The 144,179-nt window shown below is 34.2% G+C and overlaps 2 protein-coding genes across 3 annotated transcripts; both read left to right on the top strand.

Annotated features, from left to right (window-relative positions):
• The first annotated feature begins 47,002 nt into the window (after nucleotides 1-47,002).
• On the top strand, nucleotides 47,003-59,460 carry LOC123550426 (G-protein coupled receptor GRL101-like). The gene is made up of 4 exons (XM_045338855.2): nucleotides 47,003-47,203; nucleotides 48,542-49,065; nucleotides 55,039-55,166; nucleotides 59,335-59,460. Exons 1-4 carry the CDS (start codon nucleotides 47,016-47,018, stop codon nucleotides 59,458-59,460), a joined length of 966 nt encoding a protein of 321 aa, XP_045194790.2. The 5' UTR covers nucleotides 47,003-47,015.
• Nucleotides 59,461-77,188: 17,728 nt separating this feature from the next.
• LOC123548654 (guanylate cyclase 32E-like) lies at nucleotides 77,189-143,303 on the top strand. 2 transcript variants are annotated; one of them, XM_045336121.2, is made up of 6 exons: nucleotides 77,189-77,312; nucleotides 87,771-87,919; nucleotides 134,051-134,233; nucleotides 135,009-136,924; nucleotides 137,209-137,846; nucleotides 142,044-143,303. In XM_045336121.2, the coding sequence occupies exons 2-6, from the start codon at nucleotides 87,780-87,782 to the stop codon at nucleotides 142,131-142,133; spliced, it is 2,967 nt and encodes a 988-aa protein (XP_045192056.2). In that variant the 5' UTR covers nucleotides 77,189-77,312; nucleotides 87,771-87,779; the 3' UTR covers nucleotides 142,134-143,303. The 2 variants fall into 2 exon arrangements, with proteins under 2 accessions (XP_045192056.2, XP_053402249.1); XM_053546274.1 differs by lacking the exon at nucleotides 77,189-77,312 and adding an exon at nucleotides 84,304-84,420.
• Nucleotides 143,304-144,179: the final 876 nt, after the last annotated feature.

Genomic DNA, 144,179 nt, shown 5'->3' with positions numbered 1-144,179 from the left:
AACTACTCATGTAGCTTCAATTTTTTATGCTGATTCTGTAGGTCTACAACACAGTTGATTTATGAAGTTGAACAATTCGTGCATGTCATGTAAAATAAATAATTATGATACTATTTATTAATCACATCTTGCTGTAATATAGGCCTACTGTATGTTATTTCATTCCATTGTATAAATGTATAAATTTGTTGATATTTTGGTGCATGATCATGCTTCGTTCAGACCCTTGACCTTGTCAGCTATGCAGAGGTGTCCTTTCTTTGGTTTACTTATAGACATTGTTCTTTTTTTACGAAATTATTGTAGAATATATATAGAACATTGACATTTACCTAGCTGTACTGTTGGTGGACATCATGTATTCCTGTTCAACAAGAAATGCCAATGTGAACGCCCAGCACAGGTTCAAAAAATTTGCAAATGACATTGTTTCCATGGTGCAGGTATTCATTCATCTGAAACAAACACATGACGGATTAAATGCACAGTAGACCGTGATTCTAATTAATGTTACTTTAAAAATATTGATGGTTTTTGCCAGCACGTCCGATCAGACATATTTTATGGCATACAGTAAATTCAGAGTCTATGTTCAAATTATGTCAATTCGAATGCAAAAAGTACATCAACGTTTTTTTCTATGACAATGATCTATTCTGTCTATTCTGATCGATTCACTGTGTATGAAACAATGCGTTAATTCTGCATCGACTCTATTTCAAGATCTGAGAATGATTTGTTGTAGATCTACCAGTGGATCTAATGATAATCTATGGTGGCAGTGATACAAGCATGCATATGCTATGTTCTCCGCCCAAAAATAGGCAAATCATTCTCAGATCTTGAAATAGAGTCGACTGATCAACCTTACTTCGAACTCGTTGCAAAAATAATTAATTTATATAAATCTATACAACTTTGCACTTACCATTGTTCCTAGTCCCAGAGAACAACTCGACCTGTCAAAATATGTAAACACGAGGGAGGCCTTTTGTACGAAAGACCCGTGGTGACATTTCAACTTCATTATTTCACGATTTCTGCTTCCTGATTTCACGATTTCCACTTCATGAATTCACGATTTCCACTTCATGAATTCACGATTTCACGAATTCACGATTTCACGAAAAAACTTAACGATTTCTTGATTTCACGATTTCCACTTCATGAATTCACGATTTCTGCTTCCTGAATTCACGATTTCCACTTCATGAATTCTAGATTTCCACTTCACGAATTCACAATTTCCACTTCATGAATTCACAATCGTGAATTCGTGAAGTGGAAATCGTGAATTCATGAAGTGGAAATCGTGAAATCGAGAATTCGTGAAGTGGAAATCGTGAATTCATGAAGTGGAAATCGTAAAATTGTGAATTCGTGAAGTGGAAATCGTGAATTCAGGAAGTGGAAATCGTGAAATCGTGAATTCGTGAAGTGGAAATCGTGAAGTTTTTTCGTGAAATCGTGAATTCGTGAAATCGTGAATTTATGAAGTGGAAATCGTGAAATCGTGAATTCATGAAGTAGAAATCGTGAATTCAGGAAGCAGAAATCGCGAAATCGTGAAATAATGAAGTGGAAATCGTGAAATCAAGAAATCGTGAAGTTTTTTTGTGAAATCGTGAATTCGTGAAATCGTGAATTCATGAAGTGGAAATCGTGAAATCGTGGATTCATGAAGTAGAAATCGTGAATTCAGGAAGCAGAAATCGTGAATTCGTGAATTCATGAAGTGGAAATCGTGAAATCAAGAAATCGTGAAATCATGAAATCGTGAAATCAAGAAATCGTGAAGTTTTTTTGTGAAATCGTGAATTCGTGAAATCGTGAATTCATGAAGTGGAAATCGTGAATTCAGGAAGCAGAAATCGTGAATTCATGAAGTGGAAATCGTGAAACCAAGAAATCGTGAAATCATGAAATCGTGAAATCAAGAAATCGTGAAGTTTTTTTGTGAAATCGTGAATTCATGAAGTGGAAATCGTGAAATCGTGAATTCATGAAGTGGAAATCGTGAATTCAGGAAGCAGAAATCGTGAATTCGTGAATTCATGAAGTGGAAATAGTGAAATCAAGAAATCGTGAATTCATGAAATCAAGAAATCGTGAAGTTTTTTCGTGAAATCGTGAATTCGTGAATTCATGAAGTGGAAATCGTGAAATCGTGAATTCATGAAGTGGAAATCGTGAAATCAGGAAGCAGAAATCGTGAATTCGTGAATTCATAAAGTGGAAATCGTGAAATCCGGAAGCAGAAATCGTGAAATAATGAAATTGAAATGTCACCACGGGTCTTGACAGGACAGTCATGTAAACTTCCGAAGGAAATAGTCCAAATTTATTCCAGTTACTTCCATATGCGATATTATCGTGAATTATAATTATATGCATAATGTATCGCATATAGATTTAAGCATAAATTTAATGTTTGTGAATCCTGTGCTTTAACTGTTTTCACGTTAAGCGCCGGAAATCATGAAATCCATAAGGCCATGTGCTCAGCCTGATCACATTTCTACGCACTAACACATTTTACTGTGAAAAAATATGCTGAAATTTACATTTTATTCTGTCAATTACTTTGTGACTGCAACCGTTTCTAAAAATAAAATTGACACATCTGACTTTTATGTGTATTGCCCTTGTAATGATATTATGGATTTTTGTCATAGATACGCATGTTTATCTCAAATTAGTTGTGAAATAATGATGCCTGTATGAAAAAAAGAGAAAATAAAAATTATCTGAAATTATCGACTATAAAAGGCACTTTCATCAAATTTATTTAAAAATTGATTGCTCGCAGGAAGTAGATATATTATCTAGGTACGTTTTGGTCACAATTTTAGGCAGAATAATGCTTGAATGTAGCAGCTGTCGATTTTGAAAAAATATGACCACCTAAAAATATTTTTTTCTGTCTTCTGTCCGGATTTTCGGGTACAAGTTGGCATTTGTTTTTCAAGATATATACTTCAAAGGAGAGCTAAATCATTTTCAATAGGCATTTCATTCATCAAATTATGTAATTCTTCAGTAAAAATTCGCAAAATGGTTGTAAAGACAAGCACTAAAATGTCGATAGTTTGGCAATAGAATATACCTTAACGTTAAAAAGAATTGATAATTTAGATAGAATTAGCTGTTTCAGGACTTTGTGTGTTAAAAGATGAGAAAGCTGAAAGAATATTTTTATCGTATTAAGCTATCTCTGTGTGAAGAATAATGATGAATCAGACTGTAAGATGCACACAAATGATACCTTTGAAATTAAAGTTCTCTCCGACAACTCCTATATATATCATTTTAAGTAGATATATAAATCATAACTTATCATTACAGGCAAGCGAATAAAGCTTTTAACAAAATTATGCTTCCTCGGGAAAAAATACAGGATAACCAACCGAACGGGCTCTATTTTCGTATAACCACTATTTTCTACTTTCAAAACATACCACATGTTGCTCTTTTTGCAGAATAGGCGATAGCAAGTCAGAAGCGTGCTATTTTTAGATAACTGCTTCCAATGACCGAAACAGATGCCTGGTATCTGTTATCAGTTAACCAGATCTTATGGATTTTTTTTGATCGATATGTCAAGTTAGCATTTATATATCGAACTATACAGGCGTAATATACGCCATTATTGTATTGTTTTGATTTATGCTACCCTTGAAAAGGCTTTTAAAAGCCGAAAGCGGGTTTATAATTAAACTTTTGACAGTGTTTGAACATATATTTCCTCATATTATATATATATATATATATATATATATATATAGGTGTAATCACCACCACAGTACAATAGACTAATTACGGCATAATGCCTAGCAGTGCAAACGAGCGTTCACATTCCACAGCAAATCCACTAACCCTATAAGATTAGTTTCAGTGCTGCTTTAAATACACACCCGAATTGCACTACACATACGTACGCGTTTAACATTTGAATATATACTCAAATCTTTGTTATCATGTCTCATAAATCAACAGTGACATTTAAGTCTTTTTAACTGACTGGGACCAGAGAAGCTATATTTACGCTCTCTGAAAGTAAACTGGATCTCAAGGATACAGTAACTTTATAGAGATTGTTTACATCCGCGAGGATACAAATTCGCATTAAAAATTATTATATAAGTAGAGAGAATTTATACGAACTAATCACTACCACACTACACCAGACCAATTACGGCAAACCTTTATTTATTTTGCAATTGAAGGTTTGTGTTTATGATTTTTGTTTAAATATTCTTCATATCTACATTAGTGACCCTTTATTAAATATTCGTGTATCAAAAGTGCTCGTTTTGTACCAGTCCTTATAACAGAAGTGGAGTATGAATAATTATACAAACGAGCTAACATTGAGGAATACAACCATTTGATAAGGTCAACGTATGGACTTTTTAATATATTTTTGAAATGTTGTTGTTGCAAATGCTTTGTCTTAGTCTGTCTTAATATTGCTAAAAGTTCCGTTCAAACAAACTATGTAACAATTTTTCAAAACGATAAATTCTTGTATACCTTAGTAATTAGAAAAGCATCTTGCCAAGAACATCCGAATCTAAAGATATAAAATACGGCAAGAAATTGCATAGAAGTATTTGCAATACAGCTTTCCTGAAATGAGCTTATGAAATAAAAGAAACTATCGGAAGGAAGTAAAAAAAAACAAAAACAAAAAAAACAACAGTTAATTAAAACATGTAGCTAAATATGCAAGTCGTTCGGTGAAAGGAACTTAATATTTATGGTGTTTTGCTATATATCAAAGGCTTGTTATGATTTGGCGTCATGGTCTTAATGTTTTAATTGCGACAACATAAAATGACTCGAATTTGAAATAATTTGATGTCTTAGTTTCATGCTAATTGTGAACAAAGGGAATGTGTAGGATCGTCATTTTCGTTCGATTAGTCAATTTTATCAGTTGTACATCAAGGCACAGTGTTTTGAAACTTTTTTCTGATGATATAGTTCTCTCATTCATCAGCTGCATGCGCCACATTCACAATGGTGTATACGTTGATAAAAACAATGGCAAGTTACGTTCATCTCTCTGAAAATATGTCTTATGTTTATGTTGACTTAGAATTTTTTTTCTTCTATTGTCCAAGCGTATACAACTAAGTTTGAGACATGTCTCATACTACACAATTACCATTTCAAGTTTGTGCTTGGGAACTAGCAATCATAGTTTTCTGGGTTCTGGGAGAATCTTGCAACGATAACATGCCATTTACGTAAAAGTAACACTTAAATCACCATATTTACTCATAAAGACATTATGTATTAAATGTATCATATCTTAGGTGGGTTGCACAATATAAAATTTACTTGATAAAACATGTCATATATGCTTGGTTTCTTTCACTGCTTTCGGGGGATTATTTCCTCCAACTGAGTAACAGTTCAATTAATTATGGTATATACAAAATTACTCGCTCCGTATATTAAATTTATAACCCTGAGGGGTACAACACAAAAACAGTAGTATATGCTGTAAATGCATTTGATGCCCGTTACTAAGTCAAAATTAATATTCTGGAATCCATATTGTCTATCTTAGTTTATGTATTTTGAGCATCATACATTTTAGAGTTTCTTGAAGAAGTTTCACCTCAGACGTATAATGGACGACTTAGCTACGCTGCAAGTGGCACGAAGTGTAGTTCATGGTCAACTGGATTTAAGTTTTACAATCAAACTGTTGATGAGGCATCAAACTATTGTCGAAAACCATATGGTAAAGGAAAATCGCAGAGTAGAGTATCATTTAGTTTGTGGTGTGTTGTTAAAGACGAAGAGACCATTATTCCTGTTCTTTCCCAGGTATGCTTTAATTGAATGTGATTACTCTGGAAAGCGTTTGCAAATCAGATAATTGTTATCTGATTTAGGCAAAGGCATTGATTATTTATCAAGTTTTAAGTACTTTGAAAAATTCAACTACAATTTTGCAGTTTAAAACAATCCTGCACATTTCCGTCAGGCATGTTCCTGTTTCTTAAATGACAGCGTAATACAATAATCGCTGAAATTCGTAAATATTTGATGAGTGTCACTGAAGCAGCAAAAGGCAATTCATAAAGTGTATTGAACGTTACTAAATATATCCATCAATTGTGTATACATAAATCTGGATTGATGATTAAACGTCATGCAATAACAGTCTTTTTTTAAACTTCTTAAATAGGTTTCTTTATAGTGTAACACATTTAGATTGTGTTTAGCTACACAGCTGCATTAATTTTAATAATATACCCCGTAGCAATAAGAAATGAGTTTCACATCTGGGCCATTTTCGAAGAGCAATAACATCGTAAAGAGACAAAGTAAATAATATGAAACATTTCTAGAACGATATTAGTATAATAAAAAAAGTGTTCAGAATCACCATGTAAAATCTATTGCATTGAGCGAAGATTTTTTTCATTGTGATGGCCTTACGAAAAAACATCGAAGTTACAACTTCACGCCCTTGTTTGGCTAAACCAAGTTGTAAATTTATTACAAGAATTTCATGTCCGTATTCACTGATACCTAAATTATTGACATTTCAGCAGGGTTGATTCTAGTGTCAATTTACATGTCATAATGATTAATCTGACTTTTTTGTACCAAAAACGTTATTTTGTATTGTTGGTCTTCCATTGTATAAATTGTGTGCCTAATGTAAGAAAAGACAATTTTACGGCATATAACTCTATATAAGTCAAATATGCCAGATGATAAATCCATCTACTTACGGATGGACAAGCGACCATTGCATTTAAGAACTTTGAAAAATCGGTCTTAATAGAGGGATGGCCGTAAGTAGGAATTCTACAGTACAGCCATTTTGAGAGAGGCGAATCATTTCTTGTTTAGAAGCAAAATAGTTTCTCTGAGCCAGTAGACGGATTTCAAGTCCAAACCTATATATATTAGGTCGTACCAATATCTAATAAAGTGGAGCGGGAAATATTTTTCCAAACGCACGAAACACTAAAATTTCAAATAAGGTCATGAATTTTGACAGACCTTTGTGTAATCATTGACAATACATTAAGCAAATTTGGTGTTTCAATAATGCAGACCATTCATAGTCATAATTTAACAACTTGCCACACTCCACCAAAGAAGTAATGTTGAGTATTTGATTTATGTAAAGTAATAAATACCAAATATTATTACTGTTCTCATTTCATGCCAGAATCAGTATATCACTACAAAACGGTAAATAGTACTTTTATATTCAGTAAACACATAAACTTCGGTTTTTTCTCGTTTAGATTGGATTGCTCTTAGAAAGTAGCAATAGAAAGTTTTCTATTTTTTTTTTTAAAAAAGTTGTAATTAGAAATTTAAAGTGGCTGCAAATGTATTGTTTCAAACATGATATTTAATACTGTTAGAATAAAAAAATATAATTGTAGGTTAACATTTACTATATTTGGTAAGAGGTCATACTTCCAAATAAGAAGCTAGGTCCAGTGAAACTTTACCTACATGCATACATGAACGAGTTGTTATATAATGTACTTTCCGTTCTACTGATATAAACCTGTGTAAATTATTTTTTAACCACATATGTCAGTATCTGTGCACATTATGTTATTTACAACCTGAATATATTAATATGTTCATTTAGATACGGCCTCGGACAGGTGTACAAATACACATTATATATATGATGGAGAATGGAATGTAACGTCGTATGGAAAAGCGTGTAGTAGATGGGATTCACTCCCTTTGGCAGACAAGGAGGAGTTTGTATTTCCCGACAAGTCTCTTGCTGACGCTGAAAATTTCTGCCGAGATCCAACAAACCAAGGATTTCTATGGTGCTACACGTCTAATATTGATCTAACTTGGGAACCGTGTATTATACAGTGTGAGTGTTATGTTTATATTTTAGCCTTTCAATGCAGTCTTTATCACATCCGCGTATGGTTATCAATATTCCACCTGCAATTATTGGGTTGTACTTGTACAAGCACAACAAGATTCGTCGGTTATCAAATCAAATTGCAAAATCGTTTTAATGGCATGTGCAAAAATAACCCAACCGTCGGCTTTCTTCATACCATGTCATTTTGTATTTCTGTTTCACAAGCTCGCCCGGTTAGCTCAGTAGGTAGAGCGTTGGTCTACGGATCTCGGGGTCGTGAGTTCGATCCTCGGGCGGGGCGTATGTTCTCCGTGACTATTTGATAAACGACATTGTGTCTGAAATCATTAGTCCTCCACCTCTGATTCATGTGGGGAAGTTGGCAGTCACTTGCGGAGAACAGGTCTGTACTACAAAGAATCCAGGAACACTGGTTAGGTTACCTGCCCGCCGTTACATGACTGAAATAGTGTTGAAAAACGGCGTTAAACACAAAACAAACAAACAAACAAACAAATTTCTGTTTCACATGATTTCGACGATATAGCTTAAGCAAATATAGAGCATTCAGAAACAATTGATAGGCTAAAATGCCGAAATCTGATAAAGCAGACAGATTAAAACAGAAGAATCAAAGAATTTGCCATCTAAACATGAAGAACTTTGTTTATTTGCCTGTCCATAGTAAGATAAATGACTGACGTGATGAATTAAAAACTCTGAAAAACTTGATTTTACGGTTAACAAATTAGAAACCAACGGGTCGCCCAACACAGCACAAATGAAAATGTTGCAGACTAGGTTTAATAGACAGGCTACTTTAGCCTCAGGTTGAGTATACTTCAACATTAATAAATGTTACAAGTACGAAGATATAATTTAGAGACATCCGCAGTGGTTAAACGGCGGTGTGAATGGAACCTTAAATGATACACAGCAGAGGAAATTCCATGAATGGTCCACAGATAATTAGACAACTCTTAATTAGAGAAAAAAATCACTTGAAACTAGAAACTGAAATTGCGAGAGATTCTCTGAGATAATGAAGCCTGCATATTACAGAAATTGACAAAAGATAAATTTTCTCCCAGGAAGTATATCAAAAGGCTGATTAAACGGTACCCAAAGTTATAAAGACTCGGGTGCTAGGTACATACGTTCTCAGGCAAGTTTTCATTGAACTGGTTAGAGACTGACCTAAAGTTTATGATTTTGTAAAGGACATAAGTCTAAACATGTTTGCTTTGGAAGCAATATGGCAACATGTATTCCAATAGTTTTATTTTTATTTTATTTTGTTGGTTCAACGTCACACCGACACAATTATAGGTCATATGGCGACTTTCCACATTTAATACTGGAGGAGAGCCCATGTGCTCCTCGATGCATTATTTCATCACAAGACCTTCCGTAAGCTTGATGACTTCCTCATATGAACAATGCAACACCCCGATCGAGGCACGACCAAACATTGATGAGTGGCAAGTCATTTGAAGTCTGCGACCTTAACCGCTCCGAAGCGGAGGCCCTCTAGATTTTGTGTACATGTAACATATAGAGTAAGCCGGCTGGATGGCTTCCTCACATGAAGAATACAACATCCCGAGTGAGGCTCGACCCCACATCGATCAGGGGCAAGTGTGTAAAAGTCAGTGACCTTAACCACTCGGCAACGATAGCCCCCAACATTTTAGCTGAAACTGAATTTGAAGCTTATCTAAATTGCCAGCTTGTTATATTAGCAGACACTGGTGTATTATAACGTAAATGAAAATTCACAATTTTTATCATGTAACTGTAGCTCCAAAAGATAAATATAATCATCGATTTGAGGCATAAATAGATTAGCCATATTAAGACTATCACCCAGGAAACATAAAGCATCATAACATGTAATATTTACGTCTGCCTCCGTATCTGAAGAAAGGTTGAATATAAGATATCATCCAAAGTAGGTCAGGAAATAAATCTGCGAGAGATGGTGCATATTTGATCTCCACGAGAATGCCAATTTCCTCAAATTGTAAAATTGCAAAACACTTGTAGTAAATAGATCTCGATTGAAATTAAAAGTAAGAAATATTGTGTTCTCCTAAAAATGTCTTTTGAATTAAAGAAAGCAATCAGTTTGTCATTAATTAAATCTTGTTTTGTTTTTGTTATGTTTAACGTCGAACCGATACAAAAGTAGGTCATACTGCAAATTTTCAGCTTTGATATTGGAGGAATACCAAAGGTGCCCCTCCGTGATTTATTTAATCACGGGCGGTTCCTAAGTAGAACCACAGACCTCCCGTTAGCCAGCTTGATGGCTTCCTCATATGAAGAATTCAACGCCCAAATCGAGGCATGATCCAACATCGGCGAGGGGAAGCGATTTGAATTCCGGGACCTTAACCACTCGGCAGCGGAGGCCTTCTAGGTTATGTGTTTATGTAAGCTATAGAGTAGAGAAATCATATTTTCCGACTGAACGCCCCATGTTAATACCAAATATAATTTCAAAGTTCTTCACAGATCATTAAGTATTTTTACCGGAGGGTTGATGAATTTTATTACAATGTTATTAACGTTGTATGTTATAGTAGATAGACATAATGTAATTTAGATCCATATGCTGTAGTACAAAAGCTTGAATTAACGGATTCGAATACATAGTTGGAAAGTTATACTGCTGATCGTATACAAGCAACCTTATCAATTACTGAATGGTAATCGACACATTCAGAAAATAATAAGTATGAAATTTTTGTTATTGTTTCTTATCTATCTGAATATAAATCATTTGCATTAAATCTGCAGTCAGTAAATATTCAGAAATGTTCTCCAACGAATACTTAAATCTCGTGATAAATAAAGGTAGGATAATTCTCATATAGATTTCATAATTATTCTAGATGACAGAAGTAATAAAACCATAATAGAGGATTCAGGCACGAGAGAACGTCAAATACATAATGTTTTTACTTGTCGGAGTGGACAGATAGTTGACACATACGCACGTTGTAATGGACTGGTTGACTGTGATGATGCTAGCGATGAAGTTCAATGCATATCTCTGGGTATGCACTTTTGTTATATTGTTTAAACGTCATTGTATGTTATTTTGTATCTTGATTTATTAAAGTACGCACTCTGCCCCTTTGTGTCTCATTACAAGTTTAATTTGCAAAAGGTTTCGTTCGAGAATGATATATATGTAAACAAATGAGTCACTCTTTCATCTTATGAAGTATTTCTTTCACTTATTATATAATAATGTTTATGCGAGGCTGCAGTAGCTACAGCCAAATAATAAGCTTTTAAAACTAAAGCAGCAGACAAATTCAGTCTTACTCACGATGTCATGAACCAGTTGACTAGATACGACATCCAGTGCAAATTTATTTTGTATAAGTATTTCTATTTCAATCGCATTTTCTCAAGTAGAAATGACGTGTTTGTCTACAAAGTTAAATTAAACCATTTACATTCGTGAAGGGTCAGCAATGCATTTGTTTCAAATATGGCTGCCTAATTTTCCGTTATGAACATAAAATACATTTATATACATTAATTCCTTGTTAAACCCTATTTCTGATAATTACTTTCATTAACAATTGTCAAAGATTTGAATATTGCTGAATATACTCGAATATTTTATTGAATCTTTTGTTCTTCTTACCTGTCTTTATAGTTCTAACTAGAACAGTTCATTTGCATGTGCACTATTATAAACAGTGCTTTTCTAGCCACGTAAATACACATAACATCTATTTGAAAAGCTGTTTCATCTGTTTTTAAGATTAAAATTTAAGGCATTATGGATCTTTAACGCATTACATTCGGCAATTAGTTTACATAAATGCACGTTCTAAAACTAGCTGAGTGTTAATTCATTGCAACTTTGCTTGTATTTTCATTCCTCTCAAGTGAAAGCTAAATGTATCAGTACAAACTTGTAATAATATCTCGTTTGTAACCAGTTTACGTCAAATGATGTGGTTTACTGTTTACACACTTTCGCAGCATTTACAAAATTTGAAAAACATTTTGTACTTTTATTCTGTAGGCATCTTAATATAGCATTGTTTACTTATTACATCTCGTGTTAAGCTCAGGACTCTTTTTAGGGATAATGTTTTCAAAAGCATACAGGGGTATATACATATAGAATCTAGCTACACTAGAAGGAAAGGAAGTATCTTGTCGCAGAAATCTTTAAATTACTTTTCAATTTGTAAACAATGTTCATTACGTAACATTTTTTCATTGCAGGAAATAATATCTTCCTAATTGATACAAATGCTCTTGCAGCCAAAGATAATTTAGATATTGACGCCGACTTTCTGTTTCTGTGCCATACGAACGAACGGATTTCATTCCTTGCTCAATGTGACGGTGTAGTAGATTGTACAGATGCATCTGACGAAACGAATTGTTCTAAAATGTCGCCAGGTACTAATTCACATGATTAAGTCACTCCGGTACTTTACATTTATATTAAGCTGGATGACCAGTTGTTGCTTTGCATTAACCTTTAATTTGCCGGTTTAAAAATTGCATACATTATTAGATATGGAAATATCACAAAACGCATATAATCTAAGTGAAAAGCTTGAAAAGACAAAGCCTTAAAATTTATAAATACGTTTTCTTTCAGGGAAAGCGGCTCACAGTTGTGATGTAGAAGAGTTTCAGTGTGGCGATGGTAGCTGTATCCAGCTGAGTTTAGTGTGCAATTTTTTAAGCGACTGCATCGATTCATCAGATGAAATTTGCGGTGGGTGGAATGCAGCGTGAATTGTTATGTATAGATAAATCTATTTGTAAATAAATTTGTTTACTACTCTTGTTACCGTTATTGTCTCAATGGTTTTTTTGAACTCTTCTTTACAACAGCAAACATTTAAATACAATGTAATACCTTCTAAATACATCATGTGTAATTATAATTTTCTTGCATGTTTGTTTGTTTGTTTGTTTTAGATTTAACGCCGTTTTTTCAACAGTATTTCAGTCATGTAACGGCGGGCAGTTAACCTAACCAGTGTTCCTGGATTCTGTACCAGTACAAACCTGTTCTCCGCAAGTAAGTGCCAACTTCCCATGAATCAGAGGTGGTGGACGAATGATTTCAGACACAATGTCGTTTATCAAATAGTCGTGGAGAACATACGCCCCGCCCGAGGATCGAACTCGCGACCCCGAGATCCGTAGACCAACGCTCTTACCTACTGAGCTAAGCGGGCGGGCTGATTAGTACTTTACTTGTGTATTGTGCCTTTTCGTAAATGGAAACATGTTTAACTCTAGATTACGTTGAGTGTTCTGATGATGAATATACATGTGGTACTGATCAGTGTATTGCAAAATCAAAGAGATGTGATTCTTTCGTTGATTGTCTCGACGGATCAGATGAAGCAAATTGCGGTATATTATATTTACTTGGTGCCAATGAGTTTCTTTTAGTGATGTTTTCTGCATGTTTGCTAACTATAATCTATACATGTGAATAATCTGACGATGCGGTCTTTGTGGTCGGAAAGCCAAGATTGTCGACTTCAAATCATTTTACCGCATCAGTTTAGGGAGAAAACTGCACTTTCACCGTAGAATTCTTGATACAATGCCCGGAGTGTTTGCTTTAGTCTTCTTCAACTTTCAAAGCTGAAGAAGTCGCAATATTACTAAGTTGTGCCCGTTAGCCCTATCTTAATAACAAATAAACTATTATATATTAAATTGTTTTAATATTTAACACAAAACGTATACCTGTGCTAATTGTGGTGAACTTTTATTTGTACGAGTCATTATACTGTATTTCATTCCAGTATACGGCGTAAAATGTAATTGCTTGCGTGAATAGTTTGTTGAGTTTCTGTCGAAAAGATATTTATGTTAAGACCGTTTAATGTAAAACTATGATAATTTATTGTTTAAGATAAACATATGTTTGACTGGAAAATGCAACAGCGAAACATTATATACCAATTATATATTTCAAAAATAAGAGTCATGTTCTTCCGAGGACATTTTCCATTGCGACTACGTACGATGCCTTCCGCGGCGATTTTTGTGCGACAAATATCCTGACTGTGAAGACGGAAGTGACGAAACGTCATGTGATTCTAGTGATGTGACTACCTGTCAGGGTTGGTGGGAATTGGGATACAGAGAAACACGTATGTACACAGGTAATTTACTCTAAAGATAAATTATTCTACTTAAAGGGTAAATAAAAACAAAACATCTGTTTAGAACATAAACATAATTATCAAATGTATGCCAGTTGAAAGTCGGGCATAACCGAGCAGTATAAGCTTGTTCTTTAAAACTAGCATCACTATGGTTTTGATACCAATGTAAAATACGAATTAACTTTTCGAAGTTAATTCTAAAGAAAAAAATGTTATACTCAAAGCAATACTTTTCTAGTGTCACGGGTATTAATGAAAATGATTAAATTAACTAAAAGATGCTTTTGTAGAAAAAACTCGTGTCTCCCCTAAGCATAGAAGCAATAGACAATCCTGTCACCTTGGCCTTTAATAAAGTGACCCCAAAGGAAGTATGGGTCATCTACTCTGTAAGCCCTATCGCCCTAAGAAGTTCTAGGTAAAATGTGTCTCAAGATTTTGATCGAAAATGAAGTGAGAAGAAAGGAAGGCCCCTGTGACCTTGACCTTTCATGGAGTGACCCTAAAGTTAATAGTGGTTATCACCTGCATCTTCTATCAACATATTCTGGGACAATTGGTTCTTGGTGTTTGATCGGAAATGTTTTATATTTTCTTGCCCCTGTGACATTGACCTTTGAAAGAGTAACCCACAAAACAATAGAGGTCGAGAACTCTTCATGGTCATTTTTCCTATGAAGCTTCAGCATTCTGATTCAAGTAGTGATCACGTTAATTATCGGAAATAGTTTTCCATGCCCCTGTGACCTTGAACTTTATTAGAGTTACCCCAAATCAATAGGGTCGTCCACACTGCATATCCAATCCATCTTTAAGGTTTCAACAATCTAGGTCAAATGGTTCCCAGGTTATTGATCGGAAATGGTTTTCCATGTTCAGGTCCCTTTGACCTGATATTTGATGGAGTGACCCACAAAAGAACATGGGTGGTTTACTATATAAGCCCTTTTACCATCTGCAGTTTGAAGGTTCTGGGTCGAACGGATCTCTAGTTGTTGATCGGAAATTAATTGTGGCTGATGAATGGACTGATGGACAGTATGTCTCCACTTGTGTGTATAACTGGGGAAGTGGGGGAGGGGTGGGGAGACATATTAATAGTTTTTTGTAAGATACGTACATTTTTCCGCAGCTTGAACTGATATGTGTTTGTATTTTGATGTACTTATAATAACTTTTCTTTCAATCAGTTCAGGATGTTATTGGGGGAACAGTTGATGTAAAATGCGACTTTAGCGATGTAATACAGAATAACAAAATTTACACTATCTTCCCTAGTGTGGACACAATGGAATGGTAGGTTTTTTAAACAAAAAATAAACAACATGCATTCTTTTATATTTCAAAGCTACGACACTGCAGAATGGTAAACTTTTATCAAAATTGATACCATCTTTTTTACTTTGGTCGCGATGGAATGGTAAGCTTGATTTAAATAATGTTTATACACTTCCTTCTTGTTAAGAACACAACAGAACTGAACTGAAATTTTATCAAAGTTAATACAATTATCCTCTGTGTAGACAGAAAGAAATCGTAAACTTTTTTCAACCTCTATACAAACGTCCCCGGTTTGTAAACGATATCACGTCATAAAACTCTAAATATCGAATTGTCATTTAACCCATCAAAACATGCTGTGCCCATAATAGGCACATTAGATTATTAATTTTGACTGATGTAAACGCGACAAAAGCTGTTATTTACGTGTACATGTTCCTAGATGAAATACCTGAGAATATCGGTGAAATAAATTTGCTATTTATTCCCGAACTACTTAAAACTGATAACAAGAAAGGAATGGATACTTAGCATGGTTCTGGTTCAGATCATTATACATTTATTGTTGTGTAAAGCCAATGAGCCATCATTAAAATAAAATTGTAAGAAAAAGAAAAACCTATTTGCGATCGTATGTTAAATTTAGACAAGTTTTCTGCCAAGCAAAGATTTGCATGGAGTTCAGTTGCAAATCGGACACCAATTGTCGCCAAGCAAACGTTAGACCTAGATAAATTCCGCCGCTTGATTCAAGAAAAACAAGACCACTTCCTCGGCGACCTTGATAAAAAAACGGCTTCATGATAAATCGTTCCATGGTCCAAGGCTAAAATATTCATTCTTTACAAACGTTGTCAACTTCTGCTTTTAAGAAGTTCCATTATAATCATTGCATAATTTTGCATCGTTTCGATTTCGAGGACCGAGTTTCTATATTGTGAATCACTGTGACATATTAAATAGCTACGCTCGCGAAAGATTATTTGTTATCTCATAATGACGGCTAAATGTCGTTTTGGCGAACAAATTCGGTACCTTGACCAACCCATGCCACATGACTTAAGACTCGGACTACTTCATAACGCATTATAGATAATATATCAACAATAAAGATTTATGCAATACTCTTCTTGATTGGATAATTATGTATATTATTTTCACTCTGCTGATTGTGGAACGTTGTGTGAAACGTCAGTCAAGCGTGTATCCTTAATGACGCAGATTGCAGTTTAAAGCTACCTTTCGCTCAGTATATTTAGGAAGAATATTGATATATCTAACAAGAGTGCCAGAATGTCACAATGTATGCCCATCATAACTAAGGGAAGTTAATCTTAATTGAAATAAATTCTCAGTCCACACAAAAATCCTTACCAGGTAAAAATTGGTTGAAATACATCCAAAACTTGAATATAACATGCATGTTGCGCCACAGAAAAGTGTTCTTGATTTTTGTCTTCGACCAGTAATAAGAAAGTTACAATATAAGCTATTTACAGTAAAACAAAGGGATGCAATTCTAAAACAAGAGACCTGGCTCTCCGTTTCATAGGTCTAATGGTGGTGAACAATTGTGCCACGTTGTATCAAAATCCATCCATGCATGAAGAAGAAATGCTTCGGAAAAAGGCATTCTTGGATCTGATCTTTGGCCTTAGACCTAGGGAGCTGGTTCTTGCACAAAACATTCCATCTTATAAAGGTGAACAATAGTGACATATTACACCAAAATCCATTCATGCATGAAGAAGAAATGCTCCGGACAAAGTCAGTCTTGACTTTGACCTTTGAATACCAACAACTGTCAATTTACAGAAACAGACGAATACGGTCTGCGTATAATATGAATAAGGATTTGATTAGCCTTGTAGGCAGAGAAGTAATTATGCTGTTATTATTCAGCATAGCATAAACAGAACAAAACCCTAAAAATGAAAGAGAGCCATTAAAGTGTTAAAATGTGGTATTTTATTTTGCCATTTGCAAAATATTAGCAAGATGATATTGTGTGTTTTATTCGACCGGCCTGGCGGGACTGAGTTTATCTCTGACTTATGCAGATAATAGTGATCTAAGAAAACGAGCAAAATAGGTAAAGCAATATAATTGTACAATTCCGTAATCTTTCGGTACCCAACGATTAGACTTTAAAGCTACATTGGCTACAATGTAAGGGCCCGGTCGATTCAAATGCACAATAGTATGATACAAATTATATTGAAATCTCATTAACCTATTGTCTTACTACAATGCACCAACTATCTTTTGTAGGTCATTATTTAAAAAATGAAATTTTTATTAGCCAGCAATATTCTTGTATTGTTAAGGAAATTTAGCCATATTCTCTATTGTTCTTAGCAACCATTGATACACAATCTGTAAAATAATGTCTGAATTACATCTCCTGCGATCCTCCTTGACGAATATTTATTTTTTTTTAAAATTTCAGGGAAGGAGATAATGTTATTTTCACACACATGTATCAACACATTCCGATGGAGAGTTCTTTTGAATATTTCATACATAAGTATATAATGAACGAAAAAATTGACTGTACACATGAGGTAAGTTTCTGTATCGTTATAGTAATAGTCTGTCTAACCTAAAAGGTATAATGCTGGTACCCCCTCATGCAAAACATGTTGTTACAATTCTATAGTCAATATCTTTACATTACCTAGTAATACCACGTGATAGTAATTCTTAAATTGATTTACCATTTAATTTTATACATAGAGGTGACATTTGTTTGACAATATAAAGAATTGTTAGACATCAATTTTGTAAAACAATTTAAGTAAGTAAGTGAGTGAGTGATGGAGGGATGGAGGGTGCGAGCGAGCGAGCAATCAAGCAACCAAGCAAGCAAGTAAGTAACGACTTTATTTCTAGAGGCTATACTTTGGTTTTTCCCATCTGCCATGTGGGCCTCAAATGAGTTCATTTAAGCAATAATATACCATGAACAGTGATGTCATCATTTTTCGGAGTTAAGGTGCAAATTGGTCATATCACGAGAGCACGCTAATATACAAACGTACTTGTTAATGACTAACGATGTTTTATTCAATGATAAAATCACTTTCTTAGGTATTTCAGTTTCAACGAGGCATCCACTACAAATGTGCGTGTTTAGTGCGGTGTCGTTTCTTATCTTTTTTCGAAACGACACTGTCATTTTTGACGCTATAGCGTATTTACTGTATGACCTACAGAGAGTAATTTTATTGCATAATAACGTTATATTTTCAGCTCTCTTTATTTAATGTTAATACCACTACCTTATTAGTAGCATATAATAGGGTTATTCATAATAAAGCCCGAGCTGGGAAGCTGTATTCGGCTCGAGTGGACTTTTGCCAGATCGGATCTCACGAGGCGCCTTTCAAAATCCACGAAAGCAGAATACAAAATCCCAGATCTAGCTACAGTTATAATGACCCTTTTATTATAAACCTCTACCCTTTTGTTTGTTGTTTCGTTATTGAACGAAATCGTCACTGTTTAAAGTTGTTAAAATGGAACTTAGTGAAGTTTTTATGTGCACTATTGATAGAACTGTGTCAGGTCATGCATATTAATAAAAGTAGTCCGACAGCATACAATACGGAAGGTACAATACGGAATATAAAATGATCAATACGGAATATTTTCATTTTATTTGATTGTGAAATACAAGCCGATATTTTTACAGAATTTATATAGGTACAGTAGATTCTCTCTATTCAGGGCCCCCAGCGGTCTGACCAATAGTGGTCTGGCCTTAATAGTTGATTTGAGATTTCGCGTGTTACTGACCGGTCAACAACCATTGCACTGTATATAATAAAAGCATGGACCAGGACATGCCAGTTTAGAAATAATTCATAAATGCCTAGAGAGGGTTTGTCTCATATTTACATTAAACTCCGAAACGTCATTGAATATACGTAGGAGCAGGGGGAGGCAGTAATCGACACAAAACTATTGGCTTAAAATTTAGTTTCATTTTCCCACGAGAATGAGTATAATGTTTAAATTAGTCCATGACAAAAGTAGAAGGATCCAGCAGCAAATGATTTTAATGAAAATACAAGGCAATGAGATGGACTTTTTCAATGTTAATACATCCTCTGGAAAAGTTTTAATTTGATTGCTACTTGGCTACTCTTGTCCCACTCGGCTGCAAATAACAAAGGCTGGTTTGTCGCTGAAGCTTAAAAAGCATATTATTGATTAGAAAAGACAAACATATCGCTTTCTTCGATTAAGATTTTCGCGGGTTTCCAATAAAATATAGAAAGTAGGAGATGTAAGACTGATATCAAGTATGATCTTGTATTTTATTTCGTTGATGAAAATAAAATCTTCCAAAATCTACATATCTTTTAGGAGAGTCCCGGCAGCACATATTTTTCTCGTGAAAAATTACCTTTGTTCTATAATAATCGCGTTGAATTTAATGTGGCAACATTTTTCAGACTCAAGAGTTTGACTTCACCGGCGATCAGCGTGATATGACCTCTGTTAAACGTTGTTTCAACCACAGATTCGGCAGTTTTGCCAATCTCTTGCAGGCGGAATGATATTCAAACACGAGCATTTGACGTGGTTTAATATCATCAAATGATTATTTTTCATTTCAAAATGACTCAGATAGCCTCACTATATGTAAAGCGTAAGTTTTCTATAATGCTATAATTGTCAACAAGAGGGTCATGATGACCCTGAATCGCTCACTTTAGTAATATAAGCCACATGTTTAAAATGGCGAACTGATGCTAAGATATTAGAAAGTAGGTCACATTCATGGTCACTGAAAGTCAGTTTTAAGATCGATGTGCAAAACTGTACATGCCATCCAAATTTCAAGGCTGTATCTTAAAAAAAACGAGAAAGTAAGTCAGTAGGTCAAGGTCAGAGTCAAGTGACTCCTAATCGCTTGTAGTCATCAGGTAGTTATAATTAAACAGTCTAGGAAATATAATCTGATAATTTTTAAGTATTTATTCCTATATAACTCATATAACAAATGACCCCAAGGGCGGGGCCTCTTTTCACCCCGGGGGCATAATTCGAACAATCTTGTCAGAAAACCACTAGGCAATGCTACATATCAAATATCAAAGGCCTAGGCCTTCAACGTTCAGACAAGAAGATTTTTTTCTCCCTATATAAGTCTATGTTATAGTTGGGATCCCCAGGGCTGGGCCTCTTTTTCCACCAGGAGCATAATTTGAACTATTTTGGTAAAGGACCGCAAGGCAATGCAACATATCAAATATCAAAAGCCTAGACCTTGCAGTCTAAGACAAGAAGGTTTTTAAAGTTTTTTCCTTTATAAGTCTATGTTAGGCTTGAAAACCCCCGGGACAGGGCATCTTTTCACCCCAGGGTTATAATTTGAACAATTTTGGTAATGACCACAAGGCAATGCTACATACCAAATATCAAAAGCCTAGGTCTTGTAGTTTTAGACAAGAAGATTTTTAAAGTTTTTCCTATATAAGTCTATGTAAAACTTGTGACCCCTTGGGAGGGGCCTCTTTTCACCCCAGGGGCACAATCTGAACAATCTTCATAGAGGACCATAAGATAATATCACATGCCAAATATCAAGGCTCCACGCCTTGCGGTTTTGGAAAAGAAGATTTTTAAAGTTTTTCATTACGGTTGCCAGAGCAACCAGAGTTCTGCATGGAATGCAATTATTTGTACAGTTTTGAAAGGGGACCACCCAAAGATCATTCCTGTGAAGTTTGGTGTAATTCTGCCCAGTGGTTTTCAAGAAGAAGATTTTTTTAGAAATTGTTGACGGACGCACGACCCACGGTCTACGGACGACGGACATTGAGCGGTCACAAAAGCTCACCATGAGCCTTAAGCTCAGGTGAGCTAAAATCGACTGGGAACATCATCTCGCACCTTAGGCATAATGTATTGGTCGTAAGTAGAAAGCAAAGATTTACTGTATTGTAAAGTTTATTATAAATGATGTATCACATGTTTGACGTCATAGAAGTGACATAAAGCCATTACATAAATATGATAATACACTACTGTATTAAAGCTTTGACGTCGACGTCGTTTTAAGTATAGGAGACGTCGGTCGAATTTATTTTAGTCTATAATAGGTAACGAAATGCGAAATTTTGATGTTTCAGCAGCCAAAACTTACATGTGATAAAAATATTACATTTTTGCCTTTCCTCATTGAATTAATTAAACTTGTTGAATTAGATTGATGAAATGCTCGGCAGAACCTAGCATTTTTATCATTTTATTAAACTCGTTTAATACCTTTAACATGAAAAGATACTCATGTAATATCCTCTATATAATTAAGGATATTAAATGTATAATAGCAAAAGTAGCTTAACTTTTAATACAGTGCATGTCGTAACTTTAACATGTTTACTAATTGACCAATTTACTTGCTTCAAACTTAATGCTGAAATCAATCATCTTGCTAGACATTCAATAGCAGAAGTTTCCTGGAGGAACTATATTTTGATTGCAACATCTATGGTTTTGGCTCAGCCCAAATCGCGTTTTCCTAACAGAATCTGACAGAAATAGTGGACATGAGCAAGGATTCAAACTTCTAGACTTTCCTAAGAAGACCCACTTCAACCATGTTTCCTTAGGATGTCGTTTGTATTTGTATTATTTTATGTGTTTGTCTGAATGCTCTGAAGCGAAATATGAATATTTTCATTTTGTTCAGTTGTTCATTTCCATACCAGGCATGGCACTACGTTCGAGTATAAGGATGTGCTAAGTCGTATAATGCAGATCAAAATGACTAACTCAAGTTAAATATAATGTAATAAAAAAGAAACACGTCGGTGTTTTTGTCACAGTTCAAACTGTTTCTTTCAGAGAAATATGAATTATATTTTTATCTGGAACGTAATTCCATCATATAACGCATCTAGTACACTTGACATATTTTGTAATTCACCTCCAATTTGCTGCTAGACTTACCTTTCATAGCTTTGGGTATTGTATAATCACCACTTGGATATGGTGCCTGCTTTTTTAATTTTGTCTTTTGGCAGTTCCTTTGATATGCAGGCTTTGTAACCTCGGATCTCCTTTTTAAATTCCAGTTTGTTTAGTTCTGCTCATTGTTTTCTCATTTAGGGCAAACCCATTTTTTAACTGGGGACCATACGCCGCTTTTCATGGAATTACATGCAAGTGTGTCATTGAACACATTCACGGATGTCTCTAAATAATTTCTATACTTGTAACACGTGTAAATGTTGAGTTCTGCTCAACCCGGGGCTAGACGGCGTGTACGGTACCATGCATTTTCACTACCATTCCTGAACAGGCTCAATCAAACCGAGCCTGCAACATTTTCGTTTTTGTCGTGTTGAGCGACTTGTGGAGTTTCCACTTTTATTGTTTTATATATAAAAAGTGTTCATAATAGTTAGGTGGTCTTTATGACAAAAGTGCCCTTGAAATCATCCAAAGAGGGCCGGTGTAATTATTATCTATAGAAAATGTGACTCCTTTCCTGTAAAATATTGACTCCCCTTATAAAAAACTGACTCCCTTTGAAAACTCTATAGAATAACGACCCCCGGTCATTATTCTATAGAAAAACTGACCCCTCCAAGTAAAATACTCACTCCCTAAAGATGACTCCCTTCGAATCTCATAGAATAACGACCCCGGTTATTATTCTATAGAAAAAGTGACTCCTTCCATGTAAAATACTCACTGCCGAAATTACTACATTCGAATTCTCATACAATATCGATTCCCGGACATTATTCTATTTAAAAAAGTTACTCTTTCCGTGTAAAACACCGGCTCCTAAAAAGACTTTCGACGATAATATCTATTAAAAAGTGATCCCCCACCAAACCTAACGGACAATTTTACTAGATCTACAACTCTTATACCCTCCCTTGCCAATAGTTAACATTTTGATTGTACTACTACTACTACTGGTGCCGCTACTTCTATTGCTATTACTACATGTACTTCTTCTTCTTCTACTACTACTACTACTACTACTTCTACTACTACTACTACTACAACTGCTACTACTGATACTACTATACCTGCTTCCACTAATACGCCTTGTACATCTACCTCTTCTTCTTCTGCTGCTGTTGTTGCTGTCACTTATTCCTCTGCTGCTGCTGCTGCTGCTGCTGCTGCTGCTACTGCAACTGCCACTACCACTGTCACTACTACTGCTACTACTACTACTACTACTACTACTACTTTCTATTGTTGCCGCTACCGTACTTTACTGCCACTGCTAAGTATTGCAGCTTCTATTAATACTAAGTTCTATGCTAGCAGTTTCTTGTGCAGTTTTCTTCTGAAGAATTACTTCATACCGAAGTTTGCAGGGATTATTGACACTGTAGTGTTGTGTGAACGTACTGTGAATTGTTATTTTCCTGAAAAAAAATGTATACACCAAGATACAGCGTCTAGAAATAGAATCCCTTTTCCCGCTGCGGAATGCTCTGATTTCTGTGTAAAGTGATGGTATCTGGGGCTAATGGTCAAACGGAAGGACGGACGGACGGACAAGGGCAAATCTATATGCCCCTCCTCCCCCGATTGGGGGCATAAAATGCAGCAATTAGGCCTTAGATACATGAGTTATCACTAAATTTGACCAAATGACCGGCGGTCGTTTTTTTATGGGAGTCAATATTCTTCGTGAGGTTCAGTTTACTTCACGTGGGGGAGTCATAGTACTATGATCTGGAGGTCATAATACTATGACCGGGGGGGTCACTTTTTCTATAGAATAATGGCCGGGGGTCATTATTCTATGGGGGTCGAAATACTTCATTACACCGACATGTTAATGCCCAAAGACAAAAATATTTTTTGAAGCTTGAACCTTCCCGGTTACTTTGATAGCTGTCTCCAAAAATATAACAAAGTTTTAAGTAAATTAGTGGGGTGAAAAGGTCATGCTATGAAAGTATGATTTTTGTGTGTAGCTTTTTATTTCAATGAAATATGTACAAAATGTACTCGCATCTCTTCTGGAAAATTGTACTCTAAATGTAATATGAAACTATTCTTAGTCATTTAGAATTAGCAAAGCTAAAATAGAACATGACAAATAGAAATTCTGGAGTTAGGGTCAATGGTCATGCACTTATCTATTCAAGTTGAGACAATGCTAATCTATAGTAACTATTAATAAGTAATCTAAAATTGATGAATGGCATTTATTTAAACTTCATACAAAGATTAAGGACCATGGTAAAAGTGCTTTGTACAAGTATTATTATTATTATTATACGACATTTATATAGCACTCTTTTCATACAAAATATATGCGTTCAAAAGTACTTTACAAAGACATTAAAGAACACATACATACATGTAAATACATTGGTAAAAGATTAAAAGGAATAGTAATTAAAACAAGATAACCCTTAAATTTTGCTCAACGTTAAATCATATAACATACATTATTAAAAGAGAGCAGTCCCTTTCTCAACACGAAACAAACATGTCATGATTTTGTTATTTTTGTTTGTTTGTTTGTTATGTGTTCAACGCCACAGTATTTCAGATTTTGTTATTATATAACTTGTGTGAAAGAGATGTGTTTTCAAAGATTTTATAAATGCGGGCAGTCAGCTTGAATTTCTGATGCTTGCTGGGAGGGCATTCCAAAGCTTTGGAGCTGCATGCTTGAAACTTCTGTCACCATACTTTACTGTTCGACTCCGCGGAACAACTAAAACACTGGACCATTTGCCGATCTTAAGTCTCTACGAGGCTTGTACACGTCCAGCATATCGACAATGTACTTGGGAGATTCATTGTTCATGGCTTTGTATGTAAATGTTAAGAGTTTGAACTCAATTCGGTGCTGAATCGGAAGCCAATGCAATTCCTTCAAGGCTGGTGTGATGTGATTGTATCGCAGAGACTTGGTTATGATGCGGGTTGCTGTTTTTTGTACACATTGAAGTTTTTGCAGTATTACCAAACTTACTTTTAGAATTATTTCCCTTTAGTAAACTTACATATATCATTTCATTTCTAAAGAATAACTCTAAAACTATCCAATCGATTTTATTGAAATTTCACACAACCATAAAGTCAATTAAAAGAAACTGCAGTGTATAGAAATAATGAGTCTATCTTGCTCTATTTTTAAATAATCTCCTTTTACAGAATTTTATCGTCTGGACCATATCATTTAACACTAAATGTCACTAATGAGGCACATTTTGATGTTAAGTTGTTTACCCATTTTTGATATCAGCAAAATATCCATTTCATTTAAGGTCTGTACTGGGAACTGACATACTACTAAAAGTATTTTATCTTAGCATTTCTTTCTATTCAGTCGTATAAATAGTACTTACATTGTCAGGATACGAGTAATATGACCCAGGGAAGTGCCTACGCCTTTAGTATCTTGAACAATGAAACGGGTCCCATCGCTAAAGTGACTATATCTTAGACTAGCTGACAAGCGAAGTAGAATGTCCTTTGTTAAAACGTATAGCTGGTGAGACTAAATATCTCATACATAAATTTTCCTCTGGCTACCTTGCCTAAATGATTCGTGTACCAATGATTTGAAATGATTTTAATTCTGCGCTAAATAATTTCATGGATCAGGCAAATCACAAAAAGTTTCAAACTAACAATCTTCAGTTACCGATAATTAGCTCAAACTCCTATAGGCTGGAGACTCTATACTTGACTGGTCTTTTTGTTGAAGTTCCCGTCAGACAATGTCTTTGAACATACGAGTCCTATCGCATAGATGCTCGGCCTCTGTCCTCTTAATTGAAGTTACAACTCTATATGAATGCCCTGACTCCTGGAATGCTTAGCCCCTATATGCTATCATATGTAGCATTCAAGTACCATATAGGTATATCCCCGATGCCTTGGCTGTACTTCGCCAATAATGCTGAACCGTCTATAAGCTGGAACTCTCCTACTATCTCAGTAGATTACCAAACTCTGGGCCTCTGTCTCAGCTTTCCGATGCTTAGCCTATATTTGCTATCGTCTATAGCATTCAACTACCGTTAATGTAAAACTCGTATGCGCTGGCCCTATAGCTCGAAACCTTCTTGAAATTCTGCAACTCTTCTTTAGTCTATGAACTTCAAACATCTTCTTTTTAAAAATTTATCCGCTCTGCAATAACTTCCTTATCAAGGTACTGGGATAAATTATTAGTTGAATCCTCGATGTGTCTTTTTCAATCGCTTGATACAGAATGAATTCTATGTCATCCATCTACCTATTTATACCCTAGCAGACGTGCTATTTATAGAACTTGTTTCTGATTGGTCCAAATTTATACGTAGTATTTTACAAGGAGTATTTGCTCTAACAAATACCTGGTTCCCTTTAACTATTTTATATGATAAAATATGCGATGCTGGGATCCAGCTATCGCCATAATGACCCAAATCCTTTTATTAACGGCAATTCAACAATAATTATAGCAATGACACCATGAAAAGGGAGTCAAGCACTATCTGTGCTTATGTGTTACGTTATCAATATATCGGATATACAAATTATTATACCCCCACCAAGTATGTTTGAGGGGGGTATATAGGAGTCAGTTTTGTCACGTCGCGTCCCGTCGTGTCCCGTCCCGTCCTGTCGCGTCCCGAAATCTATTATCTATGTTATTACCAAACGGATTTGATTCAAACTTAAAATACATGTTCCACCTTATCACCACCATCATGTGACACAAGGTGCATAACTCTTGACATCAAGTTTTCATGAATTATGTCCCCTTTTACTTAGAACTTAAGGTTAATTTTGTTGTATTTTCACTATATCTCAGTTATTACTAAAGGTCAGAGACCACCAGTTGTTTTCCCATAGACTTACATTGTAACATTATGGCGTGTACGGCCTTCCATACATCGAAACATGTATATCTAATTACAAGTTTTTCAAGAACTATCTTAGTTCTAACAAAATATCGGACGAAAACATATGAATAGTGATACTTTATTTAAGTAATTTTCGTGTGAATGAGACGACCCCCTGTTTACATCATTGACATGGCGGGAGAAATTCGTTTGATAAAACTTTTTTTCAATACACATAATATGTAGCAAATTTTGTCAAAATGTATAATAAAATACTGTAAATGCAGAGAAAAAATATCAATTTTTGAAAATAATCACTTCCTGGGTTTGTTTACATGACTGACCAATTAGAACGCACAGACGTTACCTTATTCCCAGGTATACACTTACCTCATTCCCAGTAAGTTCCCTGTACTTTTTTGAATTGGTGGTCTCTGACCTAAATGCATTTGATTCAAACTTAAAATAGATGTTCCATCTCACCACCCACATCATGTGACACAAGGTGCATAACTCTGACACCATTTTTTATGAATTATGCCCCTTTTTACTTAGAATTTAAGGTTGATTTTGATGTATTTTCACTATATCTCAGTTACTACTGAATGGATTTGATTCAAACTTAAAATAGATGTTCCACCTCATCACCCACATCATGTGCCCACATCATGTGACACAAGGTGCATAACTCTGACACCAAGTTTTCATGAATTATACCCCCTTTTACTTAGAATTTAAGGTTAATTTTGTTGTATTTTCATTATATCTCAGTTATTACTAAATGGATTTGATTCAAACTTAAAATAGTTGTTCCACCTCATCACCCAGATGATGTGACATAAGGTGCTTAACTCTGACATAAATTTTTTATGAATTATGTCCCCTTTTACTTTAAATTTAAGGTTGATTTTGATGTATTTTCACTATATCTCAATTATTACAAAATGGATTTGATGCAAACTTAAAATAGATGTTCCACCTCATCACCCACATCATGTGACACAAGGTGCATAACTCTGACACTAATTTTTCTTGAATTGCGTCACCTTTTACCTAGAATTTAAGGTTAATTTTGATGTATTTTCACTATATCTCATTCTGATTGGCGAAGAGCCAAAGGGAAGTAACCTTTTTTAACTTTTGTACTGAGTTTCTTCCCCTTAAATTCCAGGAATTAGTCTATGTTTAGAAATCCTATTTTTAGATTTTCAATATTTTAGGTACTTTCTAATTTTTTTATTATAAGTCCTATGTAAAAAGTAAATACATTTTTCTGTGGTAACATGGGTCGGTAAGACACCTTTTGTATTCACTTTTAGTGTATCTCTAATATTAGAGATTTAATATATTTGCTAGTATTACTATACTAGTATTATACTAGTATTACTTATATGTGGAAGCCCAGGATGAAGTACTCCAAAGTATTTTTAAGATTTCTTATGGTTGCCATTCTTCTGTGACAAGACCGTATGGTAGGGGTATGAGTCACTCCTGTGACAGTTCTAGTTCTGACATACATTACTGGCATCAGTTTGTCGTTACTGGCATCAGTTGATAATGCATTTGTAAAAATGTAACCTACTTGCTTAAGGGATTGTTCAATTATAAAAATACTATTTCAGCAGATGGTCACAATCGATAATCACAGAGATTATTATTTACTGTATTGTTTACATATCTAAGCACACATCAAATGTTCGGCTTCAGCTCCTTGAAACTTACGTTATCATCAATATGTATCATGTACAGCACAGTAAATGATCTTCGATAATTGTATATTCCCTTTGTCTGCATATTTTGGAGATAGTTTTAACACAAATATCTTAAGCATTGTTATAGAAAATGGGGTTCCTTTTTTATTTTAGCATGTTTCCCCGGCGACTTATGTACCCGATGCTTATATTATTTACTTTTGTAATTGAAAAAATGTACTGCATAACACAGGTATTATTCAATTTCTTTTGATATTTTTTAGTTCTTATTACAAGTCACTCTCACTTCACATAATTTTGATGAACAAAATGGCCCTCCCACAATTTTTCAAACATTGAGCAATGACTTTGTACCACTGAATTTATCATGCTTGTTTTAGTTTAACATTTATTTCACCAAAACCTACGTTACATTATCATACAATAAGCAAAACCTTCCAGTGCTTAGTTAACAAGTATTTCTAAACTGAATGATTTTTGAATAATTCTTTATAGGAATATAGTGCATCTTTTTGTCAGATGCAAGTTATTGGTACATACGTTATTTAATTAGATTATATCAAAACATGTAAATGCTGTGTTATATAACCTAGACGAGTTTTCATATAGAACCGCAATTAAATAGTTCAGTAAGTTTCATATGAATTATTTGACAATACTGAAAAGTGTACTGTAATCATGAGTTAACTAGTACATTAACATGTTTTAGCGACTCACACATACATCAACTGTCATAGAAAACTTACATAATACATATATTTGCTTGCAATTTTTGTCGGTATATTCCCAGATGACACTTAAAAATATATGTTACTAATATATGTAACTATACAGATGTATCTTTATTGTTTAGGTTACCTGGTCGTTACTGCGAAAACACTCATTTCAAATATGGTTTTATTGTATGATAAACATTTGATAGCAGCAAAGAGTTACTTGCTCCTCTGCATATATGTTTTTTACGACTTTCTTGGTATAAAAGTTACAGACAAATAAAATTGTAGCATAATAGTCATTCCATGTTGAAGAAATTGCATATCCATGTTAGTTGCGTCTAATGTTATTCTTTTAATGAATACGCTAACACTTGAATGATACTTAATGCAACAGACCTGGAGAAAACTGGTAGATTTAATTATCAATTTGATTAAGTCAAGTAGTCAGTGAGGTCTCATAGATATATTTCTTAGTATTTGTCTTTAAAAAGTGTCTCACTTCCATAAAACTTTACTGTCTTCAACAAATCTTAGGTTTGTAAAATTTCATTGGCGACTTTTCACATAATCATTCAACTGTACTGAAACAACACGGTTCATTATTTCTGCTTTTTTTGTCCGAAGAAAATTTGTTGTGCAGAAACGGACTGATTCCTTCCGTCCGTCCTTCCGTCCGTCACACTTCGTGTCCGGTTCATAATTCTGCCATCAACGAAGATATTTTGAAAATACGTTACGCAACTGTTCCCCATAACGTCTCGCATGCAAAATCCAGGTCCATGTCTCAAGCTCAAGGTCAAACATAATGATAATTTATATTCACGTCATTAAGTTTACTTTACATGAATGGATATTCAAGTAACTTGGCACAAACAGTCACGCAAATTGATTTGTCCCATGTAAGACCAGACTCTAGCTTAAGGTCAAGGTCACACCTGGATATAAACATTTTGGTATTGTGTCTGGTCTGTAACGTTTAATGCATGGATGTATATTTACGTAACTTGGCATAAATTTTTACCATTACAAACAATGTGACATGTGGAAAGGTCAAGGTCACATGCAGCCAACTAAAGTTTCTTTCTTGTTTGTACATGAAGTTTTTAGTTTATACAGATTCTATTACGGAAAATACTTCTAAAACTATGGCTATAAAGGAAAGAATAGACTACAGACCCCGAAAGCTTTCTCAGTCCGTGGTCAGATATTGCATAATAATGTCATTGACTTATTTTCTAGAGAACGAAAAAAAGTTAAAAAAAAAAGAAAAAAAAATGTTAAAAAATTAAAGTACTGGGAATCGAACTCACGACTGCACGTTTGAAAAGCTAGCTTGTTTTTACTTATCTAACCGACTGAGCTACGGTGTTAGTTATGTTATATATCGTTTTCTTTTATCTATCAACTCTCCGGAATATTATAGACGGCGCAGTAATTCTAAATATTTATAACCATAACTACTTAAAATGATTTAATCGTAACCACAATACATGATTCAACTTAATACAAACTTGACTTGGTTTGTTTCATTTTGATTTCTTACTTGCACAAACATGTGTAATGAAACACTGTGGCAGAACTATTTAGCATTGTTTTACGCATGACAAGTTTTTCTATTTTAAGAACAAAACTGTTGTCCGACTTCAAAGTCTGGCTACATTGAACAGATTGCAAGCAACCCTGTTCAAAAATTAAAATTACGATTGGTATTGATAGATATAAAAAAAGCTATTAACCATTATGGACTTTAAGAATATCAACACAGACACAAGTCACAACTTTATTGTATATATAGGTTATACAGCATTATTGCGATTGCAATAAAACAGGTTGATATGCAGTGCAGATTTGCATTGACCAACACTAGTATTAACTTTCACCGGTGTATTATTTCACAACACGTTTCATAAGTACCATAAAATGTCCTGCATGTACTTTGTTTATTAATTACTTCCCTTTTATATCATAGAATATTTCATCACATTTTTATTTATTTATTACCAATTTAAAAGTGAAATCACAGTTATTCTTTAAAATGCAGATATTAGCATTTGAGTTATGCTCAACCCGGGGCTAGAGGGTGTGGACGGTAGCATGCATTTCCACTACCGTCCATGAACAGGCTCAATCAAACCGAGCCTGCAACATTTTCGTTTTTTGTCGTGTTGAGCGACCTGTGAAGTTTCCACTTTTCTCTATTTGAAAGCATTAAGCAACTATAGATTTCAAGAAATTTTTAAACTACAAACCCCTTAATTAATTATATGATATATATTTATCGTTCATAAACATATGGTGCACCCATTTATTCTGAAAAGAAACTGTTGTATCGGCATGTAGTATGTTTTGTGAACAATGTCCCTAAATGAATGACGTTGGTAACAATTTATTGTTTTTTTTACCAACATCGATTTTGATCATCTTTAGTGACATTTGGCGAAAAAGAGCGAAGGGAACAACATACAAAGATAAAAATAAGGGAAATTGCTGTGTACAAGAACCAGAACACTACTTTGCTCACTTTTCGACTTAACTCCTTTTATTTAATCAGGTTGTCCTGGCTTTAACTCTTAAAAGTCCTGAAGGGAATTTATTCAATCTTCATACAAAATTAGAGGACATTTAGAGACATTCTTGTGTACAAGAACCAGAAGCTTTCTTCGTATTTACCTTCCTTGATTAAACATTTGAGTATTAAAATAACTCAAAAACCATCAAAGGGATTTTGTTGAACTTCCACACATTATAGAGAGGAAGTGTTGTGTACAAGAAATCCACCACACATACTTTCTGAATTATCTCCCTTTCTCCGATTTATTTGTTATAAACATTTCTCTACAAATGGGGAATTAATTTATATAAACTGTATACAAGGAAGGATATATTTATTAGAAAAGCAAACATAAATCTATAACTCTACTGTTCGTCACTTATAAATTATCACCAGTCACCTTATCGTTTATATACATTTTAAAAGATTTTTTTCAAGAAATGGTGTAAGGGGTGGTTCAATAAGAAGCCATATTCTTTAATCATATTATATTATATTATGCTTGTCCTGAACATAAGTGGAAACGTATTCAAGATATTAAGTTGACATTTGACTTCCCCCAATGATAGAGAACATTTAGAGGAGATGCAATGTTCAGGAAGCATAACTCGTTCGGCTGTCTTAACCAGTTTATACCATGTTTGTTACTTTAGTTCAATAAAGCTGTTGTTGATAATGGACTTTTTGCTACGTGCCGCTTTTACACAATGTCTGCCCTTAAATGCGATAGTCGATTAGACAACAAAGTATTCATTGAAACTGTTTCTATTCGGCGGGGTACTGGTATTCAAGTTTACATAGCTTGCATAACTAAACAAGCCTATATCCTCAATCTTTTTAAAGAGTATGTGTTTATTTGTATTATAGCCTTATTTTGGATACTAGTTATTTTCACAGAATGGAATACTTTATCAAATCACCCTACTGAAAAAGGAAAAGAATAATTCATACGCAATTTATTTCTGTTCTTTCGAATATTTTCGTGCTTGAATGGTTTATCAATAACTGTAAGCATTGTTGTAGTTGATACATGATACTATTTTATATGCAAGATTATGTATCTTTTCTGTAGGCATTATGACCATGTTTGTTTATATCTTATACCATTTACTGTGTCATTTGACATATATCTGTGACTTTTAACCCGAGAAACACCTGTATGATAAAACTGATTGCTTCGGTTAAATGAAGGAAATTATCTTAGCGAGAAATCAGAAATATTTGTTATAATATTCCCACTCCAAATGAAAATAAAGCGACGAAAGTAAATATTTAAACATTACGACATGTCCTGTCAGAAGGTAAATTTCAACAGTATTACTAAATAATATGTAAGTGAATATTACATATAGATTTACTGGGACGTTTCTATTCTGTAACGTAAAAAAACTATTCTAAATTATATATAACCTACATATACTGGGCAATGCAGCTAATCCGCAATTTTATTGCCAATATCTTCAAAATAACATAAAATATTTTTTTTGAAATGCAGTGCACACTCAGAACAATATGTTATTGATAAAATGCCACAAAACAAAATCAAAGCACGTCTTCAGATAAATTCATTCATTTTACAATTTCAACCCACTTTTGACAAGTCATCAAATAAAGACGAAATTGTTTACAATTTACATGTACATACTAAACGGAAGAGTATGAAATAACTTGCAGTGCCTTATCTAAAAAGAACATTCATCATTTGTGTCATATTTAACGATTCTCTAGAAAAAAAATATTAGTATGAACACTCCGTATTCTTACAAATAGCATTCACTTGTTTTCTAAAACACAGCTTTTATGTGTATTTTTATGACGTTTAGCAAATGAGATGAGATGAGGTAGTAAGTCGAATGAAATTTTATGTTTGCGTCATTTGATACTTTTAAAATTCAATAATGTCATTAACAACAGTTTGGTCCAAAGGTGTGCTGAATTTCAAAAACTTATTTACAGAAATTACAAATATATTGGAAATTAAGCAAATGGCGGCTGATATTTTTGTTCAGTGTATATACCCTATGACCGTTAATCTTTATTCATGACGGTAAAATGCGTTTTCGAGTGCGAGTCATAATTCATTAATTGGATACAAGATTATGGTCTGTGTAAACCTATAATTGTAAATCAAATCCAGCGTTATGTAAAATTATTCATGAATCGTCGCGTAAGTGCAGAAAATTATGTGAAAATATCAGTTTTAACACGTTACCTTTTGATCTCTTTAATTTGCCAGTCTTTTTCGGGAGTAAAAAACAGTTGACTATAATGTAGATGATCTTCTTTGTAAAATTATTTTTGATCTCTTAATGTTGCAAATACGTGCTACTCTTTGACACTATCAAAGCGGGTATTGATTGACATAATCAATCTTAATATAAAATATTTTAAGTTTAATATATTCAAATTATGATTTTAGTCTCTTATAATTCTTACTATCAGAATGGCTATGTGCATTAGATTGTAAGAATTTTAAATGTAACCTAAGCATGTACATAGATCTATGAGACCCTAACAAAGATTAAATATATACTTTTCTGGAACTTGAAAATTATGAAGCAATATGGAATGACCTTACAAAACAGACGCTCAGTTTTACACTTAAATATTATTTGCAATAGATAAAGGTAAACTTTAAAGTATGGCTTATAGGCCCCACTTATTATTTTATTTTCCAATTGATTAAGAAGTGTTTTTTTTTTCAATTCAGAATCTTTGGCTGTTATAGACTAAACGTCCATAAGTTAGATTAAGTTACATTAACAATTTCGTTATTTTTTCTGAACCATTCTGGATATAACTGTACGCAAGCTTTTTCTAAATAGAATAATTCCCTAGACGAAAATGCTTTCATTGATACTGTTTTTACCAATAACCTGCAGTTTAAAAATGTTTTCACATTAATTGCAACATTTTATGAAAGCAAAAACGTCGATTTTCATTGAGGAATGCATGTGCCTCTTGACGCTTACATTATTTCCGCCAAAAGGAGAAATAAGACATGTCAGTTCATACAGACACGATATCCGTCCTATATATAGAAATCAGATAAACTCTTTATCGATCCTTCTCTTGATAAGGAACACTTATGGTCAACATTTCACACTTGACTGAGCAGGTAATGGATACAAGGGTACATGTACTGTCAAAGGCATCCGAATACCATTAGGGCACCGCCATCTTGAACTCGAGCATATTCATTACAAATAGCCTCTATGCCAATGTGTGTTCGTACGTCTTTACGTAAATCTAATGTGAAACGCATGTTATTATCAGCAGACTGACAAGGAACAATAGTTCGTATAGAGTATTCAACCGTGCATTGAATATTTGATAATGTAGAATATAGATTAATTTTATGAATATGAACGATCTAAAATTAGACTCCTGCCAGAAATAGTCGCTGGTTACGTGATGTTTTGTAGCTTCAGATAATTATATCTGTACAATTTGTTAATGCTTAAGTTCAGGTTTGCAAATGCTTACTTTACTTTTAACCTGTCTAGATTCTTTCCTCGCGTTTCGTAAATGAATATGTGAAATATTTGTAAGTATAAGATATGTAGGTGCTCGCTTGTGATAATCATGTGACGAAAGCAAACGGAGGAGTGCTACTTCTGCACGGGAGTTGGAAGATTTTTAATTGAACATAAAGTAAACTAACAGACTTTCATCACTGACATATTTTCATAAAGACAAATCATTGCATATATAGTAAGTAAGTAAGTAAGTAAATTCTTTATTTAAAGAGGGTAACCCATTTAGCAAAGCTAATCTTCCATGGGGCCCTCTTACGACTAGAATGAACGACTAGAATGTACAGTATTGTGATCATAGTAACAATTATTTAACAGAAATCAAAAAAAGAAATTATATATGCATAAAATAAAAATAAAAATACATGAAATGTAGTTAGCATTAAAATCCATTCATTCATCGATCCATTTTATACAGTTAAATTTAAAACATGACAAGGAAGATGAGGTTTTGATTTCTATTGGCAAACAATTCCATACAATTGGCCCTGAGTTTAAAAGACTACCTTTAAATATTTCACAGTTTGTATTTGGTATATAAAAATTTAAGTTTGTATTAGAACGCATGTTAAGGACGTGTTATTTGTTTGTGGCTTTTGCAGAAACATTTCATTTATATAATAAGGATGTAAGCCGGTTGACACTTTATACATAAAGCATGCCTTCTGGAAAAAAAGACGCTGATCAAAATCTTGAAATTCGTTACCTAAAATAGTGCGACAGGCTCGTTTTTGTAATCTTATAATTTTGTTTGTGTTGATTATAGACGTTTTTCCCCAAATAAAAGCACAATTATCCAAGTGCGGTTGAATATATGCTTTATGAAACAAAGTTCGATATGATACTGTTAAAAAACCTCTGATTCTATACAGTAGCCAAATATATGATGCTACTTTTTTGCAAACATATTTAATATGAGTATCCCACTTAAGATTATCTTGAAAATATATGCCAAGAAGTTTTTCGCCTGAACTTTGACCAAGTAAAATATCTTTGTAGTTAAGCTTAAGTTTACAGTCAGGTAAAGCACGTTTTCTTTGAGCAGTTGCAATGACAATTACCTTTGTTTTATCTGTATTTAATTGCATACCATTATTTAAGCACCAACGTTCTAAAGAATATAATGACTTGTTTAAGTTTGTCTGTAGCAAATCCTTGCTTTTTTGAATATCATAAAACGTTGTATCATCCGCGTAGAGGTCAGTAGATGTCACTGTATTTCCGATTGTAAGTGGTAGATCATTAATGAATAAGAGAAACAAAAGAGTCCCTAATATTGACCCTTGAGGCACGCCACATGAAATTTTATTTTTGTTACTTGAAAGTTTACTATTGACTTGCACGAGTTGATAACGGTTATGCGAATAAGAACTAAATCAGTTTATTGTTGATTCACTACATTTATAAAGTTTTAATTTCAATAAAAGTATATCGTGGTCTACAAGGTCAAACGCTTTTCTAAAATCTATCATTACCGCTCCTACAAGATATCCCTCATTTAATGCATTCAACCATCTATTAATCATAAATGAAAGAGCTGTTTCAGTCATGTGTGCTTTTCTAAATCCACTTTGAGTTTCCTGTAAAAGTTTGAAATAGTTCAAATGATTCATTAGGCTGTCATGCACATGTTTTTCAATCAGTTTTGACATTGTTGGTAGAATTGATATCGGTCTATAATTGTTAACATCGTCATGGTGGCCCTTTTTAAACAAAGGTTTAACTTTTGCATTTTTCCATCTATCAGGAAAAGAGGCCTGTAGAATACTGTGATTTATAACCCATGCAATACTTTCAGCTATAAAAGGAGCGGATAGTTTCAATTGTTTTGGCCCAATTTGGTCAAGTCCAGTAGATTTTGATGTGTCAAGATTTTGCAAATATTTCAGAACCTGTTGAGAAGATATCAAAGGGATATTGCATAATTCATCGGATGGCACTTTAGAATTTACATAATCAGCAATATACTTAAAGTCGCATTTAGGAATTGGATCTTTTATTTTTTTCTGCAACTGTCGCAAAGAAATCATTGAAAGCATTTGCCTTTTCTTCATCGTTTATAACAATTACATCATTTATATTTATCCTTTTTATTGCTACATTTTCTTTTAGATTTTGATTTGCGCCAAATTCCTTGAAGATTTTCCAGATAGGTTTTGGATCATGTTTTCCTTCTGCAATTCTTTTTTCATACAACTGTTTTCTTTGTTGTCTAATCAATATTAAAACTGAAATTCTTTTATCTTTGTATAATTTTGAAGATTTATCATGGGCAAGAAGATCACGCTCTTTTATTGCTTGGGATATTTCTGAAGTAAACCAGTATGTTGATATTTACGCCTTACACGTTTTATTTGTATTGGTGCATATTTGTCTACAATGTTTAAAAATGCTGAGTTCCCCAGCTCTAACATATTATTTACAGTACCACCATCCATGATGTTATTTATGCCTGAATTTTGAAGGTCATTGCAAAAATCGATTTCATTAAAATTCTTAAAACTGCGATACGAAATTGTGTCATGTGACAAGGATTTACTAGTTGTATTTAATTTTCTATTACAAAAAACAGGAAAGTGATCACTATTTCCAATAGAAGGGACGCTTATACTAGTAATATTCTGTGGAGTATTTGTATATACATGATCTATTAGTGTACTTGTAACCCCTGTTTTTCTAGTAGGCTCTTCAACCAATTGTTCAAGTCCCAGTAAGATAGTATAACTAAACCACTCATTACAATTGTTAGAATTTAGTAAATTGCGATTGAAGTCTCCAAGAAATATACAGATCAGCTCACGCGGAAAACCCATTCTACTCGATCCTCGGAGGATGGCCAAAACGAGTACTAAGGCTCCGACTCGAAGTTTCTTCGAGTCAGCCTTTTTCCGTCAAGGAATTTCGCTATCTGACTCCGAGGATTTATGCGAAGTCACTCGAAGGAAATCCTCGAAGTGACTCGAGATGAAATCCAGTTAGCGGAATACACACCTATATTGTTTTCTTTTGTTTCAGAGTCACTTAACGGAATTCCTTCAAGTGACTCCGAGACGAATAATTAATTACCTATACAAATTTAAATGGGCTTTAGAGAAACTTCGAGGACAGATTTCAGATTAATCGGAGCAGGGTGATTATATTTTACATAGTGATAGGCGAAATAACACAGTATTTCTAAATAAAAATAATACTGTAGTATTTTTATCCTACTTTAAAATAAACCATTTTTTCTGTTTACTTATGATATTTTATCACTTTTTGAGTGGATACGGCTGTAGTATTTTTTTATCCTATTGATAATTCCTTCCAAATGAATTAATTATAGAAAGACCATTTTCATGATGAAAATTAATCATTTCTCCTACCTATAATTTTCATTAATTAATAAAGGTCACTTTTTTTCACAGCCATTATCTTAACGTTTATCTAGTCTTATATAGTTTCTAATTTAGTCCATTTTACATCAATTTATTTCTAAATCTAATTTGCACTGTCAGAAACTATTTCAATATAATATTTAACAAATCACTATTTTTTAACGGCAGTTATTTAAAATTTTGTTTAGTTTTATATAATTCTTAATACTTAACAATTTACATTTCTAGCGGGCGTATTTTTAAAATTTATCTGGTTATAAATTATTCATAATTTAGTGCATTTTCATGACTTGATTTCTAAATTAAATTCGCAAAGGCAGAAATTATTTCTATATCAAAATTTAACAAAGCAGTTTCCTTTAACGGCGCTCATTCGGAAATTTATTTAATTAAATATGATTAATAATTTAGTCCGTTCTACATAAATTTACTTCTAAATCTAATTCGCATGTATTTCAATATCGTACTAAACAATTACTTTAAGCGGGTTTTATTTTAAAGCTTATCTATTTATAAATTATTCTTAATTAAGTGCATAAATTATTACACGACTTTTCCCTAAATTTAATTCGCAAAGTCAGAAATTATTTAAATATAAAAATTTAACAAATCACTTGACTTCAACGGTGGTGATTTGAAAGTTTGTTTAATTTCGTATAATTAATAATTTAGTTTATTATACATTAATATACGTTTTAATCTAATTCGCATGGTCAGAAATTATTTCAATATCAAAATTCACAACAGTTTCATACATTCAATTAAAAGAACAAGCTAATTATATAAAAACAATCCGTCCAAGTAAGGAAATACTGACTCGAAGTTTCGTCAAATCATCTCGCGGCACTCGAAATGACTGATTTATTGTTTATTACAGACTCGGAATCGCGCGGAGTGGCCATAAAATACCGGAAATCATTATAGTGTTACCTCTATACTCGGAGTTCCGTCAAGTAATTTCTCGGAGTGACTCGACGAAATTCCGCTAAAGTAATAAAACTATAACAGTCGGTACTCCGAGTCAGAATTAGGTAGTACTCGGAGGAATTCCTCGCTATGCAAGATTTTTCCTTCGAGGAAAAACGGAATGTGGGTTTTCCGCGTGAGCTGATCTGTAGTTTCTTTTTCTTCCTTATTAATGATATCTGTGAAGTTTTCAAATCTATCTCTATTCCACTTTAGATGATGAATGTCTATAAACTTGACAAATTTTAAATGATTTACTATTATTAAGACATACCTCAATAACAACAGATTCAATGTTGTTTGTTTCTAAGTCGTTCCTGCGTTTTACTTCTAATTCGTCTTTGATATATACCAGAAGACCCCCGCCACCATTTCTAGTTAAGTAATCCGTTCTGATAGGGACCTTAAAGCCTTTAATCTTAAGTGTGCTATCCATTGTATCTGGTTTTAATTTAGTTTCAGAAATAACAAAAATATCAATTCTGTTTTTCGGTGATGTTAACATCAACTGAATTTCATTAAACTTATCGATATTGTTTAAACCTTGTACATTTTGATGTCCAATATTCAGTCCTTTCCTTTTTAAACCTAAATTCAAGGAGTGTACTGCATTTACAAAAATATTACCATCACTATTTCTAGTTGCAGTTTTATATCTATCAGTTTTGTTTTTATCGCTACTGTCTGAAATGGTATCTGTTCTTACAATGTTACAGTTATTATTATTATTATTATTATTATTGTTGTTATTTTCATTCTTATTTCTATTACAGTTATTACTATTATTATTACTGATGTTGCTGCTGTTGTTGTTATTGTTTTTGTAACTGTTGCAGTTGGTAGTAGTACTAGAAGTGGAAGTATTAGTATCTAAACATAGCACTTTGCTTACATTATCATCAGTGCTATATGCGCTAGAAGGAACTATTTGGTCAGCTTTATCTTGTTTCATGTTTTCAGATCGTTCAGACTTGCGTCCCAGCCCTACATGCAGCTTGGGACGCCGATGAGCAATCACAAAATGAAACAAACAGAGACTGCTCGTGCATTGTTTCTACTGTAAAGATAGATGTGGAATCTAATATAACGTAAATATGTTTTTGTTCATGTATTTGTAGCAGCAAATAGTGCCGCATGTATTCAACAGCTTCAGTAATTCTTTTTCCTTATCCGAAGCCTAATTTTAAGCTACTGACAGGAAGAGAATACACAGTGTTTAAATACTATATCGCTAACTTTCTCCAGTTTTTAGTTGAATGTATTCCGTTCTTGAACGGGATAAATCAAGGAAATTTAAGTGATGTTGTATTAACTGTGACATGCATTGCAAAATGGTATGAAATGTTCATGAGTCACAACACATGCTTTTGCCATTTATTTTCTTATCTCCTTTCTTACGAAAATATTACTATGAAATGTGTGTGATATAATAAATAAGTACTTAATTAAGTGTAATTAATTCAAATGAAACTATTAAAAGAATTCAACGAGAGAGAAAATGCAGTGTAAGAAAAATACCTCTTTAATATTCATTTATTCATCTTTAATTCAGTACTTACATTTTCATTATTTTGCCAGTATGATTAATAGTGTAACAGGAAATTATTTTTAACTTTATTTATCCATAGATAGATGCTTCGATAACTTAAACTTACCTGAAGGAATCAGGATAAGAGGTTTATACAACAAAAGTAATCGCTTTATTGTTCATAGTTTGATAAACTGTACTAACAGTATCGTAAAATTCAAGAATGGATGCATTTTAATAACAATAATCAAGTCATAGTTTATTTTGATTCCTTGTACAGTTCATCATTTTAAGCGTCACGAGCTGCACACAAAAGTCACTCGTGTAATTATTATTTCTTATCCTGATCCCCACAGAGCCCATTAAATGATGCCTGCTCACTCCGGTTTGGCGGGCGTCAGGTTAATGCCCGTTTAAGACCTCTTACAAAGACACTTGTATAACCCGAGTCTGCTGTTGCTTGGTTAAAGATTTAGTATACATATTCACGATCAATTTATCTATAATATCTAACCTATGTTTTCAGGTCCATTAGATATTGCGATAATAATGAACTGCTCCTAGACGAAGACATGAATAAAATACATTTCACTTATTATTATACGGCATCACACAGAGCTGTTTCATGGAAACACCTGGACAAAGACTTCAGTAACCTGCAACTGCTCATAGGACCTATAACATGCGAGGAGGGTTTGTCTAAATATTTTGTGATTCCTGTAAATAAAATATACCTTATGAATAATTGTGCTAATCGTATCGCATTTCAAACGTACTTCACTGACCTCATTAAGAAATATTCGCTTAGGTGTTTTATACTAAAGCAGGTAGAACATTTAGTTAATTCAATTTACATTTATTAGATAGTGTTTCATATATGCACATAAATAACAAAATTATAAATATATATTTTTCTTTCTGCTTTAAATGAATTTGTTTTGGTGTGAATAATATGAAAATACATTAAGTAGTCTCCCTACTAAAAATAAGAAAAATATCATTGAAACGCAAACTATGTCGTTGGTCTATATATCACTCACTACACATGAACAACTGTTAAGAAATAAAATGAATTTTAATAACTCAAAATGCTATGGTGACAAATTAAACGGAGACTTCGTGTAGCGTTGTTCTGAAAAAAAATACTGACATTTTAATCAAATGCAAATTATAGATTTATTATATTGTAAAGCAAAAACGGGTTACACCGTATATTGAGTTTATTTTTCAAATTGTATTGTAGTGAAACTCAAGTTTGTTGATCCATGTCAATTAGCGAGTCATCATTTTCATGTACAAACAACATGCCAACAAACGTACCTCACACTTTTATTTTTGTTGTATGATTTTTTGTTTATAGATTACAAACCAAAATTTCAAACAATTGGCTGTAATGAAGGAAGGAGTGTATTTCCCGAGTCAGTCAGGTGTTTTTATGATGTCGACAGATCTCAAAATATCATTGGTTGTCGATCAGGCTCTCATCTAGAATGATGTGGTATTACTGAGATTTTTTTCATCTTGTAATTAGGTCTGATTAATGAGCAATGTTTAATTTCTCAGAAAAAATTACCTATTTGTTTGATCATTTTCCTAAACAATTTTCTTTGGTATGAATAAAATAGTACATATTTCGAATTTTTATATACCCGATCTCGCTCATATAGGCGAACTGTACTCAGTCAATATGTAAAAGTATAATAAAAAAAAAACATAATCAGTGAAAAACAGTTCCTCGTCCTCATTTGTAATGACACTTTGACCCGCAATGTATGTCAGAAATAAATATTGTCATGAAAAAGGGGGTCTGAAAGTAATAATACCTTTTTAATAACAGAAAAGGGAATAGATTTTCGATTGGAATGATACATTGCTCTTTCACAAAGGGCTTTAAAATATAGTTTAACTGGAATATGATATATACAGTGAAAGGTAAGGTGCCGGCTTCGTATCGAATAACAATGTAAATTCAAGGAAGAGACTATCTATATAATTATCAACACCCGTTTTTACCGCAGAATCATATGAGTGTCCTCCTGGTACCATGAAGTGTCCGAATAGTTACTGTATTCCATTAAGGTTTGTGTGTGATGGTAGGCGACAGTGCATTAATGGAGAGGACGAAAAACACTGTGGTAAATTACTTTTATGAAATAGTCAGTATCATCCTTTCTTTTTCAAAACTTCATTTATTTGTATATTTAAAAATCGTTATGAATCATTTACAATGAAATAGCGTTAAGTAATCCTCATGAATTACAGACTCTGAAATTATGTCAAAATTATTGTCTGGAGCTAACCGCTTGAGACGAAACATAGGTTTAGTTCACATCGAAGTTCTGGGGTAAAGTAGAGACCGACTGTATAATCAATAACCCACTTGAACGGTTTAAGTAAGTACACCAATCGTATCCTCTCTGTTGAATAGCTGAACTCTGCAAACCTCACGGCGAGGTACGTTCCTCGCTTTTCATCACAGCGCTCAATGTACAGGGAAAAACGTTTTACATATTTTCAGGGCCCAATTTTTGCTAGTGGGAGTAAGTATTATTGACTTAACAGCATACCCTTCCCTAGAGCTTCGATGTGAAAATACTCATATACACAATATGAAGACAAACAGTAAACTGAACGAAATCCACCATTTTCTCGGAAAAGAATGTAAACGAAAATATAATGGTTTGGGTTAGAAGGGTATGTTTGACGAATATAAAGGAACAAGTCCTCGTGACATAAGAAAACGGTGAAAATTTAGGATGGCAATATTAAAACATTATTTAGAAACGCAAGTGTAAATGCAGAAAAGTCAGGTCCGGGATGAGAAAAGCGATGCTTGTGTTTGGGGGTTAGCTTGTTTGCTAAAGACGGGAAGAAGACAGAAGCTAAAATCACTTGCCCATCATCGATGCAGGTTCAATTCTTCATGTGAGGAAGCTATTCAGATGGCTTACGGAAGGTCGATGCATTATTTCATCATGAGCGGGCACCTTGGGTCTTTCTCCACCATCAGAACTGGAAAGCCGCCATATGACCTATAATTGTGTCGGTGCGACGTTAAACACAACAGCAATAACAGCAAAAACGAAAACAGAAACAAAGATCAACCTCTTTGAAATACAATCGAAGGTTGATATGTTATGATTGTCAGACTGAGAAAGAGAAATAGACTGGAGAATTTGGGATGCAAAGAAACAAGATGGGGTAACGTAAGAAAGTTGAAAAAATTACTTCTCTGAAGTTTGGGCGTGTTTGATTAGGGACTGAGGGTGTATGTACTTGGCACACAAAAAAGGATTTTTACATAAGAAAGTGAAGCAAATGCAGGTGTGAGTGTGATGTGTGCATAGTATAAAATGGGGAAGTAGTAAAAATGGCTACAGAACTTGGTAGACTTCTAGATAGTAGAATATAATAAAAAAAGAGGAAAATAATACTCTATCGGCAGAAAAGGGTTGTAATCGGAGTAACAGTGAAGGGGCACTTGAAGTACTATGAAACAATATGAACGGATATAAGAAAGTAGATAAAACACATATTGATCTTTTATTTGGTAAGAATTTACCCTTGATAGTATTAAGAAACCTATGCCATAATCTTTATAGTATGAAGGGTAAAGTGTACTTTCATCCAGTACTCATCGGGAGAAAGAACATAGTAATGAGCTTGCCGAGGATCTTCAGAGCGATCTAATGAGTGCGTTTTTTGATAAATCCATGTTATTATTTAGACAATAGATTGTTAAACTTTACAGATGAGTTATTACCTTAGATTTTAAATCTATCTAGGTTGCGATGACAGTGAAAGAGAAGTTGTGATATTACAAGAGGATGGGGAATATCGTGGCCCGGACATCAACAAAATGGCCAAACAATTGACAAACACAAACAGTATAATCAGACATCTCATGTACACATCCGAAATTATCCAAGATGATTTGCCTTTTCAGCGTAGACGTCTTAAAATAAGAGACAAGGAAATAAAACCATTCGAGACGACTGACAGAGAATATGAATGCAAATACAGCGTTATGGCACATGATTTCATAAACGTGTTGAAGTTCTCAAAATCAGCTTCACGTGCACTAATAGTCATTCAAAGCAGTTTTGAATCCAGATCTGTGGCCAATGCAATATTCAGAAATTTATCCAAAACTCCGAGTTATACTATTTACCGAGCGTCGGAAGAGGCAATTCCGTCAGATGAATTCGAAGAACATGAATTCGTAACAGATGTTCATATCAACAATTGGAATAAATTGAATTCATTAGCTGCACGATATTTCCCATATATATGCAAAGGTATAATATTTTTACAAAATCTATCACTTCTTTCTTAATTATGCAGTCATTTCTTTTTCATTTCATGTATTGAGGCCTCCATAATAATACCACCGATTTTAAAACAAAATGAATATAGAGAAACAATTTATAATATATTAAACGCTTATCCCTCATACATATTTCTGACATAAAAGTTTCATACTTAGATATAACATACATGATTATATATAACATACTGGTACCTAAAGATTTAGAGTAGAGTAGTTCACTTAGATATGACAATAACAACTTATTACAGATATCCAGCCCATGGTTTGCCCGAACGCGTACAAGTGTGCATCCAGTAAAATGTGTATAACCATTGACCAAGTGTGCGATGGGCATATTGATTGCATTCACGGTGATGATGAGACTCTTTGTAACTTTGTGTGTCCACTTGGTTGCCGATGTAATGGTTTTGCTCTGACCTGCGATAGCGTCTCGTTTAACGGTAGTATTATACCTGTAGAGAGATTTCCAACGTCTGCACGCTCATTATCTCTCAATAACAGCGTCGGTGGTAAGAAGTTATCAATAAACGATGTGCTCGCTTTTCCATTCTTATATTTGCTGAACATATCTCATTGCGGATTAGAAACGATACCTCCAGGCAGGTTCGTCCGAAGTATAAACCTACGAATTTTAGACATAAGCCATAATCTATTTACACATCTTTCTTCGTCTATGTTTCATGGACTCACACGTGTTCAAATTTTAAATCTTGATGGCAACCGACATATTTCTACGATAGAGGCGTATACATTTAAGCCGTTTCAATCCATACGAACATTACGAATTGTCGGCACTGATGTGAAAAAAATAGTTCCAAACACTTTTGCAGATTTAACACTTGACATTCTGAAAGTATCCAATAACTTTATCGAAGAAATAGATGAATTTGGATTTGGAAATCTGCATGTCAAGCATCTTGATTTTGAATCAAATGTGATAACAAATTATGACGAAGGTATATTTACCGGCCTGTCTTCAGCATTATCATTGCGAACACCAGCATTTAAATTTTGCTGTGTACGTCCAAACTATGTTCCAGAAGAGAAGTGTTTCCCACAAAAAGACGAATTTTCATCATGTGAAGACCTTATGCGCATTTCGGCTTTGCAGACTATGCTCTGGCTTATTGGATTGTGTTCCTTGTTAGGAAACATACTTTCAGTAATTTATAGACTTGTATATGATAGGGAAAGATTGAAGTTGGGATACGGTGTATTTGTAACAAATTTAGCTGTTGCAGATTTTCTTATGGGCTTCTATATGATTATAATAGCTGTGGCGGATGCTGTTTTTAGAAAAAGGTATGAACTCGTTCATTATGCAATTACATATGACACTTTGAATCAAATTATGTCAGCTTTGATGAACATCCAAATTGTTTGCGTTTTATAATCTTTTAATGGACGGCAGCGTTACGGATTAAACATGATACACAGACATTTGACATAAAAGTAAAACCTTGACCTTCAATGCAAGGGTCCAGAAATTATGATTCCCGAAAAGCATTGTCTTAATATAGGCACATTACTCCAAAAAATATCAAACTCTTTTCATTGATGGTTGAATTGACTGGAGATAAAAAAGACCCTACAGATTTTTGATTTCTAAACATGATCGTGACCTCTGGGCTAAGTGTTTGGGTACTCCTTATAGAACGTTCTTTCATTTTGCGAAATATTTGTGCCAGGTGATAAAAAATGTATTATACTATCCTAACGAAGGGTGATATTTGGACATGTTTCGGACGAAAATGAAATGAAGGACGCAAAAACGCAATTTTGTAGTCCATCTGAAGGTTTTTAGTCGTTAGAGGACTAATAATATTAATAAATGATAAAATGTTCAAACGCAAAAGCATTACTGTAAATTCATTATGAATCAAATTATGAAGATAATGACAACTTTCTTTCACATTAAAATAGAATATGTAAAATCTCAAACCTTTAACTGAGGAAAAATACCAAACTATTTAGGATATATCTATTACATTTCCAGTGTAACAGTCTAGTTTTTCACCAGTTTTGCAGGGAAAAAGCCAGTAAGTCGGTTTATACCTGCCAACGGGTTTTTCTCACCAATGGCAAAGTTTTTCTCCCCTAGTTATTCTCCTCAATCACCACTCCAGTATTCATAAAAGGAAATAAAAATCAAGTCTTTATTTTTTCATCCTGGTTACATAGAAATGAAAACAAAACTTGAGATTTCTTCAACCAGTAGTGGTTTTACCCTTGTTATTGTACACAAAAAGGCAAATTTTACAGCCGAATGTCCTTTTCATCCATTGACAGGCTTTTCTTTCCTAGTTCTTCCTCTAACAAAGCCCAAATCCTATGGACTTTGTACATAAAGAAGAGAAAAAATGACTTGTTGATTTTTATCTCTCCACTTGTATATTTGGTTATTTAGGCGTAGAACTGCAAAGCAGTAAATTTGTATGATGCGAAAAGAGATATAACAAAGTAGGTAATATATTTACTGTAGAGTTATTTTTCGTCGATTTTTAGCTATTGATCTGCCTGATTCACAATTGCATCCAATAAAACTTGTCAGTCATGTCAATAAAGGTATATTTTGACATGATTTTATGTCTGCCATTGTGCATAACATTTGTTTTCTGTATAAATATTGTATTTATGAAGGTATATCTTCATGGACGACTACTGGCGAAACAGTTATTGGTGCACTTTTGCTGGAATTCTGTCCACAGTGTCATCTGAGGCGAGCGTCAGTTTTTTGTGTTTTATTACCTTAGATAGACTAATTGTCATCAAATATCCTTTCGGCCAGTTTCGGTTTAACACGAAGAAGGCGCTCATGTGTTTTGCATGTGCATGGCTTCTTGCTTTGATTATTGGTCTTATTCCACTCCTGCACTCTGGATATTTCAAGAATGAGTTTTACAGCAAGTCCGGAGTTTGCTTAGCGCTGCCACTCACGAAAGATAGACCCCCTGGATGGCTGTATTCAGTGTTGATTTTTGTATGCTTGAATTTTGTTGCATTTGTACTGATTGCACTTGGCCAGTGGTCGATATACAGAAATATAAGGAGATCAAGTGTAGCGGGAGCGTCTAAAAACAGAAAAAAGGATTTGACTGTGTCGAGAAATTTACTACTGGTTGTATCTACGGACTTTCTATGCTGGTTTCCGATTGGATGTATTGGTAAGCTGTCAATTCTTTTACTTATGTATTAACACTTACTGTCAGTTCCATAGCAGCCCTGTGCAAGTTAAAGTTGCCCATAATTCAAAATGTAGATTTGCATTTGCAGCATATTTTCTTTGTTAAAAGATCTGTTCCGAAATTAATGCACTAGAGATTTTACCAAATAAATAACACACCATTTTAATTTCAATTAAAACACGGTTGCGATGTAATCCATTGTTAGTTTTGTCCATTATAGAGGTTATTGTACCGATACCGTTCTATACACACGATTATTTTACTATACCTGTCCATTATTAACCTGTAACTGTCCATTCGTAAAATAATGGATACTTTAAGAATGGACAGGTACAGGTTAATAATGGACAGGTATAGTAACAACCTTGTACGTTGAGAGGTATGAGTACATCAATCTATGAAATTCGAAAGTTTCTAAATATAAACTGCAACGTTTTACAGAACTTGTAGCTGCAATAAAAAAAACCTGAAGGGGAACGTATAACTTTAACCCAATCGCCCCACAAATTATCAGTCAAATGAAAATAAAACAATGTGCCAAAAGTAGTTACAGAATGTTAATTAAAATCTCAACCGTTGGAAAAGTAATAAAGTCCTCTTTGTATACTCCTAAATCACAATAGAAAAGTATCGCCGATATACACCTGATATGGCATTTTCAGTCGAAAATAGATGAAAATAGGCAACGTAATGTAAAACCAAGAGCTGTTGGAGGACAGCAACGCTCTACTATTCAACAGCCCTGTCAACTGAATGAATATTAAAGTCGAAAAGGGATCATCATTTTGTAAAATTGCAGAAAAGGGTTATGGAACCTGTACAATGCATATCAGCTCATGACAATGGACAACTGTGCACGTTTCAATCCATTCCCATTAGTGGCTACTGAGATACCTGCTTACATACAACAAATTAACCAACATCTGCTTAGTCAAAAAAATGGCATAATTTTGTAACAATGCAAAGTAGAGTTATAAAAACCTGAGCACTGCATATCAAATCATCACAGTAAAAATGTGTGTGACGTTTCAATCTATTTCCTATTGTAGGTACTGAAATACCAGCTTACATATAAAACCTTAATCAAAAAGTTCTAAGTTGAAAAAGGGGCATAATTATATACAAAAGTAAAATAGAGTTATGGAACCTGTGCAGGATATGTCAATTTATCACAGTGAATAAGTGCGTGAAGTTTCAATCGATTCCAGTAAGTGGTTACTGAGATACCAGCTTACATACAAAAACTTAACCAAATCGGGACCCCGACGCGGCCGCCCAAAACGACATAAACGAAGATGTTGCAGGCTCGGTTTGATTTAGCCTGTTCATGGACGGTAGTTGAAGTTCAAGCTTCGACGCCCTCTAGCCCCGGGTTGAGCAGAACTCAACATTTACACATGTTATAAGTACCAGAATTTAATTTAGACACATCCGCAGATGTATTCATACGGCGGTGCACAGGGAACCTTCAATGATGCACAGAGTGCAATTCCATGAAGAGCGGCGTGTGTTCCCAAGAAAAAATAATGACTGCGCCCTAAACGTGAAAACAACGGGCATAATTAAACAAACTGGAGTCCAATAGCTCCACCTATTCTTTAAATAGTCGAGCTACAATAACATTATTTTTCTTTCTTTGTCAAATGCTGCAGACCAATCTTTCTCATGCATTGTTTGTGTAAAATTGGTTAAATGTTTGCCATAACTGACATTTGTTGCAGTCCTACCCAGAAATGTGCAATTTAACCTATCTCCTACAAAGACAAAAAAACGACGTCAAGTTCCCTAAAGTTTTACTGCAAGTTTCGTTATTACCAGAAAATTTGATTTAACAATACAATTTTCTTGCAATAACGATATTACTTATTGTAATAACGAAATGTTTTCTCGTACGAAATGAGATACGAGTCATAACGAGTAAAGATCTCATGTGATACGGGTAATATGCTTCAAATAAAATTGATAGAATATCTCGTAATTACGAGATAAGAACGATTGTTTTGTAATAACGATATAAAATACATACATACATTTTAGAATGTCTTCACCTGGACTCGTCATTTATTAAATACTTGATTTATATAAAACTGCAAACTCAGCACGAACAAAGCATGGACAACTATATACGGCTAAGTTAATGATTTTACTTTTTGTAAAGGTACTTCAAAATCATAAATATGACATAACGGGATATGTTCGAAACTTTCCTAAGAATCAGCACAGAATATCATTTATGTTTAAAAAAACTTTTAATTGCAATATTGCAATAAATATTTATATGCAATCTAATTTAAACTTCATTTGACTTGGTATTTTTATTTAGCACAGAGACACAAACCAATGAATTGTCTTTGCCTTAAAGAGGTCAATATTAGAGACATAATATAATATCCTGACAATTTTGATTTTTTCTTGAGGTCCGTGTTTTAAGTCAGAGAAAACCCTCAAGCTATACATTATGTGAAAGAATAGACAATCTTGGCGCGTTGCAGACGTGCCATCAGGTGAAAGTTTTTATTAACCTACAAGTGTATTTCCATCCAATAATATCTACCTTTTTGCAATCACGGTGCACACACTGATCATCGAGTTATTAATTCTCAATATCAGTACAAGTAAAATAATTTGTTTTTTCCCTCTGTTTTCCATACCAGAAGGTGTCTAGTTATATCAAACCAATTTAACTTCGTTTGTCCAATAATCATATGACTGTTTACATAATTGACAATTGAGAAAAGGTCCCTTGAGATATCTTAACTTTTTTATGTAATGCAGGTAAGAGTATATTTTTAGCCTTTACGTATGAGTCATTATTTATACTACAAAGATTTCCATATAAGAAAACAATCATCGATGTTGAGTCAACAGGTGTACCTGGAAGCTTCTTTCCGAATAAATATAGTGTAATAGTAAAGCCGGTTTGTATTGATACAGTCATAAATCTAACGTAGACTTTTTTATGTGATCTGACAAGGCTAAACTCTACATGCATTCGCATATATATCGTTACTTAGTTAATAACACGTTGTGTACTACAAAAAATAGTTTACTTTTCCTTTGACTTACTGCAATAAAAAACGTAAAGGATATTAATCAAACGTATGTGATAATTCTGGTGTTAACTTTTTATTCATCAAACATACTACTGAAAATGATACAAGAAAGCCATTGCATTAACACTAACGTTCTTCGATTAAAAGCTCTTCCCCGATTTCCCCCATTTTGTACAAATTTACAACATGCTGTAATAAAGAAAATCTGTAAGCTTTATATAAAGAAAAAGTTGCTGCGAGACAAAAAAAATAGTGTTTTGTATGTAATTAAAAAGGAAGTTTTCTTTTTCACAGTAAGTTACACAAATACACTTTGCGGTCTTGTGATCAAGTATTGAAAACATTGTTCTTTCGTTTGGATAACATATTTTATAAATTTTGCTTTAAAACATATAGACAGATATTTCATATCCCTTTGGCAGCTTTTTGTGCTCCACTGTTTGCTGGTTATGATGAGATTCATGCTTAACATTGCCTTAATGTCTTACTTTTGTATTGTTGAAACTTAGATTAAAATCAATGTACTTATATTTCAATCATGGACAAAATATCATGTATTTATAAATATAAAGAAACACATTATTCATAACGATTTCAACATAAAAAAGGAATCTGATATTTTTAAGCGCCAGTTTAAGACCTAAATTTAAGAACTTTTAATGGTAATTTGAAACAAAAATACATGCAAAAGTAGACATAGATTTAAAATTTGAAATTGTCCAAATCAGCTACCAAGGCGGTACAACATCAGATAGTGTCTGTAAATTACAACATATTACTTGCAAGAATACGCTAAACGTTTGAAGAGATTTTAAACGTATCAATCTTTATGTTAAAAATAAATCGTTACCGCCATGGGCACAGCTACCAAATTACAAATAACGGATGACTTTCAACAATTTTCAAAGAAGTATATTATAGACTTTAAAGCACTTATTAAACTTGATCTTGCATGCTGGTTTTTCTGTAGGGAAGTCATTTATGACTAAAAGAATATTTGAAACCACTTTACTATAACATTTATATAGACGATATAATGCAAAGTTCATAAAGAAAAAAGTATGTTTACTGATTGGCCTCTTTTCGGTTAGTAACTACTCTTTCTTATTTCAGCTCAGTTTTGACACCTTGTGATGAGTGTCTCATAAATCCTACAAAAACGGACTGAGGGAATGGATTTTTTCGTGAAACTTGCTTAGTCGTGTCCTTTAAAACTATGCTGTTGGTGCCCCTAGTTCAGAAAAGTTATTTTATCTCATTCGTGTACAGATACCTCGGACTGATCCTATCTACATATACATGTTTTACTTTGTACTGATATTTATTCAAATATGAGAGCTTATATCTGTGAGAATGTATTTCATTTACAGCATTTCTTCTCAATAGTTGAAAATATGTTGCAGGGTTTGCATGTTCCAAACGCGTGTGAACCTCAAATTTCATTTATAAAGGCTGTGGTTTTTTAAAGACGGGGGCTTATCTTTAATTTGCTTTTTTTCTGTTTTGATTTCAAATGTTAAGTTTGCTGTCTTTTATGTATGTATTGTTATTTCCCTTCAGTCTGTCCCCATTTACAGCCCACCCGCTTAGCTCAGTAGGTAGAGCGTCGGTCTACGGATCGCGGGGTCGCCGAGTTCGAACCTTGGGCTGGGCGTATGTTCTCTGTGACTATTTGATAAACGACATTGTGTCTGAACTCACTAGTCCTCCACCTCTGATTCATGTGGGGAAGTTGTCAATTATTTATAGAGAACAGGTTTGTATTGGTACAGAATCCAGGAACACTGGTTAGGTTAACTGCCCGCCGTTACATGACTGAAATACTGTTAAAAACGGCGTTAAATCCAAACCAAAAGAAAAAATGTCCCCATTTACGTGCCTTTTCCTATGTATTAGTTCTGACAGCCCATCCGATATTTTATCCCTTCCCCCTTTCATATATCAACTAAAATGTATTTGAAACAATCTGCCTGCTATATCTTCCACTGCAGTTTCTTTTTTTGGTTAGCCAGTTTTGCAATGTGCAGTCCTGACTGTGTTTGCTCTGCATAATGCTTCCAATGAGTCCCTGGACTTAGAATAAGTGCATTAAAGAAAGTAAAATAATGTGCAATAACCAGTGAAATATGTGTTTATACTAGTTCTACAATTGGGCATAAACAACATTCCCCGTGACCATGACTATCAACGTAGTAATAAAAACAGCTATTCTTATCAATAAAAATGAACGCGTAACAAATACATATATTGGTATTGTAAAATTTATTTTAAATTCGCTGGTATCAAACAAAATTCTGGTATCCTTTGATACAAATATATCGCCTTTTTCTTCGTCTCTTTTCCTTTTAAACAGACCATTGTAGTGCTATTCAAGCATTTCTAATACACAAACATAAAGTCTTGGAGCAGAAACAACGTCTTAATTTTGAAAGTACTTTTAAACTATTAAATAGGTCTGGGTGTATATTTTCTCTAAAGTTTTGGTTACATTGATCTGTATTATGTAATGAAAAAGCTTGATGTGTATTTTTTTGGACATATAACTAATATTACATTTCATATATTCACTCTAATGACATACTGAAACTGGCTACCTTTTGTATGAAAAGAAACATTTATAATATCTTGCTTATGATCCGAGTTCTGGATTACGTGCCTAGCTTGTGTATTATTTATTGTGTTTATAATAATTCTATAGGAAACAACGTACGTATCTATGTTACAATAGCTCAAAAAATAAAATGATATTCATATATTGTAATTGCGTTCAGGTTTATTGATACTCATTGAAAATATCCTGACTTTAAGCTAGGTAGACTTCTACTCAGGTTCAAAAACTACATTCCTGACATACTATGGAATTGTACATTACTAATCAATTACTGGACTTTTTTAAAAGGTATGATGGCTATGTCTGGACATGCTATTTCGGGAGATGTTTATGCATGGGCAGCAGTGTTTATTCTACCAGTTAATTCCGCCTTAAATCCAGTTTTGTATACATTGCCAGCTATTCTAGGAAAAAAGGTAAAATATTGAAATATCTTGATGACTTTCAACAGGTAATAAGAGTTTGAACACATTAAATTTAATCACTTAGATTTGATGCCTTTAAACACTGTGTGTGTGTATCTTAAAATGCAGAGTTCTAGGGTTAGCATTATTTTACCTGATTGCTCCGTACTTGTTAAATGAATGCATATTTGTTCTAGAGTCTGACTCCAAGAACTGGAGAACAGTCAACAAAACAGATTAAAATCGGTACGTACGTTTACATATCTTGTAACTTCACACATTTTTAAATTCCATCATCTTTACTCCAATATTCGGCCCAGAATCTTAGTTGCTTGGACGTGACATTTCAGGCATTCAGGAAGACCCACGATTATCAACTTGTGTTCCTGTCCATCCCTGCATCCGTTGCTTTAGATATCTTAAATTACTAATAAACCATGTTTCATATTCATATTTTGCTCTAATAATTGAAACTGTTTATTCGCGGGCGCTCAAGTTAAATAAAGCTAGCAATTTGGATACTGTAGCTTCTGTTTATTCCAGCATCTCTTTATAATTATTATGTTGTTTTTGTTGGGTTTTTTTTTTTCATATAAAAATTATGTGAGAAACGATTTCAATTTTAGTACTGTCATAATATTTGTTAGAGCGTGTGGTCCGGTTAATGACCTCCTTTTTGCAAAAATCCTCACCCAAAACAGCTAATTCTTTCATACACTGTGTAATTTACAGACCCACTGCTTTTGACGATGTGTTTATGATCCTACCATTGAAATGCACACCGCCTGTTTTGTGTTCGGGACATTAAGATGTGGATAATCAGATTAAATGCCTATTTAGACTTTGTCTATTATGTAAACGAAATTTGAATAATTGGCATGTGAAAATATTTGTTTCTGAACCAAATGTTTCATGTAAAGACAAACGTAGTTTTTTCCACATATTCTAAAAGTAACCATGGCAGATATATTAAACAGTTCAGCTATAAAAATAACAATTTATTTTTCATTTACTTTTTCAAGACTTTAAGGCCTTTTATTTTTGATCTTTCGGTTTACGGAACCGCCGTTCAGAAAAACGTGTTTTCAGAAAAAAAAATAAAATTGAAAAAACGTGATTTTTTTATTTCCTCCGCTATGACATGAAAGCTTGCAGAAGAAAAAATGCATCGCGTATTCCAAAAAGAAAAAAAAGTCTCGTTCTTCGAATATCCGTCACGGCGAACGAGTCAAATCAACATTAGGAATTCCTATAATTCTATTTTTAAACTTCATATCTTATGCATGACGTAAACGTCCAATTAAAATTTCCGATATATACTGCGCCCAATCAACATGCTTGTTACGCAATTTACGAAACGTTTAAAAATGGCTGCGCCCAGGCTGTATTATTTCCAAAGTTTTGAAGTAATTTTAATGAAAATGCAAGAACATTCAAAGTTGCGACGTAGTGCTTTCCTGAAAAAATGGCCAATTGTCGGTGATATGCAGTCTGTATTTAGTATACAACTACGTTTATGGTAACTGTCGTTCCAATAGCGCAATGCTTATTACGGTGATTCTATGCACCGCTTATTACACGAACTTGAAAATATTTTTTCCCGAAAAATATCATTTAAATACACAATGATGACAGTACTTTTGTTTGGTGATATAAACTGGTACAGGGGACATTAAAACTGTGTAAGTCCCGGTAAGCAAACGTTTAGCCTGTACATCTTTTTGGCGTCCAGTAACCTATTTTGTTTATAAGTTATGAATTACGTATTTTTAATGAAATTATTGTACATAATATATTAACATCAGATTAATGTTGATTATAGATGTAATTACTGTCTTTTCCAATGTAGCTGTGCAGTAGATGTGGCAAGACAAATATTGACTAACAGAATTTTCAAAGATCATTGCAAAGATGAACTGTTGTGTTACATTAGGCCTATTCATAAAATAAATTAACAAATACCAAGAAAACCATATGAGGAAAGGCAAGGCTTCCAGTTAACAGACATAGGCTAGGTGTCTGTTTACCAGATGGCTAGACACTTCCTATTCCTAACATTTAAAAAGATAATTGCTTATTAGGCACAGTGCAGTGTATGCTGTACCCCTAAGTTTCAGACTGGGTCCATAAACAGCCAAGATGCTTGAAAGCTGCTGAGTGTAAAATCATATATCCATGGTGACAGTGTTGTTCAAATGTGGGGAATAGTAGATTCTTCCATCTGTTGTTTTAACAGAAGGTATTAATTTCAGTCAGTGTTTAACATATGACTTCTATGTCTCCAATCATTTTGTTTGTGAGAATATATGCAGTTTTTATGTATAGTACAGTCCTTTCAAGAAAAATGTTACAGCTACCTGCCCAGCTGTATATTAATGTAATTTCACAGAAATACCAAGACAAATTTTTTTCTCAAGCTGCTATGACAAGCCCCAAGGCTCATTTTTAATCAAATATAACCAAATCACAGGTATATTTGCAGGAAAAAGCATCAAAAGTGGGAAAGAAGATTATAACATGCAGCCTGTGTGATATTACGTAGAATTTACCCATATTCCTTTCAAAGGTCCGTTTCCTACGGAAAAAAAAATTCTGATTCTGTTTTTTAATTTTATTTTTGTTCCCTCCTCCTACGGCCATGTGTCATCCTGGCGGTTCGTAAACCAAAAAATAAAAAAAATAATGGCCTAAAGTATTTTACAATATAAAACATACAAATCTGAACGGAAAAATAAAATCCTACGTAATTTATTTACCAATCTGAAAACAGAATAAAGTCTATATAGCAAATTAATTTTTAAAAGTAAATAGAATAATGTCTTTACGGCAAATTAATTTTTAAAAGTAATTAGAATAAAGTCGTCTAACTGCAAATTAATTTTTAAAAGTGTATAACATAAAGTCTATATGGCAAATAATTTTTAAGGTAAATAGAATCAAGTGTATACGGCAACTTATGTATTTTGCATCAAACAAATGATGACCTTGTTGTCAAATTATTGTAGGTCTTGGTAAAAAGTTTCTTGCTATTAAGAACATCAGCCTTAAGTGTTTCTATGTTCAAAAAGCGGATGATGAGGGTTCCTTTGTCAGACTACGGGACATGCTTCAAAAGGAAGAACCTATTAATCGAAAGGACATGTTGAAGATATATCTACATATTTGCGAAATTGTGTGTGTCCTACATGACAACAGTCTCGTGCTTGAACACATAGATGATGACACAGTTTTCATTCGGGTCACAGGAAATCAGGTTTGAATGTACTTTCAGTAGTGGAATTAATTCTATTCAATGTTTCTAAGAAACTTCATGACATTACTGCAACGCGTTCGTTTAATCCAGCATGTAAGAAACCCCACACAGTAATAACGTTACGTTGAAAAGTGTTGTATTACTCGCTGTACGTATATAAATGTCTTTAAGAATCAGTTTAACTGGGTATCGCAAAATTTGTTGAAAATTGCAGTGTTTTTGAATTTTTTAAGCTGATAAGGCGCACCACTATTGGAATAACACATTAACCCAAACAAATATTCACACTATCTACTACATGAGATAGAGATTTTTACTGAATGGACGATTTGTCATACAGTTTTAAGTTTCGTCTAAAGGGTATTTTTACTCAATTGTAAGTGAACCATTTGATTGCAATTAGGTAAATTAGTAGTTCGTAAGTACAAAAATGTTATTGAGATATTTCATGTAAAATGCAACTTCATTCCTTTATCTATAAGTGAAATGTAATTTATATTGCTTTAATGTTGTTCCTCAAGTAAGTATAAATCAAAATATAAGTTGTATATCAATAATGTAAATGAATATGGCAAGACAGGTAAACGTATTAAATGATTGCAATTTCATTACAGGATATTTAGGCGAGAAATATTTTTAAAACAAATCTTCTTTGAGCACTTTTAATACATGTTGATTTAGAAAGTCTGTTACCCTTTGTAACTTTGAATCTTTTGCAGATATATCATCGTATCTAGCGAAATGCTCCCATTACATGTACAAGTTTTAGTTTCGCGTTCTACATTGAATACACACATTATTTAAAATGTGTCATATTACAACCATTATTCACAATTCAAAATTAGCATTATCGGCACATGCTGTATTTACATCTCGATCTGCATATACTCATCAATGTTTCATTTTTATTTTTATTTTTATTTTCAGATAGCAGGGGATGTTAAGTTGCACCAAGAGCCCAAGCTGTGCAGTAAACTTGGAGAAAAGTACAATGATATATACAACATGGGACAACTCTTGCAGTCGCTAGTTCTGAAATACCGAAATGGATAAAGAAGACTGTTGTCGTGTTTTGATTTTTGCTTTTTTATTGAAAGTTTGTTTTTAACTTTGCTTGCAGAATATATATCATTTAGACAGTTGATGTTACACTGGTACTGTTGGGGATCTTTTGTTACAGTATATGGTTTCAGGTTGTCTGTCTGTCTGGCTGCCGTCCGTCTGTCTGTCTGACGGTAGACACAATCTTGTGCGCACCAACTCTCCTCATCCCCTTGACACATTTGAATGAAACTTCACACTGGTGATCAGTACCAACCCTAGTTGTGCATGGTGCATCTTGCGTTGTTTTAGACAAATATAATGCAAAGTTAATGGACTTTGTGTTTTGTTAATATGCCATATACATAGAGTCTATCTTTGGCGCGCCTTATTTCTGGAACCATTGCACACAATTTATTGGAACTTCACACAAGTAAGCAGTACCAAACTTACTTGTACACGGTGTATGTAAGGTTCTTTCAGAAAAATATTCTACAGAGTTTTGGGGGTTTGTTCTGTTACTTAACTATATACATAAAGTCTATAAATCTATACTCAAACGCAAAAGAAAGTGTGCACTCAGGTTTTCGTCATCAGAAGTAGATTATGTTGTCCGAAGTAGATTACTTTGTCTAAAAGTAAGTAATGTTGGGTACCAAAATTTAGTGCAGTTTTTGGCCAATTTGATGTGTTTCGATAATTTTCAAAATTTTGACATTTACGAGAATTCTTGGCTATTCAAAGCCAACGGGGATGATAAACGGAAGTTGTAAATCTCTAACTTGTCTGATTATAAAAATATGTCTATTCTATTAGTTTGTTTAAATGTCGTGTGTGACCACCTCTACTATTTATTCAAGCATGGATATGGCAACGCTTAGGCCTAACGTAACAGTAGAATGACGTCACGAGGAATATTATTCCATTTTTGGGTAGCGATAGTCAGCCGGTGTCAGCTGGATTTATGGCGTACGACAACTCGATCAGTTTGCTAAAATTGCTGATGCAAAATAATTATGACATTACTTTGGTACCCAAGCGTTCTGCTGACGTAAATAACGTTGTCACTCTATTGAAGCATTGTTAATGCTCCAATTTGCCGAGTTTCATTGAGTCGTGACATTTTACAATAGCAAAGATTTGATATCTAATGTATTTTCCTTTCACCAAAGGTATAAGAAAACTGACAAAACACGTGTTTGTAGACATGTACATTTTCATATTGACAGCACGTGCAAATCGTGCAAAATTCCATTATGGCTAGTTATCTTGACTCCACCCCGTTCTTTATCGTAAAAATAAAGGAAGATCGGTAGTACATGCTTCGTGCAAAGTATGTTGCAAATGTAGACGGATACCTCTTTTAGAACTGAGAATATTCAAATTTAAAAAGTGCACACTTTCATTTGCGTTTGAGTATACATAATATATATATACATACAGTCAACATAATTATGCAATCTTTTGTGCATCAAATTGCAATGTACTGTGTCAGTGCATGCGGGGTGCATTCACCACCTTCAGTGATAGCTCTAGTTTTGAGTGTAACAATATTGTTGCCTGTATTTGACATATCAATATTGTAAGTTTTGTCTTATCAATGTTTGGATCAAATTCCTTGTTTTTTTTTTTTTTTTGTTTTTTTTTTCTTTTTTTTTTTATTTTCTTTTTATTTTTTTTTTCTTTTTGTTGTTTTTTTAAATATATTTTACAGTTCTTTTAATTGTTTTGTACGACTTCTAAAATATTTTTACAAAATATAATTCAAAGTTTAATTCAACTGCAAAAAATAATCTATTTTCTATTTGCTGCCAGTAACTGTTTTAGACCTAATGAATTTACAGTTATCATGTTTTATTTTTTATCTATAATAAAATCACTTCTTCTGACATGGAGGAAATTCTAGTGAAATTTGAAAACAATTACTTAAATACAATGCAGCATTTTTTCTTAGGCATTACAGCTTACTGTTGCAAATTCAATTGCAGTTAATCACTTCTTATTTTGACTTATGTTTCTTGCAGTATAAAAATATCTGGTACATATTTTTTGCATCAGTTTGTTTGTTAAAAAAACAGTTTTAAGTTACTAAATTTAGCTCGGAATGATGAACTCTGCCAACATTTATTTTTACAATTTAAGTACCTTTCTTGGAGTAATAGCACTATGAACATTAAAAGGCTGAGAAAGATATGGACGACTTCATAAAGTAAAATTAAAATGTGTTTTTTATATTCATCTACTTTATGTTTCTACTTAATCAGAATGCTTCGAAAACAAATTTTTATTGTGTTTTCTGTCAATAGATGGAAAGTGCTAATGTTGCAATTTCGTATGTAATAATAAGCCGCTGAAATGGCTCGATAAAAGATATTTGCAAATAGTTATAGCAAAAGTTTTATTGATTGGTATTGAAATATTTTAAGTGCACCCATGTTTCTTTCAACACAGTTAATTTAAGGAAAATATTTTGACAATTTATCAATTAACATTCGGATTGCGTTTTAACAGGCTTTAATTTCAAAAAATCCGGATCAAAGTTTTTGTCAGTTATCAGGACATATACCCTTACGCGCTGGTTTCCTGTCAAAAAAAAAAACACAACAAAAACAAAAAAACCCACAAAAAAACCCACTCTGCATTACTTTAAGACCAAGCTGTTTAAGAATAAGTCTGTAAAACATTGGTATTTTGAGCTACTTTAAATCAGAATCGTTATATTTCTCACCAGTAGTACTTGTTGTTTTATGTAATTTAAAAAGAAGTACGCCTCTCGGGAAGGTGTTGTACATGTTATATATTAAATACTTGCTATTTGCTTTTTAAGACATGTGTTTTCAAAAAGTATTATTTTAGCGTATATCCACTGTAGATTTATAAATACCGTTTGCCTATTATATGAATTTGAGGGTTTTAATTTTTCAGAAATTACGAATCGATATGTATATATTTCAAAGGTATATAAGGTCAAAAGGTAACAGGACAAGAAAGATAATCATGAATTCGCGAATGTATGAATTAAAAATGGATGGAGCTTTCTTCCGTTCAAGATTCCTTTAATGTTATGTATCAAATGCAAAAGTAATTCTTAGTTTTTCTATATCCAACAGGAACTTTGTTCCTTTGCCTGAAAGTCTCATTTTTGCATTCTTGTCAAAATATGTGTCGATTCTACTCATTGATTGTCAATATACAATCCTATTTGTTAACGTTTCATTTTCAAATTATGATTCTGAAAAAGAAATTCCGATTGTTTATAAATATTCGAACAAAAATTTAACTTATTATCAATGTTTAATACTGCGTTACTTTATTTGAGTGTGTTTTGTGCCACTTGCAGCTCATGTGGGCACAAAATGCTTAATGGTGTGCTGTTGTGTTCAGTGAACGTCCGTCGTCTGTCAACATTATTTGCTAAACAACCGCTCCTCCTTAACCACCAGACCATTTCTAATGAAACTTACCATGAATGTTCCTTAGGTGGTCTGCTTTAAAAAAAGTAGAATAATTGAATTCAGTACAGAGTTCTGGTTCTCATTGCAAACGGAAGGCGTTTGGAAATCTTCTTGTCAAAAGTCCCTAGGCCTAGGACTTTGATATCTGGTGTGTTACATCATCTAATGGTCCTCTTCATGATTGTTAAAAATATCCCCCAAAGGTCGCATGTAGCCCTGCCTGGGGATGGAGGGGGGAGGTGGGGGACGCGGTTTAATACTACGGCTTTCATTGCCTTGGGTATTGTATAATCACCCCTTGGATATGGTGCCTGCTTTTTAATTTTGACTTTTGACAGTTCCTGTGATACGCAGGCTCCATAATCTTAGATCCCCTTCCTAAATTCCAGTTTGTTTAGTTCTGCCAATTGTTTTCTCGTTTGGGGCAACCCTTTACTTTATCTGGGGACCAAACGCCGCTCTTCATGGAATTACACGCCTCAACACGTGTATCATTGAAGATTCTATGTTCATCGCCGTTTGAATACATCTGCGGGTGTCTCTAAATTGCTTTTTGTACTTTTAGCATGTGTAAATGTTGAGTTCTGCTCAACCCGGGGCTAGAAGGCGTGGACGGTAGCATGCATTTCCACTACCGTCCATGACCATGCTCAATCAAACCGAACCTGCAACATTTTCGTTTTTGTCGTGTTGAGCGACCTATGAAGTTTCCACTTTTCTCTATTTTATATTGACTTATAAAGGTAAAGTTTTGAAAATCTCCTAGTCCAGAACACAAGACTTAGGTCTTTGATATTCGCTGTGTAGTATTATCTAGTGGATCTCTACCAAGATTGTTCAGATTATGTCACCAGGATCAAAAACGTAGCCCCGCCCTGGGACACATGGTTCTCATAGACTTATACAAGGAATATCTTTGAAAATCTACCTTTTCAACACCACAGAGCCTAAGGCCTTGATGTTTAGTATGTTGTTTCATCAGGTTGTCCTCTACCAAGTTAGCTAAACTTATTTCCCCTAGGATTAGATATGGCCCTGCCCTGGGGGTCACATGGTTTACAAAGAATTCTAAAGGAAAACTTTGAAAATCTTCTGGTACAAAACCACATGGCCTAGTGCCTAATATTTAGTTTTTAACATCGTATAGTAGTCTTTGACCGAAATTATTTTATTTTTCTCCCAGGTACGGGTGAGGGAGGCACTTTGTTTTAAAGAGACTTGAAAAAAGAAAATCCTTCTTGTCTTAGTCCCAGACCCTAGATATTTTTAGTATATGGCATGCTCTGGTAGTTCTCTACTAAAATTTGCCAAAGCATGACCCAGGGGTCAATATACGTATTGCCCGGTGTCACTTGTTGTACATTGACATATTTGTGGAAATCTTAAAACCTTGTATTATTTAGCATTTAGTATTGTCTAGTTGTTAACTACCAAGTTTTCAAAATTGGCTGTGCCCCGGGCTCAACAGTTTTCACACTGGTATATATAGGTACAAACGTATAAAAAAACTTTTCTGAAACCATAAGACCCAGAGCCTAGGTATTTGGTATGTAGCTGCTCTAGTAGTTCTCTTCCCATATTTCTCAAATCGTGATCCTGAGGTCATACAGGCCTAGCCCAGGTAGTCTCATGTTCTTAACCCTGACCTACTGACATACTTTCCTGCTTTTTGATACTACAGTAAAGAAATTGGACCACCTATATATTTTGATAGAGATTTCAATACTCTTCTCGGATAGTTTCAATCTTGACCTACAGACCTACTTTCGTACTTGTGAAGGTATAGTGTAGTAACTTGGACCATGTTTACACCATTTTGATTCAGATTTCAATTCTCATTTTTAATTTTCTTATCCCTGACCTATTGACATACTTTCTTGTCTTTGAAGCTACAATGTGATTTGAATCACCTCTATAACTTTTCATACAGATGTCAGTTGTTATCTTGAATATTCTTTACTATGACCTACTCACCTATTTTGTTTTTGTTTTTGAAGCTTTAGCAAATATATTTGGGCCACACGTATAATATTTCACATAGATTTCAATACATTTCTAGAATAATCTGGTTAAATGACACCAAACATACTTGGTATTATCCTGACATGGATCTTTTTTCAACTTTATTCTTAAAACGGTTTAGCGTGGTCCCTTTCATTTAACAGACACTTTTAACTGTTCGATCAAGCAACTAAACTCAGGTGAGCGATATAGAGCCATCATCACTCTCTTTTTATGGCATTTTTGGCTTTAAAAATAAATTTCTGAAATTATAGTACTAGTTTGTTATTCTTTTATATCATAAAATGTACTTGGGCAGTACAAGTTTACAAAAAGTAATGGTTGATCGCATTTAATAATGAAATAACGATCTTTGCTTTTTTGAAAGCAAATTTTTAGTTTGATGTCTGTGTTCGATAGTTTAAGATCATTTTAAGTCATTGGCGTAACTGCTGATTGTACCTCTGTTTTGTCAGATATTATTAAACTTTGTCTTAGTTTGGTGATATGAAAGTAAGAAGACTTGACATATAAAAGATTACCAAATGGATCAAGGTTTCCAAAGTAACAGAAAACAAACATTGTCTGCACTTCAAGTGAAAAAGAAATTGTTTCAAAGATTTTATTGCATGGGGCCTGTAGAGGTCAAAACAATAGCAATAAAACAATAGCAGACAATGGAGGGAAACCCCAGAATGCAGCCACCGTAAATGTAATCAGGTACACAGCGGACACCTACCTACCTACCTTCCTACCTACCTACTTACCTATCTATCTTTCTATCTTATGTATTATTTTACTTCATTATTCATGCGGTGGTGGAGCCGTTTACTATCCATATATCATTGCAGTATATCTATATCTTATATATGGAGTTCAATCCGGATACTAGTAAATGTGAGGTATTGAGGATTACTCGGAAAAAAAACCTATACCTACAATTATATACTCCATAATATTGCACTAAAAACTAGAGACGCTGCTAAATAACTGGCCGTCACGCTAAGTAAAGACCTCAGTTGGTCAAAACATATTGATAACATCTCATCAAAAGCAAATAATTAACTTAGATTCATCAGAAGGAATGTCAAAAAACTACAGGAAAGTAAAAGAAACAGCTAACACCACTAATGTCCGCCCACAGCTTAAATACTGCTCCTATTTAAAATGGGACTAAAATTTACTAGTCTTCATTTAGTACTAATAGTGTTCCAAAAGATTGTCGGACGGTTGTTGTTGCCCTTGTATACAAAAGGGCCCATGAAGAAAATCTAGCAACCACTTACTTGCATTGCTTACAAGTGAAGGAGCATGTTTAAGTATCAAATATTATGAATCATCTAGGTAAAAGAATTGCTTAATTCTTTCCAACATAGCTTGCGCTCAAAGCACAGATGTGAATCTTAGTTAATTAATTTTAGTCAAGATTTTTTTTTTGATAACCTTGAAGCTAGTAAATAGGCAGACCTAGGCTTTAGTACAGCGCTTGGTATACAAGCTACTTTAATTAGGTATAGACAGAAAAACATTCATGTGGTTTAAATCTTTCCTTAAAAACGAACACAAAAGGCCACCAACAAGATATACTGCTTCTCGTGTCAGGGGTACCCAAAAGGTATATCCTTAGGTCTTGCCTTTTCCTAACATATCAGTGACCTGCCAGACTCACTTAAAAGCAGCGTGAGACACTTTGTTATAGTAGTTTATCTCACTATAAAAATCATGCATGATTGGTAGATTTTTCAGCAGGACCTCAATAAATTAGAACTTTAGAAAAAGACCTGGTCAATTGAGTTTAATTCTGATTATGCGAAATGATTAGGATATAAAAACAAATAATTAAACATTGCTTTTCCCTATAAGCTACATATACATGAATTTAAAACTATAAAAAAGCTAAATATTTAGGCGAACAATCAGTGTGAGGACGTCAGCTGGAAACTACTTTCGAAATGTATCAAACAAGACAAAAAATACCCTAACATACATGAAAAGAAATGACCAAACAAATATTAAATATATAAATGAAAGAAACTCCATATAAAACGTATGTTCACCCGTAATTGGAACATTACTCAGCTGTTTGGCATTAATGAAAACAAAATCTAACATATAGTATTGAAAGAGTACGGAAGGCTACAGTTCTTATCAACTGTGACTGTAGATGAAGCATCACAGCAATATTAAATGTATTAAAATAGCAAACGTTAGAAACAACAACTATGTTTTATTTTCAATAGCGGCTTAATCATAAAAGTGTCGACTAGACGGTCGCCTACCAGTCGTATTCAGTTATTGACTGTGGGGATTATAGTGCAGATGTTGATAAATTGATTGTTCGTACGGGACCATACAAAGAGCCACCCTAAATGATTGTTAATACGGGACGGTACTAAGAACCAAGCTAAATCTATTTTAAGAAACACATCAACAATATGTCTAGCACATTCGTAAGCATTTTCTGCTAAAATGCATTTCCTTTTATTGAACAACAGGCTTAATTTGATAACATAAATGTACTTTTGTAGAACTGGAAGAAAAACAAACATTATATTTGTAGATTTCTACATTTATCCGCTGTCTTTACATAAAATCCTATCAAGGCCAATCAGTCATTGTTGTTTTCGACATAGTTAAATTTTTGTCACGGGGCACTGTCTTCGCTGATTTACAGACATCGGCGAAGCCTGGCAGGTTAATTAGGGACCCGCGGGTCATTAAATACTTTATGATTTGATATTCATCCGTATCTCAACAATATTTGGCTATCCAAGTCTAAGGGGCGAATTTGTTCATTTGACGTTTTTTTTCGCTAAAAATCTATAAGTTTCTTGATTTCTCCTTACGGTGATTATGAACAGGATTATATCTTTAATATGTAGCTATTTACTAGGACAAAAAACAACGTTTGATAAGATTTATTATTATTTGCTTATGGTTCGTTTGTTCTTATCATTAGGTAGCTTGTACCGAAACCAATTTAATTCTTAATAAGAAGAGATAACAATAGACCGTATATCTATAGCGATTCAATTAAAGTATTCGCATCATGAATAACTTCAAGACCAACCGAAAAAGAAAAACACAACGAAAGACCGCAGTCAGCCATACACCACTCTGTATGGCAAAAGGATACATGTAGCTATCCATACACCACTCCACATAACAAGAGGGTACGTGTAATCAACCATACACCACTCTGCATGACAAGAAGGTATGTGTAGCTAGCCATACACCACTCCACATGATAAAAGGGTACATTTAGACAGCCATACACCACTCCAGATGACAAAAAAGGTACGTGTAGCTAGCCATACACCACTCCACTTGACAAAAGGGTACGTGTAGCTAGCCATACGCCACTCCACATGACAATAGGGTACGTGTAGCTAGCATGACAAAAGGGTACGTGTAGCTAGCCATACACCACTCCACATGACAAAAGGGTATATAATTTGGTTTAATGTACGTTATCTCGTGCAGGCATCTGTTGGAACTACCGACGTTGTGTGAAGAAGCTGACTGAAAAATTCAAAGACCTGAGTAAGGCTTAGATCCACTTTGGGGAGGGGCAAGTGATTCAATGTCAGCGGCCCTAAATGGCAAGGAAAGTCTGATATTAACTAAAATTTATATAAAAACCATCCACAAGCCTTTCATAACGCTGTGAATTTTTTATCGGACCACTAAGTTTAGTTTAATGTAAACTGTCGATTTCTAAAACTTTCATCAAACTTTTTATTTTTCAAAAATTGGGGGTCATCTGCCTATACAAATCCTACGTACGCCTTTATGTAAATGGCTGATCATAAAGACAAACATAAGTTGGTTTAGGACGTCGTTTATACACTGCTGAATTATTAATTCAGCAAATAACCTTTTAAATTGATTTATTCATTATCTGTCTTGAGTGTAAGGTGTTAAACATGGTAATTATTTTCAGTATAGCTGGATAAGGTAGAAAAATTATTTTACAGAATTAAGCAAATACAGTTCAAATATGCATCGTGAAATTTAATAAAACCGCCATTTTGAATTTTGCTGCCATGGTAACAAAATGGACGTCATTTTGATCATATATTTAAATGCCCATAACTTTCTCATTTTTAATCCGATTTTTAAAATTATTTTACTTCTTTCAATGATTTAAGAAATCTAGCAGATTGAATCAACATGACCTAGCAGATGGAAATAACAAAAGAACAACGTTGTCTTTTCCTTTTACCGCTTGAAATATATGACCTTCTCAGTGCTAATATAAGTGACGAAGACAATAAAATGCTCTTTCAACATGTTCACTGTTTTATCAAATCAACAGAAATGATTAATATGTTTCTAGATTTATATTAAAATACATTTTCAACAATTGATGTCTTAGGTGTATATTCGTTGTTTGCGTTTAGCTTATGGACAGGAAATATTAGCGCAGGGTCTTTTTTTCTTTCCAGAATCAAATATTACTTCTTCATTGTATTTTTAATATTTTTCCAGGAATTGGTCTATATGAAAGATATAAAATTATCTATCTTTTTTATGGTTTGCAGTTTTATTGCCCCTGTCAAGAGTGTCATGGGCGCAGTTCAATATCCGGTTAGTGCTGGTGTCGATTAAGTCTATCAAATTTATCATCATTTGACTTTATGTATTTTTTATGTAAAACATTTTTAAACTTTGACAAAAGAAGCCTCATATCATCTTGCGAATAACCAACAAAATACATTTGGATTAATTTCAGTATGCGCGCCCGCTTAGTCTGGCCTTCACTTTCATGTATCATGTATTATTGATTTGGAGTACATAGAATCAGCTTCCTTATTTTGTGAAAATGACGAAAATATGAAGTCTAAGGCGGTAAAAGAACTGAAAGAAATTTTGAGCGGACTTGGTATAAAATGGCTTTTAGGAAGAAAGAAAAAATGTTTCACTGATAATGAATTCCAAATAAAAGCCGGAGATATTATTCAATGTGATCACTGAACGCTGAAAAGGTATAATGTTATAAACAAGGTATTCCGCAAATGGCATTATATTCCGTTTTCCAATAAACTGACTGGTAAAGGGGAGTAAACCTGTAAGGCTTTAGGTGAAAGCGTCAAATCGCTTCCCAAATTTGTAACAAATAACATATTCAAAACTATAGCAAATCAAATAGGACAACGACACCATGTTTTTTTCTGTGTCAATGCATCTTATAACACTGAAAACACAAATAATCAAAGCACTGAGATGACTGATGTTGCCAGCGGTTGACAGCTTCTGGTAATGACCATGAACAGTTAGCTTAAGCATTTTCGACCATTTTTTACCAAACAAAGGTGGGGGGGGGGGGGGGGGCGGCTCTGATTTTACTCAGTCAAGGAGGATAAAACAATATATGAGCAAAGCTCATGTGCTTATTGATAATTTTGTGAGGTTTGGTTATTCTTGCTCAAAATCCTTTTTTTTTTTTGAATCATAAGTATTTCATTTTTTTAATAAATCAATGGAAAAACACTATGCTTATACTGGAACAAGGGAGATAACAGCAAATGAGAGCGAAGATCATGCATTAATTGATAATTATGTGATGTTCGGAGATTCTAGTTATTACCAGAGTTGAACACGAAATGCCCCATTAATGCATTCAGTAACTGCACAAGGTACAGAAATTATTTGGTCACTGTGCACTGGACATTTGACCCACTAACCTGAAATCAATAGTTATGGGTCATTTACCAGACATAAGTGACCTCCGTATCAAATGAGATCTTAGACCAAAGCATTTTCTAGTTATCTGGCAAAACAATTATATTGTTCCGGTCACTGTGGCCTTGATCTTTGACCTACTGATCTTAATATCAATAGGGGTCATTTGCTTATCATGACAAACCTCCCGATCAACATTCATAATCCTAGGCCCAAGCGTTCTTGAGTTATCATCCGGAAGCTGATTGGTCTACAGACCGACCGACTGCCATCATCAAGCAAAAATATTTACAATACATCCCTCCTTCTTCTTAGTGTTTGTGTGTGTGTGTGTGGGGGGGGGGGGGGGGGGTGGAAGGGGGCAATTAATTTTCAATCTAGAAGATGCTTTTGTAGAAAAAACCCTTGTCTGTCCCAATGCATACTGTCGAATCATTATTATTCGTGGGGGATTAATTTTCGTGGATTACGTGATTGAGCTCAACCACGAATTTAAGTCCCAACGAACAAATTGTGCCCACGATAATTGTAATTGTACGCAAAGCCGCCAAAAAGACACCATAGCCGTTAGATCTGATCCGTAGTTTTATGCATGCGGCAGTACTAACCTGCAGCTTTCGTGTAGTTTATGGAGGCTTCATTAACGATAAACATTGGCATGCGTGAAAACAAAACCGACTATTTCATTTTTAAATGTACCCGTGGTGTGTTTATGACATTCTTGTCAAAGTAAAAGTAGATACTAAATATAGCAGTTTGACGTAGCGTCACATGCCAATCGCACTATAATACGGCTGATATTTGATTTTTTCGGTCCCGCTATGCAATGTTTATACGCTAGCCTTTATTTTTTGGTAGTAAAATACTACGACTTTGGAGCTATTAAATTAGAGAATTTACTTGCTAGATTTGCGTCCGATACATTAATACTTAATTCACATTTCACGTTTCTCGGCAGGAAATAACACATGCACAAGTTCAACAGCTTGTAATTTAATCGAGTAGATGCAGGCGCGCCATTCATTTTGCAAAAACAAAAAAATATATATATATAAAAAAAAAAACAAATAAAAAATAAAACCCGACCAGTTTATAATAGTTTAGGTAAGGATTACTAGGGTTATACTAGTACTACGGAATAAAAACAACATTATTTTTCTATCATAGTTTGTTTTAATTTGCAGTACAATAACAAGTTCTTGTTTAAAACACGATCAAATGTTCAGTGATCAACTTGTATATTTGTTTCGATTATGAATGTTAATTGTGCAAGGTGCTACGGTTTTGACACTTTTAAATTGGCGCCAACTTTTCTTATTGAATATTTCACAGTTTTAAAAAGTTTTGCAAATTAGGGGTCATATAACTAAAGATAACGCGGTCGTTAGTTGGCACATGATCACTCGTTAATCTCCCGCGGCGTAGACTGCAATTTCGGTAACCATGGTAGCGCTGTTTGGCACGTGTAGGTTGCACATGAATGGACAGAAGTACTAGCAGATCTATTCCTGTGAAAATTATATATATATTTTTTTTACAAAAATTGAAAATCCACGAATTTACGTCCCCACGAAACAGCCGTTTTGGGCAAAACCACAAAATTTCGTGCCGACGAATTTAAATAATTTCACAGTAGTCGTAATAGGCCAAAATTCAATAGGGGATAGTAACGAAAGTCAAACAGACACTAACGGTTGGCTGCAATATGGACCATCTACCTTGCATGTCCGATCATCCTATGAAGTTTCAACATTCTGGGTTTAGTGGTTCTTAAGTAAACCGTTTTCTATGTTCAGGCCCCTGTAATCTTGACCTTTGATATAGTGATCCAAAAGTCAATAGTGGTCATCTACTATGCATGACCAATCATTCTATGAAGTTTCAACATTCTGGGTCAAGTGGTTCTCAAGTTATTGATCGGAAAGAGTTTTTAAATGTTCAGGTCTCTGTGACCTTGACCTTAGCTCAAGTGACCCCAGAAACGATAAGAGTCATCTACTCTGTAATTCCTATCATTGTACAAAGTTTGAATGTTTTGGGTCATTTTTTTTCAAAGTTATTGGTCGGAAACGGTTTCCTATGTTCAGGCCCCTGTGACATTTACATGTGATTTTTTTTTTCAAATGAAATCTCATCTTGTATATATACAAGAACTTGTTTCAGTAAGATATTCAAATTATAATTTCACACATACAAACACTCTTGAGGTACCAACAGTAAGCACAACCACATGTGGTAAGAAGAGTTTTCGCTTTGAGGCCACACACAAAAAAAAAACAAAGACAAATACCAAACAGGGAATGCCACGTACCAAAACGCAGCACCCAGTATAAGTATAAAGCAAACCTTAAGAACCAAAAACATATGTACTCGATGTCTTTTCAGAAGACAGAGCAACAAGAGAAACACCTTCAAGGGCCTGACGAAACAGGCCAGAGGATAGATATCAAAACAGTTCTGTCCTGGTAGGATTTAAGAACTGCTTATCATAGAGTCCTCCCCCTCTTCCGTCAGACACAATCAAAGAGGGAAGCGTAGTGTCCAACTGTAAACGGGTTGAACACTAAACATACGGTTTGTCTCAAAACAGTTGGGTCATAACCTCTTTTTATAAAACGTTTTATAATTTTACCAAATACAGTTGGAATATAACCATGACCCAAGATCTTACGAAGTTTGTAAACCACATCCCCATATAAAACGGGTTTAGAAATACCTTCTCGCAGAAGTGTCTTTAAAGGCACTCGCTACAGTTTTTCCGGACGGGTCGATATTTACCCTAACACCGTGCCAATTTGGTTGTGTTTCTAATCGATGTAGCTCACTGCAGACTTGGTGCGGTCTTCTGCGTATGCCTGGAAGTGATTATCTAATGTCGCGTACGGCAAAAATTCGTAAATTATTGCATGTTCGCATGCATTTAATGTACAAAATGTATAATATACTGACTAAAGGTTAGGGTAAGTATCACCATGGTTACAAAATATATACATTTAAAGTACTTTTAGTTCAAATTGCTTCAATCCGACATATACTGGAGTCTGTTATTTATACCAGCGCTCAAACTCTGCATTTAGTCATAGCTGTTTCTAATCCCGTACCGTACCCGTACCGTACAATCGTAAACTATAGGTTTTGTTAAAAAATAAGACGGAAACTTTCATCGTTCTATGCCAACCTTAAAATCCGCTTATTAAGAAAACTGCCGTTTGATAATTTTAGATATATATTTCTAAGTCATTTGATCAAACACTGAAAGAGTATTTCGTACTAACCTGCGTTGTATAAATGCCCGCCACACCCCACCTCATTGTAATTTGATTTAAGCGAAATCTTATATGGTGACCTATCAATTTTCTTTTTGTTTTAGATTAGGTAGACATAACCAAAGGTATGTGCAGCGTTTGATTAAATTCTATTATGTGAAACTCGATAAAATAGCAGAAGTACCAACTTAAAACTGACAAAAACATGCAAAAATAGCCCTTGTATTCCTTTTTTTACAAAATCATGTTCTTTTGATTTCTCTGAGCATGTTTCAAATAGATATATTGTTTTCCGTTATAAAAATGCTTAAATAACCAAATTTATGCTGATTATTGTACTTTACTGAAAGATATTTTAGGATAACAGAAATTTTGAAAAATGTTTAAAATAGCACCATATCTAGGGGCAAATTAAATTGAAACAAAGCTGGTGACCTAGTATTTTTATTTCATTTTTCAATACATCATAACATGATCTTTTAATACAAAACATTTCATCAAAATCTATTATTGAAAAAAAATTACGAAACTGTAGCGAGCGTCCTTAAATTAGTATTAAATTTTAAAACTAAATCAGAATTACGATAGTAATATTTAGCAAAATATTTACGCAATTTGTTATAACGGTAGCCATGCTGAAGAAGTTTATTTGTAATATATTGATTGCGTTCATTGAAATCCTTGACATGACTACACGCTCTAGCAAATCGAATTAATTGAGAAATATATACCCCATAAGATGTAGCCTGGCACAAGTCTGGAACAGTCTTCCAAACGAAATTAGGTGTACCACAGATTACATGGAATTCAAGCGACTGATCCAGACTTGGAGTGGTCACAAGTGTGCATGTTCCATGTGCGCCTGAATCATACCCAAACTGCACAGTATTTATATTTTGCTTTGAAACCCTGCTATATGCAACCTTCTTGATTTTCATTCTGCTGATTCTGATTTTGTTGCATCTTATTTATATTTACTTTGTCTTAGCTGCATTGTATCTTTATATTTAGTTAGTGTTAGCTGCATGTTTTAGCAAATGTCCTAGTTATTTTAGTTTTAGTTATTCTGCATTTGTGATGTTTGTATTTCTGTTTGTTTAATACAATACTTTCATGTCTTAATTCACCCTATATGGTAGCTGCTGACCGCTTAACCTAAACCTGTCTATGTCTATTTTTTTCCCAAGTCTTGACTATAAAATTTATAGGTTTAGTTTTAGACTCCTTTAATAACCAGCAGATACTACACAGGTCGTAGCTTTTGTATAAAACTGACCTTTTTTTTCAATGTTTTATCAGTATCTTTTAAGTAATGAATTTCTTAAGTAATTCTATGTGCTTATCTCTATCACTATGATGTAATAATATGTCTTTCAATTACAAATTAGGGTTGATACTAAGGTTTTAATCTGAAGAACTTAATTTTAACATGTCTTAATGGTGCTTTTATTTACAGTTTGTTTGTTTTGTATGCTATATGATACTATGTTTATGTCGGATACAAGATTCAAGCTAATGTGTTGTAACTTTTATCTTTAACCGACGTTAAATAAATATTATCTTATCTTATCCTATCTTATCTTGGTAAAAGCAGGCTATGAATATATTATACATGAATTACATAGATAAAAGAAATTTCTGAGAAGTTCGTAAAAAGCAATCATAAAAGAATATTTAAAACGAAATAAGTGTTTAAATTCAAGTCTCAAAACAATCAAACAACTTCTAGCGTTCCCCTTATCAGCATACATTATGACCTTCAGGTTGCATTCTGTCATGTTTCCAGCTGTAGATTAATGTAATTATTAATTTGCATCATAATACAACATGCGCGTTTTGTTAGAATGCAAATACTAAAAATTGAAAATTTTCAATCTTGGTTAAAATTATCTCAAATGATTTCATTGCAGTCTTCCGAAGCCCGATATTGTATAGTTATCCGGGAAGAAATCGTTCGCCGGTACGTGAATATTTGGGAACGAAAACACTGCGGACCTACCGGCGATTTAAAGGCTAACTTGTTTAAAATCATGTTTCTTTCGTATTTAATATATCCTTTAATGATATGTCAGTAACAAATACCAGCTAGAATTTAAAATCTAATCAAACTGAATTGCATATGTTCGTATTTTCTGGAAACGGGTGCGAATATTTTGCCCCCTCTAATACGGCCGCAATTATTTTCCTAAGTCGTGCAAATAAAAAATATCTACGTGAATACTATGAAAGGGTCGTATCTTTCTCTATGAAAAAAAAAAAATAAAATAATACATCTAGTAATGATTTAATGCAATATATGTTTCCATAAACCAATTTCTATGCTACAAACTTCGCCGGATTACATGGGTATGGGTGCAATTTTTATCATTCAGTATCGTATCGAAATAGAACGCACGTTTTCGCTATGTTCCCGTAATAGTTTTATTCAGCGACCTCTCAGGTCGTCGAATGACGATTCCCACCGAATTTACTATTTACTAAATCCCTAAACAAATCGATTTTCCAGAAAAATGTTACGCACACATTGAGTGTATAAGATACTGAATAGAGACTTTGTTTTGGTCACGTGAAAAGAATGGTCACGTTACAAAATATTTTCTGAGCATGTGACAAAAACAAGCGCTTTGATGTTGTTATAAAATAAAATTTCGATAAACATTTCTAGCAGTAACAGAGTTTTAATTCAAAATTTTAACAAAAGACGCAACTTGGTTTTAATACCGATCAACGCGGATGGTGCTGAAATACTATTTTTGTAGGTTTTTTGGTTTATTTTGGTCACATGATCAAAACTTGTTTTGATAATGTGATCAAAAAAAGCGTGCTCATTTTCATACGCTATGTTTTTATTAAGAAATATAGACTACGACAAATATGTACTAAAGAAATGTATTTTTTTTTATTATAAAATTTAATCTCGGAAGCGTTTCTCAAAGTTAAACATACTTGATTTACGTAACATTTACAGAGGATATATGGAACTACTTCGGTTTCAGATAAGACGTATCGTCTGCGGTATGGTAAATCTGCGGGCATGCTTCGCTGCCCACAAAAAAAGTGGGGTAACGATTTGGACAAAACAGAAGTTTGAACAATGTAATTTGTCACTAGATGTCATCTCACGCTGCCAAATATTTAATATCCAGACATTAAAAAACAGTCAAAATTAAGAGCAACAGCAGGAATGCCAAATTGAAAATCAATCGCATCAAGCATCGTAAAAGCAGATTCGGTGTGACTGGGTTTTTGCATGAGATATTATGAAATGCGCAGCGCAACTCACCGTTACAGACAGTTATTGAGGAAAACCTGTTTGGCACTAATATCACATGACCGATAGCATTTTATTCCGCCAACATCATGAATTTTATCGGTATAAAATGTTTACCTGTGGTATTATTTGTTGAGTTGACAACGGCGGATTTCATTCCAATGATGTATAAAAATAGGAATTAACGTGAGTAGCTTTTAGTCATTTAATGATATCGTTTTGATAGCTCCATTTTTTTTTTTCGTAGTTCGGTTTCGACAAAATTGTTTTAGCGAGAAAAATCTTTTGTCTATAAGGTAGTTCTGCACGTTCGGGTAATTTTGTTTAAAAATGAAGACTTTGATTAAATCCTAATATTTTTTAAAACTTCAGAATAAACTTAGAAATTCCAACAAATAAAAACTATAAGGTCGTGTGCTTTATTTTTTTACTAAACAGATTTGATTTTTTTACAAACTGACAAAAAGGCATGTAACTGAAACATTGGAACTATAGTAAATTTTGAAATTGACAGCGTGTTTGGTCTTTATCTACTTCATAACTACTAACTGACATGAATTTATACGCCTATAAATATTGATAGGCCATTCTATATGAGCGAAAACCAATGTCTTTGCAAAACAGTAATAGAAACACTCATAATTATCAAAGATAATTATTTTTGATATTTAAGAAATACTTTTTCAAGTTATTCGATATATTTGCATTGATAGGAGATATATGGTTATTTCTGTGTTATGTATCCGATTTACATCATTCAAGCTATAATTTATAATGTTCGCCATTTTGGATGCAAAAGTCGCAAAACCTACTTTTGGCGTTATGTAAACAAACGTTTAGATATAATTTAACAGCGATTAGTCTGATACTGCTTTCGCTCCATTTGGTACTGAATCGGTATCTTATTTCAATGACTACCTGAATCAACCATTTACAGAATCTGAAATTGAAAAGTTATCTAAAACTTGAAAAATAACAAAGCTAGTTTTCCAAAAGATAATATATTGAACGAGTACATTAAACACTCGAAAGACTCATTATTACTATTGTATTGTAGTTTGTTTAACCTTATACTTTATACTGGGACTGTCCCTGATACATGGTATTGTAGTGCCCCCACCCTGGTCACTGTACTTTACTTGGGTTAGTGTAAAAAATAACGTTAAATGTAAACAGACCAAGGGCAAGGGGACTACAGTCAGGGGACTGAGTCCACCAATTACAATACTGTAAGGTTATTCATTTTGGGGAAAAACAATATGTTGACTAAACTAGGGTCTGGTCGCGACCCTATAGGCTGGTAGCGCCCAAGACAAGGCTGGTAGCGCCCAAGTTAAAAGGCTGGTAACGCCCGAGTTCAAAGGCTGATAGCGCCCGAGTTCAAATTTATTTCAAAGTTTAAAATAAACTACTGACAACTTTCCTTTCGGCTTCAAACAACTTTTATTTATGGGAAGCCTTAACAATAACTATTAATTATAACTGAATAAAATAATCAGTAATGAAATATAAACCATGAAAAATATCAGGCAAAAGTCGTGTAGCAGGCGGACCGAGAACCAACTCTAAAATTACAGAGTTTTTTAAGAGAAAAACAGCCAAATACTACTAATAAAATAACTGTATAATTTAATGATAATAAGTACCGTGCAGTTTCAAAGTTTGAATAATTCGTATAGGTTTTAGAAGCGTAAAATTAATAAAAAAATGTCTAAGAACAAACTGACAAACAGCCTTTCTATACGAGAAACGGAGGCAAAGTAATGATTCTAGCGTTCTAATAATTAACCTTTGTGGTATGCATGGTATGCAAATGAGGATGAATACCAGAATCTAAATTAGTCTGAATAAGGTCAAAGTCGGAAATACCCGGACAGGTCCGTAACCGAGTTGATGCTACGAACTTACTTCGGCCGACCATGACGTCATTCGGAATACGAACGTTTCCTTCTATGCAAGTAAGGCGGAGCTTAACCTCTAAACTAGTGTAAACAAACAAAGTCGGACAGAAATAAATAATAAAACAATATAGAACGCTACGAATCAACACTACATGCCAAGTATTAAATATCATTTACTTGACAATAAAAGTTAACTATTTCTGCAGAATATGAAGCGATTTCAGTCCGCTTGTACGAGATTTTAGTCATCCGGTGCATACGTACAAAATTCCAAGATGGTTGATAACTGTCAAAATTTCAACTGACATAAACTTTTATGAAGTTTTACAAAGTCAACAATGGACATTACATGAAAACCTCGATTTAATTTAATACAGCAGGTGATTGTTGATTGAACTGTTGAATAACTCAGGCTGACATTGCGTACTTTTATAGAAAATCCCTGTGAAAGCTAGAATTACAGTTTCACTAACTGACATAAGTAGAGTTCTAACATTTTGAAATGTAATTTAGTAAACAACAATTTAACAATGCGACTGGTTATCAGTCAATGTCTGGAAATGTTACAGAACAATGAACTGTGATTAAAAAGTAGCTGACAGATAGCCTGACAATTTTAACATCAAAAATGAAAACTACTGATAGGCCGTAAAACAATGCAAAACAATTGCATAAAAACAAGGTCGTGAGGCATCCTGCCTCACATTACCCTCCCAACTGACAAAATTTCGTCCTCGAAATTGAAAAACTACAGCTTGTGACACAAAGTACAACAATAATAATTACTTTACAACAACAATGATGAGAATCATAATAATTAACAACATGCATTAAATACAATTAACATGTGTATGCACCCGGTGGTCTACAGACATAGCGATATAATCATGTTCATTTAAGAATATGGTTCGAATCTTTGTACTGCCATTACACAGAACTTGTTTCAATAACTTAAATACATTTGCACTATAATTGCTTTTAGACAGAAGGTAGAACACACATGCACAGATTGCATTTACAGATTTCCAAATAATTAATTCTCAAATATGTCATCAATTTAATAAATTTCATAGATGCAACATTTATGCTATGCATTTAAAAAATTTCACATGTACCATGAACAACATTTATAAATACTGAAATAATTTATACAGACACCTGAATTCGAACCTATAACCAACACTTCATCTGGATTTTAGGCAGTACCATACTTAATAATAAACAATATTTCGGACAAGTACATAAGAGTTTGCCTGAGCAACAATTAAGCAATTGTGTCCTTTAAGTAATACAATGTATAACAATATTAATAACGGCCTTCTTAACGATAAATAACAATTGTAACAGTTGTTTATTCCAGGGCTCAGTAATATTCAATAGTTAAACTTGAAATGTACCAAATACTTTAAACAGAATGTTGAAATTTTTTCAAATGATTACTTGTAACCACTGACTGACAATAGTGCTAAATGAAGTGACAAAGTCGAAATCTACTTTCGCTTATAAGTTAAAATACCAAAGATATACTTATGACTTATTATATCAGAGGTAAACATTGCAAAACACTCTACCTTTAATCAACTGTTACTGTACGGATACCAAAAATATTACAAGAAAAGAAAATGTGGTAATAATAGCATTTTACGAAAACGACTAGTTTACTATTTAAAGCTTAAAACCCTACTAAAATGTCACAAAATGTAGCCCAGACCAAAATATTACACTTAAAAATTTTTCTAACATACAGTATTATTAAATAATTATAAAATGTGAAATTTCCTCACGAAAAGGGGGCCTATGTTTGGATCTTCCTGCGGGGTTGTCGACCAATCCACCTCTGGTGTATCCTCAAGCGGTCCATACAGTATTCCTCAGGGGGTCAGAATTCTTATTGGAACCTTAGAAAAAGCATCTCAGTAACAATTATCAACAGATCACCTTCCAGAGCTCTTGGTTGGTCATCTGTAACTTCACTCTTATTCTTTCCTGTATAACCGTTCCGTTCTCTCTCATGCAAACTCTCAATACATTTAAGGTAAGGTTGACTGACAATCCCATGCATTCAGTTGATTCTTGTTCTGTCTCTATCATTATCATCTTTGACTTGGAATTAAAATGTTTAAGATTGTTGGATTAGCCTCTCTTAGTCCATTTATAAAATTTATAGGGTTTAAGGTCGATGGAATGATCTCCCTTGGTCTATCACTAGGTCCTTAGTTCTGTGGTCTAGGTTGAGTGCTATGTATGCTGACAATTCCCTTCCAACATCTCTCTTCCTAGGTAAAAAAAGCATTTAAGTCTGCATCATCACGAGTATCACGGGGACCAAGGAGCCGTTCTGTACTAGCCCCTACAGCCACTCGACTCCTCACACCCTGATATCCCGTCAAAGGTTCATCCAGCAGGTCAGCCTCTGACTGCTCATCAGAGTGAAATTTTTTCCCTTTGTTCCAATCCCCTACCCATATATCCCCCAGGTACCTGACACTGGTCTATAATACCATCGGCCAAGGTCCTGTCCGCGTATAAAGGAACTGATCCACAATAATAAGCATAAGTACAAAAATCCCTGTTTCCCCCCATCCCCCCAATACCATATCAGTTCCACCTTGCAAGGCTTTGTTCCTGACCCCCGGGGCCCTGGCTTCTCCACTGGATATGATGCAGTACTTGCCAGGATGGATAAAACCCTGGTCTTCTGAAACTCGGTCCTCCCCTGAGCGCCTGCGCCAGGTCACCTCACCGGAAGGCGTGCCAAATACCACCGGCTGACTGCCAGCTGGTACCAAGTTGTCTTTGTACAAATCACCACCGTCCATTGACTGTAACCGCGACCTTGACGTTGCCTCCGTCTCACGGGCGATTGACAGTGTACTGGTGGTGGTAGAAATCTGGGTAGATAAGGTGTATCTGCTTAGGTTTTAAACGTAGGTACTTGGTTGGTAATCATGGTCTATGTCATGCTGTGCTTCAGTAGATGGTATATCACCTGGGTCCATGGTAACTTCCCTAATGGTCTCCATCATGGACTGTAACTAAATTTGTTTTATTTAAACAACACACACACACAAAAATTATGTATATTTACTTTAACTTTTACTAGTACAGTAAATATAAAATATTTACAGAATTTAAATATTCAAGGTTTTGGCACTTAATTATATCAATAATTAAAAGGTACAAAATGTTTTGTATGAATTAAACAAGTTTAACACTGTTCTTTAAAGCTAACTTGGTAACAGTTAACAGTTTAACTGGCTTGATCTAAGGAACTGGTTTTCCACAGCTTGGAAACAGCTGTTTCACATCTAGGTCAGGAATGGTACAAGTTACTAGTATTCAATGAAATTATTTGTTACCTAAGCCTGGAAGCGGCTTTAGCGCTATACCCTGACCTGGTACCGGTCACAATACTAGCCTGGAGACGGCTACAATATATAATAGAATGGTTGTTTAGATATTTAATAAGCTGCAGTGCGCGGCTCTATGAAATGTACCAAGAACAAAGTACACCAAGCTCAACGCGCCAACAAAACAACACACAAAAAAAAATCTTACCAAAGTCTGGTAACGACTTTACCAAAGGCAAGGTCTGGTAATGACCCTTACAAAGTCTGGAGGCGACTTTCACAACAAAACAAGTCACTGGTGGTTATACTAGCTTTGTACTAAATTTTTAACAAAGGCTAAACTACTCCTATATCTACTGACTTTCTTACTCTCCCAGGCTTGGAAACAGCCTTAAGTTGCTATCTATTACTTAAACCTGGACTGAAATCTAAATTTTATATTAGATTAAACATGTATAATATTTTATATAAAAAAAATAATAAGGCAATTAAATCAGCACTGCTAAAGAACAGCTCTGACTTCGGTTAAATCAAGTCCTCGACTCCTCGGTATACTGGGGTGGTTTAACAATTTGATACACCATCAATGTAGTAAATATCTAGGTCAAGTTCACAAATGTTTACAAATGTCACACTCGCTTATCGATCGATACTGGCAGTAAATAAGGTCACTGGTTATGATGATGTTTGGTTCTGTATCCTGCGAAGCTGCATCTTTCTGACTGAGAAATATTATGTGCTCGCTGTGAACAACTTCTAAATAATCATTTGTTCATGGTAGCGTTTTTCAACAAGTTTATGGAGTGTAGAGTTCGTATCACTGGATCCGAAATGAAAAACGGATCCCACCGCTGCTTACCAAATTCTGTAGTGCCCCGACCCTGGTCACTGTACTTTACTTGGGTTAGTGTAAAAAATAACGTTAAATGTAAACAGACCAAGGGCAAGGGGACTACAGTCAGGGGACTGAGTCCACCAATTACAACACTGTAAGGTTATTCATTTTGGGGATAAACAATATGTTGACTAAACTAGGGTCTGGTCGCGACCCTATAGGCTGGTAGCGCCCAAGACAAGGCTGGTAGCGCCCAAGTTAAAAGGCTGGTAACGCCCGAGTTCAAAGGCTGATAGCGCCCGAGTTCAAATTTATTTCAAAGTTTAAAATAAACTACTGACAACTTTCCTTTCGGCTTCAAACAACTTTTATTTATGGGAAGCCTTAACAATAACTATTAATTATAACTGAATAAAATAATCAGTAATGAAATATAAACCATGAAAAATATCAGGCAAAAGTCGTGTAGCAGGCGGACCGAGAACCAACTCTAAAATTACAGAGTTTTTTAAGAGAAAAACAGCCAAATACTGCTAATAAAATAACTGTATAATTTAATTATAATAAGTACCGTGCAGTTTCAAAGTTTGAATAATTCGTATAGGTTTTAGAAGCGTAAAAGTAATAAAAAAAAATGTCTAAGAACAAACTGACAAACAGCCTTTCTATACGAGAGACGGAGGCAAAGTAATGATTCTAGCGTTCTAATAATTAACCTTTGTGGTATGCATGGTATGCAAATGAGGATGAATACCAGAATCTAAATTAGTCTGAATAAGGTCAAAGTCGGAAATACCCGGACAGGTCCGTAACCGAGTTGAAGCTACGAACTTACTTCGGCCGACCATGACGTCATTCGGGATACGAACGTTTCCTTATATGCAAATAAGGCGGAGCTTAACCTCTAAACTAGTGTAAACAAACAAAGTCGGACAGAAATAAATAATAAAACAATATAGAACGCTACGAATCAACACTACATGCCAAGTATTAAATATCAAATACTTGACAATAAAAGTTAACTATTTCTGCAGAATATGAAGCGATTTCAGTCCGCTTGTACGAGATTTTAGTCATCCGGTTCATACGTACAAAAATCCAAGATGGTTGACAACTGTCAAAATTTCAACTGACATAAACTTTTATGAAGTTTTACAAAGTCAACAATGGACATTACATGAAAACCTCGATTTAATTTAATACAGCAGGTGATTGTTGATTGAACTGTTGAATAACTCAGGCTGACATTGCGTACTTTTATAGAAAATCCCTGTGAAAGCTAGAATTACAGTTTCACTAACTAGTTCTAACATTTTGAAATGTAATTTAGTAAACAACAATTTAACAATGCGACTGGTTATCAGTCAATGTCTGGAAATGTTACAGAACAATGAACTGTAATTAAAAGTAGCTGACAGATAGCCTGACAATTTTAACATCAAAAATGAAAACTACTGATAGGCCGTAAAACAATGCAAAACAATTGCATAAAAACAAGGTCGTGAGGCATCCTGCCTCACAGTATATTGGTGTTATTGTACCAATTTATAGAAACAAATGGGATGAAAATTACCCAGATAATTATAGGGGAATCACAATCATAAGTTGTCTTGGTAAATTGTTTACCTCAGTATTGAATAATAAAATACATGTAAACACTTTTTTTGGAAGACAGTGGTCTACTAATTGCAGAACAAGCGGGTTTCAGAGAAAAATATAGTACGGTTGAACATATCTTTTCGTTGAAAATGTTACTTGATATTTATGAATAATGGTAAAGAAACGCAAGTATAATTTATTAAGACTTTCAAGGCCCTTCTGATACATTTACATTCACATACATTGATATGCATTTAATGCAATGAAGTGCAAGGTAGCGTTCAGTATTAAAAATATTTTGCCCAGATCACGGCCTATTGTAAATCGTGACTAATATTTGGAGAAAGTTACGTTAGTTGAAGTATAGGTGTATGTTTGATAGATTCATCAGAATATTGTTTCATAAAATAATATAATGCCATATTTTTTCAGGCACCTATGTTGTATTAGCAATTTAGCATGGATGGGTCCATTCGGCAAATGCAAATTGTCCAAAATATTTAGCACCGAAAATCTTTATGCCTTATGACACAGGCCGTCTTTAAGCAGAAAAACACACTGATAAGCAAAATGGTGTGTATTGTTTGACTGAAGAGTGTTAAAAGTCTATGACACATGATGTATAGAATCAGACCAAAGTGTTTTTATTAGTACATACCACAACTTCACTGGCAGCGAAAGTTCACCTTTATCATATTCACTTGAAACTGATACGTTGTAACAGAAGTAATGGAATAAGTGTTTACATGTGCGTGCCTGAAGCAATACTGATTTTGATAGAAATAGCTTGTACTTAGTTATACATACATTAAATGCGTTTTATTTGCAAAGAAACGTGTCTTACAATCAGTTAGATTGTCTAACACAAAAATGTCTGGTTCAGTAGCAGTTTTCATTAATGTCTGAATAAACAAAAACTAAAACAATAAAGACATGAGTATAGCCTCAGTGCCATGTATGCATGCTAAGAAAAAACTAGAAAATACTTGTATCAAGAGTATGCTTACAGGACTTCGATGAAGGACTCCGGTACTTTTGCCAATCCTTTTGAATTCAAATTGCGTCTTGTTGTAGCTGTGTATATATATATACCAGGAAGAGGATGTAGGCACCTTGATGGAAACGTAATATGTGGAAAGATATGTTTGTATAAGGCCACATCCGCTTACACTTGTTAATCAATATTTTGTACAATTTACTGTTAAAATTTCATTTCTTGACATGTGTTCGTAAAATGTATCTAGAAAGTTCCGTGAAGCAACCATGCCAAGTAATTATTGTGAAACAAGTAAAAATATTTACTTATAATGCCTCTGTTTCTTGAGAAATCACTTATTTTTAGTTTCGAGGTCCGGTGTCTACGCTTCGAGCTACTGGGCACGGTAAATTGCGCTACGAGGTATTCTACGAGGTATTCTTTACAGATTGACATCGCATATTACGACAAGATAGGAAATTGCTACACTCTAATTCAGACTCTAAGAAAGATATATTACAATCGAAAAATATGCATCATTTAAGGGTTCTGGTATAGGTATTTAAACTAAAGTTCTGTATTAGCTATATCAAAATTAGCTGTGAAAAGTTTTAAAGCCCAAATCGCCGTGTGGGTATGTAATATTGAGAACATCAGGGATAGTCGATCCCTAGTTATTTACACTCAAACTATCGCCAGAATATTTTCAATTAAGCATTAAAATTTTCACGTTTCATTTTTGTCGACCAGTAAAGTTGAAAGTGTTATTTTTTCACGTTTAAATGACCTTTCGGCAAATATTGTAAGGTGCACTTATATAAACGTAAAATGTTTATGTAATTGACAACCTGACCATTGTTCCTTAAGATCAGTCCATCATTGATCGCGGCCATATTGAATAGGACAAGTATTTGCACACTGGGGAAAATATTTCATGATGGACCTGTCAATTCTTTACTTGTGGGTGAAACAGGTCTCATAAGCGTAAATACGACTAGCTTCTACTGATTATAAAACATACCGTACGATTTGTTGTGAATTAACTGTTGTTGTACTTTTAGTAGTTTAACCGCCACCCTTGTTTAAGAGCAACATTTAAAAACACGTTTTTTTCATCCTAAAGTAATAAGTAAGTAGACTCGCCCAGTTTAATCAATCTAGACGCATAATCTAACTGTTATATATAGAGCGCTTACTTCACCCGATTTACATTCGGAACATTTTCACGCGTTTCGGGCTTTATCGTATGTTTAACATGGGATTTTTGAACCGTCCAAAGATGCTGGAAATGTTTGTCTCATTGTATTTTTTTTAAATAAAAATGTTACTGCTTTCATTGTCTACCACTTTTTTGCCACCCTTGCCTGAAAAAACAGTAATGAGTTTGTACACTGTTCAGACAGTTTAACCAAACACAAGTTTACCTGCATAAACAGAAAGCATGATATGTCACCATGCGCGGATCCGTGGGAGGGGGGGGGGGGGGGTCCGGACCCCCCCTGGAAAATCTTTAAAAAAGAAAAGAAGACAAGAAGGAAAGAAAATGTTTTTCGAAAAAGGCAACATTAGGACTGCATGTAAAGTATATGCGGCTGCTGCTACATACAACCCCGACATAATTCATATCATTTATCTAAAAGAAACTAAGAATTTAACCTTCAAGAAAGCTTGATTTTATCATTTTCCCAAATTTAACAGGCTAGTCCATAAAACTGTTCCAGAATGCAAAAAATGAAGTGCTAAATTTCAAAATTTCCAGGGTGTGGTGGGGGGGGGGGGGGGGGGCAGGGGATCGGACCCCTCTGAGAAAATTGGCTGTGTCCGTGCATGGTCACTATACCTGTCCAGTACTGGACATTATGGTAAACGCTTCTTTCCTGCACAAATGACAATTTCGCAACTTCTGTCCGGTTTGTACAAATTTCTGGCCGCGATAAACCATTTGACTTGTTCATACTTAATTAGCAATATTCTTTACTCTAGGTAAGAAGGATGGAGTCTTCAAAGGCAATTGAAAGCTGCTTGTTTCTCCTCTGTAATTTGCTTCTCGCGGAAAGCAAATCCGTTGAACTGATTGGTGCTGGAGCCTCGTTTCCGAGCGCTGTATATACACAGTGGATGAACGACTATAGGCAAGTAAACAGTAAAATCTCTCTAGAAGTTATAGTTTATTTATACCCCCGCGAAGGGGATATTAGAAATGCTCTCCGTCCGTGCGTGTGTGCGTCCGCCCGTCCGTCCGCAACGATCTTTGTCCGAAACATAACTCCAAAAGTACTGGAAGGATTTTCTTCAAACTTCATACACTGATAGAACACATTGGGAGGAAGTGTAGTGTGCAAAAACAATAACTCTACCTTGCCTATTTTTTGAGTTATTCCCCTTTATCTTATTTTCTTAAAAAATTTTGTCCAGAGCATAACTCCAAAAGTACTGGAGGGATTTTCTTCAAACTTCATACACTGATAGAACACATTGGGAGGAAGTGCAGTGTGCAAGAACAATAACTCTACCTTGCCTATTTTTTGAATTATTCTCCTTTATCTTATTTTCTTAAAAAAATTTGTCCGGAGCATAACTCCAAAAGTACTGGAGGGATTTTCTTCAAACTTCATACACTGATAGAACACATTAAGAGGAAGTATAGTGTGCAAGAACAATAACTCTACCTTGCCTATTTTTTGAGTTATTCCCCTTTATCATATTTTCTTAAAAAACTTTGTCCGGAGCATATCTTCTTTATGCATGGAGGGATTTTAATATATCTTGGCACAAATGTTCACCACCACGAGGCGGAATGTCATGCGCAAGAACCAGGTCCCTAGGTCTGAGGTCAAGGTCACACTTAGAGGTCAAATGATACAAGAATGAAAAACTTGTCCGGAGCATTGCTTCTTCTTGCATAGAGGGATTTTAATATAACTTGGCACAAATGTTCACCACCACGAGACGGAGTTTCATGCGCAAGATCCAGGTCCCTAGGTCTAAGGTCAAGGTCACACTTAGAGGCCAAAGGTCAGATACAAGAATGACTTTGTCCGAAGCATTTCTTCTTCATGCATGGAGGGATTTCGATGTACAGATAAGCTCACGCGGAAAACCCATTCTCCTCGATCCTCGAAGGATGGCCAAAACGAATACCAAGGCTCTGACTCGAAGTTTCTTCGAGTCAGCCATTTTCCGTCAAGGAATTTCGCTACCTGACTCCGAGGATTTATGCGAAGTCACTCGAAGGAAATCCTCGAAGTGACTCGAGATGAAGTCCAATTAGCGTAATACACACCTATATTGATTTCTTTTGTTTCCGAGTCACTTGACGGAATTCCTTCGAGTGACTCCCAGACGAATAATTAATTACCTGTACAAATTTAAATGAGCCTTCGAGTAGCTTCGAGGACAGATTTCAGATTACTCGGAGCAGGGTTATTATATTTTACATAGTGATACGCGAAATAACACAGTATTTGTAAATAAAAGTAATACTGAAGTATTTTTATCTTTCTTTGAAATAAACCAAATGTTTCTGTTTACTTATGATATTTTAGTACTTTTTGAGTGGATACGGCAGTAGTATTTTTATCCTATTTTCTTATTCCTTCCAAATGAATAAAAGAAAGACCATTTTCATGACGAAAATTAATCATTTCTCCTATAATTTTCATTAATTAATAAAGGTCACTTTTCTTTCACGGCCATTATCTTAACGTATATCTAGTATTATATAGTCTCTAATTTAGTCCATTTTACATCAGTTTATTTCTAAATTTAATTTCTACTGTAAGAAACTATTTCAATATAATATTTAACAAATCACTATTCTTTAACAGCAATTATTTGAAATTCTGTTTAGTTTTATATATTTCTTAATACTTAACAATTTACTTTTCTTGCGGGCGTAATTTTAAAGTTTATCTAATTATAAAGTATTCATAATTTAGTGCAATTTTCATGACTTTATTTCTAAATTAAATTCGCAAAGTCAGAAATAATTTCTATATCAAGATTTAACAAAGCAGTTTCCGTTAACGGCGCTCATTTCGAAATTTGTTTAATTATATTTATTTCAATATCACACTAAACAATTTACTTTTAGCGGGTATTATTTTTAAGTTTATCTAGTAAAAATTTATTTTTAATTTAGTGCATAAATTATTACACGACTTTTTTCCTAAATTTAATTCGCGTCAGAAATTATTTAAATATCAAATTTAACATATCACTTTCCTTTAACGGCGGTGATTTGAAAGTTTGGTTAATTTCGTATGATTAATAATTTAGTTTATTATACATAAATAATAAATATACTTCTTAATCTAATTCGCATGATCAGAAACTATTTTAATACCAAAATTCACAACAGTTTCATACATTCAATTAAAAAAAAGAAGCTTATTATATAAAAACAATCCGTCCAAGTAAGATTATACTGCCTCGAAGTTTCGTCAAATCATCTCGCGGCACTCGAAATGACCGATTTATTGTTTATTACAGACTCGGAGTCGCGCGGAGTGGCCATAAAATACCGGAAATCATTATAGTGTTACCTGTATAATTTCGACTCGGAGTTCCGTCAAATAATTTCTCGGAGTGACTCGACGAAATTCCGCTAAAGTAATAAAACTATAACAGTCGGTACTCCGAGTCAGAATTGGGCTGTACTCGGAGAAATTCCTCGCTATGCAAGATTTTTCCTTCGAGGAAAAACGGAAAGTGGGTTTTCCGCGTGAGCTGATCTGTAACTTGGCACAATTATACACCATCATGAGTCGAAGTGTCATGCGCAGTTCCCTTCTTTAGAATTACTTCCCTTTGTTGTTACTTTAAATAGCTTTTATTGTAACTTTTTCATTACTAGTCGTAGGGAAAAATCGAGACCACTTTTCTGTAGTACAAGATGCATGCTACATCCAATTTAGAGGTATATTTTGACCAATCTCTACCTTGTAAAGATTTTTGTGTGGACTTACATTTTTTTTTTTTTTTTTAAAAGATTAACTTCCCTCACTATAAATAAATTATATTGTAACATTTTTATAATTGACCGTAGGGAAAAACCAAGACCACTTTTCTGTGGTACAACATAGATGTTACTTTCCAATTTTAGGTGTATTTTAAGGTATCTCTACCTGGAAAGGAGTGTTTTTGTGGACTTAGAAAAACAAAAGACTTACAATGATTACTAAACATCCACAAAATTAAAATTCCATTTGCAAATACAGCTGCTAGAGTAAAGAAATTTGCTGTGACGGGCGTATATTGTGACATTCTGGCACTCTTGTTCCCTGTTAGCTTTCCATTTCTTCTTTTTACAGTAGCCATATAGAAAAACATCATAGCTATACTGTTCATGAAAATTAATAAAATTTAGCAGTAAACCACCTCACCACTGACTTATTCTTTCTTCCACATCTTTAAAACCCCTGATGCGGACCACAACTAAACAGTTCTTCAAAGCTTACCCCAAAATTAATACTTTCAGACACTAACATGCCAGGAACTTTAGCCTTCAATTATAATATGCCCGGCGGGGGGATTAGCCCTGTCTAACATGGCTCTTGTTTAATTTCAAATAAAGCAAATGAGGACAAATACTTAAGAACTTGGTAGTCGGAAGGAGAAACTCGTTACATAAAGTCGGAGCTTCGCAATCGCCTGATGTTAAGACATGAATTTAATGTTTTACCTACTTGGCCCAGTTCATGCAGAGAATGCGTTATCTTCAAACGAATTCTTTGCAAGGCGTACACAATATTCCAAATTTTGTAACATATAGAATTACAAACATAAAAAGAACAATAAACCTAGGGCAACACTAAACTTGAATAATGTTCAAACGGTATCAGGTAATTTATGTTAGTTATATAAAATTTTAGTCGGTACAAAAGATAACTGGTCAGTCAAAAGTAAAGTGTTATTTAACAGATTAAGAAGTCATGAGAATTATGCAGCTTTGTGCAGTTTAGGCGCAAATGTATACAATTGTAGTTAAATTAATAACCATGTATAAGCATCTATAAGCATTCCATTAGAAACGTGTGTAAAGAAACACCCAAGAATTGAAACAATGCAGGCGGATAGAAGAGTTATGGTTCTGTCAAAATGAGCCTAAATTCAATAAATATTTAAATATCTAGGGAAAATAATGGATACCCACGATTTATTGTCCGTTGAAAAAATACGATAATTAATATTCTGATATTTTGTTACTTTTTAGTTCATTGGAGAAAGTTTATCTGACATGAAAATATAGAAAACATTTTTCTTCATGTAAATTTTAAAAAATATGATGAATTGTAATAATCTAATACAATCACGTATATTCTATGTAGAGAAGTGTAAATGTAAGAACATTATACTATATTGTCATGAAATTTAGTGCATAGTTCGCTTCAGGTCTTTGATCTCATATTTGAATACAATTTTCAGATTGGTCAAAAACTTTTCTGTCAATACAATTATAGAAAACGGGCATAGTGATATACTTTTATGACCGTTAAAATAAGTATAGTGTATGTGTTTAAGTAGATATACGTACATTTGGGGTACATAATTTTTGGATTGATTTTACCGCCCCCTCCCCAACAAAATGATGACAGATATCAAATTAAGTGATTGTATAAAAAAAACATGAAAGTCTTAATGATAATTTGTTTCTGAAATATAATATTTTGCGGAATGTGCTAGTATGAAAGCAAGCTTTCGTTTAATTTACGGGTATAATTAAATAGATGGAGAGAAAAAACGATATATTTCATGATTAATGTTACAAAATGTTTGATTAAAGCACCATTGTTAACATATCATGTTATTGAAAATGCAAACCGATATAACTGTCAAGACTAAGGAAAATAATTCTTTGGGTTCCTGACACAAAAACTTCCGTAGAGTTCCGCTTAAGCCGGTGCTAGGGGGCGTGAGAGGTGTTGTACATTTCATTAACTCTCATGAACAGACTCAATCAAATTGGGGTTGTTACTATTCTTCTTGGTTGCATCCTTTGCTTCCAAAGGATCTTTTTACAGATTTTATTATCTATCTCAACAGCACTCTTTAAATAGTTGTTATATTTTCTGGACCTTTGGGACCATGAAGTCCATTCAATAGAAGGGTAATAGAATTACGCATAAGCCGGTGCTAGGGGGCGTGAGAGGTGTTGCACATTTCATTACCTCTCATGAACAGACCCAGTCAAACCGCGTTTGCTACTCTACTTCTTGGTTTCATTCTTTGATTCCAAAGGATCTTTTGATAGATTTTATAATTCATCATTTGTTGTCATCACTTAAAAAGATAACTATTAGCAATGATAAAATTGATTTTACGAACTTCTTTTTTTTTGCATGCAAAAAGGTATAATATATTTCATTGCCTTGGCAGCGGAAGTAAACATGTTGAATGAAGTTAATGATTTGATATCATTCGTCTATGTTTCAAAGGTTAAAACACTATCTACAGAGAAAAAAAGCAGAAAGTGCATATTTTTAAAAAAAAGGTCAAATTAATAAAAGCTTATCTAAATGTCTTGGCAACAGAAGAAAATACAAAATTATATGCCTTCCGTGATTGCCTGTCAGTGGTCACTGGGCATGAAACTTACATTCTTCAGTGTGTTTAGAATTTGAAATTTGACCCACGTGCCAAAACTCTTCTGGGGACATCTACTGAACATTGACATCCATGCTGTAAAGCTGGATAACCACAGTTCAAGGTGTTCAAAAATTTATATACCCTAAACCACTTTTAATCAAAGTTACTGTGACCTTTATCTCCTTGATTATTCATCCTTTATCTATAGAAAATTATGCTATAAAGTATGTTGACCATAGGCCAGTGTATTTTAAACCTAGTTACCTTGAATAGAATATAGAATATATCTCTGTGTTCCATGAAAATAAAATTTTAAGAAATAAAATATCAATAAGTTTCCATATTGCATTTCCATGTAAACTTGTTGGAAGATGCAAACTGCTGGAAAAATTACCATCACTAATTAAAATGAAATATTTAATCAGGAAGTTAAAAACAGAAACCAAAGATTCAAAATACTAACAAATCATTAGAAAAACAGCTCAGAATTTCAACATTTAGGAGAGCTGTACACTATGACCTGTAATGTGTTATAAAACAGCATAATACGCTTTTAATACGTCTTTTCAAACTGAAGTTTCGAAACTTTTCAAGCTTTTTATTTTACATATTGTATATTGAAATCTGTCTATGCCTTTGTCCTCATTACTAGATTAACACATATATACTATCTCCTTATTTTTGTACAATATGTGTGTTCGTCAATGCACCATTAGTGCTCTGGAATTTAATTCATCAGTTTCTCATTTATTCAACTCTTCAAAGATAAAGATTTTCTGAACGGAAAGGAAAAGGGTTCTAAATCACCTTCATATCATTCTTGTCGTGTGTGTGCGGGATGGGGTGGAGGGGGGATGGGGGGCATTCAAAATTTCAAGACACACAATAAATTATGGCATATTCTATGATTGTCTGATTCATTAATTTATTTGATTACAGGGTTCATATACATAAAAATTCATAGATTTTAATTAAGAAATAATTTTAACTTCAACTGTCTTATACTTTCAATGCTAAAATGAAAACATTTCCTTTAAGTAGTATTTATAACTGCTTAGTTAAAAAAAAGATAAAATAATATTATCATTCTTTTTTTGCAAAATATGGCTGCGCATTTGTTTATATTCAAGAATAAGTATTATTTTTTTTTAATCTTTGATGAAAAGATAGATTTAGGATGAAATCTAAGAAACTATTGAATATCTTAGATGAAAATAATCTTAGACATTTTATACGATATCAGGTTTACAGGTTCAAAGATAAAAACTCGTGAATTGGAGGAATTAATATATGTCAAACAAGAGTGCAAGAATGTCACAATATACGCCCGTCACAGCAAATTTCTTTACTCTAGCACCTGTATTTGCAAATGGAATTTTAACTTTGTGGTTGTTTAGTAATAACTAAGTGTTTTGTTTTTCTAAGTCCACAAAAAAAAACTCCTTACCAGGTAGAGATACCTTAAAATACACCTAAAATTGGAAAGTAACATCTATGTTGTACCAGAGAAAAGTGATCTTGGTTTTTCCCTACGGTCAATTATAAAAAATTTACAATATAAGTTATTTATAGTAACAACTAAGGGAAGTTAATCTTAAAAAAAAAAAAAAAAAAATGAAAAAAATAGTTGTAAGTCCTCACAAAAATCTTTACCAGGTAGAGACTGGTCAAAATACACCTCAAAATTGGATGTAGCATGCATATTGTACTACAGAAAAGTGGTCTCGATTTTTCCCTATGACTAGTAATGAAAAAGTTACAATATAAGCTATTTATAGTAACAACAAAGGGAAGTAATTCGAAAGAAGGGAACTGCGCATGACACTTCGTCTCATGATGGTGTATAATTGTGTCAAGTTACATCAAAATCCCTCCATGCATGAAGAAGAAATGCTTCGGACAAAGTCATTCTTGTATCTGACCTTTGGCCTCTAAGTGTGACCTTGACCTTAGACCTAGGGACCTGGTTCTTGCGCATGACTCTACGACTCGTGGTGGTGAACATTTGTGCCAAGTTATATCAAAATCCCTCTATGCATGAAGAAGACATGCTCCGGACAAGGTTTTCATTCTTGTATCCTTTGACCTCTAAGTGTGACCTTGACCTTAGACCTAGAGACCTGGTTCTTGCGCATGACACTCCGCCTCATGGTGGTGAACATTTGTGCCAAGTTATATCAAAATCCCTCTATGCATGAAGAAGAAATGCTCCGGACAAAGTTCTCATTCTTGTATCCTTTGACCTCTAAGTGTGACCTTGACCTTAGACCTAGGGACCTGGTTCTTGCGCATGACACTCCTTCTCATGATGATGAACAATTGTGCCAACTTTCATTAAAATCCCTCTATGCATGAAGAAGATATGCTCCGGACAAAGTCATTCTTGAATTTGACCTTTGACCTCTAAGTGTGACCTTGACCTTAGACCTAGGGACCTGGTTCTTGCGCATGACACTCCGCCTCATCATGGTGAACAACTGTGCCAAGTTTCATCAAAATCCCTTCATGCATGTAGAAGATATGCTCCGGACAAGGTCTGTGGACGCCGCCCGCCCGCCCGCCAGGGGCATTCCCATAATACGTCCCGTTTTTCAAACGGGCGTATAACAATTGATTAAACATCTTCCGTTTTTGCTCTGTAGAGCAATTTTTTTGAAGTTAAAGCTCTTTCATTGTATAGAACGTGTCATACATCACCATTAAATTTTGGGTATCGTAGTTGATCCGATCACAAACAAAATGTGACCAAATAATCACTGTCAATACTGGTACTGATGATAAACCCGGACAGATGATAAAGTCGAACACCTTGGAAATATTCGATTGCAATCGGTTAATTTTAAAATTGAACACACCATCTAATAGTTTCCACTTACAACATCAACTGGTGTAAACAAAAACAAAATTGGTAAATATTCTGTATAAATAAATGACTTACATAAATTTGTATAAAATGTATTTATCCAAAATTACTGGGGAAGAGAGTGTTTTTTGCGCATGCTCACTGTCGAAACATGAAGGCCTGACATTTGTTAACTTTTCATTACTTGATCAGGAATGACTGTTGCAGCTTTTTGGGGAAAGTTTCAATATAGTAATACCAAGAAAATTTTGTAAATGACAAAGGGTTCGAATTTATCATCAGTCAACGTTCATAAAGTCCCCTTTTTACATACCCCTTTCAGGCCCTCACTTCGTGCGAGTTTGCTTACTAAATATAAATTTGAATTATGTAAAGTTTTCAGCAAAGGTTAAGCTTTATTTTGATACCGACCATTGATTTCAACTTGTAGAAATAAAAAAGTTACAGGTAAAAAACCTCATTTTCTGTTCGGGTTTATCATCAGTACCAGTAAACGACACCGAAAAAACGTTCCACAAGCTGGTTATTATTCAATAGACACAGTCAAAACAAGCTGCCAATATTACATGCTATTTACCTAACTGATCACTATGTATGTGATTTAAAGGCGCTCGCGATAGTTTTTCCGGACGGGTCAATATTTACCCCAACACCGTGACAATTTGGGTTGTTTCTAATCGATGTAGCTCATTGCAGAGTTGAAGAGATCTTCTGCGCATGCCCGGAAGTGATTGTCTAATGTCGCGTACGGCAAAAAAGGTGCAAATTATTGCATGTTCGCACGCATTTAGTGTATAATATGTATGATATACTGACTAGAGGTTAGGGTTAGTATCACCATGGTTTCAAAATATATATATTTAAAGTACTTTAGTTCAAATTGCTTCAGTCCGGCATGTACACGAGTCTGTAATTTATACCGGCGCTCCAACTCTGCATTGAGTCACAGCCGTTTCTTATCCCGTACCGTACCCATACCGTACATCCGTATTCGTAAACTATAGGTTTTGTTCGGAGAAAGGCGGAAACTTACATCGTTCTATGACATCAAAATACTTCAGAAACACGTTTAAATCCGCTTATTAAGAAATCTGCCGTTTGATAATTTGATATATCTCTGAGTCATTTGCTCAAACACTGAAAGAGTTCCCGTGGCATTTTTCGAGAAGCCTTTAACCTGTACTCTTCAAACTTAGTGGGATGATTGGCTTAATGGAGTGGATAACACCTATTGCTTTTAAGATCAATATGTTAAAGGTAAAGGATGCGGCAGCCGAAATGATGAAAAGTTTTCTTCCTATAGAAATCCAGAAAAACAGACCTTGGGCCATTTGATCCTCTTGTTAAATATCTCTGCCTTAAGCTGTGGACAAATACAGAATACTGTCAAGAATTTAACTGAATATCTGCCCTTGTTTGAAATAAAAATTGATTACGTATTTCGTACCAACCTGCATTGTATAAATGCCCACCACACCCCACCTGATTGTAATTTGATTTAAGCGAAATCTAATATGGTGACCTATCAATTTTCTTTTTGTTTTAGATTAGTTAGACATAGCCAAAGGTATGTGCAGAGTTTGATTTAATTCTATGTGAAACTCGATAAAATAGCAGAAGTACCAACTTAAAATTGACAAAAATATGCAAAAGTAGCCCTTGGGTCTGCTGAACAAGTATTCCTTTCTTTACAAAATCATTTTCTTTTGATTTCTCTGAGCATGCTTCAAATAGATATATTGTTTACCGTTAAAAATGCTTAGATTTCAAATTTATGCTGGTTATTGTACTTTACTGAGATATATCTTAGGAGTATAGAAGTTTTGAAATTTTTTAAAAATAGCATCATATCTAGGGGCAAATAAAATTGAAACAAAGCTGGTGACCTAGTATTTCTATTTCATTTTTCAATACATCATAACATGATCTTTTAATACAGAACATGTCATCCAAAATCTATTATTGGGGGAAAAAAAACGAAACTGTAGCGTGCGTCTTTAACAACCGCTAATTGCATATTAAACCGTTGAAAGATCGCGTAACAGATCGCAAATGGATCGCACAACGAATTTCTTAATGGAACGCATAACAGGTTAATTAATGAAAAGTACAATCAGGGAAATAAATACGAAATTATCGATTTGTTATTGCTGTAGGTAAGCCGCAAATGATCAGCAATCACTGTTCCGTTAGATTAGATAAATTCTTCGCTTTTACTTAATGCGGACGCTCTTTCATCTAAAAATTCACGCATTGGCTCTTCCAAAGATGAAAAGAATACATAAAATAATCGTAAATGCCATTACATCTTTTAATATGTCTTTTTTTTTTTGTTTGTTATTTTTTTTCATGTTTTGGTTAGCTGACTTTTAATCCTTATAGGTTTGATACGCTTATTTTTCATTTGTCAACATTTTTCTTACAATTACGACTTAATCGCAACGGGTATAAGGAAATGTTTTTCGCATCATCTTTTCTCAGGCCTGGCCACTTTCCTTTAATAAATTTGAAAATTGAGAAGGGTTTGTAAAATCATAATTAAATTCTTCTATTTTTCCCCTAGTTATTTATGAACGCGTTTGCTCAAAGAAATTCCATTTAAGCGTTTGATACATGTATCAATTTCGTGAAGTGTTTCATCTATAATTAATTGATGGCATCGTCTTTTACATCTCGTGCGTGCTTATTTTACAATCGTTAAATATGTGGGAATACAAATTACTTTATAGGCAAGAAGCAACAAACGAGAGCAATCTTTAAAGTTCGTTATTATTTCGAAATTGCATAACACATATCTTTAGAATATTTTAATGACACAACAACAATTTTGTTATGATATGTTTGATTCCGAAGAATAATTGACCATTGAGAACAGAAGCTACAAGAAAACTAAGGGAATTAATAAAGCAAGAATGAATCAAAAAGAAAAACATCTATGATGAACTATATACATGTTCTACTTATAAACACAAAATACATGCTATGTACGACGGTGTCACAATGTCACAACATTCTTGACGTTATGTCTCTAAATGAGTCGGTGACTAACTTACAGATTTTGAGATAAAAGATTTACCTGTAGCATGCGAAACCGTGAAGATAATTCCGTTATGTTTCAAATAAAAGATTTGCAATGTCATAAATATTTTGTTTTCTAATTCACTAATGCTAGTTTTGTCACAGAATGGCCTGTACAAAAATGATCATACATATTTGCTTTGTATACGTACAACAATTTTCCATTTATGCAAAAGTAGGCAAATACAACACACTCTTGTTTATACTTAGAATTTCTTTGTGTGAGTCGTGCAAGGTTAAGATAAGCATGCGTAGTTAATATGCGTGGTTATAAATATTTCACTGACCATACAAATTGCTAGCAATCCTAATTAAATAAAGGTAACTCCAACTTTCTGAATCACCATGATACATTTAAATGAAAAATAATCCTGAACATTTTATCACATACTCACTTTAAAGATTTCATTAAAAAAACAGATTCAAGGTGACACACAATTACTGATATCTGGGCTTTTTTGTGCCAAAAGCGTGTTATTCGCTTGGTGAACTAGCCGGCGCTTGGTGTGGAGCCATGGAATTTTTAAGTTTTCTATTTAGTTTATCTAATTCGGACTGTAAACTTGAGGAGTGATTTCGCAGTTGTTTCAGTTTATTGATTTCTTCGGGATCAGTTAGCCCTTTATTATCTTTCTTTGAAGTCAGCAGGTTCTTTTGTGGAGTTGCTACTTCATGCTTTTGCCGCCACATGGTATTGGACAATGTTTTCGGTAGGTGGTGCAACTTCCACATCTGTGGGACTTCATGAGAAAAAAACACATGATTGATTGTACGGTAGCCAGAAATACTTCCTCTATATCATGCCTGCTGGTTTTCAACAGGAGGGAAGTTCTGGTATTGGCTGTCAGGACTTCCCGGACACACGCTTTACTGGAACAACAAATCTAGGATGGCTTTTATTTGATCTAAAGTTTTTATAATACAAGAGGGACAAGATGGCCCTAGGTCGCTCACCTAAGAAACACACCATAACAGTGTAAACATGTTTGACCTACTGATTTCATAGAAACAAATATTCTGACCAATTTTCATTAAGATTTGAGCCAAAAATCTTGAGGGTAAACAAGTATTTTCTTTGATTTGACCTAGTGACCTAGTTTTTGACCCAACATGACCCAGATTCGTGCTTGTCCAAGATTCCATAAAAACAAACATTCTGACAAAGATTCAGGAAGAATGAAAAAAAGTGGCATCTAGAGTGTATACAAACATTTCCTTTGATTTGACATAGTGACCTAGTTTTTGGCCCCACGCGATCCACATTCGAAATCATCCAAGACTTTAAACATCAATATAAACATTTTGACCAAATTTCATGCAGATATGGTCATAAATGTAGCCTCTAATGTGTTATCAAGCTTTTCCTTTGATTTGACTGGATGACCTAGTTTTTGACCCAACATGACCCAGATTCAAACCTGACAAATATTGTGATAAAATTTCATGAAGATCCATTACATACACAAGGTTTTTCTTTGATTTGACCTTACGACCTAGTTTTTACCACAGATCACCCATATTTAAACTTGACCTAGATTTCATCAAGGCAGCCATTCTGACTAAATTTTATTAATATCCAGTGTAAAATGCAGACCCTATTGCGTACAAAAGGGTTTTCTTTGATTTGAGCAGGTGACCTAGTTTTTGACCCCAGATGACCCATATTCAAACTTGACATAGCTTGCATCTAGACAAATATTCTGACTAAATTTCATGAAGATCAGATGTAAAATGCAGTCCCTGTTGCTTACACAAGGTTTTTCTTTGATTTGACCTAATGACCTAGTTTTTGACCCGAGATTATCCATATTCGGACTTGACCTAGATTTTAGCAAGGCAATCATTCTGACCAAAATTCGTGAAGATCAATTGAAAAATTCAGCCTCTATCGCATACACAATTTTTTCTTTGATTTGTCCTAGTGACCTAGGTTTTGACCCAAGATGACCCATATTCGAATCTGACCTAGATTTCATCAAGGCTATCATCAAATTTTATGTATATCCAGTGTAAATGCAGCCCCTATTGCGTACTAAAGGTCTTTCTTTGATTTGACCAGGTGACATAGGTTTTGGCTCCAGATGATCCATATTCGAACTTGACCTAGATTGCATCCAGACAAACATTCTGATCAAATTTCATAAAGATCCGGTATAAAATGCAGTCCCTATTGCATACACAAGGGTTTTCTTTGATTTGCGTTAGTGACCTAGTTTTTGACCCCAGATAACCCATATTCAAACTTGACCTTAATTTTATTATGGCTATTATTCTGACTAAATTTCATGAAGATCAATTGAAAAATACAGCCTCTATCGCATACACAAGTTTTTTATTTGATTTTACCTAGTGACCTAGTTTTTGACTCCAGATGATCCATATTCAAACTTAGTCTAGATTTTATCAAGGCAATTATTCTGACCAAAATTCATGAAGATCAGTTGAAAAGTACAGCCTCTATCGCATACACAAGCTAAGTGTTGACAGACGACAGACAGACAGACGACAGACGACGGACGCCGGACATCGAGCGATCACAATAACTCAACTGAGCAATGCTCAGGTGAGCTTTTAAGGGAATATGGGTCCAAATTTCATGCATGGACTGCAGGTAGAGAGACTCTATGCACACAAATACTGACTGAAAAGTCCTCTTTTAACACACACAAATTTATATCTGGATTTGCACAAACAATTGCACAAATCTTATATATCTAAAGACAACTGTGCTATGCATATACATACCCTTAAGTCAACGCATTTCTGCTTCAACCTGGTGTATTTCAACCTGTATTTTGATTTGATAAGTGAGTTAAGGTCAGCATCTTGTCCGTGTTGTAACATACCACTAAGTACAACATAATATTCCTCTGCATTGAGAAGATATTCAGTTATATCACATGCTGGAGAATCTGATGATGAAGGAAACTGTTCAAGGAGACAACTAAAGAATCAGTCATTTTCATTGATTCCTGAAAACATAAAACAAACAATATTATTATATCATTAAGCAAAAATATTTTTTGTCTAAATACAAAACACCAACTGTTTTTTTATGATTCTTTCGCCATACAAAGAAATAATCAACAGAGATGAAACAGGCAGATACAGTTCCATCCAACAATTTACTATATAAACTCCCAGCAAACCTTTAAAAAGAAAAAAAATCATAAAAATGTCTAGATCATCTCCATCCTCTAATGTACATTTTAGTCCTATAAAAGCCTTAATAAATGATGATTTTGATGTAAAATAATTCAGATCATATATGATTGTTAAATGTATAAAACGACTGAAAAAAATACCCATTTTCACCAGTAAATACAAAAATACCTAAGCACTTAATTCCTGCAACATATACTGGGTTGCACTCAGTAAACTATAATGTTCCGGAAAATTAAGCTTTTACGTAATTTACTGAAACTGAAACTGAAACTGAATAATTTGATTAAATGCCTATTTTTATACAATGATATATTCAATGGCGTTGTACATAATAATAATATTAATAATTTTTATAAGAATAATAATGACACTAATAATACTTACAGCCTTATTGTAACAAACAATCATGACCGCACCCCTCCCCGTGAGGTCATTTTACCCCTGTTGCGAATACCAGTGCTTAAAGAATCACATGGTACGCCCAGACGAGCTGCATATAGAGGTTCAAACCCCCCGGTTAATGGTATCATCATAATTATACTATTTAAGAAAGAAATACTACACACTACCCTACCCATATAGCCTTACCAACAAGTGCGTATATTTAAACAAACCTTGGAAATATAAATGTTGAAATGTAAAACCTTTTACAAAAATTTAAGAACTATAACCTGCTGTTTTCGCATCAAAAAATTAAAACAATGCCGCGAAATACAGTCTTAAGATTTTTTTTGAATGTGTCAAGTGATTTACTTTTGCGTAGTTCTAACGGCAGTTCATTCCAAAGATTTGGATCAATAGTACAGAAACTTCTATCATTGAATGTTTTGCACTTGTCACTTGTTGTATGGAACAACATAACGACATTCAGAATTTTCAGACGATCTCAAACTTTGTCTACTAGGAATATACTCTGTAAGCAATTCTGTTAAATACAGAGGTGCTCTGCCAGTGTGACAGCTATAATTGAAAGAAAGTATCTTGAACTCAATTCTTGCTTTCACCGCCAACCAAGTGATACAATGCTTGTTTAGAACTGCCAAATTTCCTCCTGTTATGGACAAGTTTTGCGCACATGTTTTGAATACGTTACATCTTACGCACCTCAGTTAGCTACACCATACAGTATGACACTGCAATAATCCAGATGTGAAATAACTAGAAACAAAACTAAAATTTGAGTGGCTGCTTTTATTAAGTACTTTCGGATGTTCTTAATTCGTAGGTAATTCAACATGGCTGTACGACATTTGCGATTTACATGATCTTTAATATTCAAGGTTTTGTCAAGAAATGCACCGAGATATCTAATTGTGCTTTCACGTTTGACATCATCACCAGCAATGTTAATGGAATTTGTAAAACGTTTGTTCAATTGAGGTATGCTACCAAACATAATAAATTCAGTTTTGGAAGTGTTTATTTTCAGTTTGTTTCTATTCATCCAGTCATTGATTATAACTGCGCACCTTTCAAGGTCTCCGATTGCTTGTGATTCTACGGAAACAGATGTAGGACGAAAGCTTTTATTTGCTATATGATCATCAGCAAAACCGTAGACTGATATGAATTTTGGAATGACATCAAAAAGAGTTCCAGCATAGGTGAGATACAGCCACGGACCATGGCAACTTCAATAGGACACACTGCATTCAAGATGACGGTCTGATGAATATATATTGTTGATATTAATCTTACAAGTACGAGGCCTTAAATAGGAGTCTATCCATGGAAGAGCTGTATCACTATATTGTGCTTTTAGGACATCTAGAAGAATGTCGTGGACGACAGTGTCAAATGCCGCACTTAAGTCAATCACAAAAAGGGCCGTGACTTCCTTTTTCTCCATACCACTTAGAAGATCATTGACCAACCGAAGTAGCGCAGATTCACAGGAGTGGTATTTCCTATATGCAGACTGGTTCTTAGGCAAAATACTGTTTTGATATACATGTTTGTTTAATCTGTAAAGAACAGCTTTCTCAATAAGTTTTGATAGAAACGATAAATTACTCACAGGACGATAATTGGAAAGCTCTAGTTTAAGGTAGTTCTGCACGTTTGATAAACCGGAAATGATGGCGTAACGTCATTTATCAGGAAAACATAGAATAAAGCCTGGATTCGGCGTACGGAAATGAATTCATTTTATGAATTAATTGAAATCTGTGAGTAAATTTATTACAATTGCACTGTTTCTAAATTTCTAAGTCAAGATATGTTATTAAAACATATGACACGTTAAAATAATCAAAAAAGTGTCTTAAAATTAGCATGAAATGTCCAGTTCACTTTAATCATGGTCAAATATCTCAAAAATAAGTACACAGACCTATACATTTTATTTCACCAAATTATAGGTCATGTGTTTATTTACACCTGTAAGAAGTTTCATCAAAATCTACATTGTAGAAAAATTTCTATTCGCGAAAATGTTACGAAAGTAATGATTTTCCCATAGACTCCCATTATGAAATATTGCGTGAGATCCAAATTTTTCAAATCAGTGTAGCAAAAAATCAAGCACACGACCTTATCTTTTTTATTTGCTGAATTTTCTAGGTATACGAGGGGTGTTCCAAAAGTAATGTCACTTGCATCGGTTCTCCTATACTGCAAATGTTCTGATCATTTTAACTTGCTCTGCCCTTCAAAATACTCTCCGTCAGCCTGAATACACCTTTTGAGCCGGTCAATGCTCTTTTGGAAGCATTGTTCATAATCTTCTATGGGAACACCCATCAGATACTGATAAACAGCAGATCCAAGGGCATTTCTCGATTTGTATCTCTTTCCAGACAGATGATATTTAAGTTTGGGAAACAGAAAATAGTCGCTGGAGGCCAGGTCTGGCGAAAACGGAGGGTGTGGAAGGATGGTTACCTTCTCTAACTCCAAAAACTCGGTCACAATGCGTGCCTTGTGAGCGGGTGAATTATCATGCAAAAGTCGGAGGTACTTAAGTCCTGTTTTGGGGCGGCGACTTTTGTAGTAGTTCTTCAATTTTCTTAGATCAATATTTTTTATAGAATTTTCCTATGACCGCACTGCCTTTTGGTACCGGAATTTGAATGATTGGACCCTTATGAGTGAAAAAAATACATACAAAACCTTCTTCACCGTTCGTATTCGTTTGGCAATACTTGGGCGTCTCGCATTTTTGGTGACCCAAATTCGGTTGGAATACTTCCGCTTTGGTTCAAAATAATAAACCCAGGTTTCATTACCAGTAACTATATTATCAAAAACCTTTCTGCTGTATTTTAGGTACATGTTCAGAAGTTTTTTTGCCATTGTTACACGGGTCCTCTTTTGTTCATCTGTTAACAAATGGGGTATCCATCTTGAATTAATTTTTCTAAGTTTTAGATGTTTCTTCAAAATTCCATGAACTCGTGCTAACGACAAGTTTGTCATTTGGGCCAGTTGCCTTAAGGTGAATCGTGCATCCTTTTTTAGCAAACTGAGGATTTTTTCGATGTTACCTTTCGACGTAGTTGTTGTAGGACGATCTGTGCGAGCAGCATCTTTGAGTTGCTGCTGTCCGGTTCCCAGTTTATCTACCCACCTACAAATAGTCCTATGAGACATTTGACCCTCCCCATAAATGTCGCACACCTCACGGTGAATATCTACAAGCTTCATGCCGAGTAGCGACCTACCTTTTATGTAGGCCCTAATTTCAAGCACATTTTCAGCTCTTTTCCCAGTCATTTTGTGTAAAGTGTAATGAATACGCTATAAAGCAATGTACGCTGTACCAAGGTCAGTGAACGTGTGAGCGCGATATTTACCTATGTTACGATTCAGTGATCATTCTATCGACACGAGGTGGTTTTGTGTACACATGACACGATTTCCGCGAAATAAAACACAAATGACATTATTTTTGGAACATTCCTTGTATTCTGAAGTTTTGAAAAATCAGAGTTTAATCAAATTCTACATTGTAGAAAAAATTTCGATCCAAACGTGCAGAACTACCTTAAGACCTGTTTTTAAGCAGAGGTCTAACAACTGCTTGTTTGTATTTCACAGGGAAACACCTTGTTGCAATGGGAGATTCACAAATTTAGTGATACTAGAGAGAAGTTCATCTACATTTGATTTCAGAATACGTGTTGGCAAAATATCTAACTCTGAAGACGTGTAGTATTCAATTCATTGATGAGATTTTTCACTTCATCTTGAGTCAATTCAGTAAATTTGTTTAAATTTTGTATATCCTTTACTTGAGGTTCAAAATTTTGGTATTCACTTAGGGATTGACGTATTTTTTGAGATTTTTGGCATGAAAAAGTCAGCAAATTTTTCGGCCAATGAATTAATAGACTCTCCTTGAGGCAGTGGCTTTTTCAGATTTGGTACCAGTTAGTTCAGCCACCAATCCATACAGAGTCTTGGAATCACCTTTAGCGTTCTCTATCTTTTCACTGAGTGTGTTTCTGTTTTGACGTTTGTTTTCAAAATTGTATTCATTTCTTACATGTTTATACGACTCAAACTGATCTGTTTTACCATAACGCCTCCATGTACGCTCGGACTTTCTAACTTGTTGCTTTAGATGTTGCAATTTTTTATTGAAGCACTCATTACTCGGGAAAATTACAGGTTGGTAGCAGAAGCAGAAACATTGAAGCCGCTCAAAGGGTATTTTTCGAAGAAACGAACCAAATTAGCAGTGTTAAATTCTATTTAGGACATAATATTTCTTAACGATAAAGACATTACTGCAAATCTTAAGACTTTTTCTTTATCTTTATCTTTATTATTCTAGTCTGAAAGAAGAGGTCGTGTACCTCCAATGCCAATCGTTGCGGAATAACCTCATTTTCGTAAATATTCCTGAGGCCCGGCAAAATGAAACAGAAAATTGTGAATTAAAAGTCAGAGAATTTATTGAAAAATAGTTGAATGTCGCAAAGGATGTGGTTGATAAAATGTCATTCTAGACAGCGCATCGTATAGGTCCGAAAGAAAACAGGAGATATCGTAAAATCGTGGCGAAATTCAGCGATTATTCAGAAAAGGAGTATGTGCGTAAGTAATGGAAAGCTCTTGAGGGAACACCATATTACATACATGAGCAATTTTCGAAGGATATTGTCGACAAACGAAATAGGTTATTCCCGAAGATGCGGGGAAAGGGAGGGGAAGACGGCATGGCTTGCATACGATACCCTATATATCGATGGGTAAAAGGTGAACGCGTAGGAATTCGACGGAGGTGAACTGCATATCCTTTCATGGAATGTCCACGCGTGATAAAAGGGACAATGACGACTGTAAATATCATCACCAAAAATGATATCGGTTTCCTATATGAAACATGGACGAGTGCAAATAGTGATGTATCTTTAAACAGATTCGTTTCGCATAATTCTCATCGTAAATTTCAACATCGGAACGCGAGAAGGGCTAGCGTTGGTATAGTTTTATATTAAATGGACCACCTTAAAGATGGAATTGAGGTTATCCGAAGTCACTGTGATACTATAATCTGGATTAAACTTCACTGCAGTTTCTTTAAAAACAGAAAAAGATATTTACCTTTGCGGAACATACAATCATATGGGTGAAAATTCTCTAGCGTACAATATAACAAATGTTGAGTTATTCGATGTTTTGGAAAATTATATTAAATGTTATGAAAGTATAGGCTCTGTATATGTGATGGGCGATTTTAATAGTCGTGTTGGGGCAACAAAACTGATTTCATTGATTTTAATCGCAATAGTGTTGACGTTGATGATCCCGAATATGTTCCCGATGTACCCATCAGCCGCGCCTCATTTAATAATAATTGTAACGGTCACGGTGAAAAACATGCAGGAAATTCATTTATACTAAACATAATATAGTTTGGTAGTTTTCTGACTGTGTTTCAAAAATTGGGGATCAAATGGCTCTATAAATCCCAATTACGCCTTCATATAAAAATCTGTTCATAGAAAAATGTGAAGGAAATGTCCTTAACAATTTCTCATCGACACTTAAAAGGGGAAACGATAACTTTAAATTATTTGTAGTATCAACGTTTCTTACTTCGGAAATTACATGAATTTGTTTCTTTTTCCTTTTCTAAAAGCAAAGTGTACATATATTTGCAGTCAAGATAAATGATGGTGAGACTTCAGCAGTGAAGTTCTAGTATCTTTGAGTCGAATTCATGCCAACGTCTGAATAAAACGACCATGAATTGTGATCTGAAATTTAAGAAACTTTGACAATTAAGGAAATGGTCTTGTCTTTTGACTAGAAATATAATTAAATACATTTAAGGGCAATTTTGTAATGAATCTATATATCAACTTTGTTATTTTGACCCAAACACGCTTCCGTTTAATATTTATCCAATGAAATTGAATAAGTTTTAATTTTTCAGAAAAAACAATAGATGACATGTCACTAACAGATCATAGCATGCAGGTCGCTGTATATTAGATAAATATTTCTGTAAGAAGATCCTTTGGAAGCAAATAATTTTAGCAAATTAATAGCAAAATCGGTTTAACTGAGTCTGTTCATGAAAATTAACGGAAATTGCAACACCTGTCACGCCGCCTAGAACCGGCTCAAGCGGAATTATTGGAGAGGTCTTGGCTTTCAAACTAAGAGGATTTAGACTAATCTACTAATTTTATGGCGTTAGATTTCACTTTCTAACGCAAATTACGGTGAGCCAGTGTAAAATGGCCCATGCGCTTGCGCACAAGTAAGTTTGAAATCCTCTAAGACGAAAATAATTGTTCATTTAAAATAAAGAAATATAGAGTAATATTATTGTTACAAATTTTGGAAACGGTTCAGTTATTAACAAAAAAATATATAGATATATATTTACTATTCTTTGTTCGCAGTATTCAAAGATATGCCTATGAATTGAATCACGTTAAAATGTATTTCGTTCAATTAAATGAATTTATTGTTCAACTAGCGGGTTCGTTTGCCCCGTTCGGAAGATCTGCCGGAATAAGAAGAGTTCTTCCGAGCTTCTGTGTCTTCCACCCGATAGTCGGCGATGTTAATCACGTGATCAAAACAAGGCGGCAATTCGACATATAAACCTTACAAACTGAGTAATAAACTAGAACAAATAAAATGTTTAGAATTTCTTTTTTCAAATAACACATTAACAATAAAAATCTCTCAAAAAATACATTAAAAAGAATGATATATTTTTTCACTTCCGGCAGTCGTCCGCTCGATTTGGATTTTCTTCTAAGCTTTTCTAAAGCTTCTCGGAAGCTATTCTCTTGGGCCCAAACGAAAGGGGCAGTTGACAAACAAGCCTGTCAGGTGAGGTTCTCGCAAAAATGGTAAGATGCTAATTTGGCAGCTTTCACCAAGGCCAAGTTCAGTGTACAATTATTGCAGAGGTAGCTGTTGAACATTTTTAAATGAAATTCTGTAACTAGGAAATGCTTGGGCCTATAGTCCTCGGACTGGCGGAGGTTGATCATAACCTGAAGATGACCTATTGATTTTGGTCACAGTGACCTGCAGCAGGGAAACTGTTTTTCGTCTATAGCACAACCTATCATATGACCAGAGACATAGATAACAATTGTTATCTATGTCTCTGATATAACTTTAAAAGGAACACTGGACCTCTCCTAGGTTTCTTTTTTAAAAAGAAGCCAACTTGTATTCCATTCTATTACATAGATATTAACTGACTTCTATAATCTAAAAGGATCAGAAAATATAACAACACTGAATCCAAGTACGGGGAGACATTTTACGGCCTGAAAAGAAAATACATGTGCATGTGTATATTATTTGCAGTTCCACTTATATAGGGACGGACATATGGTGTATTTAAACACATTTCTGTTTACCCTTTCACAATTTACTCGACAAAAATATAATACGACCAACAGAGTAGTGTTCCGCACAATCCAATGTTTACTTTTTGTAAAAAAATATATGGTGCATGAAAATTGATAACTGGAAAATCAAATTTAATTTCAATAAATTTGATATCGAAGTAAAATGTACTGACGTTATTTAAGAGAACTCTTTTAAGGTAGTTCTGCACGTTTTAAACATCGGAAATTTTGATGGCGTCACGTCATTTATCCGGAAAACGTAGAATAAAGCCTGAATTCGGCGACGCTGGAAATGAAAATCATTTTATGAATAAATGGCAATCTGTGAATAAATGTATTACAATGGCACTGTTACTACCTATCTAGAGTTTAAATTTAATATAAAAACATCTGACACGTTAAATAGTTCAAAATAATTTCCTAAAATAAGCTTGAATTGTGCGGTTTACTTTGATCATGGTTATATAATGGGGATGGGAACGAATATTCGGATATTCGAATATTCGAAAATCGGCCGAATATTCGAATATGAAAATCAAATTCGAATATTCGTAATTAGTGTATACTAAGTATAGTTTATTTAGGGAAATATAAGCATGCTATTATTTCAGAATAAAACCGTTTGTTCTGTCGTGTTTGTTTATCGTATATCAAATTAATAAAGATGTCCAATTAACAAGAAAAATGCAATGCATAATTGACAGGGGTTACCGTTACGGATTAACAGTTTGCAACAAGTGTAAATGTGATGCATGTCAAAAATTGTCCAATTAACAAGAAAATTGCAATGTATAATTGACAGGGGAGGCATACATGTGATATCTATTTGTCTTTTGTTCATTTTTATTGGCACCTGTTATATGTAACAAGTTTTAGATTTTTTTTTTCGAAAACAATACCAAACTTGTAGATATTGGCGATCTTTTTGCAAAATTTTGTAAGAGTTCATACCGTCCACAGAATCGGTTTTCATCAACAGCGCCCAATCGGCCGTATTTGAAATACATTTTGAAGTAGTTTATATTAAAATCAAGGAATAGTATATGATCTTGTTGAAGAAGGCTTAAGTCTGCCTTTGTTTAGTTTGTCGGATTTTACACGCCGTTTGAAAATTTTCAAAATGGTGGCGGTAATACAACACTACGACACGTGCTTAAATTGGACGACCTGCTATTTTTAGATAAAGTTGCGACGGTCTAAATTATATTCGATTTGGATGTTTCTTCTAAAAATCTGAATTAGTTAAATATGTTCATCAATATACTGTCAGAATCGTGAAATAAAACACTAGGGTCGGCGGGTCTAACTAGGTAGGGTCAGGTTACCCGAAACAAGCATTTTTCGGTCTTATAACGTACGATGATTCACGTTTTAAACAGCGGAATATATTGTGTATATGCTAATCACTTAATAAGAATTTAAAAATTCCATTAAAACATGCCGAATATTCGAATATATTCGAATATGGCAAACCGAATATTCGAATATTGATTTCAGTATTCGTTCCCATCCCTCTTATATATCTCAAAAATAAGCCCACAGACCTATAATTTTTATTTCACCACACCATAGACCGTATGTTTATTGACGACTGTGCAAAGTTTCATCAAAATCTACAATTTAGAAAAAAATCTATTTGCGAAAATGTTATGAAAGTTGTGATTTTCACATAGACTCCCATGATGCAAAATGACGTGAGGTCCAACTTTTTTCAAGTCAGTCTAGCAGAAAAACAAGCACACTACCCTATCTTTTTTATTTGCAGAGATTTCTAAGTATGTTCTGACCAAACGTTATAAAATCTTACTTTCTGAGAGACATATACAAGAATTACGAAATGTGTGCATTTTACTGTTTTAAGCTTTACATCATCTTAGACACATGCACTTTAGTTCGAAAATTTTTAAGTTTTACCCGCGAAAATAGGTGACAATTTAGAGAGCATGATGTTTGGACTTTTAATGATAAACCTTTCATATAAGATTTTGAAAATGTGGTAAATAAGGTAGGACATAGCCAAACGACAGTGTACCGACCAAGGGGGACAGAAGACAGTTCAGTAAAGAGCTTTTCTTGAAATGTTGAACGCACTTTTTCATAAATTAGGGGGCAAAACAGCAGGAAGATACATGATTCATCAGCTTAACATTGTACATTTCAACAAAGTGGCTGCATTAGAAATTATACAATTGGATATGAGAACATTTTGCATACTCACTAATCTCGTGTTTGGAAAAAGGAAATTACCTATATAACGAAGGAAGCCCATAATTTCTGATACATTAAAATAAACTACTTTACAGGAAAGTTTTGTTCATTAATTCAGTTCAAGAGTGAGGTTTTATCTATAAAATTAATTGTTCTTTATTACCTTGATATTTGAAAGTGGGATCAAATTTATCTGGGAATGAGTTACTTTAGAGCTTCTATATTCTATTTATGAAAAACTACAGCTCAGATGTATCGGTTTGTTAATAAACTGATTTAATCAATCACTTCTCTAACAAATATCTTATTTCTATAAAATATGAAACCTTCATTAGCGTTAATATCGCAACACTTCTGATTGGGCAATATGTTATAATATTTTTAGTAAAGTCTTTATCTCGAGGTTTCCAAATAACATTAAGCCTTTGATATTTTAGAGATGTAGCATGTTGTTAACATTATGTTTGTAAGCATCTTATATACAACCGGCGTACTTTCTATTTCATGCTCGGCTTGAGTCGCTGAAAAAATGTCGACTAGTAGTTTCTTTGCACATAAGTGATATTAAAGCACCCGTTTAAAATCTTTATATTATCAAAGGTATATATGTTAACCGTTTTCGCGTGTACTTAAAATATACTGTTTGTGCTTCTCGGACAGGAAACCCCAAACTTATTTCTCATTAAAACACTGGGCATAGGGTGTTTACTTTATAAATTCTCTCTTTCATGAAGGACATTTTTTTTTTCAAATGAATTCAACAGGAAATGTATTCCATTTGGTGTATTGTAGACAACTGATATTTGCAATAAGCTCGATTCTTCATAATGCATTCAAGTTACCCAGCAACAATTATCGATCTCATGGTAGTTTTATTCATTAGTTTTGTTCTGCTATGTTTTATGAAAGTGAACCAAATTGCAATTCCATTAGAGGAATCGAGATAAATTCGCATCAGATTAAACGTGTTAGTGAATTGACTTTATCATTTTACAAAAAAAAAAAACGACATGTTGTCTGTTGCAGCCCAGTATTGCTCAAACGATGACAACTTAATACATTTGATGGATCTGTGCAAATATTGTCAATCACTAAACGGGTGACCTATCACACATGTCTACTAACTGATAAATCGCTTAATAATATGACACCGCTATACATTAATAATTTGATCACAAATGTTTCCTATTCTAACACTAGAACCTTACATTTGATGGATCTGTGCAAATATTGCAATTGCAATTCCATTAGAGGAATCGAGATAAATTCGCATCAGATTAAACGTGTTAGTGAATTGACTTTATCATTTTACAAAAAAACGACATGTTGTCGGTTGCAGCCCAGTATTGCTCAATCGATGACAACTTAATACATTTGATGGATCTGTGCAAATATTGTCAATCACTAAACGGGTGACCTATCACACATGTCTACTAACTGATAAATCGCTTAATAATATGACACCGCTATACATTAATAATTTGATCACAAATGTTTCCTATTCTAACACTAGAACCTTAAGATCGGTCACAAATGAACAAAGAAAACACACTATATGATAGGTCATTCTCGGTTGGTGGTCACAAGATTTGGAATGAACTCCCCTGCGAAATCAGAAATCGCGAAACTCAATTTAAAAAAACAGCAACAACAACACACGCACCTTTAACTGTATCTTTTAAATGAAACTATATAAACAATCTCGCTTTTTATACGCACGTTTGAAAAACGGGACGTATTATGGGAACGCCCCTGGCGGGCGGGCGGGCGGCGTCCACAGACTTTGTCCGGAGCATATCTTCTACATGCATGGAGGGATTTTGGTGAAACTTGGCACAGTTGTTCACAATCATAAGATGGAGTGTCATACGCAAGAACCAGGTCCCTAGGTCTAAGGTCAAGGTCATACTTAGAGGTCAAAGGTCAAATTCAAGTATGACTTTGTCCGGAGCATATCTTCTTCATGCATAGAGGGTTTTTGATGAAAGTTGGCACAATTGTTCATCATCATGAGACAGAGTGTCATGCGCTAGAACCAGGTCCCTAGGTCTAAGGTCAATGTCACACTTAGAGGTCAAATGATACAAGAATGAAAACATTGTCCGGAGCATTTCTTCTTCATGCATGAAGGGATTTTGATATAACTTGGCACAAATGTTCACCACCACGAGGCGGAGTGACATGCGCAAGAACCAGGTCCCTAGTCTAAGGTCAAGGTCACACTTAGAGGTCAAAGGATACAAGAATGAAAACTTTGTCCGGAGCATACCTTCTTCATGCATGAAAGGACTTTGATGTAGCTTGGCACAATTATTCACCATCATGAGATGGAGTGTCATGCGCAAGAACCAGGTCCCTAGGTCTAAGGTCAAGGTCACACTTGGAGGTCAAGGATACAAGAATGAAAACTTTGTCCGGAGCATTTCTTCTTCATGCATTGAGGAATTTTGATATAACTTGGCACAAATGTTCACAAGCATGAGACAGAGTGTCTTGCGCAAGAACCAGGTCCTTAGGTCTAAGGTCAAGGTCACAGAGGACAAAGGTCGGATGCAAGAATGACTTTGACCGGAGCATTTCTTCTTCATGCATGGAGGGATTTTGATGTCACAATTGTACACCATCATGAGACGGAGTGTCATGCACTGGTCCCTTCTTTTGAATTACTTCCCTTTGTTGTTACTATAAATAGCTTATATTGTAACTTTCTCATTACTAGTCGTAGGGAAAAATCGAGACCACTTTTCTGTAGTACAACATGCATGTTACATCCAATTCTGAGGTGTATTTTGAGCTATCTCTACCTGGTAAGGATTTTTGTACGGACTTGCAATTGTTTTTTTCTTTAAAGATTAACTTCCCTTAGCTGTTACTATAAATAACTTACATTGTAACTTTTTTATAATTGACCGTAGGGAAAAACCAAGACCACTTTTCTGTGGTACAACATTGATGTTACTTTCAAATTTTGGGTGTATTTTAAGGTATCTCTACCTGGTAATTTTTTTGTGGACTTAGAAAAATAAAAGAATTGCAATGTACAATAATTTCTAAAAAAAAAACATTGTAAACAACTACAAAATTAAAATTCCATTTGCAAATACAGGTGCTAGTGTAAAGAAATTTGCTGTGACGGGCGTATATTGTGACATTCTGGCACTCTTGTTTTCAATTGATCTACTCTAGTTCCCGAATCAAGCTTAATTTACATGCTATATTACATTTCTGTAATTGCTGGTACGGGTATTGTAACCTCATGGGGTAGTGTGTAGTATTTTTTTATCTTTATAATAAGTGATAGCACAATTAACCGGAGGGTTTGAACCTCTATATGCAGCCCGTCTGGGCGTACCATGTAAAACTTAAGCACTGGTATCCGGCAATAGGGGTAAGATAGCCTCAGGGGGAAGGGTGCTGTTATGGCTGTACGTTTCCTTATTTCATGATTTGTGCATTCCATTTCTCTGATCACTACCATCCACAATATCATTAATAGGTGCATATTGTTTATTTTTCCCATTCATGAGTTCTCAGACATTGTAAGTTTCACGAATAGCCATTCTTATATACAGTTATAAAAATATATTCATTATTCTCTACACATCTTCTTTTGATTCTTAATACTTAGTTTACTTTGTGGCATTGCTTTCGTTTATATCTCCTCTTATCTAATTCGTTATGTATAATTCATATGACAATTCTGTCAAAACAGTTTTTTCTTTCTTATTTGTTTTATCACAAAGTGCAATAGCCTTGCAATGTTCACATTTTTATATCATGTTATTATTTTTTCTTTGTTACATGTGTGACATGACAACAATATTATTTCTGTAAATGTAATCCAACGCTTTACATAAGAGTTTTTGGGGGTTTGGTGCGCGGATTACTAATAACAGTCACCGTTTGTACATAATTTTATTTCATTTTAATTCATGTTCATTGTACTACATACTGTTTATACCAATAGACCTTTATCACGGACACGGACATGGGAATGTAATTGTAAATGTATTCTGTATTTCGTTCAAATTTGGGTGGGGGAGGGGGATGGGGGAGCGGGTTCTCAAACATGTTTTAAGAACTTATATTAGAATAGATATAAGTTAAAGCGGATAGTGAGATAAAAGTTTAGCCCAGTAAAGTAGCATGTTGTATAGGCTTACAGAAAGCAGTCAATGCGGTAGAAAAAATACAGATCTTTGACCTATTTGTTATTATATGGAATAGGGTAGGCTGTACTAAAACAATAGAAAAGATACACAAAGAATTGAAAAAAGAAAAGAATATGAATAGAAATTAACGTTACAATGAATAATTGAGAGTCGGTGTAGAAGTGTATCGGGGGCGGGAGGCTTTGGGAGGGTGAGGGGTTTAGGGTATGGGTGTTGTCTGGGTGTTTTGAAGAATAAAAGGGTTATCTATTTTAATGTCTCATGTTTTGGTGATCATTGTGTAAGTGTCAGTGTGTTAGAAAGAAAAATAGAAACAAAATGAGCTGTAACACGGCCTGTAAACACTGGCTCCACCTGCTTTTGGTGACAAATGAGGTGAGTCGAAGAAAGAGCTAATGATACTTCCAGGGTGGCGCTATGTTATAAAAAAAGTCTACTTTTTTAACAATATGGAACAGAATTTCAATTAAACGGGTATTTGGTTCCAATCATAAATGATTGTAACTTACATATATGTAGAGCGATTTGCAGAGATTACTGTCTTAAGTTAGCACTTTTGAGAGTAGTGAAATAAACCCTGTTTAAAACGAAAGTTGAAATAGTACCGAAATAGTTTGGGAAGGAGGAAGGATACTTCGTAAGAAATATAAATTATGTAGTTTACTGGTTGCATTGTTTTGACTTGCCTATACACATTTTTGAGATGCGAGATGAAGTCAATGCCACTTATGTAGGCGTTAAGAGTTGGAGCATACGAAATCTTTACCCCCTAAACAAAATCAATCCTTAAGTAATGCTTTTTGATTAAGGAGGTATCGAGAAGCGTGATAAAAATATCTAACCAACATTGCAAAATATGAGGTTTGATAATCGTAGGGGCAGTTGATAGTGAAGTTTAGAAGGTGACCAAGTTTTACCCACATCGGCACCGACGCCGGGTGATAACAATATAACTCTCCTTATTCGCTAAAATTGATTGAGCCAAATAACTGTAAATAAGAATGGGATATTACGGTAAAACTTTGTTGATAGGAAGTATATAAGATAGAAAGGCCTGGATATATTGGCAGCTGCAGCTAATTTTAAACTTATTTGATACTTAAAATAGAGGCAAACGTCTGAGGTTAAACTTGGGATACTACATGCATATAAAAACTATAGCTTAAGATTCATCTCAGGTTGCTTGGGTCAAGGTTGTTGTATCTAAAACGATAAATCTTGTTCTCCGAATTACTATACTAATTTGCTTGACCTATCTTGACCAAACTTGGTGATTATGTAGAGGCATAGCTGTGGGATATTTAAATTAAGGTCAAAATTATTGTACCTAAACAAAGAAACAGCTACCGGCAAATGAATTTAGTTCTGATTGAGACATATTGTCACCAAACTTGGTGTATTGCTAATGTATATCAAGACCGATCTTAAGAATGTATTTTTGGCCGCTAAGATGACAAAGATCAACTGTTCAAAATTTGTTTCACTGATCTGGTTGTTGTTGATTGTTGTCAGACTGACAAATTAAATGCCGTTAATTTACAAAACTAAAAAAATATTTTATCAAATGGCAGACAACTGTAGCGTGCAACAGGAGCGTGTCTTATTCCTAATATCTAAATATGTATAATAATAATTTTTCTTGGGCTATTTTGCCTAATGATTTTAACTATTCAAATATATAAATTTTCCTCAGGTTTCCTAACCTTATGATTGACTTCTATTCTAAGAAATGATTTATCTATGGAACAATTACATTTTAAATCTCAAAACATTTGAACAAATTAAATCATAAACTTGTGAATTATTTCAAACTTTCAGAATATCCCCAACTCTCAAACAACTCTTCGTTCGAATGCTTATTTAAGGAATCTTAAATAGATCTCCTCTATTTAAGAACTCTAAATATATTCCTATATAATATATCTCTATATATTCTAAACCCTTTCAAACATTTGCCCATGAGGTTTTACTGGAACAGTAAAATATTTTTAATGCCAGATATCTGAGATTTCTGTGCATCAGTAAATATAAGTACTGCTCCGATCCGACACTTACATGGACAACCAGCAGACTGACTCTACAGCATTGAACAGATCTATTTATACCCCAGTCATATCCCGCAGCAAATAATTCGACTATTCTGATTGGCTAAAATTCTCAATCATACCCCGCAACAAATATTAAAGCTATTCTGATTGGTTAAAACTCTCAGCCTTCTTAGTTCATAGAGCGCCTTCTAACTCAATATACTTTCATAAGCATCTAACGTCTAAGACCGATTCCCGCATTCAAAACAACAAATACTTCATAAATGCATTCCAGAAAACATATATCAATTCATACCGTTTAAATAACTTATTCTAAATGTAAGATCACAAAAAAACCTACAGTAGAAAAATAGCTGTACCAATGAAATGTATGGTATTTTCCTTTCTGACGGGTAGAGACGGCAAATGGCGGAGAAGCAGATAAGGGAAGTAACTATGTTACGACTCCTATTTAAAAGCATTAGGTGAGTATCCGTCACATTACCCACGCCTCCGTCTACATGCGTCCCGCATGTTTTAAAACACTTTGATTAATTACTGAAATATATAAACAAAACTTATGCACTTTCTCTGATGTATTCACATATATCTATATGCATGAATAATAAAATAAAACAACAGCTGAAAACATTGTAAACTTTTAAAGTATCGTGTGTTTTTAAACAGTTCATAAATAAACTATAGTTTCATAATGCTTGCAGAAGCATTACTCTCGTCCTGCCTGAATTTCAATTCCTAGCAAGCATTTTCCACCGGATGTCTTCTTTGTCACTGTAATGTCATCTGGTCTTATCAAAATATCTCCTTGGATATAGTCTCCCAAATTTACAGACTGCTGTCTTTCTTGTTTTCTACAAGTAATAGTCTCAAAACTCTGGAATACCTTCTTATTCCCAACTTTAATGCATATTTCATTCGTCGCACTGTTATCATCCTCCATACTCATCTGACAATCAATGTTAACGTTCTTAGTAACCTTCATGTTACTATCATCTTTAACACTGCAAGACCTGTCGTCCATCTTCAGCTTCTTATACAACTCTTTCGTTTTTTCCATCATTGGAAACTTTCTCTTAGGAATAAACAATTTTGGTTTTGTATCCTTCCTTATAAAAGGCCCTTTACCTCGATCAGCTGACTTCTCTGGTTTAAGAAATGCATCCTTATCATCGGAATCATCATCTTTTCTGTTGTCTTCATTTTTAGCTTTTCATTTCTCTCCTCAACATGAATATACTCTTCATCAATGCTTATTTTGGGGTCTTCATCCCAATCACTGTCACTATCACTATTACTACACCTTCTATCTGTCTTGATCTCGGAAGTCTCAGGAATATCTATAGATTTAGCATGGTATTTCTTCATGTGGATCTTCAAATATGAACATTTTTTAAAAAGGACGCCACATACTTCGCATGGAATTTTCGAGTCTTTCTCGTCATTCTCTTTTCTTTTGCGGTTTTGATATTCGACATCTCTGACCTGAAAATAGAACGTATATAGTCATTTAACCATGCAGGTTTCTTTCTCTCCCTACCATATCTACTTTTATCTGGTACCACTTCTTCTAAACTTTCATCATCTGATATTCTGTCGTTCTGATTTGAGTCTACCTGAAAAGAATCTGACATTACTGGGCTATCATCAAATGTCATCTGTTTTGGCGCCTTTCGCATCCTGTTAGCATGGATAACCTGGAATGTGTTTAATTTACCACAATTGACTTTAAATAAAACATCTGAAACTACTTCTGCTACTATATATGGACCTCTCCAAAATGATGTTAGTTTTGAAGAACAGCCTACTTTTTTAACAGGAAAATATACAAAAACTTTATCATCAACAGTAAATTTGTCAAAAGATAATTTTGTATCATGAAAAATCTTTTGTCGTTTCATAGCTTTTTCAGTAGTTTGTCTAACTAAATTGTGAGCTGATTCTAAATTTTCTTGCAATTCCCAAACCCACTGTGATGCTGGTATTTTCTTAATGCTAGGGGGCATTTCAAACGCTAAATCTAAAGGAGTACTTAATTCTCGACCTAACATTAACATATTTGGCGTCATTCCTGTAGTTTCGTGTTCAGTCGACCTGTAGGCCATCATAACATAGGGAAGAAGTTCATCCCAGTTTCTATGATGTTCTTCAACATACATACTCAACATTGTAGCCAAAGTTTTGTTAAACCTTTCCACCATTCCATCAGATTGAGCATGGTATGGTGTCGTTCTGGTTTTCTTAATTTGCAATAAAGAACACATTTCTTTGAAAAGTTTACTTTCAAATTGAGAACCTTGATCTGAATGATGGTATTTGGAATACCAAACCTAGTAATTACATTTTCAATTAAAATCTTAGCAACTGTTCGTGCTTCCATATTTGCCATCGGAAAACATTCCGTCCATTTTGTAAAATAATCTGCAATTACTAAAATATATTTGTTTCCTGACTCAGTTTGGGAAGTTCACCTAGTATGTCAATAGCAATTCTTTCAAACGGATAACCACATCTTACAATTTGCATAGGAGCTTTTCTTGTTTGTGTGGGTCCTTTCCGTTTAAGACATGCTTCACAACTCGATACGTAACCTCTGACATCATTTTGAAGCCCTGGCCAGTAAAATCTTTGTCTTATTTTACTCAAAGTTTTTCGAATACCCAAGTGTCCAGAAGCTTTTATATCATGTGAATATTTAAAACTGTTTGTCTCAACTTAAGCGGTACTATTGCTTGCCAATATACAACATCAGTACCTAAAACATCCCATTTCCTAACTATCAAATTATCTCTAATGGCTATCTAGACCACTGACCCCATAATGATTTCACAAAATAATTTTGACTTAAAATGTCCTTATATTCTGGTCTATTTCCCTTAACTAACCACGTCTTTACAATCTGGATATTGTCATCTGCTTCCTGTGCACTTTGTAAATCTATATCAGTGTAATTTTCAGATTTCTGATCACATGAATTGACCATGAAAACTTTTCTTTAAAGTCAGGGTGATATCAATGCCACATTGTCTACAAGGTATTCTACTTAAACTATCGGCATTTTTGTGAAGTCTACCTGGTCTATGCTCAATTGTCATATCATATGCTGACAAAATCTCTAACCACCGGGCAACTTGGCCTTCGGGGTTTTTAAAATTCATCAGCCAACGGAGTGAACCATGATCAGTTCTTATAACAAATTTCTGGCCATATAAATAATGTCTAAAATATTTCACGAAATAAACCAAAGCCAACAGCTCTTTCCTGGTAACACAATATTTACGTTCAGCTTTACTCAAAGTTCTGCTGGCATAAGCTACAACACGTTCTGAATTATTCACCTTTTGTGAAAGAACTGCTCCAATTGCAAAATTACTAGCATCTACATCTAAGATGAATGGCTTTGTAAAATCAGGATATGCTAAAATCGGAGCCTGAACTAGCATTTGCTTTAAAGTCGTGAACGATTTTTCGCATTCCTGATTCCATAAAAATGACTGATGTTTTTCTGTTAACTTAAACAAGGGTTTTGCGATTTCAGAAAAATTCAAAATAAATTTTCTATAATATCCACAAAGGCCTAAGAAAGATCTGATTTCGTGAACATTAGTTGGTGTTGGCCACGTTTTAATGCTCTCAATTTTCTTTGGATCTGTTCTTATTCCAGACGCCGATACAATATGTCCTAAAAATTCGACCTCTTTAGCAAATAGAAAACATTTTTTTGGTTTAAGTTTCAGATTTGCTTCATTTAATCGTTCAAAAACTGTCTCTAAATTTTTGACCATATCCTCGAATGTTTTGCCGATCACAATTATATCGTCTAAATAGATTAAACAAATTTGCCAATGTAAGCCTGCTAGAACAGTTTCCATAAGCCTTTCAAAGGTTGCAGGCGCGTTACATAATCCAAATGCCATGACCTTAAATTCAAATAAACCGAACCTTGTTGAAAATGCTGTTTTCTTTTGATCTTCTTTTTCTACTTCTACTTGCCAGTAGCCCGAAGATAGATCTAGACTACTGAACCATTGTGCATTAGCTAATTGATCGAGCGATTCGTCTACTCTAGGAAGTGGATATGCATCTTTAATCGTAAGTTCATTGACTTTTCTATAATCAATACAAAAGCGATGTGTACCGTCTTTCTTTTTAACCATTACCACACCACTTGACCATGGGCTAGAGGTAGATTCAATGATATTTTTGTCCAACATATCTTTTATTTGTTTCTCAATTTCCTTGTTCAAGTGTTCTGGAACACTACGTAATGGTTGCTTAACTGGTCTAGAATCTCCAGTTCGAATTTGATGTCTTACAATACCAGTTCTACCTATATCAGTTTCTGACCCAGAGAAAATATTTGAATACTTAATCAACAATTTAGCTACTTGTTTTCTTTGTATTTCGGTAAGACCTGTAATAGATCTTGCATAAAGATCTTTCAAATGTTCAGGTATTTTGGAAGGAATATTACATTTGTTTGACGTGGAACTAACACTAGAAACAGGACTTAAAGTTGCTAAATTTGTTCCAGGATACAAGGTTTGTTCTTCATGCGAAAGGTTCATTATCCGAAGCGGAACAGTACTATTTCCACGTACTAAAGATTTTGCGATCAGCCTATTATCATAGGTGTGTTGGTTCTCCATAGGTTCTACAATATATAGGCCATGTTTATGTATCATTTCAGGATTCGAAACTTTTCCTTCAATGATTGTTTCGGACCTTGGTGGAACAACCGATTTTTCTTTAGCAAGAATTCTGTAACATCCTATGTTTCCCTGACAACTTAATTTACAATGTACGTGCCTTGAAGCAGCATTGTCTCGTCTAACACATTTACAGCTACATTATGAGTTTTCATAAAATCAAGTCCTAAGACAATATCAAGATCAATATCTGAGATAACAACGTTAGCAAGACATTTACATTTATTTATCTCAATATTAATTTCTGTTTTACCTTTTGTATTCAAAGGTGAACCTGATGCAGTCAAAATGTCATGCTCAAATATTTCTAAATCTTTATTATGCTCAAGCATCTCAAAGAACTGTGTTGAAACCATGGTAAGAGTTGCTCCTGTGTCAATTAAACAATTTGCCTCTCTTCCGTTAACTATTCCAGTAACATATAACCCGGAACCTTGTTTTGAATTCGAGAAACTATTCATAGAAGATGAATTAAAGTTATGTTTCGATTTTGGTCCTACTGAATTTTTGTCATTATTTTGTCGTCTTTTCGGACAATAATACTGAGTGTGACCTTCTTCACCACAGTTAAAACATGTAAACCTATTGTCAGGTTTTCTATTCTGATTTGAAAATGTCCTAGATGTGTCTGTATTCTTAGGTGTGTTTGTTTTGTCTTTATAGTTATATTTCCCTTCATGAAAGCTGTCTGATCTTCTTGACCTATTTTTGTTTTGAAATGTATCAAACTTAGTCTTAAGTTCTTCAACTGATTTTGCCAACATTTCTATTGTTCTGTTTTGCTTTCTAATTTCATTTTGTTCTGATGAATTAGTACTTCTCAAATACCCCTGGCCATCTAGACGTTTGCGTTCAGCCTTATTAAATGCTTCGAGTTCTACTGCATGGCGTACAGCATCATTTAGATTTATTGGCCTAGCTTGTTTTATTCTTAAACGCATTTCTGAATTTGAAAGCGAATCAATAAATTGTTCTTTTGCTAAGGTCTCTTTTACATCTCCAGGGGCTGAAGGGTATGCTAAATTAGTCAAACGTCTTATTTCTTGAGCCATTTCAGATAAAGTTTCTGTGGCTTTCTGTCGTCTTTCCCTTAGTTGTGCTCTGTATAGCTCTGTCTGATTCGGGGGTGCAAACCTTTCTTGAAGTGCATTTACTAAATCAGTATAACTACTACTAGACTTTCCTAAATTTCCAAATACACCCTGAGCTTGCCCTCTTAACGATACAGCGAGATACAACCCTTTCTGTTCATCTGACCAATTATTTATTTTTGAACAAGCCTCAAAATGTGCTTTATAGTCTATCCAAGACCCTGTACCATCATATGTCGCTGGTTTCATTAATACAGAAGGCTTACTTTGAATAAATTTAACACTAGATTCTGCAGGTGTATCTAAACTTGTAGATTTATCACTACTAGATATATTTCTGTTATCCGAAAGTTCATTTTTAGATTTATTTTTGTTTGAACTTGAAACAGTATCTTTAGTCTTAACGGACATTTCAGACTTCTTATCACTAGCAATTTCATCTGAACTTTCCTTTGATTTTGAAAATATTTTTCTCTTAGTGACAAACTTATCCCAACCCCCGGCTTCTGCATTTTCATTTTGTGATTCATTTCTTAACCCTAAATAAGGTATCTCAAACTTTGGCGTTGAATGTTTAACATTCGGGTCATAACCAGGTGAAACGGTCGAATGTTGCCCTTGACTCAAAATTTCACGTGTTATACTAGGTATCTTTGGCAACTGCCGTTTTGGTTTTGAGTATATAGGGATACTAGTCATATCATATTTAGCATTCTCCAGGCCTGAAGCCTGTAACTCGGCCAACTGCCTTTCTAAAAGTTCAATTTCATACTTCATTGTTAAACTCTCATTCTCTTTCTGTAACCTATCTATTTTTTCCAAATAGAAAGAAAAATCTTCTGTATCCCTTGCCTCGGCCATAACTCAAAAATATGTGTGTATTTAAGCTTTAAAATACGTAGGTAAGTGATAAAGATATATTATCAATGATATCCCACCGCTGCCACCAATTTTGTAGCGTGCAACAGGAGCGTGTCTTATTCCTAATATCTAAATATGTATAATAATAATTTTTCTTGGGCTATTTTGCCTAATGATTTTAACTATTCAAATATATAAATTTTCCTCAGGTTTCCTAACCTTATGATTGACTTCTATTCTAAGAATGATTTATCTATGGAACAATTACATTTTAAATCTCAAAACATTTGAACAAATTAAATCATAAACTTGTGAATTATTTCAAACTTTCAGAATATCCCCAACTCTCAAACAACTCTTCGTTCGAATGCTTATTTAAGGAATCTTAAATAGATCTCCTCTATTTAAGAACTCTAAATATTTCCTATATAATATATCTCTATATATTCTAAACCCTTTCAAACATTTGCCCATGAGGTTTTACTGGAACAGTAAAATATTTTTAATGCCAGATATCTGAGATTTCTGTGCATCAGTAATATAAGTACTGCTCCGATCCGACACTTACATGGACAACCAGCAGACTGACTCTACAGCATTGAACAGATCTATTTATACCCCAGTCATATCCCGCAGCAAATAATTCGACTATTCTGATTGGCTAAAATTCTCAATCATACCCCGCAACAAATATTAAAGCTATTCTGATTGGTTAAAACTCTCAGCCTTCTTAGTTCATAGAGCGCCTTCTAACTCAATATACTTTCATAGCATCTAACGTCTAAGACCGATTCCCGCATTCAAAACAACAAATACTTCATAAATGCATTCCAGAAAACATATATCAATTCATACCGTTTAAATAACTTATTCTAAATGTAAGATCACAAAAAAACCTACAGTAGAAAAATAGCTGTACCAATGAAATGTATGGTATTTTCCTTTCTGACGGGTAGAGACGGCAAATGGCGGAGAAGCAGATAAGGGAAGTAACTATGTTACGACTCCTATTTAAAAGCATTAGGTGAGTATCCGTCACACAACAAGTAAAATTAAACGAAAGTGATGTTTTATTAAACTGAACTTGGTAATGTTTCGTAAGATGTAGATATATGTGTGTTCGTCTGTGTTCTCCTTACACAGACAGTATTCATTCCCAGAGTATAACACTGTAAAGAATTATAAAAATATGCTGTGTCTTGATAATTAGGCAAAAACATTTGAATTTGGTGTCTTAGAAAATAAAACACATCTCTGCGGTTATGTTTTTCAATTTTTATGTTTGGAGAAATCCCCCAGATTTTGACCATAGTACATAGTACGTCTACATTGTCCGTGTCCGTTGTAAAGGTCTAATAAGAATCAATTTGTTCATTCTACCTTATTTTGATTCATGTCTTTTACTTAAATGTCTATGTTACATTTTACATTATTATGTTAGAGGACCATATGTTAGACTGGCTATAGCCAAATATGTTATCCTCTTTAGATATTATTATTATTATCCCCCAACGAAAGTCGGAGGGATATAGTTTTGGCGTTGTCCGTCCGTCCGTCCGTCCATCCGGAGCCATATCTAGGAAGTGGTTGGGAATATTTATATAAATCTTCATATACTTGTTCACCATTATAAGTTTATGTGGTCCGTCAAGTTTCAGTCACATTGCCCAAGTAACACCAGAGGTATGGCCCTTAGAAGTTTCTGGTGTTAACTTATTGGGTACTATAAATATGGCAATTTCTGCATCATAACTTTTGATATCTTTGACCTAGAACTATGAAACTTAAACAGAATTTATATTACCATAATGTGGTTGTGTACACACAATTTCGTTTGGATTTATTTTGTAACTTCAGAGTTATTGCCCTTTAATTGTATAAAAATCCACATATTTGTACATAAAAAACTTACCATTTGGTCATCCCCTTACCTTGGTCACACCCCGTCCCCCTCCCGACCCCTCCCCCCCAAAAAAACAAACAAATATATTCTTTATTTTAGATTTTTTTCAAACAAACTTCATATATATGTCCACCCCCTCCAAACCCCCTCCCCCAACCCCAAAAAAAATTATTTTTTTTTCATTCCTTATTTTAGATTTTTTTCAAACCTTCCATGAATATTTATCAGCATGCAAGTTGTACCATTCCCCCACCTTGCTCCTCCTCCCAGTCATGCCCACCACCGATCATGCACGCTCTGCCCGCCCCCCTCCCCCTTTTTTTTTATCTTTAGTTTTCCATCAGTATTTATAATCAACATGTGAAGTTTTGTTTCCTCACCCGTTCACCACCCCACTTTCCCCCCATCCCCCTTTAAAAATAATATATAAACATATAGTAAGTGGACTTGCTGTGGCATGTGCGTACTGCTAGGCGCTTTGTCGTAATTGGTCTGGTATCTTATGGTGGTGATTTAGTTCGTATGAATACTCTGTACTATATAATAATTTATAATGCGAACTTGTATCCTAGCGGATCTCACGTATGGGAAAGTCAACTGTTATGAATATAATTATATCTTTTAATGCAAATTATCTATATATATTCAAAGTATCCTTGAGATCCAGTTAACTTTCAGAGAGAGAAAATATAGCTTCGCTGGTCCTAATCAGTTATAAAGACTAAAAAGTCACTACTGATTTGTGAGACATGAAAACAGAGATTTGAGTATATATATGCAAATGTTGAACCAGTACGAATGTGTAGTACAATTCGGGCTCGTATATAAAGCAGCATCGAAACTAATCTTATCGGGTTAGTGGACTTGCTGTGGCATGTGCGTGTTCGTTTGTACTGTTAGGCACTTTGTCGTAATTGGTCTGGTACTTGATTGTGTTCTCTTAAGGACATGTTCTTTTAAGTTCAAATGTACATGTTAAACAGCAACACTTGGTGCCAAACCACTCAAAGACAATATTTCGTTCCAGTTAAACTTTAAGTTCACATTTCAATCAACTGCATTTAATTTTAAAAGCTAAGCTTACTACAGTAAGCATATTTCATTCAAAATAAATTCTTTAGTCAGAATAAAAGTATCATACATTTATTATGTACTCTTTAATTAAACATTTGTTTGTTTTTTTTTTTTTTTTTTTTTTTTTTTTGTTAAATCGGTTTTGACTAATGAAATTATTTGCTTCTTAGTAACATCCTTTACTTTTTGCCGGATATAATTTTTTGCCATTCCTCACCACAAACCCTTTCGGCGGGGGATACCAATTCATCGAATTTGCTTGTTATTATTACTGATTCATTCATGATCTACTATTGAAGTGCAATATATACACGAGAACTTAATGATTAATATTACAATAGTACTACAGAGAGTTTGTATATTGAATGGTTTCTAAAAAGAGACCAAATCTTAAAATCAGTTCCCTTTTATAGTCATTTGCGTAAATAGAAATCTTTAATTATTTTGGTCTTACGTACTATACACATGAAACGATAGAGTTTTTGTGTAACTTCGTTGCATCTGAATTAACGTGCCTGACTTCGGCAGGTAAAATTCGTTTTTTACCTCTCTGTTTGTTTTCTTCAATTTAGTCTCGCACATTGTACACAATAAGGGAATGAAATGTGAATCTTCCTGATTAAATGATTAAAAGGAAAAGAACGGAGACTGTTAACGAAAAATTACAAACCATGTCGCAGGTAAATCAGTTTCAGTAGTGTCTATTCGTAAAGGTCGTATATAAAGATATCAAGAATCGAAGAAGATTTGATGTCATAAGTTATGAATAAACTTGTTTTTATCTTAACACTGAATTATGATCGTACTGTAAATATCTCAGAAAGATAGAAAGTGAATAACTTCTGTTGTCATATGTTTTGGGACGTCAATACCTATTGTTGTCATATTTTGTTTTTGGACGCCATTTGCGGGACTTATAAAAATGAACCCTCGTGATGCTGCTTGTATTAGATATTGTCTGAGTTTTGTAGAAGTAAAATAAGTGCTGATCACGTGTGTATTCTTGAGAAACACTGTTTTGCCATTTACCGCGTCGTTATAATTCAAGATGAGAGAGACCGAGATTTTTTTTTCTGTGTATGGCTGCGCATACATTCAACACGCGTATAGAGTATCTAAATTCAGAACATTAGTCTAGTCCGATATAGCATATATATGCTTATTTTACATTAAATATAAAACAAAATTAAGATTTAAATACAAATTACAATTACAAAAGTCCTTTACATGTAGCGATATACTCGAAAACTAATACGACGATTATTTTTTGGTATATAAATTTAATACATGTACATGTATTGAAATCTTTGACGTTTGTCACTTAAAAAGCATGTAATTGAGAATTCATTGAATCCTTTCAATATAAGTAGTTCATAACTGCCATGTCCTGCATGACAAATCATTTCTGTCGTGTTTGCGCCCCCGCGAGCTGGAGGTTACCCCCGCCACAGCATGACAAATCATTTCTGTCGTGTTTGCGCCCCCGCGAGCTGGAGGTTACGACAAGTCACATTCTCCTGTTGTGTTGGTGCTCTAGTCTGTAGTGTCCTCTTGTTCTGCCTCCCGCTTGAAATAATAATAATAATAATAACGATTTAATTTATTGAGGCAACACAATTATGCAGGCTCTATCTTCAAAATGAGCCTCAAATGCGCAGAATGGCCTATTCAACCCCGATAACAATAGAAATTGTTTTCTCGTCTACCGCAATCAATAAAATAACGGATACGATCTTGGCTTAGTTGGTACTTTCATTTGCCTCTATCGCTTGAAACTATAAATGTGTGCTTAAGCTGTGCAGGCCAATCGGAAGGCGGAACAACGATAATATACAATAATAAGTCGTGTCATTGTGTGGTCGTGTTGCGCAAGCGCCAGCACGAGAGAACGACAACACGATAAAATGACTATGCCTGCTTTTTCATTATAAGTGATATCAACACCAACTTTTCGAATCTTCAGATGAGTTGTTCTGATCACAAATAATATATGTCCCGACTTTTACTTAAGCATTTCAATTTTAATCCTTTTACAATCGAAAAATACTCATTTTTCACAGAGCAAATACCAAGTCTTACTAAACGTATGTGGGCAAAGTACATGTATAATTTGATTTGATTTTACTTTATTGCTTTTTATAGGATACAATACAATATTTTACAGTGGTATACATGGAAACAAAAGGGTCGGGCTACCAGTTATTTCAACATTAGATTTTGGTCTTCTTATTTCGTCAAGTATTCTCAGAATGTGACGAAAAACAAATTCTCAGAAACAGAACATGTATAACGTGAAAAACTCCGGTTTAATTTTAAAATCCTTCCACAGCCTAAGCACATTTTGACTGACTAAAACATTAACCAGCATACTAAACCTATGCTATTCAGCTTATCAATTCATTAAGGACACGTCACGGCTGAGATAGTTTAACATTATTGCAATACACAATCGGTATTAAAATTGTGTTTTCAATACATGTGCTCATATGATAAGATAAATCCTCAATATCTATGTGAAAATAAGGGATGTGTTTTGTATGATTACAACACTGTGAATTGCTCTAATTAGTGACAAATGACTGAAACAATATGAATTTGTACGTGACTTGGATAGACAAAACGACAGTGAGGTAACAATATATTCTTATAATGTTTTTATTCACGAGTTGTAAGCTACAATATAGAATACCCATTTTTAAGAGATTCAAACTGGAAGTTAGAAATAACAGAAAAAAAATTAATTAGGTCATGAGTCATCATATACCTGTCAAAATTTGTCATTAGTTTTCACGAACTGTCAAAATTATTTTTATCTCTCTATTCTGCAAATGCATTGTTTTTGTAAGTATCTTGGTCGGATGTTGTAGTGTGTAACTTACTTTATATTCCACATTAATATTTATGCTTGAAATAGCTTTGTTGAGCTCAACGAAGTCACGTACTGATTTCTATTGTTTTAGTTTATTGTCTGTTATAAATGTACCAAACCTCAATATTAAGATATACGAATTGTTCCTTTCTGACAGACAAAGGAAACTATTTGATTGAATCATAACATAACGGTTTTTGGAAAGAACTGAATATTCTTTGGTTTTTTGTTATTCACCGGAAATTCAAAACGTGACATCACCTTAAGTATATAGAGGTTATATGTTTGTTTTAGCGTAAGATTGGAATATCTGTCACAAGAAAACACCAGATGCAATATTTTCTTCCAAGTGAAACAAAATAAACACGTCTTTTTATTTCATGTTTTGACTAAATTTACCAATTTTATATTTTGTTAGGATTGAAAATTATATACGATATTTTTCACTGTGAAAATACCAGGTACGTTTCACTCTAATATTTCGATACTTCGTTGCAAAACATGCAATAAAACTGATTATGCATGGTGTTTCTGCTTTCCATGTAATGTCAGTGCGTGTTTTCCGTGCTCTAAGTCAGACATATCAACGCATTCGTTTAACGCTATCCTTGAAAGTTTGTGGTGTCATGCTGAATACCGTATGGATAATCTTGAATATATTTTAGTATTTCTTGGATAGTTTTAAAAATGACAGGTACCCGGGCTTGATCTTGAATTAACTACCTCTGATAACCAGAAAACACTAATAGAATTCAATTTTCAAGGGCAGATAATTCAAGATCAAGGCAAGGAAACTGTGCATTTTAATTTATATTTCTGTTTCGGACTTCATTTGCAGTCAGTATACAAAGTATAAAAAAATTTGGTTAAGGGGAAAGACCAGGACTTTTCGGTATCATTTTGTCATGTTCATAGTTAAGGACATTTGCCAGAATCTACACTGACATGGGGTAAAATTTTCTTACGGACAATTTTTTTTCTTTAAACTGTCAGAGAATCATATCAAAAACAGAAATTTGAAATAAAATAAATTATAGGTACCCAGCCTTTGCCAGAAATTTGAAATAAAATAAATTATAGGTACCCAGCCTTTGCCCTTGAATGTCGGAAATACTGGAAAACAATCTAATTTCAAGGGCAGATAGTTGAAGATCAAGCCCTGGTACCTATGATTTTTAATACATATTTCCGTTTTAAACTTGATACTCAGTCAGCACACAAAATTATTAGACCTAAGGAAAAAATCAAAGATCACGTTTTTTTGTAAAACAGAATTAGGAAAAATTCCCGAAAATTACTGTTATGGATTAAGTGAATCGAACAATAGAATATTATGTCTTACGAATGAGACAGATTCGCTAAATGAACTTTGTAAGAATGATCGTGCTTTTTTTTTCGTGTTTTTTTTTTTCAAGCGTTGTAATGGTAGTTATCTCACAACATGCTTGAAAATTATTAGTACAGAAAATTATGACAAGTTAATATGCAGATGCACTATAGGCCAGCACTGGATAAATTAAGGGGGGAGCATTACAAGCAGAAACTGGAAGATTCGAAAGTTCATCTGTCAAGGTTAGGAAGTGTCAGTTTTGTGAAACTGTAGATAGTGTATCTCATGGTAGTTTTATATTGTTGAGCATATTATGTTGATTATCGTGTAACTTTTTTTCTTAAGCTGTTGAAATAGATCATTCTTCCATGTCTCACAGTGCTGTAATTCTACATTGCTGCGTCATACTGCTTAACCCATTGGTGATAATGAGAAGATTTTTTTATGTTTGTAGATCAAGTGTTCAATGTGGGCATCATGCTTACATATATATTTGTATGCACTATTTTTCTTTATGCTAGTCACCTAAACTTCTGTTAAATAAGTCAAACATGAATGGATACAATGCAGATTGTAGTCTAGGATAACAGTCTTTATACCGCATTTACATATTTTCAATAATCATAACATACATGGATATATATGCTTATACATTTAATCCATAGAGTAACATATTCACTGTTGATGTTCTTCTTAGTTATAATGAACAACTTTCATTAAATCTAAAAATCATTTCAGTTTCATCTGAAAACTACGGTTATTATTTTACATCGTTAAGACAAGTCTTATGAGATAGCGTTTAGGTTATCATGGCACTCCTAAATCGTGTCTTACATTTGATATCTCCTAAAATAGACTCCCGTCTTAATTTAATCTGTAATGCAATGTGTAATCCTCTGTTCACTGCCTCGCAGCAGCCTAGGGGTAATCCTGATCCAATATATTGTATGTCTACTTTTGTTATGAGACTTCATACCATATTATCGACTAATGCTACCTTACAAAATAGTTCAAGTGAAAATGTGTAACTTTTGTAATTGATTAAGCGCTACCATGTTTGACGTCTCCATCATGTTTTGAAGTAGAAAAAGTAAGGGAGGAAGTTTCTGTCAAACAAATTTAGTCTTTGTTTCAACGGCATATTACATGAAACAGAAAAGATATTTAATAACAAAACCTAAAATACAATTTACTAATAATTTACTTTAAACTTTGGTAATAATGATACATGGTATAACACAGACATAAAAACAATCTTAAATCTGTTTTACTGTAGCGGCTATAAAAAGTCTTCCCGTACTTGGGCTAACTGTTGAAATATTTTCTGGTCATTTGAACAATGAAAAACACTCGATTTGTATTATCCCGGTAAAAGGAATGTAAAAGCTGATATTTCTAAAACAAGATTAAAAGGAATATTAGTCCAAAACTATGAAGGTTCGTTTGACATTCCTATTACTACCTCGTGTTTTGCAGAAAATACCGCATCAGACATGTTGATGTTCAAATGCAGTACTACAGTATCGGAAGTGGTGGAGGAAAGGCCCGAATCAAAGGGGAGCTACTCCCAGCGGTACATTATGCTGGATCAGACATTACGCTTACAGATGACGAAAAGAAAGCATATCCAGACCTTACTACATTTCCAACCATGGCAGGGTATTGTTTGTCTTTACACATTAACCTGGCATTAACTTGACAAATATTAGTCTCAAAATTAATTCATTTAAAAGTATATCTGAAATGTATCTGTTTCAACGTTTTAGTATCGCCTGTTTATATTTCCTAGGAAAGAAAGTAACCCATCGTAAATAAACTACTAAAGTTACCACTTCCATGAAGGAGACAGATATAAACAAACTGCATAATGGGTCGTATGCTTGTCAAGGTGCTAGTTAATATAAAAGTGATATAAAGTCGTAATAATTTCGAATATAAGAGAAAATAAAATCTAAATTCACGATATCAGAGAGAATGAATTTCATTTTGTCCTACGTCATTTAAGCTGTATTGCATATCAAGCGTTCAATCGTTTTTCATATATCTCACAGCCTTATTTGCAATACTCAGTATAGTTGGCAGTTCCGGTGAAATACATGCGTCAAAAGAAATATAAAAACGGACATATTTTTACAAAAACCTAAATTCTTGTCATTGATTTTGTATACAACATATTTGAAACGTATACATGGGCAAGCCAAATGGATGTAAAGTACGACCAATGTGTAAAATTATACGGCCATACAGTGCCTCTAATATGCTCTTGTTCGGACTTGGGACAGTTTATGACAGTATTATGACTTAGAAAACACTCAAATACTTTGTAGTACAATACTACAAACGGTCCTTTAAAAAAATTCTATTTCTGAAAGCTTTATCGTCTGCGTATATTTGACATTAAATTAAATTAGCATTTTCTGAAATCTGTTCACAGGGCCATTGTACTCGCCTACAATATCCCTGGCTTAGGGTATCTAAACCTGAATTTGGAGGCAATTGTTGGAATATATAATGGCACTATTAGAAACTGGAACAGTCCTGAAATAACAATTTTGAACAAGGAATCAACACTTCCGCCAAAGGAAATAGCTGTGATAGTTAGAGCGGACAAATCAGGAACAACAAGAGCTTTCACTTCTGGTCTGTCCTCATATAGCAGAGAATGGAGAACTACGTACGGCACTTTCTCTGAAGGTCGTAACAAAAACACACGAACTTCTGTTAAGTGGAACAATAACACCGTCAAGTTCTTTGGACAGGGAAACCATGGAATGTCTGGGTTAATCATGTCAATTGATTACTCTGTTGGTTATGTTTCCATAGCAAATGCCAAATCGTCAGGATTACAATATGCTAGACTCGTAAATGACGCTGGAAGTTTAGTCAACGCAACAGTTGAAACTGTCCAAAATGCTATAATATCAGCAAACGGTTCGTTGGACATCATGAACACACCAGGGCCTTTCGCTTACCCTCTTGCATCTTTTACATATTTCATTGTACCAATGTCTACAATGGCAGAATGTGATGCAGCCGTTGAGTTTGTGCGATATGTAAACTGGTTTTATCATACCGAAGTGGCACAAGAACTACTAGTCAGGCTGCATATGGTACCCCTAGACAATGCATCCATTTCTGGTGTAGTGAATAAAGTATTGAAAGCTATGACATGTGGAGGAAAGAATGTCTGGCAGTTAATGATTAGTCAGACTGAAGCAGAAAACAAAGTAAATAATAATAACAATTGGCAGATCCCTACGTTTATAAGCCTGTGCTTAGTTATTGCAGTGTCGACTGGTCTTGGTGTTCATTTAGGTAGACAACAAATTTATCTTCATAGAGAGCTACTGAAAGATACTTGGAAAATTGATATTACAAAGATATCACTTGATAAAGAAACTGTAATTGAGAAAATGTCGAGTGGGCGCCTTTCGCGTAATTCTTCAATGAAGGAAGACAACCTTGTACACGAAAACATTGTTTTCAGTCATAACTGCCGGACGGAACAGCAAAATCCTATTGGTGTATTTGGCGATCAACCAGTAACATTACTAAAAATGACAAGGCACCCAATAGATTTTAATCTTTCAGAGAAAAAAACATTGATATGGATGCGAGATACTATCAAACACGTAAACATTATGCAGATCTTTGGTGTAACTAAAATTGATGGCAGGTGGAATATTGTACACCGTGATATCTTTCTTGGGTCGCTGAGTGACATACTAAGAAGTAAAAGAATCGAAATTCATACTGAAGGCATTGTTGCTCTTTCCAAATCATTAGTAAAAGGATTGTCATATTTACACCGGAAAGGGATTGTACATGGTCATCTCACTGGTATGAATTGTTTAATAGACACATCTTGGCAGTTACGAATAGCCGCTTGGATCGAAACGAAACTGGAAACGTTCAGCAAAATTGATAAAAATAAGGTTTCTGCATTTCAATCTGAATCTGAAGACGACAAAACATTGTTGCTTTGGGTCGCTCCAGAAATTATCAAATTTAAAAGAACACCAACTCAAGCTTCAGATATTTACAGTTTAAGTATGATTTTCCAGGAAATGTTTACTAGAAAACAACCATACTATGAGCTCACAATGACTAATTCAGAGATAATTTACGCTGTTTTAACATGTGGTATTCGCCCACATTTTGCGACAGAAACTCCAACGATATTCCGGTCTATAATGGAACGTTCTTGGGAAATGGACCAAGCTGCAAGACCAAAGTTGGATACTATTTACAATTCAATCAAGGCAGCATTTCCAGTGGAAATTTCATTCTTAGATTGTGTTATACGATCAGTGGAACACTACGCAAGGCAACTTGAGGAGAAAAATAAAGGTACCAAAGAAAACATTTTGCAAGATTTAAAAAAAACACTAAAGTTTAACTTCCTAAGCAGACAAACACTATATAGTGCACTATTTTCGCCCTAGTGATTGTGTTGTTTGAAAGCATAGAAATAATAACTAAAAAGTCGGTTTTAGATTCAAATAATTGTCAAATAAGACATTAATCACGTTTTTGTTACTATTACTCACACAGAATGTGTTTTCTTAATTTCGCATATTTCGATATAAAATTATTGGCAGATGTTTTAACAATACATTTTGTCTACATTTCAGATCAGGAAATTGAACTAAAAATAATAAGTGAAAAGGCGCGGACTTATATGTACCACAGCATACCTATATCTGTCGCAAATGCATTGACAACAATGTCGGAAATGGAGACAGAAATAAAAGAATGTGCATGTATTATAGTATACAAAGTAGCAAACATCACATCCCTTATCAAGCATGTCAGCGCCAAAGGAATTGTGAACCTCCTCAACAGTTTCTACGTAGGTACGGACCAGTTGTTCCTGGAAAATGACATATACAAATTAAACAGGTATTCTGGTGAAACTATATTACTAGTGGGTTTACAGCGGAAGTTCAGCAACGATTTTGGGATAAAGGTCGCAACTGACGCTGCCTATGTAACACTGCAGTTGAACACTTTCGCTCGAAAGTTCAGCAAACAAAGACTTGTTGGTACGAATACTGAAATAAGGCTTCAGACTGGATTAGCATCAGGTACAGTCATTGTGGGCCTTATGGGAAATGTAGTTCCGCTGTATACAGCCTTTGGAAACGTATTGGAAGAGGCATCAAAGCTTGCAGGAAAGGCAGAACCCAGTGAAGTAAGGATATCAGAGACAGTACATTCCAGCTTGAAAGAAGCAAAGGTTCCTGGCACATATCAATACATTAAAAATGGGGTGAGTATAGCGCTGCAACATTTGCAACATAAAGAATTACTTTCCTTTCTACAGTTAACATTTCGCTAAGTTACATCTTTGTAGCGTGTGTGTTTAGGTTTAACCTCTTTTTCAAGAATGTTCAGTGCACGACCGTATCTACTTGTAGCATTTAGCGCAATATCAAACTTTATAGTGCTGTCTTACTGGAATATTCGCAGTAGACACGTGACATTATACCCCGCCCAATCAAATTATACTAACACCGGACTGACCATGTTTAGTACTACCTTATACATGCGGAGCGCAAAGCGAGGAATCTACCAATGCCATTTTTCACGTCTATGGTATGACTTGGCCAGAAAGCGAACGAACACACGAGCTCCCGCATTCGAAGCAGGCGCTCTACCACAAGGCAACAGAGGTTAGTCGTTGCATTACAATGAATCAACAACATATTAATAAAAAGTTTTCCCTGCTTGTTAATGTTCAGAGTATACAATCAGAATCAGTCCTTAACTCTTTTGTGACGTGAAAATATTAAATATGTTTTTATTAAATCTCTAGTCCATGTCTCGTCTGTCAAGGGGTGATTTAATGATTTCCTCATATTTATCTGTCTATATGGGAGTCACACAATCTTGTCAGGACAGCTACTCCCAGCCTGCTCATCAGATTTCTACACATCATTTCAGCTATAATTGATATGAAACGTAGTTTTTGTCCATCCCCAACACGTTCCGCTCAGATTATTTATTTTGGAGTAATGAACCATAAAATTTCTTTTTTAAAAATGCCCAGATTATTTTTCTTGTACTTGTTTTACGGTTTGGCATAAATTCATCAGGTTATGTCCCTTCGAGTTTTATACATAAAGTCTAAATACTGATTCTTATCTGGACCTCACCGGCATTCCGCTTTTATTTGTCACTTAATGTGACATTTTGCTGAGTGAGGGGAGGAATATTGAGATTGCAATTTATTTTATGCACGGAAATACATGTACAAAACATTAGGGGATTGCACAATGTTTAATTTTGTTTATTCATTAGCAACACCATAATTATATGATCCAAGAGGAAACGAGGTTTTTCATGCAATTCGTATCAATTCTCTTGGGAGTCTTTTATTTGTTTTCACAACAGAATCAATTTATGATTAATAGGATAAGGCCTGGACTCGGCATACGGACACGAAAGTAAATTATATATTAATGACAATTGTGAGTAAATTGATTAATACAACAACGTTACTATCTTTCTAAAGATAAAGTACAATATTAGTTTGTCTTGTTTAATAATTTTAAATAATGTGATAAAATCAGAATGAAGTAAGCAGATCTCTTTATTGATATGAACTTTATTAATATGAAGATATTTAAAAAAAGCGCATGGACCTTTGCATTTTATTTTGCCATATTATAAATGATATGTGTATTTATGCTTGTGTGAAGTTTTATTAAAAGTACATTGTAGAAAAAAAATCCTATTCGCGAAAACTTCAATGAAATTGTGAATTTCCCATAGATTCCAATAATGGAAATATGTGTGCTTTCCAAATTTTCCAAGTCAATTCAGCAAAATCATCAAGCATACTATGTTATCTTTTTATTTGACTATATATGTACATTTTAAGTATATGCTAACCTTAGAATAATCAAATTCTACATTGATCAATTGTTGAAATAAAAGCTAAACTCGAACACACACACACACTTGATCCGATGCAAAATTACCCTAAATGCAGCTGCGAATTTTTCACTTTAGCGAACCTCCAAAATATTCCTGTCAGTGTTCGTGCACTATCTTTTAAAAAGTCTATCATATTTTGTTGGATTCCAAGTCTTGTTAGAATTAATAATGGAAACGATGCTGATACTACAGCATAGAAATCCATTTAGGTTTAAACCAAATGTAAATACTGTATATACAATTTATCTAAATGACAATTGTCATGGAACAATACTTCGTTTAATGTAATACATAATGGTAAACCTACTTCGGGTAAATAGCACCAAGGGAGCAGATCTATCAGGGAATTTTTTTTTCTTGTTGTCGAATAGAGCATACCCATTTGACTTACTGTTATATTATATAACCAACCGTTTGAGTACCATGTGAAGCACCGCCTACTATTAACCTTTACCCTGCTAAATTTCTAAAATGGACTGGTCTATCATTCAATGTGGGCAGTACCATTTATTATTCGAAGGAATGATAACTGTAAATCTACTGTCTGAATAGTGAACAGTGCAGGCTGATCCTGGTCTGCACTGGTCGCAACTTAGGCGCAATCACATGCCGCTGTAATGAAGTATTTCGACCCCCATAGAATAACGACCCCCCGGTCATTATTCTATAGAAAAAGTGACTCCTTTCCTGTAAAATATTGACTCCCCTTATAAAAAACTGACTCCCTTTGAAAACTCTATAGAATAACAACCCCCCGGTCATTATTCTATAGAAAAACTGACCCCTCCAAGTAAAATATTGACTCCCTAAAGATGACTCCCTTCGAATCTCATAGAATAACGACCCCGGTTATTATTCTATAGAAAAAGTGACTCCTTCCATGTAAAATACTCACTGCCGAAATATCTACATTCGAACTCTCATACAATATCGATTCCCGGACATTATTCTATTTAAAAAAGTTACTCTTTTCGAGTAAAACACCGGCTCCTAAAAAGACTTTCGACGATAACATCTATTAAAAAGTGATCCCCACCAAACCTAACAGACAATTTTACTAGATCTACAACTCTAATATCCTCCATTGCCAATTGTTAACATTTTGATTGTGCTACTACTACTGGTGCTGCTACTTCTCTTGCTATTACTAAATGTACTTCTTCTTCTTCTACTACTACTACTACTACTACTACTTCTACTACTACTACAACTGCTACTACTGATACTACTATACCTGCTTCCACTAATACGTCTTGTACATCTACCTCTTCCTCCTGCTGCTGTTGTTGTTGTCACTTATTCCTCTGCTGCTGCTGCTGCTGCTGCTGCTACTGCAACTGCCACTACCACTGCCACTACTACTACTACTACTACTACTACTACTACTACTTTCTATTGTTGCCGCTACCGTACTTTACTGCCACTGCTAAGTATTGCAACTTCTATTAATACTAAGTTCTATGCTAGCAGTTTCTTGTGCAGTTTTCTTCTAAAGAATTACTTCATACCGAAGTTTGCAGGGATTATTGACACTGGTGTGTTTTGTGAACGTATTGTGAATTGTTATTTTCCTGAAAAAAAAATGTATACACCAAGATACAGCGTCTAGAAATAGAATCCCTTTTCCCGTTGCGGAATGCTCTGATTTCTGTGTCAAGTGATGGTATCTGGGGCTAATGGTCAAACGGAAGGACGGACGGACGGACGGACAAGGGCAAATCTATATGCTCCCCTCCCCAGAGTGGGGGCATAAAATGCAGCAATTAGGCCTTAGATACATGAGTTATCACTAAATTTGACCAAATGACCGGGGGTCGTTTTTTTTATGGGAGTCAATATTCTTCGTGAGGTTCAGTTTACTTCACGTGGGGGAGTCATAGTACTATGATCTGGAGGTCATAATACTATGACCGGGGGGTCACTTTTTCTTATTCTATGGGGGTCGAAATACTTCATTACACCGCCAGCAGGCTAAAGGTTAAACATGTCTCAGCTCCACAGCGCAGTACATTCTTTTACGTTCAGTCTTTGAAAGTGTTGTGTCGACAATATTTATCCATTTTATAACAGACTGGCATTTATCATAAAATCTGAAATATTTTTATTCACATAAACTATTCACACGATACTATTATTTTTACAACTAATATTTTAATGCTCTATATATGGTTTACGTAATTGTTCTACAGGTGTTTTTCATGTTAATTTTGAAATCTTCTCACGTTTCGTCTTGGCGAAATATGACCTTTTTGTGTCGATTATTTTTAAAATCTAACTCACTTCACAACCTCTCTTTCGTGAGAAAATGTTTTGATATACAGTGCGGATACTTATTATCTATAATCATACCTACTAATTAAAAGCACTATATTCTCTTATTCACATGTATAGATATTTATACATTTATTACGTCTTATCATCAAAAGAATTAGCATAAAAACGGAGTATTTCTATGCTTTTTGCTTGCAATATTTGGAAATGATTTAGGTCAATGTCCACATACTGTTTGTCTATTTTTATTTTTCAGATTACATGCTACTCATTGGACAGTCAGAACTCGAGCATACACGATTATCGTAGTATACATCCTCTAACTGTGTCCACAAGCAGTCGCTAAAACTTCACTATATTAAACATAATTCAAACAGTAAACAGTCTACTGCTTGTTTGGAAACGCTTGTTACATGCTTACAACATCACATCATTTTCAAAACTTATCGATCGGAAGTAAATGATGATAAATATTTTTTAACATTCAGCCGGGCTTCCATGAGGATTTACTCCACTGTCATTTCAGAACAAACATCCTGTTGGAACAATAAACTCCTCGTGAATGCCGACTGTTTTTCAATTAGTAATTTTCTAGAACGGATAATAGTACTTAATAGGAAATCAGGCAGCACTTCCGGGCTATAAGATAATGACAGAAAGAAAAAAACTCAAATATGTTAATGTGCCATTTTCGTGTCTTATGTAAGTCATTTTCAGTTTTTATCTTATTGTGGACCTATGTTTGCCATTTTGATAGCATTAAAAAAATAGCTTGCATTTATATGAATATAAACAAACATTATTACAAATGTGTTCACGCCGACATTCTACTTTTAGTTTGGAAGATGTTCCATAGTGTTGACCTATCAGACAAAAGAATCTCTTTCAGAAGATACATGACACATACTTTTCTTGGTGTTTTTCTTTTCTTTCTTTTTTTTTGTTGTTGTTGTTGCTGTTGTTTATAGGTCATTTATAAATATAAAGTTTCTAATTCCTTTTTAAAATGGCCCTTGCTAAGAGTGACAGCTCTCAGAAGATTGTTTATCTTATATGAAACATGTAGCAAATTTTTACTATTGTGTTACCGACAACTAATGGTGATCGCCCATATATAGTTATTTACAAATCCAGCATTTCAATTCCATGTCAAATTGCATTTAAGTCCCCTACCGGTGGAACACCGGAGGGGACTATATGATTGTTCTCCGTCCGTCCGCAAATCTCGATCCTGCAATTTCTCAAAAAGTATTCAAGCTAGGTTCATAAAACAGGTAATGGGAATAGAGGGAAATATGTAGATTATGCATGTACGTGACTTGAATGTCAAAGGTCAAGGTCATTGTTGAAGGTTAAGTAACATTGTTGTTTTTATATGCATTGATGGATTATCTAAGTAGTTTACACAAACGTTCCCCATAATGAGACAATATGCAATATTTTCCCGGGTGAAAGTGTAAATAATGGTGTTCACGACTGAAATATATTCCGATAAATAAATTGTCTTTTCATTTTATTTTTTCAATGGTTTTTACTTAATCATACCCATCCCATTTGACCTGCTAACGTTACGTGCATTACGTTCAGATGTCATAATGACATGATAGTTACGGTTTTGTTTTATTATCTGTAGTGATACGTTATGCTGTTTTCCATTTTTCGAGAAATATGTTATAAGAAACGAAGAGAAACTATCAAGATAATTCATTTTTATCCCGTTTTACGTAAGCATAATTATTACTACACAAACCTACAACTCAAATGTAGTTCGTTATACGTTATTTACAGCACAAGTCATCTTACACCACGGGATGTAAGATGGAGTTTTCCAGCACCGGTGAAAGCACCAGAAATCCCAGTCTGGTATGCAAGAAATATGTATTTTAATACCAGGCTGAATATTTAGAGAAAAGACAACTCTGTAAAAGTGACTCACTTAAACAGATTAATATATTGTTTCTGTTCTTGAAAACCCATTTGGTTTTTGTAAATGCATTTCAAGAGCATTACTTCCTTAAAATATTTGCTAAAACATTACCAATCGGTTGCTTAATTATGTTTTGAGAAAATCCAGAATTTTCTATGCTGGTATTGTTCAGCCTTAGAAAAATAAATGCAAAATGTACGCAGATTCAATCAGATTCCTTTTATTCCTGAGAAGAATTCCAATTAATCCCGGACAAATTAAAAAATATAGTAGTGACAAAAACTATCCAAACAAATGCAAACTTTGTACAGAAAAGTAGCATTGTTGTGCTTTGTTCTTGTTTACAGTGTTTTTAATAGACATAGTTGTGAATACATAAGAAAAAGTTAGTGTACTAAACCTTTAAATTCAAAATGTTTCAATGAAAACATTTAAAAATCAAATTTAATCATTCATTCTTTTAAA

This window comes from Mercenaria mercenaria, chromosome 6, assembly GCF_021730395.1.
Source record: "Mercenaria mercenaria strain notata chromosome 6, MADL_Memer_1, whole genome shotgun sequence".
Taxonomy (NCBI): domain Eukaryota; kingdom Metazoa; phylum Mollusca; class Bivalvia; order Venerida; family Veneridae; genus Mercenaria; species Mercenaria mercenaria.
Note: the sequence above shows the minus strand (reverse complement) of the source record. Positions and strands in the feature narration are given on the sequence as shown.

Bases quoted from the DNA above. Each gene is read 5' to 3' on its own strand.
- LOC123550426 (XM_045338855.2), top strand. From the start codon at position 47,016: ATGCTCTGGCTTATTGGATTGTGTTCCTTGTTAGGAAACATACTTTCA. The intron at 49,066-55,038 runs GTAAGCTGTCAA...CTTTTTTAAAAG, and splicing joins GTTTCCGATTGGATGTATTG to GTATGATGGCTATGTCTGGA. The intron at 55,167-59,334 runs GTAAAATATTGA...TTTTATTTTCAG, and splicing joins CAGCTATTCTAGGAAAAAAG to ATAGCAGGGGATGTTAAGTT.
- LOC123548654 (XM_045336121.2), top strand. From the start codon at position 87,780: ATGGAGTCTTCAAAGGCAATTGAAAGCTGCTTGTTTCTCCTCTGTAAT. The intron at 87,920-134,050 runs GCAAGTAAACAG...CGTGTTTTGCAG, and splicing joins CAGTGGATGAACGACTATAG to AAAATACCGCATCAGACATG. The intron at 137,847-142,043 runs GTGAGTATAGCG...TTTATTTTTCAG, and splicing joins ATCAATACATTAAAAATGGG to ATTACATGCTACTCATTGGA.